Here is a 142,081-nt window from a genome sequence, read left to right on the forward strand (position 1 = left end):
CCTAAATGTGCAATTTCCATGTCAGAGCCGGGGAGTTTAGGCCTGGCTCAGGGAGAGGGTGTGTAAAACTAACACTACAGCTGCATATTTGGAAATACATCCAAATGGAAAAATGATTTCTTAAAAAATCAATAAAGCAAAGAGTGGTATGGAATCCTAGAAAATCAGGTGATCAAATTTTTGTCACAGAACAGCACTCCACACTGATTTTTTGTTTGTTAACTTGCAGGCATCCTTGAAACAGCCTTCTCCTGTCATCCCTCCTTCCTCCCCCTCAATGTTTCTAAAGGTTTTCCTGGGAAGAGTGGCCAAGAAAACTGCTGACGCTCAATGGAAAATTTAGAAACAACTTTTTTTGAATGAAAACTTTCTTAATAATTGCAGGGACAAAACTTCTTCTGTTTTCCAGAAGAACTTTACTTAGTTAGCTTTCTTGGATGAATCACTGCTGTTAAGAGGAAAGCGCTGCTGGTCTTGTCCCTACCGCTTCCTCTTACACCAGTACCTCATCTCCAGAATATGTGCTGTTAATCCTGTCTGAAGCCAGTCATTGCCCTAAAATTCTCCCGTTTCGGCTGGCCAGGGCTGTTGCTACTGTTTATTAATGAGCACGGTTAAAATGTTCTGCTGCTTTTTCCTTCATGCCGCGATGCAGGTTTGTCTGGAGCTGGATGAGAGGAGAGCCGTGAGGTTGCTCTGCTGGTGCAGCGAGTGCTTGCTGCTGGGGACTGGATCACTGCTGCTGCAACCCCCTTGCTGCAGAGCCTTGGTGCAGCACGAGCTCCTGCTGCATGTCCAAGCAGGCTTAAAACATCCTGACAAGTAAACTATATCGGCTGGCTTGATGCAAGATCAGATAGTGTTTGTCAGGGCTGCGCCAGCTGCACGGTTCATTGGCGATTACCCATCTTCCCACAGCTGGCACAGCCCTGGCACGGAGCACCCAGCTAACTGCGGCGCTCGGGGTGATTCGGCCTCCCTGCGCTTTATCTGACCAGCACCAGCATCGCGCTGCGGGTGACCTGCTGGTGTTCACGTCTGGCAAGGGTGAGGGTGAAATCATGCTGGAGGTGGGCTTACTCATTCCGCCCTGCAGCTGGTGAATACTGCTGGAGGAACAATGCTTTAGGTGGGTAGGGACACAGATCCCAGGGGAGTGTTGATGTGCTCGGGTGACCCAGCCCACGCAAAGCTCTGCTGTGGGATGGACCGCTGGCCCTGACCTGGGGAGGAGCTGGGATGGTCCTCAGCCTCTGCGAACCCAGAGGCAGCTGAAGGAGTGCAGCCTGAGCCTGGAGGGTTTATCCCTGCTGCATACAGAAATGTGGTATTTGTGGAAAAGGAGAGGGACTGTGTAGCTCAGCAGACCCAGGGGAAGCTGCATCCTGGGGAGCAGAGAGTGCGAGGCGAAGGGAAAAGCAGAGAGCGATATAAAGGCATCCTCTAGTATTCCTTTGCCTGCCTGTGTGCGAGGCTAATGAGGAGGCTGTCTGGGAGCTTACAGCACTGCTGCTGCATGGTGGCACTCGCTAACACAGCTTTTAAATCAAAGTGAGAGAGAGAAACCCATCAACTGAAACTTTTTTTAAAATGAAAATAAAACCCTTTAGATTTGGTGATGCAAAAAATGCAAATAACTTCACTCCTGCCAAAACAATTTTTGAGACAGTTTCATGTGCAAACTGCCTAATTTTCATTGATTTCACAATAAAAAGCACCCGCCTTCTCACCGGGTTGGCCCTTGCAATGTCCCTCAGTGACGCATTGGCAGCTGGCAGGGGGAGGAGGGAGCAGGTTCATATGGGGTCAAACACAGCCCGAGCAGGTGTTCCCTCAAGCGGGGAGAGCTGCAGCGCAGAGATGCATCTGCTGCGGCTCGTTGTCATCGGGAAGGCACTGCAGGGTTGGGGAGGGACAGTCGTGTCCCTGTGCCAGGTCTCATGTATATTCAGCAGAGCCCTTGTCTGGTCGTTGGTCCCACTGGCTTCACGTGGGCTCCTCACGGGTTGAGGAGAGGCTGTGATGCTCTGGGGCAAATTCTCCAAAGAGTCTGCACAGCCTGGCACTCACAGCAGTGTTTCTGAAGGCGTGAGTCTGCTGGGGGCTGTTCTTGGCAAAACAGTGCTTTGGGTGTCGCTTCGGTGGAGCTGACCATGCGTTTACATGTCTCAACCCCTGGTTCCTCAGTTACCTCCTGTAAGAGACATACCTGCTGTCCCCTGTAGTCTTTATGGGCAGCCTGGAAAGAGGCAAAGTCTGAACATTACAGGCAGTGCTGGCCAAAAGCCAGCTTCAAGTGCACATGCTTTAAGTGCCTGCATTTGCCTCCTGTATCCTCAGCTGGATCGCGTGTATGAGAGATGTGACTAGAGAACTCCTGCTACTGGCAGATGAGTGATGTCTCCGTATTTTCAAAATTAAAAAAAAAAAAATCTACTTTTTTTTCATTCCAAATGGTTTTGAAAGTGAGCTAATTGTCTAGGTGCTTGTCCTTGCGCCAGGGAGTTCATCTTTCTGTGATGGGCACAGTCAGGGTCCAGCCCAGTAGCAGGGCTTCGGTTGCTCTGGTGGCACCGACAAACAGTGATGATCAGCAGGAAGAATGACAGTGACATTGAAACCAAACGTACTGAGCTGGACTGGTTTTCTTTGCAAGCATTTTGCTTTCTGACGGTTGCAGAAATCTTTGCGTGGGGATAATGTGCTGGGACAAATACCCCTGGGACAAGCAGCTCAAAGGCATTTTTGGGAGGAGAAACTTTCTTCCAGCCCAGCTTTGGCAAAAACACACGTAAGTGTAGGAATACAGAGCAGGACCCTCTGACCTCTCATTCCTTCTCCTCTCCCAGCAATGGGCCGGTTTCCTCAGGAGCAGCAAGCCCTTCTTTCCTCGAGCTGTTCCAGATACCGGGGTTTTGGCATCTGAATCCAACCCCAGATGATCGTGACGTGGGACTGCAGCAGCGGAGTTTGCATGTGGAGCTGAGGGTGCTGGGGGGTTGAAGGCAGCCGTCACAGCTGTGCTTGCAGAGCCAGCATTGGTGGCCCGACCTGCTGGTAATGATTTGACCTCTTTCTCTTAATTGCTGGGCCCCAGTTGGGGTGATCGTGATTACAGTGGCTCCTCGCTGATGCTGAGCTGCGCAGGGTGGCAGACACCGTCGCGTGGGGCTGGGCATGGGTTAGCTTTCTGAGCAAGGGTGTTTTCATGCGGGCTACCAGAGCCCACACAGACTTCTGGAAGCACTGGTTGGGCTCTTTATCCCAGGAGATTACTAAAGGCAACCCCAGAGGGGAAAATGCCAGAGCAGGGGGGTTAGGAAGGCATGGAAAGGGAGTGAGGGGGAAGGGAGGCAGAGAAAAGACATTTGCCAAGGGCCTAATTAGCATGAGTGAAAAAATGATGATAGGGTGAACAGAGAAGAGAGGCTGGGAAGGAAGGGAGAGCTGTGTGTATGGAGAGAACAGCTGGTGGAGAGATACCAGATGAAAGGGAAGAGACCTGAAGCAGTAGAGGAGCAGGGATGAGGAAACTGGAAGTGGGAGGGAGAGGGGGAGAGCAGGAGGATTAGTTGTTTCCAGAGACTTTTTCAGCAGAAGAAAATTAGGGCTAGGGGAAATGGAAATCTGTGGAAAGTAAAGGGATGAGAGAGAGGAGAGATGAAAGGAGGGAGAAAAATCTGTGGTTTTATATTTCTCCCCTCCTGGGACAGGAGAAATTGGTTTTAGGATAGCTGTGCACTTGGTTACACAGAGAGGAAAACCTGGACAGTCAAAGCAAGAAAAAGAGGACCAAGGTCCATGAGCAATGGAAAAAGAGCAAAGGAACAGAAGCAAACTGTAGAGCTGTTTATTGCAGAGAGACTGCAACTGGATTTTCTTTTCCCTACTAAGTGTGGTAGAAGTGAGTTTAGCTCTCCTTCTGTCTCTGGAGCAACCCTGGGGCAACTATTTCCCTGTTTCTCTGTTGGCTGTGCTGCCGATGGGTGACCTCCATGCTGGTGTGAGCGGGGCTTGTCCGTGGAGCTGTTCCTCGCTCCTAGGCCTGCCCCAGGGTCTTCCGCAGCAGCGCTGGCTATGGGTCCTGGCTGCGCCTGGCTCTGCAGCCCTGACGCCAAGGACAGGGCTCAGAGCAGTGTGGTGAGTGTTGCTCTCCCTCCTGAGCTGCACCCCAAGGAAGATAAACCTCTGCAGCAGCCTCCCCGACTCCATCTCCTAGCTGCGTGCCCAGTGAGAGCTCAGTTCTGATTGCCGAGCAACAGATTTTTCACATTCCCTCTGGAGCCACTGCTGTTGGGCTGCGCTGGCACACAGGGCTCAGGGTGCTGAAGGTCTGACACCCAGGCCCCACAGCTGGGAAAAATTCAAACCAAGGAGAAGCCCAAACCACGGCGCCAACGGTGACCCTTTGGACACGGCTGTGGTGGGACCATCCCTGCCGTTGGGCAGGGGAAAGACCAGGGTACACCTAGGTCTCCAGTTTCTTGGTTTCTCTCTGCAACACCCACCCTCTATAACTCTGGTTGGCTGGGTGTACTGTGCGCAGAGGTCTCGGTTGCTACTCTCGCCCAGTTTGTACAGCGATACAGGTGTGCTGCCATGGGCAGAGGAAACTCAATCTGATTCAAGAAAAGTTGTTGGCTGAACAGTGCGGGCGATGCCCGTGCCTGACAGCTGGCTGCACTGAAAACAGCACTGGGAACTGGATAGCAGGGGTTTTTCAAGTGTGTGTGTTGTTTTTTTTTTAAAATTCATTTTGTATATAAGATTTTTTGACAGACCTGGTGAAAGTGTCTAACAGCTTTCACAACACTTAAAACACATCCCCCCCTTTCTCTTACCGTAACAGGGTCTTTGGTGACGTAGAATGAGAACTATCCATGTAGCCTATCAAAGGTGCTCATGGAAAGGGTCCTGCTGTGAATTATAGACAGCTTTGCGTTTTAATGCGCTCCTGGATAGCTTCTGTTTCAGTGTGAGGCTTGCACTCAGCAGAGAGGGGAAAAATGTCTGTTAGGCAGAAGTAATGATCAAAATAATGAGGCCATAATACAGGCCCAAATCCTGCTCCTTGTCACCACTCAAGCGGTCACTCTGGACCAGATCTAACCAGGGATGAAGTGGCATTCCTATAGAAACCTCTAAATCAGTCGTAGTGGTGGTGTAAATCAGGAGTGACTCCAAAAAGCCTCCAGCATCACCCTCCCGCACTCATCCTTCAGCAAGCGTTTCTGAGCAGGGGGAAGGCACGCGGCGGGCTGTGAAGCTGGGGATACGCGTACGGTGCAGTCGTGTGTACGCCAGTGCCCTGGGCAGGACTCCGGCAGCCAAGGGGGAATCGCTGCCGGGTGGCATTTGTGCCTGGCAGGAGGGCAGGGCAGGGCTGGGGGTCCCTGCGACTCTGCAGCTAGCCCCCAGCAGAGTGATGCTGTTTTGCTGCCCTTGTTGCTTGCCCTTGATGCAAAATGTATGCCAGTGTGCAAACAGGGGTTGGCCTTTGATGGAGCGGGAAAAAATCCAGGACTGGGCAATACAGAGAACAAGGTGATCCTGGAGGAGCAAAGTGAATCCTGTCCCAGGATGAAAGTGATGGCGATCACCATGGGTGCTATGAGAAAATCTTTCTTACAGGGGCATTTCTGCCATAATACTACCGCACTTCAGGCAAAAGGCACAGCCTGATTTGGCAACAGATAAAGGCCAAGCGAAACTTCTCTTGTTTATTTTTCTTGGCTTTACAGCTCATAACTGAAGTGGCTGGGTTTCTTCCACAAAAAACGTAAATATTCAACGACATTGAAATGGCTGAAAGCTAAAGAGAATTAGAACCGAACAGTTTCCTGCTTTTCTAAAAATTTCATCCAACACTTTGCTTCAAACTTTTCTTCTATTTTTATTAAATTTTAATGAATTTTAATTAAAAACCTTAACACTGTGGTCCAGTACCAAACTGGGTATTTAATTTCACATCAAAATGAAGTGCCAGTAGCAATAATACTCATGTCAATTGCTGTTTTCATAATACAATGGAAGGGCCATGCTGAGGCTGGAGATCTTGTTTGGAAGGGGAGACCGGCCGGGCGAAGGCTGCAGAGGAACGCTGGTACTGAGATGGGTCGCTCACTGCATCGCACGCTGGTGACAGCAGGAAGAACACCAGGGCATGCAGTGGTCCATCCCTTTCGTTGACAGAGTAAGATCATACAGTCAAATCGTACAGTCACTGGCCTTACAGGCAGCGGAACCCTTCTGGGATGGAATAAGGAAACTACAGTCCCTCCTTTTCTGCCTGTAACAGCAGTTCAAGACTCTGGATCATGCTGAACCTCTTGCTTCTCTCCTTCCAGTTATAGGAGGCCAAAGTGATTTTGTTTGGTGAAAGAAAAACAACCTCAGACCCCCAGAAAAATACCAAACTGCCTCCCCCAGCTGAATTAGGTATTTTTTTATAGGGTGATGTTTTCAGGAAAGCGAACATCAATAGAGAGAGCTAGCACGGAGAGCGCTGTACATGACATGTGATAAACTGAAACTATCCCAGGCTGGGTGGTTTAACTGCTTTAGCAGCCAGCAGCCAGACACGGAGGGGTGGGAGGATGTGGGGTTGTACATATATCCCTGCTGCCCATAAGGACCGAGCCGGTGATCGGCGTGACGAGCCGGTGGGTCCCCGACCTCCGTTACCCATGGGCACAAGCAGGGAGCAGCGACTGGCGGCAGTCTCACCCTCAGCTCTGCCTGTTGGCTTCGCTTTTAACGTTTTTTGTTTCCTGTGTTGTGGTGGCCGGGGCTGCAGGCAGCGCTTCCTGCCAGACATCAGTCGATGACCGCAAAGTGAGCTGGATCAACAGTCTCACCATGGCGATGCTCTTCTGATTAGTGCGGTGTCTTGGTGGCCAGATCCCGGTGTTGTATCGGCTGCCCTTGGCTGCAGGAGTCAGACTGAGTCAGGCTCAACCTGTCTCGGAAGCAACAAGGTTTTCTGTAACGTCCCGTTATTGGCAACTTCTACTTTGCGTCAGATGCAGACAACAGACTTGTTGGTTCTCATCTGCCAGAGGAGAAGCAGCTATAGATATCTCCCCCATGCAAATCTGCGCAGCAGCTGTTAAACTGTTCAAAATGGTGAATCTTCCACCACTCTGATCAAAAGCATTCTTACAAGCGAGGAAAACCTTAGAATTGACTTGAAGCACAGAGCATTTTGCGTTTTATCTTGCCCCTGAGGCCAGCTTGGACGCTGTCTCACCCCCATAGCTGAGCGGAGCTGAGACCTCCCGGCAGTGCCAAGCTGGGAGCCACCAGTCCCGCCGCCGCGCAGCCCCTTCCCACTGCCCGAAGGCACTGGCATGTCCCGACAGCCCTGCCTGTTAGAAACTCTTGATGTAACTGAGGAAAAATGCTGTATTTATCTTTTGCTTTTCTTCACTCGATTTGAAGAAAAGTCTCTGCTCTCGTTGCTTGGTGAGGATGTTGTCCAGAAAGGCTAATGATAGAGGATGTTTACACGGGAACAGAGTTTCCCTAGGAGAGAGCTGGTCGGAGGAGATGTCTCCTCCAGCTGTCATTTTAATTTCCTTTTTTTAAATGATTGATCTCAGCCTTTTAGAGGGAATATAGGGGCAAGCCGTGTTGGATGTGTGCTTTGCCATCATGGCGGTGTGATATGAATAAATTGGGTGCCTCTGGCCCTGCTCATGGAGGCCCTCAACTCAAAAGCCCAGCATCTGCCATGGGTTGGGTGGTCCTGTCTTTGGAAAACAGTCACCTGCCGGAGGGCCCCTTCGGTTTAACAGCGACATGGGTGTATCGGCAACGTGAGGGACTTGTTCCACCTCTAGTGCTGCCTCGCGTGATACGTGCACTGTAAAAGGGGCATTTATACATCATATAGGGCAGTTGATGCGGTTACCCCATGGGCTCCTGGACCTTATTCCTTGCTCCCACCCATGCGGCGGTTGCACCCAGACCAGTAGCAGCACACTAACCTCTTATGGGTCTCCAGTGGCATCATGTCAACCTGCTAGCCAGGAACCTGGATGTACAAAGAGATGCTGGCCATCTTGCTGGAAGCAGGAGCTGGAATAGTGCTGTTTTGCCTACAAACTCACGGCCAAATTCATGTATTGGCACAGCCTCCTTCCCCATTCTGAAAGATCTAGAGAAATTGCTCCATAGCTCTTCTGCAGAAGGCACCGTGGAGAGGTGGGGACCTAAGAAGTTTTGGGGCACAATTCCCCGTGTAAAGACACCAGCAACAGTTTGGAAGATGGGTGTGAGCCAGCAGACTGGAAGGGCCATTCCTGCTGCCCGTGGTATCAGACTGAGTTTGGAAATATAGCTGGACCTGGGTTGTTTGGACCAGCGAGGGCCACATTTTAAAGCGGCTAGCGGATGGACGCCAAACACAAAGGACTGAACTCATTGCTGACCTGCACCGCATGCAGCCCTTCAGTGGGCTGGGGTGGGGTGCTGGTCAGCTCAGTTTGTCTTCAGTGAAGCTGTTATTCTAGTTGGGCTCTACTGTATGGCATGGGGTTTGCTGCATCAGTGGGAATGGGATCAGAAACACCTACATAGGAGACGCTCCACACAAAAGTAGTTTTTCAGAGCTTCACAGTTTGACTAGTATTTCTAGGGGAAAAAAGGCTCCTTACGGTGATTCGTATCTAAAATTTCTGCTGGGTGTCTGCATCCTGCTGTGTCCTGCCCTGACCCCACATCGTTTTCAGCTGTCACCGGCTGTCCCTCGCTCTTGCCTTGTGAACCACGTAAAACAAAACGAGAACAAGTACAGCATGAAAGTGTGAATGGCCTGTGCTGCAGACCTCCCTCCGGCTCTCTCCAAGAACAGAGGCTGGGACTCAGAGGCTCTGGAGACGTGCCCTGGGTGAGCTCAAGGAGAAGACAACCCGCTTGGCACGCCAGCAGGCAGCCTCTCACCTGCGCGGCTGAGGGGCACCGAGCTCCCGGCGCTCGCTAACGCAGCCAGCGTGGGGTCAGGGCACAGACAGGCAAAGGGACCTTCAGTCTCTGCGGTTTCCAGACTTCGGGGCGAGCAGCACCTCTGCTGCTCCTGCCCGCCGAGCAGCCTGCCTTCCCCTTCCCAGGGCAGTGCAGCGGGGGAAGCTCCTACTGAACTTTCTCACATAATGCAGCAGAAATCTGTTATTTCTGCTCAGCCTGGACCTCAGGCGAGCTACCCAACGTCTGGGTCTGGCTGACCACATAAAGCGTTACCAGCTCTTGTTCGCTCGGCTTTATTTTCCCTTTTGCTTTCCCCTCTTATTTTCCTTCATGCTGGGTAGGGGGAGCATTTGAATATCCTGCAAATTAGTACGAGATAGATTTTTGGCAACACCGAACATATCCGCTGCTCTCCTGCAGCCAGAAGGAGCCGGCAGCGGAGCTGTGCTGAACCGCAGGGACTCGGGGTGCCTTCGTCCTCCGCAGGCACCGAGGCTGGAGCCGGCGACCTGCCCACAGCGAGAGCGGCCGCTTGGCCTCCTGCCTGCTGCCGCCGGCTCGCGCTCCCTCCACCTCTCCCTCTGACAGACTCGGGTTTCTGTCCGTCCGTCCGTATTGTTAACGTGTGGCAGAAGCGAAGTCAGGCTCGCCTTGGGGTGTTTGTGGGTTTTTTGGCACGGCGATGGTTTGACCTCTCTCCCTGCTCTGCGACGGAGGGGAAGGTGACTGAACGTTTATTACATTTTGTAGATTACGTATGCCCATCTATAGCATATGTTTACAATGAATTTATAGACATGTATAAAGGGGCTTACAGGCATTATATTTAATTAATGTGGCATAAATTATATAATTGTAATAACTGCCTGGCCTTTAGAGGTAAAACTCAGTGCCAAAGATTCCCAGATGAATCATCTCTGATAAGAACCAGAAATGACACAGGCCATATATTGTATGGCGAATTTGTTTGGATTGGTACCTTTAGGGTATTCAGCCTTGCCAAGTCTCTGTGGTGCTGACACAGTTTATTACACATTTTCATTTATTAAGAGATTTTTTGACTGCAGTTTGTTGTTTTATTGTACAGCAGGTGATAATTTTACACTAAATTAACTGTAACATCTCTGTTAGGAGCAGGCCAAAGAGGCTTCTTGCTATGATGCTAAATACTAAGTAATGGCTTTTATTCATCAAGGGAGTAATTTAGTCTCATGTGCAGGGCTTGAACAAGAGTCTCCACCAACGTGTTTTCAGTCCGTGCGTGTATGAGGTTCAGGTTAGGGTTAATTGGTCTTGCGCCAGTGCAGACTGCCTCTTAAAACCAGATCTCTGCACGACCATCAAACGGCTCGCTACTTTGAGGCTTGACTAAAAAAGTGGTTTGAGGCTACCAAATCTGCATTTTGGCAGACAAATGGCCACCAAGGTCTGGAGGTGGGTGATGCTTGTTCTGTCACCCCAGAAGCCTGGCTTTTAGCGTCAGAAGAGGTTGCAACTGGGCAGGCAAAAGAGTGAAAGGTCCTAGCACAGTTTGACTCTTCAGTAAAATAAAAAGATGCAGTTTCCATTCCTGGCTTAAATATTTGTTATTTCAACCAAAGAAATAATTTAAATAGAATAATAATTCAACCAGAAAAATAATTTCCAAACCTTTTATAAAAACAAAGGAAAAAATGAGCAACAACAACCACCCCCCTTTTCCCACAGAAATTAATAACTTTTGAAGGAAAAATATTTATTCAAAAGCCCTTTTTTCCATTTAAAATAGATTACAGATGAAAATAACTTGCCTCTCCCTTAATGAAGTCCATTATACCAGACTAGTTTCATAGTCTGTCTCGCACAGATACCGTCGAGTTAAGCTCTGTGTTGGGAGATGGGAATTCCACACCAAATTGAATTGGAGACTGAAGCAGGAACAATTATGGCTGCAAATTATTAAAGCTTTGCTATATTGGAAATTCACAGCATGCTTATAGCGGTAACTTACTATTAAGAAGAACCATACTACAAAGCTAAAAATAGAGGAAAAAATCAGAACCATATTGCTTTGATCACAATTCCATGTTTAAAGGAAGTAATCATTGGCAAAATAATCCCCTTCCCAACTGCGCCGTGGATTAGCCTTGGTTAATGCTAACATTTCCCTTCTGCAGAGCACATCAAGGGAAAAATTATCAATTAGCATCTAGGGCTGAGTAAGTGCTTCGTAGTAAATAATTTACTCGAGGGAACCCCCTGACACAGACATGCTCTTTCTCACTCACGGCTTTTCTGCAAGCGCACCCTGACTTTCAGCACACGATACTGGTGAGCAATAACTCACCAAGCGGTTAGCGGCGCGTCACACACTGCTGTCTGACCGGACGAGCGGTGGAAGTGCTGTATTTCTAGCTGCTGAAGGGATGATCAGAGCTCCTAAATTAGGTGCCCGGTGTGTTTTTTTGTATGATTAGTTATTCCAAATTGTCTTCTGGGGAATATTTTCTAGCACTCCCTTTAAAATTCGCTGCTCAAAGATCATTCTGCTGCAAGCTTGTTAGCTGGAGTGCTCACGGAAAGCTGCTACCAAAGCAACATGCCTCCACACTCTGACAATATGAAAAATTATTCCTAGCTGTTTTTTGCAGTATTCCCCAGGTCTAAAAGCATTGAACGGGCTTGTCTGTTTTATTGATTTGCGAGAGTTTGCTATTGTTTTTAGATGAGGGAAAGTGAGACTATGTAAATGGCTGTTGTTACCTTTTGGGAACGACTTCTGATTTCCTCCCCCTCCCCAGTTTTTTGGAGTCCCTGTTTTCTCCAAAGGGAGCACACAGCCAATTTCCAGCTCACCCTTAATGTGGGTTTGGGTTTTTTCCAAGGCTAACACCAGCCTATGAAACAGAACCCTCCTGGGCCCCAGGCCTGGGAATCCAGTGTTTGCGAGTGGGAGGCTCTGCCTGTGCATCGCAGCTGAGGTGTGACCATTTTGGGGAAAATCCTGCACACCTGAGCTCGGCGGCGGTGCAGCGCACCCCACGGACACCAAAGGCACACCTGCTCGGAAGGTACGCTTGAGAACAACTCCTTGCTGGATAGCTTATGAAAGCTGCTGCTCCTACAGCCACCAGCAAAAAAAGACAAGCCAAATGGGGAATAAACTGAGATTCAAGCACATCCTTCGTGCTCATTCAGCATACCTTTTGTGCATAGTTAAGAATTTAAACGCATTTGGTGCTTTGAAGGAAGCTTTACTCAGTGCATATTTAGAGGGATGCGGTGTTGCGCCTGGACTGGAAGCTGCAGGTCCCTTCTGCCCTTGCCTCTGTAAGCGCCCAGTGATGTACATCTCCCTGGTTTTTAGCTATTTCATACCTAAAGCTGGCACACAACAGCACAACGCAGGCTTGTAAAGCCCAGAGAGATCCCTAAGTGAGGTCTGTTCTACAAGGGCCCACTGAGATTACAAAGTACTGTTTGTGTTCAAACAGTGAGGTGAGCTGGCATGAGTGACATGAACATCAGCTGGATCAGGTCTATTTTTAACATCCTGAACAATTATTAGAACCACTACTGTTATCATCAGCAAGGATTAAAAAAACCTAAAAGGATAGGGCCCCTATGGGGCATCCCGTCCAAAATGATGCTTGGAGGTTGCACCACAGTAAAAGCCCATCTGGATCCCTGCAGCCTGTTCGAAGAACCTGAGCTGCTGATAATCACTTTACAAATGAAAGCCTTAATTTTATTTGATGGCGTAGGACTTCAGAAGAAAATGGAGGGAAACCACAGAGCAGAATAAATTTTTTTGGTAGAGTAGAAGCGGCAGAATAATTACAATTTCTGGGAACAGCACAAGAAGGCTGGAAAAGAAATAGCAGCTTAAATTTTGATTGTCTGTTTGGGGTGATAGCAAAGTCAAGAGTGCCATTTCCAGTCTAAAATCCCTATATCCAATACTAAAAGGCATTAGAGCCTAAAAAAGGATTTGAATGCAAATGTCTTCAACTCCGGCTCACCACAAAATTAAAGGATCTGTTCCAGGAAATACAGTATCCGCATGAAGAGACTCCCCCCCCTAGATCTTTGCCTTTGAAGCTGAAGTTTTAATTTGGGATTTAAAAAAAAAAAAAGAAGCTGCACAAGACCCTGAAGAAGTCTGACACGGCATCCTGGAAGAGATCCTGCACTGCTGCTGGCTCGAGCGGAGCTGGGTTGGAGGTCTCGCCGCTTGCCAGCCCCGGAGAGGGAACGCTGCCCATGGTGATGCTGCTGATGCGAGAGTGATTCAGCTGCGAACATGGAGATAAATGCTGGATCTGCGAGAGAAGCGCTGAATCCGGGACAGGCAGGACAGCACACAGGCTGGCTGAGCCCCAGCGATGCTGGTTTTCAGGGCAAATGCACACAGTTTGGGTTAAGGCTGTCATCCCTCTGTCCCAATTCATTGCAGATTATAGATGCTGTGGGCTTTGAACAGGTAATTTTTTTCATCTTGGTAAAAGGCAGCCCAGGAGACACTATCATGTATGATGTGTACATTTTTCTTGTGCTCTGTGTTTCATTTAATCAAAAGAGCTTTCTTAGCAGCCCAGATGCACTGGGTGACCACTTGTATTATTCTCAGCATTGTGCAACGTTATTATTTCGCTTGTCCTCTTTTATGTGCAGGCTTGAGTGCACTTGCAAGCACCAGGCACAGCTTACTCGTTTAGGGACATCTGAACTGAGATAAGATAGCTAGTAGCTTTTACCGTCGTGCCTTTACCTCCTAGTGTAGACAGAGCTACTGTAGGGCCATCTTTAGGAGGTGCCCAGGGGTGGCCCTACCAAACAAGATGCCTTGGCGCTGGAAGTGCTTTGTCCCAGCAGCAGCAGGGTCCTGGGGTGCCAGGGATGCTCTCAGTTGAGCTGCTTTGGAGCTGGGGCTGGCCCATGGCTCCAGTGCTGGCGCCGGGGTTTGTGGCCTCTGTGGTGGTTTCCCGGGGTAGGTGTCACAGACCCAGCAGCACCAGGAGGCTCTGCCTCGGGGTGACAGCAGGGAGCCGCGGACCAGCCTCACTGATGTTCTGACAGCTGCCCAGTTGCTCAGGAAGCAGTTCTGAGGTTGGGTTTCATTTTTATTTATTCCATTACATAAAATATTCAGATTTGAAAAAAATCCCAAAAGCCCACAACACCCAAAGACATTTCCAGAGAACAATATTTTCCGCAGTTTCCATTTTGAGCGCCGATGTTCTTGGGTCAACCTGCCCAAAATAGGGACCTCCCAGGCCTGGTTCAGGGACCACTTGCAAGCTCCAAACCAAGCTGAGTGTATGCAAATCCACTGGCCGTATTCCTTGACTTTCTGGAGCTTACTGTGCAACTAAAGACTGGTTTCTGAGTGATCCCACTGTGCATCCGAAGCCCTGCAGGGAGACATACCAGTATGAGCCATATTAGTAAAAAGATCTCGTAAAAGGGTAGATGACTTTGTTTAAGCCAGTCAGAGAACATGTGCCTTGCAGCTCAGCTGTGGGCTGAGGGCAAGGAGGCCTTTGGGGAGGGGGTGCTGCTAGGCAGACAAGGCTTGTAACATTTTCACCTGGAAGAGCTGCATTTTCCTGAAGAGGGAAGAGCCTCCGAATCCCTCCCGTGAGCTCTGGAAAACATTTTGAAAAATTTTCCTTTCTTCAAATAACGAACTCATTAAGTTTTCTGTTCCTCTGAGTCGCCGTGCTTCCCATTCCCAGAGGCATAACATTGAGCCTAATCACCAACTAGAACAACTGAGGCCTTTATTTTGGTGTAAAGCTGCATGAAAAAAGAAAGTCCCCTGTGTACACAGCTGTAACACTTGCATGACTGTAAGAAAAATGGAGCAACCCACAACTGATTTCCAAATCTGCATCTTGCTTTTTCCTGTCGTGAGTGTGATGCATAATTTACACAGGCAAGAAAGCATATGAAGCTGATTATTTTTTTCTTTCTGTTTGTTTTCATTCAGTTGCAGCAGGGCTGGAACTCCAGAGAGCTGAGATAAGAGCCCTACCCTTCTTTGGTGCGGCGAGCACGATATGGAGGATGGAGAGGAACTCAAGGTACAACCATGAGGACTTAGCTGGATCTTGCCAGCAGCTATCAAAAAAGCCCTGTCTTGTCTCTTTCCTGTTTTGAAAAGGAGGAACGTGAGAGTCACGGTGTGCAACGCTCAGTGATGTTGGGGGCAATCACAGTCTCAGTCACCGAGATATCTGCCCACACCCAGGACTATGGCAATAAACTGCTGACTACAGCCAATATTATAAAAATTCCTCCCTGGATGCTGTAGACACATCGATGGTTTTCCATGTGTCGAAGACTCACTGAGTGATGACATGTTTCCTCTCTGGGTTGACTCATGAGTTGCTCCTCCTGGTTGCTGTGAAAGTTGGAAGCACTCTCACTCTGCCTGCTGCAAGTACGTTTCATGAAAAGAGAGAAAAATCTCAGCCTTATTTCTGGATTCACTGACTTGACCCTTTCACTTCTGCAGTTGGTGAGCTCTGCCACTTTGACATTTATTAAAAAGCTTGTTAGTGGCAGGAGCAATGACAACAAAATTTGTGTGTATAATTTAAAGCAAATAATTTCCGCTGCTAATCCGGCCTTCAAGGCCTGAAGTAAACAACCGCATTTCAAGGGAATGCGTCTCAGGAAAGGAAAACCCGTCGGGTGCTAGTCTTTTTTATACGATGAGACAAAATGTTGAACAGTCTAAAAGCTCTTAAGCTCCGAGTTGTTATGGGCAGATAACAGCTCTATTAATTGGATGATCGAATATTACTTTATTAGTAAATTCTTACATTGGTCTGGCACAGTTTGTGCTTGTTTATGAGACATGTGACTCTCTTCTTATGAGCATTTATAGTATTCCAGTAGGTTATTTAATGTAATTGCTGTAATTCTCTAGTCTGTATATTTGCATCAATATTGTGTGTTGATTATGACCTGGCTCAGGGTATTTATCTGTGCTGATTTTCAGCAGCTCTCGGGGAAAAAATACAAGGTCTTTTCACGATGTGCAAGTTTGCCATAATTTCAGACCTTGTTTTCTGTCGCTCGCTGGGAGAGGTGGGGCTGGTGGGTCTGTGTACTTGAGCTCATTCCGAGTTAGCACCAAGGCAGTGCATGGGCAGAGTGGAAAGCGAGAGGAAAGGGGCTGGATAAAGCCGTCCGGGCAGCTGACAGGGGGACCGGGACCCAGCCTCTGGCTCCTGAGCAGGGGCAGTTCATGTGGGAATGGACAACGCCTGCTGCTGCGCCGGCTCGCCCTGCCGCGCGGACGGACGGTTGAACGCCTGCGAGCTGCCGATGGCCATGGCTGACAGCCCGGGGGTTTCAGGGAAACGAAACCCCACTGCCGAGCCACCTCGGAACGTGGGCTGGAGGCAGAGCACCCAGGGGTGCGGGTGGTGGGAGCTGGAGGGACGGCAGCAGAGCTCTGCAGAAGTCACCCAGTCCTCGCGCCAGTGCCAGGCCGTGCTGCGGGGACGCGGGCTGCCCGGGCTGAAGGCGGGCGTGGGTTTAAATCAGACCCAGCATTTCGCAACGCGCTCTCTCCCTGTAGTTCCCTGCTCGGGGCCTCATTTGTACATCGTACAGCAGCTCCTTCACAGCCTCCGGTACTTTTAACACATAATATACATGTTTATCTCAATGCAGGATAGACACCAATTAACACTGCTCGTTAATGAGGGCACAATCAACTTGCATAACCTTGAACCACGGAGTGTACACAGGGATGCATGAATGAGAGGTTAACTGCAGATGACAGCTCATTTCTTTCTATTCTTCTGCCCAGAACATCCTGCCAATACACACATCATACAAAACCTGTTCTGGTGATGGTAGGGGGGGTGTTTCAGAAGTGAGTGCTGCTTCGTTGTTTTAGGAGTGATCGCGTGACTTTCAGGGCTCCAGCCTTAACACCATCAATCGCCTCGGCTGCTGGGATCAGCTGTTTCCCCCCAGGATCTCCACCACTGGTACCCCCAGCTGCAGCCTGGTTCTGCTTTCTGAGTTAGAAAGTTGAATGTGACACAGATTAATTTAAAAACCTACAGAAAAGGGCAAGTGGCATTTTTTATGCACCCGAGACGCCCGTATCCATCTGACTCACAGTTCAGTACTTGTGGAATGGTGCCATTCGTAATTCGTGTAAATGCTCACTTGCTCACCCACCCACAGCTGTGTTTTATACTGCTTTTCAATGCAAAACGCTCAGCCAGCGATAAAGCCCAGTAGCATCACGCTATCTCCGCTCTCGCACACGTTATGCCATATCAGTGTTCTTCCTGTGGGGAATATATTTACTTGCTGTAAGGAGCCATCTAGTGAGGGTTTACTGCACATAAAATCAAAGTAACCATTTCTTTACTGTTGCAATACCGAAAGAAAAAGTGCTGGGTTTTTTTTTCCTCTTCCTCCCTTCCATGTGCTCCTGCTGCACTCAATCCACAGCTAAAGGAAACAGCTCGGGCAGGTGAGGCTGTGCGGGGCTGAGAGCTCGCTCCTCTGGCCATCCCTTTACAAAAGAGCGGGAGCACGCGTGCTCAGCCTTGCTCAGCTCCACTCCTGGGGTACCCACACGGAGTGAGGAAGAGTCCCGAAGGACTTGCCCTCTGCACTGGCAAGAGTGAAAGCAAAGCGAGTGGGTGGAGAATGCAGGGAAGGGCCGTGCTAGGCAGACGCGAAAGGCCTGAAAGCTGGCCCCGCTCTAGCGTACGGGGAACGGAAGAAGAGAGGCAGCCGGTGAAGTGTCCCTTGTCACGCAGGCAGCCATGGCTTAGCTGGGAACTTTATTCAGTCTGCAGCAGGCTAAGCCAAGGGCCTCGGTCAGCAGAGAGAGCAGCATTTGAATGGTGGGCACTTCTGTGCTAGTTTGCTTTTTTTGGTGCTTTGTCCTTTAAAGAATGATGAAGCTCAGCAGATGAACATGCAAGAGGAGAGCTGAGAGTGTCCGTGTGCTACAGAAATTTGAAGTTATTGCTCCTGGAGCATCAAAATCATGGCTACATTGCAAATCTATATTGTTATGAATTTTACAGTCTGCAGAAGGTACTGAACACACCGAGTTAAATATTAAGCACTCACTCAGGGAAACGACAGCAGCTTTTCTACAGGTTAGAAGTAAGGTTTTGTGTTGTGCTCTGAAACTGTATTCAGCGAACGTGGCTGGGTGGAGGGGGGGTGCAGGGGCAGCATCACTTGTTTTGGCTGTACCAAAGCACTCTCCAGGCTCAATCTGCACGGCCACAGGCAGCGGGGTCTCCTTCGGGGTGTGCCTGGGATGCTCTGCACAGGCGATACGTCAGAGTCCCCATCGTTACATCCGCTGCGGAGCCTCCTCCGGCTTCTTCAAGCCTTGTGGGGTGGGAAGCAAGCAAGCAAGCAGCTGCGCATCACTTCGAGCAGCCTTCTGCTGTGCTGGCACTGGAGTGATCCTCTCCATCTCCTGCCTGCGTATTTCCAGCGCTGTTCTCAGCAGGCAGCTTTTCCATCCCTCGATAGCTCGGCTCTGTGCTCTCCCACGTTGTCCTCGGCTCAGTCCCCCTAGGCACAACTGGCCAGCCCTCAATGGGAGAGCGCTGAGCATCGGCTCCTCTGAAGGGCTGAAAAAAATGGCTGGCACGCTGGAGGAAGGAGACTCTGAGATGTTTGACACCGTAATACACAATAAACAGGCCTGTAATTTTTCATAGCTATGCTGCGTATCAGGATAGGGAAAATAATCCAACTTTTATAAACAAGCCTTTATTCTACAAAACCCAGGCACTCTCTCATGCACAAGAAAATGCTCTGAATTATGAATGCCTGTCATTTTACAATAACTATTCCTTGCCGGGTTTTTTTTGAAAATGCAAACAATGAAAAAAATTTTTTTTTACATTGAGAAAATCCTCATTTTTAGTCTGTGGAAAGTATTTGACTACATCAATGATTAATAGCTTTAATGTAATAGCTGAAACTGAAATTTAAAAAGCAAACAAGCCAAACAGAGCTGAACGGATTTGTTATAATGATTTCATTAGGGATTTTAAAAAGTTTGCTTTATACTTGCAGTTTGTTGTCAGAAAGAATTGGCTGAATTCAGTCAAAATGGTTTGTTCTTTGTCTGTCCATGGTCACCATAGCTACCATTTCAATCTGTTAACATATGTGGTATTATTTTGTTCCTTTCTCTTAAACTCTACTCACAGATGCTGTCAAGATTTTCCTTTGTACATATCTGATCGGTTCGTGCCAGGTTTGGCTCCATGCCTTTTCAGACGAGAGCCTCTGTGATGAGGACAAGGTGGTTAGGCACTCGGTGCAGCAATGGAGACAGGAGAAGCTGGGGTGGGGACGGCTCCTACTCAGCTGCAGCATGGGATCTCTGAGAAATGCCTTGGGAAGACACTGTCAGAGGTGTATCTTCTTTTCCCAGAGAGGTAGGTATTCCCTGGATGTGCTGTGGCAGATCCTCAGCTGCCGTAAATCAGTATAAAAGCATTCATTTCAGTGGAGCTGCCGAGCCTGCTGATGGGCAGGTCCTGTGATGTTGCTCATTACAGAGGTTTTGGGTACCGAGCCAAGAGATGAAGGGAGGCAAGGCTACAGCATTTTAAATAAATAAGTAATAAGATTGTATAGACTCTATTCTCTTGTTTTTTCCATTCTTAGCAAAGGTTCAGGTTGCCACTAAGTATGGAGGTGTATCCACTCTGTACAATGGAGGTGATCAGAACGTTTAGTGGAGATCAGATTATCCATATTGCCCATTTTAATTGGCATTGGGTGGGAGAAAAAGTCGGTTTTCTCTGTTGCTGAATGTGAAGATGATTGAGATGGCTTCATTTTCTTTCCAGCTGTGAAGCAGGCAGGTAAGTGTATTGATGGGAACATGTACACAGTACAGTTTATAGTGGGGAAGCAGTGAGAGAAATCAGATAGTCTGGAAAATATACAGTTTTCTTTCATAACAAATCTCTAAGAGTAAAGTTAAGGTGAGTCTGTCTCTTTTTTTTTTTTTTTTAATAGCATAAAAGCCTTTGTTTAAAGCTCTGTGGGTCTGATGATTTTCAGAGCTGCTGAGCACCCTGCTCTCTGATTTCTTTTAACTGGAGATGTAGGTGTTCAGCATTCCTGGCAGCCAGGGCCCCTCTACTAATGCCTGCAGAGAGTAGCTGGAGAAAGTGTGGGAAACATTATTATAATGAGGGGCTAATTCTGCCTCTCCTTCCTGCCTCTCCGTGCAGATGAAAGAGTGCCTGCGAGTCATGTTATGTGCACGGAGAAAGGGAATTCTGATTTACTGTCTCTGGCTCCCCAGGGGCAGGGATGCTCTCCTAGCACAACTCACAGTAAGTCACATCTGCATTTCCAGTATAAGGCCCATTTTTAAGGACTCCTAGTTTGGCTATAAAAATTCACTTAGCATGCATGAATAGAAACCAAATTGACAAGATAGACCATAACTGCTCTGAAAGGGCCATTAGTTCCTGTCGTATGAAAAATCCACATTTTAAAAAAGCGAGTGTTGTTCACATTTGCACAACAGGCTGGAACCGTTCCTTCCAAGTCATTATAGCCCGTATGGAAATAATAATTTTCAAAATCACTATTGATATCACAGGCACAGAAACAGCAGGAGGCAGATACCTGCGCTTGATATTAATCCAGAGCCTTCCAGTGCCTGCCTCTGAGCAGGTTCGGATCAGTGTAAACTCTAGATTTAGAAGACGAAGACCAGATTATAAAGATCTGGTACGACGACCGGGAGTTTCGTGCAAGGCTTCTGGTGTCCTCAGATGGATCCCAGTGGTGCAGTGGCTATGAGAGAGTACCAAGAAGCTGTGAGAAACACCACCCATCCCCTCTGCTCAGTGCTGGTGAGGAGGTAGGGAAAATGCATCTGTATTTGGTGATTTTGGTGTTTAACTAGGGAAAAGCCTGGGGCAGACAGGAACATAGCTCTTTTTTAAATTGTGATTTTAATATGTACTAGGTCATGGCATTTTCTTAAATTGTTTCTTTTAGCTGGTGATTAATCCCTCACTTGACACCAAACTGAGGTTTCATTGATTTTTTTCTTTTCTTTTCCAGGTTTCCATGTGTTGCAGGTTTTCTTTCAACAAAGAGGAGTGAGGAATCAACTTGGATTTCTCTTTCCTCCCCTAGAGATTGCTAGCTTTTGAGATGTCCTGATAATATTTGGAATGAATGTAAGAAAAAGTGTAAAATCAAAGGTTGACACTAGAGTGCTGAAGAGTTGTGCTACGCCTTAGAGGTGTGTTCAGGGAAACACTGGGCCTGAGCCTTCTTGTACTGGTTTTACAACAACAGGAATCTCCAGGGATTCCAGCAGAGTGATCCCCATGTATGTCAGAAGGATGTGAACAAGGAGATTTTCTCCACTCCCACATGTGTGTATGGACATACCAACCAACACACTTTTACTCTGCTACGAAAGATTGCTTGGACCTACGACTACATGTTTTGAGGGCAATTTCAGATTAATTTCTAACAGTTCCCTTTCCCGTGGGAACGGCAGTGGTCAGAGGCCCTGTAGGATACCCCTGGCTGAACTACCCTACGATCACCCCATGCCATGAGAAGAGACTGCGCTGAATGGTGGAGTAAAAGGGGCTGTGTCGGCAGAAATTTTTTGGTAGCATTTCAGGAGCAAGCGGCTGCCTGTCAGCTGGACTACTCTCCCCCATTGCTGGGATTACCACCACGCCAGCAAGGCAAGCGCAGAGGACCCCCAGGACACTGCCTGGCCGAGGGACTTTGCTGCAGGGTTTCTGCCGGAGCCCCCGCCACCAGCGTGGCCCCGTGGGAGGGCGCAGGCAGGGGGCTGCCCGCAAGGCTGCGAAGGTGGGACGCCTCTCCCTGGGCTCCTTTTTGGTTCCCACCAGCGGACCCCAGCGACACCGGCCCCTGGAAAGCTGCTGCCGTGGAGGGTCTCGCACGGATGGGTTGTCCTGCAGCATCCGTCACAGGTACTGCGACAGCAGTGTGTAAGTAGCGGCTCCTGGGGACAGCTTCTTCCCTCACTCAAAAAAAAAAGAGAGATTGATTTAAATGCTGAAGTGCAAAGGACTGTATTCCTTGCACAGCTCTTAAAATTAATCTCTACTGTTAAACCCCTTAATGTACAGCATCCGATCTTTGTCCCATTAGGTCTTGTGACAAAGAGCTCCCCGAAGGGATTGTGTGCATTTCTTGTTTGAAATCTCCTGTGAGAAAAACTAAGTTATTGGACTCCCAGTCACCCTGAAAACGATGGCGGCTGCCTCCTGCAACCCCATCTCCCCTCACGGGCTTTAGCAGTTCGTGCTGGCCGCCCCTCTGCCAAGATGGTGGTGATGGAGCGAAGCGAACAGCAAGCAGTTTACAAAAAGAGAGCGGTATCTTCCCAGGTAAGCGCTGTGCTAGCTGCAATCATCCCTATGATGAAGTGGTTCCCCCAGAGAAATCTTCTTTCCCCATTTGTTTTTTCAAGGAGTGATGAATCTCTTTGCACCCTTTGTTTCTCTTCTGATATGGAGATTTTGTGCCTAAACACAGAACCGAGTGGAGCAAAGCTATCAGCTGTCTGAGGCTTTCTACTCTGATTTTGCTCCGTGCCTCCTCCTCGCCCTGAGGAAGGGAACGGTGCCTGTCCCACCTCATAGGAGGCTCAGTTTCTGTGAGAAGGCACCAGCTACGGAGGGGTTAACGACGCCAGCCAGAGCCTAGCTCCGGTCTCAGCCCCTCTCACTGCTCTCACTTCCCACTTTCTGTTCCTGAGCTCCTCTTTGGGGCTGCTCAGGGGAGTGGAGTGGGGGGCGAGAGGGGCTGCCCGCTCTTGGTGCTGCCTGCCGGGGGTGCCCCACTCCGGAGCCCCCCTGGCTGAGGAGGTGGGGGAGCTGAGGGGGGACAGGGCTGCTCAACAGCCTTCAATTTAGTGAGCTGAGAGAAGTTCCTGGGAGGACAAGGAGAGAGGGGAGTCCTGTGGGAGCCCCCCAGGAAGGCCATATGCCCCAGGAGCCGAGTCCCTGCTGCGGGGATGCTGACAACAGCGTGTGTAGATGGGTGACTCCTGTTCCCACCAGCTTCTCGAGCTGTGAAACAGCTCCTAGCATGGACACTGGAACAAACCTACTGGGGTCTGCATTCACGCTTCGCTGGGATAGACAGGGTGTGCTCTGCAACTCTGCCCGCGCCAAGACGCCGTGTGTTTGTCCCACTGCTCTCCCTGGCATCGCCAGCCTCTGCCCGTGCAGGATTTCAACCCCATCCTCCCCTTGCTCCCAGGGCCAGCTCTTGGTGCCTCCACGCTGGGCCAGCCAGGACCAAGACGGGGTGTCCTCTGCTGCTGCGGCTCCCCGGGCTCTGGCGCGCTCGCCCCGCAGCTCCAGCAGCCCTTCTGCCTCCCACCGCCGACCTGGCCCCAGCTGCCTCTCTGCACCCCCACACTCCCACCGCAGTCCCCCCGTATTTTTTCCACTGGCCTCCCACTCACTACAGGATATGAGCCATTCTCTCCAGTGGGAAATAAAAATTCGGATTAAAATTTGCTGTATTATTCCTTCCCTAAAAGCAGCTTTCAGGCTGAAAACTCCAAGTACGAATTTCCAAAGGAGGGCAGGAGATTTAAGGACAGATTTTTGAGGTCTTTTAGTTACATTAAAATAAAATTAGACACCCCTTGGGATTTTTTCAGCAGAAAGAGGTGTTTCTGAAATTTGCACGTGATGTCTGTTTGTGTCTTTTACGCATCTAAATGCTTCCAGAGACTTGGGATCTGAACACCTAAGACCTCTTGAAACCAAAGGGAGACAGGCACCAGCTCCCATACATTCCTTCCAAATTCCAGCCAAAATTGTTGTCGAACTTGGAGCACAAAGTTCTAATGTAAGAGATTATGAACCCGATTTCCGCTCTGCTTTAGCAGGCAGCTTAGCACCAGGGAAAAAAAAACAACCCTTAGTGTTGACTGTATAAACATCTTGTTCAAAGGGTAAAATTTTCCTGATTAATAGCCTTTCAGTATTAAAAACAATCAGTCTAGAGCATGATTAATTGTCCCTTCTACTACTAGCACCCAAATATATGTGTGTGTATATACACACATACATATATATACACACTCGTGTAAACACACAGGCACATTCTCATTAGGGTAAGCATTTTTAGTGTTTCTGTTTTCAAGGAAAATACAACATGCAAGAGGTGAGAGCTGCTTTTTACAACTCAGGCAAACAGGAAGGGTTTTAGCTCTTGTAACCCTTTGTTGCAAGAACCGGCAGCCCCAGGGATGTGCAGCGAGCATCGCTGACCTGGTGAAAGGCACAAAACACTCACCTGGGCAGGGAGGAGGCCAACAAAGAGGCAGAAGGTGCTTTGCTTTTTGTCAGGGGAATGAAGGCTGCTCAGTTGCTGGCCATCCCATCTGCATTTCTATTTCATCTGTATTTTACCTGTGGGGCTGACAGGGTTAATGATAATAAACAGTTTTCATTTAAAAGTTGGCAAGGGGAGGTGCTTTTCCCTTGAAAAAGACAACCAAATTTCATGAAATTATTTAAAAAGACAGTCCTGCCTGGTCCAACCTGTTAGGCTACAGCAAACGCACAACAGGGACACCATCTTTGTAAGGAAAAGACTTTTTTTTCCCCTTCCCTTTACTCTGATATCTAAACAGCTGAACAGGTTAACCGTTGCGTTATGGTCATGTCCAGAAGCTGCAGTCAAGCTCAGGGGCTAGGAAAAACACCATTCTTGTTTTACGTGACTCGGTCTGCTACAGCTTGTGTGTGGAACTCCTCCTGATCCTACACGTGGCTTGGTGAGCCCCAGCAGGACACACGGGCTTGCACGGTCACGTGTCGGGTCACAGCCTAATGCGTCTAAATGAAGTATTGATCCAGGCAAACAAGACCCCATGCCCACCGGAGTCTCTCTTAGTGCTTGTGGGGTTTCCTCCTCATCTGTCCCACTTTGAAGAAATTAAAAATAACAAAGTTTTAACATTGTTTTTCTCCAGAGCAAGCGGCATAGAATTTGTTGCTCTTTTGCCATTTGCACTAGTCAGAGGCTGCAAAAAGCGCATTCACCGTTGCTGCTGAAAAATAAAACACAATTCTGTATTTTGTGTACAGTATCTGTGTACACACTCGCCTATACTCTGCAAAGAGTTTTCTTTATGGCCAGAAAAGAACTTTTCAAAGTCTCCTTCAAGCACAATACCAAAACCTGCAGCGTTGTGTTGGGGCACTCTCAAGGCTTCAGGCTTTTAGCCTAAGCAGAAAGAAACCCAATGCCACTGTTAAGGAAGCAAAAAACAAACACTAAAACTTTTCTCAATGGTCAGAAACAAAAAGGCCCGCCATCATCAGAGATGTCGTGTTCGGGGCTCATGGGTTTCTGCAGAAAGGTTGGAGGAAGAAAAGCCACTCTGCCGGGGATGGAGAGGGTGTTGTTGGCCTGGGCCAACAGCTGGGACGGGTGCAAGTGGCTGCGACGGCAACAGCCCCGAGGCCCCCGGCTCTGGGGACATGCACACATGCACCGTGCATGCACACGCAGCCCTCGGCACAGAATCACAGAATGTTTGGGGTTGGAAGGGACCTCTGTGGGTCATCTAGTCCACCCCCCCCCGCCAAAACAGGGTCACCCAGAGCAGGCTGCACAGGACCTTGTCCAGGCAGGTCTTGAATATCTCCAGAGGAGACTCCACAACCTCCCTGGGCAGCCTGTTCCAGTGCTCTGTCACCCTCAGAGGGAAGAAGTTCTTCCTCATGTTCAGACGGAACTTCCTCTGCTTCAGTTTGTGCCCATTGCCCCTTGTCCTGTCACTGGGCACCACTGGAAAGAGTCTGGCCCCGTCCTCCTGACACCCACCCTTCAGATATTTATAAACATTTATTAGGTCCCCTCTCAGCCTTCTCTTCTTCAGGCTGAACAAGCCCAGCTCCCTCAGCCTCAGCACCCCAGGGAGAGGGACCCGCTCCGGCTCCCGGGCATCTCCTTGTCTCCTGCTGGGGACACAGAGCGGCCTGGGGATGGCTTCGGCATGGGCAGCATCTGCCAGGCAGTGCTGGGGATGCGTGGATCCTCCAGCCCGCTCCTATGGAAACGGGAATGGGAACAGTGCCGCAGAACCCTGCTGCCAGGAGGGGCAGGGCCCCGGCCACAGGTTTAGGAAAGGTAAACAGTCACAAAGCGCCAGCAGTAAATGTTGTTTCAACAGTTTGAGAAAAATTGTGTTATAAATATTTGAGATGATTGACTTACATTTTAATCCTGGGGCCTAAGTGGGCAACAGCTACGCAGAAAGGAGAAGGGAGGGAGAGGAAGTGAAGGAAGACCAAAATTATGCCCAGATTTGCAAAGCCGTATGCACATGTCTCAGCGTAAGCACATCTGTGGTCTCGGGTTCAAGCTGAATGCTCAGGTGTGCTTCGATCTAGTTCTTGGGTGAGCTTCCCCCCCCGCCCCCAGGCATGAGACCTGCAAAGCAGAGTGAAAAACCTTTCGAATTTCACTCAAGCTCGTTCTTAAGTGAAAAATCAGGTATTCCCTTCCCACCCTTGTATTTCTGGAGTAGAAATATTGGAATACGGACAAGGATAACGAACACTCCGCCGTGTTTGCACTCCTGTCTATCATGCAAATGTATTCTGCGCTAAAGAACTAATACACTTTGCACCAGGAAACGTTTGTGGCTGTCGGTGCTGGGGTTTAAGAGCATTGCTAATTATCCCCCTGATTTAGAACTGGTGTTTTTAAATAGCATGGGATAAAGAATTACCGTCATAGAAATTAGTTTTGTGAGCCAGAAAAAGTTGTTTTTAGGTAGTGTACATAAACTTATTTTTTGTGCTGTAAATAAATAACTGTGGTGAACAAACATTGACAGGTACACGCACGTGTACCTGAAGGAGACGGATTGTGCCTCTGCCAGCACACACACACACCCCCCGCAGGCACCGAGCGTAGAGGGGAAAGCAAATATCGGGAAGAGGTCACCAGACCGAAGGAAACTAACACGTCTTTCACACAAGGTTTTATTTCTCTAGTTTTAATGGAGCAAGGAGCGCACGAAAATTCAAAGAGGACCCTCTCCAAATAGTACCTGGAGGCGAAATCATCCTGGTGGGACCTGGAGCCCAGCACGGCCAAGGCCCGGTGCCAAGGCTCCCGGGTTAAAATGGCAGAGGGAGGAGGGGAGCGGCCGGGACAGCTCGTCCGACGCGAGATAACCGCCGCTAGTCACATCGCACTTTTAATCGCACGGGTCAATAAAAAATAATAATAATGAAAAAACCCCAAACCAAACTTGCTGCAGAAGTTAATCGGGATGAGAACGGCAGGCGCACCCCAGGGGCTGCCGGCCGCGGGGAGCGGGGAAGGCACCAACGTGTGCGGCATCCCCGGCTCCCAGAGCCCCGGCTCCGGGCCCCCCCCACCCCCGCCCGGGGCTGGGGGCCAGGCGCGGACCCCGAGCGGACAGAACGGCCCGTCGAGGGGACGGGGGGGGCTCGGAAGTTACTGGAGAGGAGCTCGGGAGGGACCGCGGCCGCAGCCCGGGGCAAGGGCTTCAGCGGCTCCCGGCGACCGGGCGAGACACCTCGGCGGGCAGGAGGGGGGCGCCGTGCTCCGGGCCCGGGGGCCCCGTCCGTGCGGTGCCCGCTGTCACCCCCTCAGGGCTCCGCTCCCGGGAAGGGTGACACCCCCCCACCCCTCCACCCCCGTCCCCGCCCCGCCCCGCCCCTCTCCTCAGGGCACCCCCGGCGGGCTCTCCCCGCCCCCCGCGCGCACAGAACGCGAAAGGCCGGGACGGTCCCATCCGCGTAGAACGCGAATGCGAACGCCAACCGCCCCCCAGCCGCGGCCCCCCGGCAACTGGGGCTTTGTGTCCAATCCATTCAAACCACGCCGTAACCTTCCGCCGCGCGAGGGTAGAATAGAACAACGGACGAAAGTAGTCCCTTGGCAACCTCCTCGCGGGGCTGAGTTCGCGTCTTGGCGACGGGTCCCGCTGCCGGTCCCGCTGCCGCCCCCTCTGCGGACCGGGCCCGGCCAGGGAAGCGCTGCTCCGGCAGGGGTGTGCGAAGCAGCCGCTCCCCGCCTCCCGGCTCCGCTCCGGCGCAGCCCTCGCAGGAGAGGTATAGCTGGGCGGAGAAATCGCGGAGCTCTCACACGTACAGCCCGGCGATACGCCTCCACCTAACCCAGCAAACGGAAGCGCCGGGCCGCCACGATGGACAAGAAACGTCGCCCAATGGGCAGGCGGGCTAGGCACCCAAAATGTAGGTTTATCCAATGGTGAAGGGAAAGGGGAGAGGCGAGGCGGGGCCTGCCGCAGGCAGCAGCGCAGGTTGAACGGAGTCCCAGCGCAGGGCTGGGATGAGCCTCAAAGTTCGGGGCGATCGCGGCGGGGGATGTAGCAGCGCCGCCGCCGCCGTGTACCGGCCCGCCCCGGCTCCCGCCCGCCCTCGGCGCCTCCCCCTGCTCCCCCGCTCTCCCCCCCCCCCCTGCAGTTTTTAAACTCTGACCCCCCCTTCCCTTCTTCTCCACACCCCCGCGCCCCCCCCCCCCCCCTTCCTCCCCTAAATGCCAGCCATGATCGAAAAGGGCCCGGAGGTCTCGGGGAAACGGCGGGGCAGGAACCATAACGCCGCTGGGGCTAATCACAACAACAACGGCGGCAGCAAAAGTTTATCCGCCGCTCCCAACGGCAGCAGCAGCGGCAATTCCTGGGAGGAGGGTAGCTCGGGGTCCTCCAGCGATGAGGAGCACGGTGAGGAGCGGGAGGGTGGCGGCGTGTGGTAACTGAGGGGAAGGACGGGGGGTGAGGGCCGGGCGGGCCCACGCCACGCGTGTAACGCTGCTCCCTCTGCCTCCCTCAGCTGGCGGCGGTATGAGGGTCGGGCCGCAGTACCAGGCGGTGGTCCCCGATTTCGACCCCGGTAAGTCTTTTTATTATTATTAAGGGGGGATGATTCTTCCCTCACTCTTCATCAGCTGCTTTGGACCCCCCCCCTCGATGAGGGGAGCTCCGGGGCCCCCCCCCCCCCCCCCCCGGGGCTCCCCTCATCGAGGGGGGGGGTCCAAAAATAATCCCCCGTAATTCCAGTCGCAAACACCCACAGCAAGAACAAGGACACCCCCCCCCCCCCCCCCCCTTAACACGGTTGATAAAAGAAGTCTCGATGCTTTCCAGAGGGCGCTTGCTTTGCAGGCAGGGAGGAACAGGGAAGCTGGTAGGGCTGGAGGAGGCAGGAGATGGCAGTTGGGTGGTTTTTTTTTTTTTCCCTCCCTCTTTCTTTCTCTCTCTCTTTTTTTTTTTTTTTATTTCCTTCCCCCTACACCCTCCTGGACTCATGTGTCCGTGGGCTCCGTGGTAGGGGTGGGACTAGAAGGCATCAAGTTGTAAATATAATTTTTTTCGAAGGTATTTAGAAGCGACTTGGGTCTGTATTTTAATTTTCTCTGCTCTTAAGAAGCTGCTCGCCTCCTCCCCGCCCCCCCCCAAAAAAAAAAAATGTTTCACATTCCAGCTATTCTGCTGCAGTTCTTTGTAAGCTAATTTAAAGTGGTATGGAAGCAAATTTTGAGCAAACAAAGGAATTGGGGCTGTGCTGAAAGGCAGGTGCTGGAAGCACGTTAGTACGGATCTATCTCCGTGTATAGAAAGGCAGGCTGTTGACCTCCTTAGTTTGAAATGTAAGCAAATTTTCTTTTTTTTGTTTTGGGTATTGTTCCTTTGTGAGTGGAGGTTGAAACTAGCGAAAAACCCTTCTCCTGCCTGGAGATCCTAGCGTTTGGAGTTGTCCCTTTGCCCAGCCCAAACTTAATTGAATCCTCTGCACCTCTTGCCTTAAAACAAAAAGAATGGTGTGGAAAGACACGGTGTCTCCTTATCGAATAATCCTGGGAGTTACTATTGTGTGGATTCAGGAAAAAGGTTTCTTGTGGATCATCCTCAGACTGGACACTAATATGTTGGATGCCTTTTTTATTGTTAAATATATGTGTTTGTTCTTAACTGTTAACTCGGGGGGGAGGGGCGAAGAGGATTTTTTTTTCCGAAGTTTAATATTCCTTGTATTTATTTACAGAATGATTTTTCCCCACTCCTTCCCCCCTTCGTTCTCTTGACAAAATAAGATACAAGGTCTTGGCACATGGGAACTCCATTTCTTGGTTGACCAGGAGGAGGAAGGGGAGGGGGGAAAGGAGGAGGAGAAAAAGTGGGGGGGGAGGGAGGGGGAGCTGTTAGTTAGGCAGCAGTTGACACTGTTTTTCAATCTGTAGGTCAAACGCAACGTTTCTGTAACACACAACGTGCATCACGCTGGCTGTTAGCCAGGTATCACAACAATACTTGGGCTTTTCGGTCACCCCTGTGAATTACACTCTTTTGTGCGATTCATTTCTCTGGCAGAATAGGTGGAGGGGGAAAAAATATACTGTGTGCCCCTTCCTCACTATTATGTGCTCACTTATACATTGTTCTGGTTTTAACTTAATAGACGTACAGTGACCTATACAAAGGTTACTGCTTTCGGTGCTGTGGGGAGTGGAAGGGAGGGAGAAGTGTGTGATATGGAGAAACAAATTTTTTTCTGAGTAATATATACCCTAACACAGCATCAGCAGGCGCTCTTGTTTGAGTACACGGTGTGATATAGCAAGTTCTTGGCAAATTCACCCGAAGTAAATGATCAGTCTTCTGATGACCTGAATGGGCATCGGATCCCCCTTTACTGGTCTCTCTCTCATTTTTTTTTTTTTCTCTTTTCTTAAAAGTATACTTTTTAGTTAATGAGTTTGAAGTGAACTTTTGTCTGCTTGTGTATTGAAGAATGGGGTTTCCTGGGCTGTGGCATTACGCAGGAATGATTTTGCAATGTGGCTTTATTCCCTGACTTTCGTGTCTCTTCTCAGTCCTGAGGGCTAAATGGCCACGTTGTGTTTATTTCTTAGGCCTTTTTTGTTTCCCTGTTTAAGAAATAAAACCCTAAACAAGCCTAACATGCTGCACTAAGACCTTTTGGCTGAAACTGTTAAATTGTCCCGCCTCGCTGGTAATTTCAAAGTTAAATCGATGGAACAGTGTTATCAGAGCACACAGATACTGTGTCTATTTCTCACTAGAAATTGTAGGGACCGGCAGACCAAAGGATCCTAAAGCTTGAAGGTTGTTTGGTGTCGTGTTGCCGAGGCTTTCACCTTCAGATTAGCTGTCTGGTAGAATGCGGAGGGCTCATGCTGCTCTAGCTGTGTCTGAGGGGAAAATGGCACTGACCAGGCCTTGTGTGTCGATTTTATTTTTTTTTAAACTTAATGTTCAGTTATACCTCGAGTTTGGCCGAAGTATATCTGTAATTGCTGATTCTTACATCAGCATTCGTGGGTATTCCTCTGTGCCCATGCATGGGGCAGAGAAGGCCTTTAATTTTGTTCTGTTTCTCAGCCACATGTGAGCTGTAGCAAGGAGCAAGAAAATTAGGAAGGCTTTTCTGAAATCCTTGTCTGTGAGACTACGGGGGGAATGAGTGGTAGAGCAAGGCAGAGGTGCGATGTTGGGCTGGGTTTCGTGAATTCAATAGCCAGAGAAGAGCAAAAAAGAGTACCAGATGGTGTGGCCTGAAAGCGAAGAGAGTGTCTGTCTCCTCAATGATCGCCTAGGTTTAGGGAAGGGACCTCCTCGGCACCTTTCGGTTAACATGGAGGAGGATAGAGAGTGCTTGTCTGTCCCTTGTCTGAGCAGAGTATGAGGAAAACGGTTAAGGGTTGTGCTTCTTTGTTTCTGCTTCATCCTTAGAACCAGAAAATAAGTTCTCATGCTGTATTAAAATATTTTGGTGTAAGTTTTTAATATTCCTTGTGGGTAAAACTTGCTGTGGCAGTGGCCAGAGAAGGGCCTGATGTGATTCTTTGACTGTAAAAATGCTCGTGGCTGGAATCCTCTGTAGGAGGTGGTCCTTCCTTGCATCTCCTTTAGTACATCTCTTCATGGTTGTAAGGCCTGTTCCATGTGCTGGCAGAGCCTGCAGGTTCGTTGCCAAAATTAATGTTTCTTACCTATCCCAATTTCCCCTTACTTTGGGAAAGAAAGTTCTCACTGCATTGAGAACTCAAAAAAACCCACCCCTCTATTATTGGTGTAGTACTTACACCTCTGTTATTATTTCTATAATAAGAATAGTTGTACACAAAAGGTGAGGCTTTTGCAGAGGCAATGTGTTTATTAAACAAGCCGGCTCAGCTAGGGAGGAGGAGAACAGACAAAACTTTTTGGGCTGAAAAAGCCCATGCCAGAGTTCACTAGAATCAGCAAAACTTGCATTTCAGCTGTGTTTCACTGTTTGGCGTTGATTCACAGGCGTGATGTGAAAAAATGCTATTGTCTCTTCTATTTCTTCTCTTACTGGACCTGGAGTCAGATATTTGCCGGTTGAAAATTCTGTGTTGCACAAAGGCTGGTATCGGTAGGTCAGCATTTCTTGCGAGCTCTCTAAGACACTGAAGGTTTTGAAGAGGGATAACTATTATGGTTCTTCTAATCCATACAAATGAAACCCACATGTCCTGTTAATGGAAAAACTCATTGGAAGGAAACAGTGCACATCCTAAAGCTAAATAAAAGTCTTTCATATGGGGAAGCACTGATATTGTACTTGACCATTTTACTTGTTGCTTATTAATTTATGCTGCTGGAACATTGAAAATAGGAGGAAGAAAACATTAGTGAACACTTTAACATGGCCAGTGAGTTTAAGTAAAGATTAAAGTTTCCATAATTTTGAGGGGTATTAAATAACTCCCTGAAGAGAGTGGTGTCTCCCCCGAATTTTGGCAAGCGTTGAAGGCAGATGAGCTTTTCTTTCTCCTCAGTAGCACTATAACTTTAGATTTCCCCATTTGTTGTGATGAGAGTAAAAATACACGCCACATCTTGTACCTGTGGACATCAGTAGTGTTGGTCGTCTCTGGAAAGCAGCTTCTGGGGCTATTTCCAGTGGAAGCAGAGGAGAAAAAGCTAGTTTGGCTCCGTAGTGTCTTGTGGAGATCTAAAGCTGGGATGTGTGTTAAGTTGGGAAACTTTAATCCCTTGCTTGCAATGCTGCTCTCTTCCCAGTTTTTTATTTGTTGTACTGTAACAGTTAAAGTAAAAATGGTGGAAGGAAATGCTCTGTAGTGCTTTCACCTCTAGGTGCAGAAAAGCCTCCTGGAAGGTGCGCGCTGCCAGAACGCTGCTAATCCTTGGGGAGCTTGTTCTCTGGTCCACGCTGTTAGCTATGCTCTGCATGCTCCTGCACAAACACTTGATATTCTCTGGCCGCCTTTCATGGCCAAGGCTGTGTTGTTTCAGTGTTACCAAAAACGAAGAGGGGGGGAAAGAAGCCACCAACCCTTCTCAGTCTAGTCAAACTCTGTCAGTGTAGTTGTGTCTAGGAAGGGTAAAAAAAAAAAAAAAAAAATTAAAAAAAAAATTAAATCATCACTGCTGTCTCTCCTTTGGAATGCCTGATAGGGAAGTGGTGGCGTGGCCGTGTCCTAGGGGAGGAGAGGAAGCTGGTGCATCCATCCATCCATCCAACTCTGGCTTTTAAAATGCGCCCACCCTCGCTCTATTTGGGATCAAAGGTGAAAGTATAATAATGGGACAGCCCCTGGGTGGCTGATTCCCCTAGAATAGCTGTATTTCTCTGGTGGCTGTAAAGGCCAGATTTCATTAGGTGGTGTCTTCAGCTGCTTCGCGGGGTTCTCGGCAGAAGCACCTCTTGGTCTAAACAATGGGGGCTGTAACCCTTTAACAAGAGGTTGTTAAAAGCCCCTTTATGACTTGCACTTGGCAAATCCAACTCCCAGCCAGCTGTTTCTTTGTTTGCAAATAGTCCTGCTCAGAACAGTGCTAATAGTTTGCAAATAGTCCGAGTACTCAATGACTGTAAGGGAAAATGGTGTTAGAGGAACATACTCGTCAGAAGGGGGATGGGAAAAAAGTGTGCTCTTCAGGTGAGACTTTGGGATCTCCATCTAAGCAAGTGTAAAAGTCAAAACCAAGCTCAGGAAACTGGAAATACTGGTACCTGGAAAGCTATTTCATCTCCTCAGATGACTTTGCCTGAAACACAACAGGCAGGAACTCCCGCAGTGCAACAGTCTCTTTGGAAGAGAAGGGAGAGATAGGAGGATGTTTGATCTAATCAGAAATACCAAACTATAATATACTAGTGCCCAATGTGTTTTGGCTGGCAGAAGCTGCTTAGTATCTTGATAAACTAGGTGTGCCTCGGTCCTTCTGGTGTTGTCTGAGGAGACATGCACTGTCCCCAACAAGAGTGTGTTTTCCTAATTAGGAGGTGGAAAATTTAGGTGGTGTGGGTTTTCTGTTAAACTTTCTGGTGGGAGAAGAGGAGCTTTTCCCCCCTGGTTGTAGTCTGCTCAGCATTCTTACTCCCTCGCGGGCTGCATTTTCCTTGCCCTCTTTGCACAAGTCACAGCCTCTCTGTATGCGCTGTACTGCAGAGCAGATGAGAAGCTCCTCAACAGGCGCTCCACCAAACGCTGTGGCTGGAATCTTGTTTTTTTGGCTGTCTCAACCCCGTAGACAGTTAGTTACAAGCACAGGGGGTTCTCAAGGTCAGGCTGGTCCCCGGCAGCCCTGGGGAAGGGGGAGATTACTCCTGCTGCCTCTTTACTGTGTTGGCAACTCTGCTGATACGTGGGTGAGTCTCAGTCCCATCCTGCTCTGTCACCGGTACGGACTGCTGGTCCAGTCACCACAGCAGGAGAGGGCGCAGTGCCACTACGCCTACATTAGAAGAGTGAAGCTGGCTTGTAGGTGCTGGCGATTAGGCTTAACCTCTGTTTTGTAAATCCACCCTGGAGAAAAAGAAGAGTAGTGCTTAAGTTGGAGACTTCATTATCCATGTCTCTGGCACCTCAGCAGGAGCACAGCTGTTGGTTTGGTGCCATACCTTTGTTACCTCTGGCTTGCTCGCCGGAAGGAGACCATTTTTAAGCCTGCGTGGCTCAGTAGTTAGCTTTCACCCAGTCTGCTCACTTATCCTGTGAAGGGGTGCAGGGGGCTGACGGTGGTGAGCAGAGCTTCTGCTTCACTTTATTTCAAGGCATGGCTTCAGAGCTTTCTCGTTATTCAAATAGTACCGAGAACATCCTTCTCAAACCTGAATGCTGTAGTAAACAAACAAGTCTTGGTGCAGCCAAAGCCTGTGGCTTCCTTCCCTGTCTGGCACATGCAGTGTTTGTATGTGGAGGTAATAGCTGTCTCATGTACTGACAAATGTATTAATGGCTGGACTGGAATTAATACTAGGTAGAGTGAATGCTTTGTTCTTCATAGCTGGTTCCTGCTGCTTAATGAGTTGCTCTTAAAACTCTTGTTTTCAGCCCTAGTTAGGTCTGTGACTTGGCCAAGTGAAGGCTTAGAGCTCCCTGTGATTAGTCATTATAATTAGCTCGGAAATCTTTGCCTCTGATCAAGGTGCACTGTATAATGCGGCTTATAGTGGGCTCTAGTCCTGCCACATACCTTCAGAGTAGTATAAATGACAGTGCTCTGTTGGACGTCCGTATGTATTTTTTTAACTGTGTTGTGACTTTAATATACATTTTCTTAATATGTGCCAGGCAGGGAAATCTGAAGTGACTGGCTCCTCAGAAATGTGTGGTTAGTGCTAGTCCCTGCTTCCCTCAAGTATAACAATTTCTGGTTGTGGCCAAGGCTTGCCTTAACAATTCCAAGTGTAAGGTAAGATTGAGACATGGTGACTAGTGGTTGAGTCTAGAAACTAAATAAAAAAGGAAACTTTGGGGTAGTTAGAAAGAGCACGCTCCCTGCGTAGGAAGTGTGTACCTCTTTCTGCACTGGGTGACCTTGTCCTCTGAGGCTTTGACTTGACGGTGTAGCAAGATGAGCAATCCCACATTCTGAAGTGTTTAGACTTGAAAGAACAGTTTGAAATTCAGTTCTTGAAAATACAATGTTGATTTGTAAACTAAACTTGGCCTTAAAAAATGCTTTTGTAAGGAGTGTTAGATTAGGTGTCTCTTTCTTTAAACTTTACGAGCTGTTAATTTGTACTTTTATATGAAAGTTTTGACTTCTTTGTTCTTTTCGAAAGTGCAAGAGGATGTGCTCAGCCTTAGTGAAGGCAGTGAAAGTTTCTCCACCATATTCTAGAACTGGGCAGCATTTGTACTCCTCTTGCTGTTTGTTTTGAAATGCAACAGATGATGTGACTGCCTTTGAGTATTATGGGTCAGACTCAATAAATTTGCTTTACTTCTCATGTGGTTTAGGTTTTGAGACTAAACAAGTGAATTTAACCTACCTTTCCAGGTATCTTCAAAAATTCAGCTCTATGCAGCAGCTTGCTCTTTGAACTTCATAAAGGAAGTATGGGTAAATGTTGCCTCACTGGGGGGAGGAGGCTGCAGCAATGTGATAAAATTGCAAAAATCCCCTCTTGGGAGGAAATTCTAGTCTATGCTTCCCCCTTCAGCCTTGTCTTTCTATTGTGCAGGTACCTCTAGGGAACACCAGCAGGGTCTCGTATGTACTCCATGTGCGTAACCAGGTATATCTCTAGAAAAATATTCCCCTGCCCCATTAGGGGCAGGAGGATAAGGTTGTGAGTTTTTTTGTCCTTAAAGTTGTTTCACCTTCCTTGCCACTTCCCTTATCTCTATGCTCTTCACCTGGATGGATTTCACAAATAATAATCTGAGAGAACCTACAGCTTGTTTTTTATAGTGTAGTTGTCTAACTAGAGGAGTCTAACCACGTGGCTGTTTATTGCAGCTTTTCAGTTCTGCTGTCTGTAGGTATCTGTGATAACCTGTCATGATAGCATGTGCATGTACTTTTAGATGACTAGATGTTTCATCAGGTTGGGGTTTAGTTAATGTAGAGACTTTGATATGAAAGTTGGGTATTGAGACTAGTTATTAGTATATGTGACCTTGAATTGATGTTCTTCTAGACTTTATAACTGTAGTATGAAAGCAGAACATCACAAATGTATAATCATAGTTGTGGCTTCTGGGTTCAGAAATCCCTAAGGAATATGTATAAACAAGGCTTGCATGCAGGGGCACGATGCCTGCCCTCCCCTCTTCACTGGTCCCTGGAGAGGGCGCAGAGAGATTCTGGTTCTGTGGGGGGACCGGGGATGGATAAAGGCTAACAAAAACCTCTCCCGAGTAGGAAATGGCCTCCTGGCTTGAAGAACTGAAGCGGCAGAACTGGGAAAATCTGGTTTACATAACAGCATTGCTTTTGAAGCAACTCTTTACTCGCAGCTTGCATTGAAACGTGGAGTTTTTTCTCTTCCCTCTGACTTCCCACCTTCTTTAGGGGTCTAAACTCATCCCTCTGTTCTCACCAGTAACATCGGTTTCAGTCTTGGCCATGTGTGAATGGGGGTAGGGGAAGGACGTTTCACCTTCTCCCCACCCTGTGCTCAGAGCTAGCTGCCCCACGTAGCGGGCACCGTTGGCTGGAGTTGTATGTAGCTCTGCGTTCAGGCTGCTAACATCTGTGTGAGAAGCTGAAAGCGCTGCTTCTGTAGTCCAAGCTTTTTTTGTGCTAAACAGTGCAAATGATCTGTAGATACCAGTATGTATGTCTGTGGCTGATGTCCCTAGGAGGGGGCTGCTCTGGGTGCTTTTGGGGGGAGTAAAGGGCTGTAAAGGCAGGCAGGCATACCAGGTGTAGCATTCATACTTTCTCAGTATTGTTTTCTGTCTGGGAGTCTTAAAGATGTCCCTCGTGGGACCCTTGTGCTGATCTGTGCAGCTGCCACCACACTGTGCATGACAGTAGCCATGGGAACACAAGTAGGATGATACAAGTTTAAAACTCCAACTTGTTGCTAGGCAGACCCAGCTCAATGTGTGGATTAAGTAGTCTTAACAACAACAAAAAAAACATATTCTGATATTTTATCTCTTTCATGGGGGAGACAACTTGGCTCACCCCCAATTCTGGGTCTTCGTCTTTAGGCAGGCAGAATGAAACCAGCCCCAAAAGGGTCCCCTGACACCAGCCAGCCTTGGGGGAACCCCTCTTGTACATCTGAATAAGGAGTGCATGGGGGCTGGGTGAGCGGGAGCTTCAGCAGGGAAGTTTTCTTAAAAACTAAGTGCTGCGAAGTAAAGCCATGTGCCATCCAATGCAAAACCACTGTGCTGCTTGTATAGTCTAAAAGTTGTAGCCTGCATTAAAATAGATAGTGCTAAAAGTGACATACGCTCTAAACAAAGGTCACTGGCTTGAAATATCACAAGATCTCTTCTAAACTCTGGCTGTGAAAACTGAAAATTACAACTAAGGCAAGGTAAACACCTTCAAAACTTACAATGCTTTTGCACGCTCTTAGTGTGGATGCTGGCGTGTGCTGGATGAGCTGGTGTAGAACCTTTCACTTGGGCAATCTCTTGTGGATGAGTTGCTTTGTCTCAAGCTTGTGCTTTGGTGCTGCTTGTTCAAACACAAGGGCGGCCCGTTCCTGTATGTTATTTTTGTTGCCGATGCCTGACAAAGGATGTGTGGCCAATTGTAGGGGCCGAAGGGAACTGGAGACCCAAACTCAAAGGGGGAGATGGGCCTCATGTGCTGCTTGAGGGCGAGCTCCAGCATGCCTTTGTCCCTGCAGCTGGTGGCTGCCTGTATCGAAGCGGTAATTGGTGGTGCTCTGGCCACTGGTTTAAATGGATCTTTTTTATTTTATAAACATTTGCTGTGCAGTAACTGTCATTCCTGTTGGAATAAGGCCATTTATAGAGATGCTCCCAATTACCACCTGCTCTCTTTCTTTCTTAGCAAAGTACACTCTTACCTAATTTAACCTCCCACAGCAACTGCTTTGAAGCCGTTTTCTCTCTGCACCTTGGCTCACTGCTGTCCCTTTCCCCTCTGACCACCCTAACAAACTGCAGTTGTCCTTGCTTGTCCTTCCAGAAATTACCTACTTCTGGGGGACAAAAACTGCTTGCTTAGTTTGCCCCAAATGTTTTTGTACTCAGCTCTTGGAAGAAAGCATCGCTTTCCTTTAATATGCCTCAACCTTTTTTTTTTTTTTTTTTTTTTGTTGTTTCCTTAGTTGCTATTTGTGGTTCTCCCACTTTCATTATGATTTGTGTGCAGCTTCTAGATCCTGTCTGTCCACCTTCTTACTAACCCAGCCCTGCTTGGATTTCTGTGCCCTTCTCTGTGCTTCTGGGCCCTCTTTCCCCCGGCTTTGCCACTCCAGGAGCGACACCTTCGCTGTGCCTGAGCTACATTGTACTTTTTCTACCAGGTTCCCTCTCAGGCTGGAAGAAAGTGGTCATTATTTTTACTTTGTGTAACTTTGCTCTAAAAGAGGGGAAAATGTAGCAGAACTCTGCCCCTTAACCTATTTTACATCTTGCATGCCTTTCTGGTTAGGATGTCTGCCTGTCTTTCAAGAGTTTAAATAGTGATGTTTTCACCTTTTCAGGCTCCTTTCTCAAGGCTTTTTTGCATCCCTGAAGAATTTCTGCCTCGGCTTCTCCTGTGGAAGCCTTAAAGAGCTGCTCGCTCTTGTTGGAGCAAATGCTTCCTCCTTTAGCCTGCTAGAGCATCTGTCTCTTTGGCCAGTAGTGTCACTCTGCTCCTGAGCTGTTGCTGCTGTGACCAAACTGGTCTGTGTGGAAGGTGAGAAAGCTGATCTGCCCTGCAGCCAGGGCTGCCCTGGGCACTGAGGCTGAGTTGCCAAGAGGGCGCTGAAGCCTATCCTAAGAGTTTGGAGAGGAGGGAGGGGAGGTTTCCTCTCCTGTTCCTCTCCTATTTTGTGAACAAAGCAAACCTTGGGGTTGCTGGCTGCCTCAAAGCTGCAAGCAGTGAGCTGTGATGCAGTGAGGGTGGACAAGTGCTCTGAAGTGCTTTTCCTCTACTATTTTTGCTGTAGACTCTGCCTCGGGCTTATCGTTGGATGTGCTGGGCTGGGTGGTGCTGGGGGGAGTTGGGAGGGCACAGCTGGATCTCATCTGAAGTTCTCATCACCTCCCTTCTCCTGTTAGGCTTTGTGCAAGTATTGAATAACTTGGGGGAGAGTCTTGCTGGTGGGAACCTGGTGGCAGAGGGAAGATTTTCAGAGCTGTCCTCTGGCTTTCAGCCCAAGATCTGAGTTGCTTGGCAAATTGTTTCCTTCTGTGCATACTGGCCCTGAGAAGCAGGTCTGCGCTCTGTGAAACTGCTGCATTGTGCTGTAGCACCTTCTGTATTTTGTGGGGGATTTTAGTCCTCTTGATTTGGCTCCAGGGATGGTTTCCCCCCAGATTTGCTTGGGACTGGGAGTGTATGGGATCAGTTTCTTTTGTTTCTTTTCTTGGGCAATTTCAGATGAAACACCAAGCTGTCCTCCATGCGCAAGTCAGATGCTGCCCTTGTGGTGCAAGCAGGACAGGCACAAATCCAGCCATCCTGCTGAGAGTCTGAAAATTGGCAAGGGTCTAGGGGTATATTTGTGGATTTGGGTGAAAACTACTTTCTGTTGGAGCAGAAGCAAAGGTGGTGGAGCTGGGAGGTGTTCCAGTTTGCTCTGGTGCTGCTAGTGACTGAGGAACATCCATGTGCTGGTCCAGGAGCAGAGATGGGCAGCACTCATTTTGCCTGACAATCCCAGGCTGGCTGCTACTGGTTTGAAAGGACAGATGTGTATGGAGAGGACCTTTATAAATGTTTAAGCTGTTCAAAGCACGTGTGAGAGTAATTACATTAGGCAAATTGGTCTCTTATTGTACCCATGTTGCTGAAGTTATTTTGGAGGATGGGGGAGAAATAAAGACAGAACTTCTTAAACCCCTAAGAAGAATATTTTTAGAGGTCATAAAAGCAAATAAATGAGGTGTCAGTGGAATTAGGCTTGGAAGCAGGCCTTAAGGCTCTAAAACGTGCTGGGAAGGGGACTCTTACCTGAGCCCTTGTGAAGAAGCTCTGGGAGCAAACACTGGTCTCCTCTTGAAAGCAGTGTCTCCAGCTCAGTTGGGTGGAATGCTGCCCTGTCTGGTTATCACTCACTCTGCAGCGGATGCTGCGTTGCCCAGAGCAATACCTCCTGAGCAGCAGTGTGTCCTTTTGTTTCAGCTCAAGAGAAGGAAACGACTGGGTGCAGTGGTGTTGCTTGCAAAAGTATTTCGGTGTCTGCTGGGGGAGTGGATAGGAGGAGATGCAATGGGGTCTTTGAAAGGCATGGGTAGGAGAAAGCTTTCCAGTGACTGCGTAGTGCCTTATAAATAAAGGCAGCGGATTTAATTCATGCTGCCAGAGCTGGGACAAAGCTTGGAGCAGGTGCACACCCAGAGCTTGCTTAAGTTGGATAGATGCCTGCTGAAATGTTTATCAAACGTGAGAATAAAAGGAAACTTTTTTTTTTGATAATGCATTTTAAAAATAACTCACATTTCTAAACTGAGGAGCAGTTACAACCAGGGTTTGAAAAATTGACTTGGCACTTGCAAGCCACACTGGGAAACACCTGTGCTGCAGTACGCCCTGCAGCAGGAAAGGATAAAATGGTTGGGTGCTGCTCGCTTACTGTGCTGTTTGTTGGCTGTTGCAGCGGGGCTCTACTTGTGTGCTAGGGTTGCCTTCACACTCGTGTTGCCACTCGGTTCTTACCCTTTCATCAGTAGGCATAATTTGGCTTGATATCTCTATTTTGCTGCTGTTCAAGTGATTCTGAGCCTCTGGAGTAGGAAAGAAGGAATCTAGTTAGTTGTAGCTCAGTTTTACTCTCGTAAAACTGTGACATGCAGTTGAGGCAGTGAAGCTGTCTTCAGACTAAGACACTACTGCACTAATGTGCTAATTTTATACTCTCACTTGGCAGGTTGCCTTTGTAATCAAAGGGCTGGAAATTTTTCAGTTTGAACAAAATGTTCTAAGTAGCTGTTCTCTAGGTGGAAATGGATTTGATACGGGATACTGCCTTCAAAAGAAATCCATCCTTCCGTATTTTTCTGGGCATAATTATTTTAACTAAAATTCTCTTTCCTGAGTAAGTGAAGCTGTAGGTGAGACCTGGGTAAGGCTTACGTGTGAAGTTTCCTTAGCAGAGGTGTATCTTATCAATCTCTAGGCATCTGATGGGAATGGAGTGGGGGGATGTTTTCAGAAAGTACCTGGAAGTTTTAGGAATGACAGTTGTAATAAATTTCAACAGAACTATTCTATTATGTGTCACTTTCTTGCTGTTTGGTTAATAACTGTTGTACGGGCTTGGTAGAGAGGATGGTCAAAATGCAAAAGCTTGTTTTAAACAAGTTTGGAAGAGAACATCCTGGTGAGTTTACAGTACCTGGCACATGGGAATTATGCAGCAGGGAGTAAGTATCTGCTCCTCATCAATAGTATAAAAGTAATTAGAAACATCTTTTGGTGCCCTTGGGTTTTTGCCCTTTGTTTTATGGAATCAGTGAGCAGTGACTAGAGAGCATATATATCTGGACTTACTTTTTCCAATAAAAATGTCCATGGGAGCACAACAATAACAGAGCAATCATATTTTTAAAGTGGTTTGGAATGAAATGTTAACTCAAAGGCCGTGTTATGTTACTAGAAAGCTTAAAACAAATGGCAGAATTGCTTCCAGGCTGTATGAAACTCATGTCGTTCTGTTGCTTTGATTTTTTTTTTTTAAAGTAGTTTCCAGTGTTCTTGACTCTATGCAGAATTTTAAATACACCATTTTTAATGAGCCTAAAATTTCAACTTCTGTAATACCATAATGAGAGCTAGCTGCTAAACTTTGTTGCTTTGAGTTTAAGATGAAACAAAACTCTGTGTGCCATATGTTAAAAGGATAAGCGAACTTGACAACAAGAATGTATTTTGTCTTCTGCATTTTGGCAAGACTCTGTGGTCTTGGAGGGCAACTGTAAAAAGAGAGGAAGCAGTGAAGATGCAAAAATGATGCGAGAAGGACTTGCGAGGTCAGCAGAGATGGAAGCTAAGTGTCTTAGATAGGAGGGTGGAATAGGAAGAGAACTGACTGAGAAGGGCTGAAAAGTGGCGTAAGGCAAGATCATAATTTAAAAAAACACAACTCATGCTGTTAGTGTCCTTTTCTAAAGATACTTGGCTATTCTTTCTGTTGTTTTGTCATTTGATAGATTAAACATATAGTTGTCACTTCAGGTGAGTGCAAATCTGCCCTTCCTACACTTTGGAGAATATGGTCTTGAATAGAATTCCTGAGATCAGGAGACCAGGCTGGTGGAAGAAAGCTACATTTATGACAGTATCTTACTAGCCAAAGGCTGCTGTGTCTGAAGGCCTGGCACATCCACGTTGAGCTGAGCTACTGCTTCTGCCTACAGCAGCTGTTCTTGTATGTGCTAGGGGCTTATGTACATGACTGGGTACTGCTCTGACAACCCGGGCAAATATGCAACTTGCCTGCTGATGAGAGAGCCAGAGCAGGCCTGTCCTTCCTTTCTCTCCTCCCAGGGAAGGAGAGTTATGGCTTTCTCTGTTCACATGCCCTCTGCCAGCCCGCAGCTGCTCAGGCCATTCAGCTGAAACTCTTCTTTGCTATGGCTTTTGTTCTGCCCTACCCAAAAGCAGTTTGCTCAGAAGTTCAAGACTTAAGCAGTGGGATGCAGGTCGTGTTCAGCACCTGCTGTTGTTGCTCTGTCACTTGTGATTTGCTGTGACCATCAGCAAAGTGTGATGTCCCCACAGCATGCTGTTTACTTGGCCCTGCTGTGCTGGGCTTGGTGAAGCTTGGTCACTATCGAGCCGATGACTTGCTTGCCGTAACCTGCAATAAAGGTGTAGGGGGGGTTGCAGGTGAGTGTTTTGCCCGTCCTGTCAGTACATTTTACTCTCTTGTTGGTTTTCCTGCCTGTCGTTTGAAGCCTGGCAGCATCCCTTTGTACTGCCGTTGGGGCACGGGGACCTCGTGTGCGATTACCTTCTGCTGGACTATAGCAGGCTGCTGGAAGTGTGAGCGAGCCAAACGAACTGCTGGCTCTGGGGAGCGTGCCCGAGCCAGATGCAAGAAGAGCCAAACAGTGTAAGTCACCATGCAGGCTGGCTCTTGGCACGATATTCAGCTGAGTCAAGTTGCATGACGTGTGCTTTGCAGCGTCTAGAGTCTGAATTCACCTCTGAGTGGATCTTCTCAAGTTGTTACTTCTGTTCAGGCTGGAGTTTTACAGTGCAGGTCTTGTTCCTCCATCTGTGTTTTGCTCGTTAAGTTCTTGGCTAAATATTTGCGTTAAGGGGCCTTTGTGGCTTTCTCTCTTTGCACCTCTAACCTCCCTTCTTTCCAGATTCCTTATTTCATCCCTGAGCTGCACAGAGCACCCTATCTCTTTCAGAGGTGGAAATACTGTTACTACCTGCATTCCTAGACCTCTCTGAGAATGGGACAGGTCTTGCCTAATTCAGATCTCCCGGGTCATGCAAATTCCTGTTCCTTGTGCCACGTGACGGCTCAACCTCCTCGCTCTGAAAAGCAAGCACTATTGCAGTCACTCCGTGCACTGTGGCTGTGCCGTGTGTTCAGAGCAGGACCCACTCTGCCGTGGGGTGTCCTTGCTGCAGTGGGTGCTTACTGTGGCGCTGAGTTTGACCAGGCATGCCCAGGACCCTGCTCAGTCAGAGCAGGCACTTTGTGCTGGTGCTGTTAGGTAAGCGCGAGGTCCCTGTCGTACTTGGATCACAGTACTGTTACACTCTGTTGTTTCACGGATGTGTCCGGGTCACACAACTGTGGGGTGACAAAGGTCGTCTTGTTCAAGCAGATGTTTAAGCAGCTATTTAACTTGCGTTGTAGTGAACTATCTCCATGCAACTATAATTGAGTGGAGTAGGAGTGTGGGTTAACATTGGGAGTGGTGGGAATACTGCCTCCAAATAGCCAAAAATAGTCTTTGGTTGCGGCCAAGCACAGCTAAAGCATTAGCGAAGCAAGCGAGGGAATGAAGTAATGATTGTGGACAAGGACCCTGGAATGAATTCGACAGGGGAAGGTGTCAACGCACCAGAAATGGCCCTTCTGTGTAGATGTCTGACCAATGGGCAGTGATGGGGGAAAGACACTGGGATTTGACACTAGCCGCTGAAGGGCTCTCTGGGGCATATCTGACCGCTGGAGGTGGCTTGTGAAGCTAGCTGGTAAGTTTCTTCCAGGGTTTAGATGTGTAGTAACAAGAGAAGGTGGGCAGTGGCAGGGGAAGAAAATTAACTTGTTCCCCTTCTTCAGTCACCTGGATGCTAAATAGAAGCTTGTGCAAGGATTGGGGAAAATGATCGCTGTTGCCTGCAGCGTTCATGGCTCTTGGTACTTGTGTCCTTCTGCATAGAGGAGCTTGGGACATTTGTTGTGCCACAGAGAAAGTAGCCACTGTCCCTGTTTAGGGCAGGTCTTTCAGTGCACAGTTACTCGTCTTAGTACCTGGATTAATTAGCACCTCTGCTCTCTATGTGTGTTCTCCGTAGCTAAGCCTGCATCAAGTTCTTGTGTTTCTTGCTCAGTTAGCCCCCAGCTGGTCACCTCTCTTTGCACCGTGGAGGCTGGACTTGAACGAATGAGAAACCAGTTGGGAGGTGAGCCAGCTTGGTATGCAGATAAAGTGGTGGCATTTCTTCCCCCTCCTCCCACTTTTGACCCAGTGGCTTAAAAAACCTTGTTCTGAAAAAGCATCCTCCAGTTGATTTTTCAAATAGGGAAACAGGCAAGGCTTCTTCCAATAAGGGAAGGTAAGCTCAGTTTAGGTTACTTTGCTGTGCAGCAAAGAACGCTGACATCTGAAGGTAAGAGGTGGTGGCGGGGAGAAGACCTTAAAAGAGCTTGGTTTCGTTAAGGAGTCACCTAAAATCTTGACATGTGAGAATCACTTCCACTTGGCATTGACTGTGACAGGTGTTTCACCACAGGAAACTTATTGCTTGACTTCCAGTGTGACCTTGGGCAGAAAGCTGAACCTTTTAGCTTTCTCTGTCTTATATTAAAGCTACCTATGTTGTTCAGTAGGGGGATGAGAGTGGGCAAATGTGCGTAGATCTAGAGACATTAGAGAAGAAACCATCAGCCTCAGCAGAGCTAGTGCTGTATGAGGCAGGGCTGGAATCCCCCCTATCTGATTTGGTGACAAGTAAAAAGGCGAGAGGAGGTGTCAGTGTTTGGTCTGTCTTATTAACAGAATTAATGCATCTGAAGTCTGGTCTGACCACAGCAGACTAATTCATGCTACGAAGGTAAAACAGGAAAAAATTTTCCTTTGTAATCTGTCTTCCAAAAGTCAAAAGTGTTTCTGTCTGCAGGGTAACGAAGGTGCATTAACTATTCCACTGTGAATTCCTTGTGGAGACAGTGTGCTTGCTCTAGCTTTACTGCAAAGCAGGTGCAGGCAGTGCTCGGCTTGCCTGGCCTTCTCAGGGAGGAGTCCGCATTTGTGCGCTGTTGGGGGAGGGAGGGATGTCGCTAGCAGGGAAGGCAGAAGCTAAATTTACACATTTCCCTTTCAGGCTGCTTGGAAGGAAGAGAAATATATAGCAAATAAATACGTGTTGGGGTTAGACTCTGTTGTGCCAGACCTGTGCTGTGTCTTACAGGCAGCTTGGAAGTGTCTCAAAAGTTTAATTCCTTCCCTCTACCTGTAATGGAGTGATGAGGGACTGGAAGGTTTCATGGACTGTCCAGTGCTGCTCATGTAAGGGCATGTTTCTCTGGGTTTCCTTAACTTCTAGTTCATGGTGCTGTCTCTCTCACTTGCTCATACAAGGAAAACTGCTCCCAGGGACCACTGGGGTTGTGGAGTCCTCCACTGACTGCTTTGGCATTGTCCCTGTTTCTGGAACGTCACTTTTGTGGGTGAGCCCTGGATGGTGGAGCAGCCGCAGCCCTGGAGCAGGGAGATTTCACTGGCTCAGGAGAAACCTTCTTCACCCTTAAACAAAGGGTTTGGAGGGTGTTTCTTGGCAGTTTCTCTTCCATGTTTTTTTCTGTGAGTGTTTCATCAGAGGGTGTCTGAGAATCTGGAGGCCTATCCACTGAATATCTGGGAGGGGAATACAACATGTCAGAGAAGGTAGGGAAACTCTTGAGGCAGTGCGTTCTGACATGCTGGATTCAAGCAAGTGCCTGAAGCTCAGAATTTTTGCACGCTCAAAGGCTACATCTACTGTGAAAGCTGGAGAAGTGAATGCCAAGTGATGCTAACAGAAGCATGTTCAGTCCTCCCAGACTCCTCTCTAGCTGCCTGCCTAAATAAACACTATCTGCATCAGTCTCACCATTGTCTCATGCCTCTGAGCTAACCTAATTTTCCCCACGATGGTGTAAAACAGGAAATGAATTCTAAATCTTTATTAAATCACAACTCCAGCACTATCTCCTGCTAAGCGAGGAGAGGATGACTAGTCCATGGAGACACCACAGCATTTGTCACTCGGCCACGTGCAAGGTAGCCGGAGGGTGCTGAGTGCCTGCAGTGTCCATCAGAGGTCTTTGGTAGTGGAGCCCAGATTTGTTCCAGCCCGCTCTGTGTGCAGTGCGTCTGTACAACGTGCAAGTGCCAGTTGCTTGGAAATCTTAACAGAACGTTTGTTCAGTCGGCTCTTGGAAGGGAGACATTAAAAGCAGGTCCTGAATGTGTCTGCTGTGGTCTGTGAAAGCCATAGTCTATTGGATGGTGAAACTATCTTCCTAGGCTCAGTTATAAGGGAGACTTAGGGCACCCTGAGGGGAAGAGGCTCTTGTTACTCTGATGTGAAGGCATAATTTAAGGCGGCCCCTCTCAGGGTTCAACGCCTCCTGGTGACCTGCTTTATCGTGAAGAGATGCTATCGTGACATGGACAAGCATAAGCTGGTCCAAGGCTATGACCAAGTATGCTTGGGTGCAGTTTGACGTGCGTGTTATGACAGATGAGTACACAGGTGAGCAGAGAAGAGTAAGAGGTCAGAGCAGCTAGAAGAGCTTCTCCTCGATCTGGCAGCCAAACAGCCGTTGTCTTTATCAGCACTTTGTGGAAGTGACTTGTGGAAAGACGAATGAAACAAACACTGGCTCAGCAGCCTGCCTGCTAGCATGCACCCAACTGTCTTGAAAATGTATTTCTCCAAGGTGTATTACCAGCTATGCAGAGCACTTCGTGTCTCGGGCAGATTGATCTGTAGCTGTACCTTGGTTATCATAAGACTTTCTGCGGGGCATGTCTGTCACGCTAATATAAATCATCCATCCATCTAGTGACAAAAATCCCCACTACTTATTCCTGGAAACTTCTTTTGAATTGTGTGAACACTGTGGTGGGCTAAGCAGCAAGTCTGAAGTGTGTCATGCTGGCTTGAATTCCTGCTTGGTGCAGTGTGTGCAAGGGAGCCTGGATGGAGCACCTGGGTTCAGGAGCAGTTGCTAGAAGCCAGGCTGCCTGCTGCTTGTGTCTGCTCAGCTCTGAAGTTTTATGCTTTTAAGTAAATGATCTTTCTCAGTAAGTGGTCCAGGGGCTTGAAAGAAAGAGGTGTGCAGCACCGTGTTCTGCTATAGAGCTGATTGTCGGGGAGCAGAGTGCGATGTTGCTGGTATTTTGAGACTAGTCCTTGAGGCCCATCATTCCTAAGTACACTGTGACTAGCTCTGATCGAAGGCTTGCAGGGTGGTTCTGTTGCTAGTTTGCAAAGCTTTTTCCTTGTGGCTTTATCAATTACAGCTGTAAAAATAAACTTGAAATTATTGGCTGTGTGCAGGCTTGTGATGGTGGGATACACTGTTAGTTCATTGTTGAAGTAGGCGTGTGGGTCAGCTGCTGGCGGGCAGAAATCCCTAAAGTAGGTGCTGTGTGCCCAGCAAACCCCACCCTTCCACCAGCAGATCTTGCTGGGAAGCAGTTCACTGTAGCTGCACAAAAAAGCACAGCTCTGCTGATATAGCAGGATACGTACTGGGAACACTCTGGGAATGGTTTTGTACTTAACTGCTATGGAGTGAATCCATGAACTTCAGAGCATGAATGCCATGAACCAGAGCCCAGCTAGGTCAGTGGAACAAGTCCCTTTGGGTCAGAGGGATGTAGGCTTGGCTTCATACTGCCATTTCTCTTCTCTTTCCCAGTTTATGATGTGAAATAATGGTGGGGTTTTTTCGCTCTCCTCTTCCTATTTTTATGTAGCTGGTCTTAATCCACAGTATTGTCTTATCCTATCACCTGTGATTCTCCAAAATTGTAAATTGGCAAGAGACTTGAGTGAGGCTTAGCAATATGTTCAAATCTTTTTTAGTTTTCTAGGAGCTTTTATGATAAGAACAACTGGATTTCTAGAACCTAGATGTCTTGTCCTCATTTGTTTAGTTTTTCTTTTCAATAGCTGTCTCCAGTGATCTTTTCAGGCAGTTCACCTGGTGCAGAGGTAAGACTTGCTGTTCTGAACTTTTCTGAATCACTTCTGCCCGCCTGCTTCCTGAAGGCTCTGCGCTCGGTACCCGCTGTTGTAGCGCCTGGTTAGAGTAAGGTGATGTGGCATGCGAGGAAGGATGAACTGGGGAAGCGGGGGCGAAGACTTCTATCTGAAACTGCAAAGGCATAGGCAGCCTCATTTCTTATGGCTAGTGGCTTGCTTTTCTTTCTAGTTCATTAATTTATTCCTTCATTTTTCTGTGCATTAGTCTTTGAAATACTGCTGGAAAAGGATAGGCATAGATGCAGTTTCCTCTGCTCTGAAGTCTAACAGATAGATCATTAGCTTCTCTGTAACTAACTTATCCTCCTTAACTACTGCTTTTTGTTCCTGGGTTTTCCAGAGGATCTTGCTGACTTGCATCAAAACGGGAAGTCTGCAGTGCTGTAAATAACTGGGTGGTTCAGTCTGATTTTTTCCGTCCAACATTTTGCCAGTTGGAGTTAAAATTTCTTTTTATTGGCTTTAGTAGTCCTGAGCTAGGGCTAGACTTTCTCTCAGCATGTAATAACCTATGAAGTTTCATTATGGAGAAACATGTAGGATTTGAGGAAGAGTGGCATTGGTCCTGCCTTGCTCTTCTGTTGTATTTTGACAATTCCCTATGAAGGTACCATATGTGATGACACTGCAGAATGTCAGAGCATCCTTGGACTCAGCCTGAAGGTTGCTGTCTATCTTAACCTGACTGTAGGAAAAGAAGGCTTGGTTCAGAGGAGCACATCAGATGGGCACATCTTCTTGGTGAAGTTCTGCTGCTGGATTGACTCAATTATACCAGTATAACCGTGGAGCAGCCTCTTTCCGCTGTGAGAGTGGGTATAGTGTGGTGTGACTACTTTTGCACTGGTGGGAACTGCTCAGTTTAACTTGCTCTCACCTTCCATATCTGCACAGAGATTTGGGTTATGTCATGACTGTCCCTGCTTGGGGTGGCAGGTGTAGGTAGGCTAACTGTGCTCTGCAGTGAGATTCCTGGGTGTAAGAACTTCAGGAACTCCTTTTGACAGCTTGGGTATATCGGTATCATCCTGCTGCTATGTTCTTTTAGTAGTTTGTTTTAAGTAAAGCTTAAGCTGTGTAGTGCAACTCTGGCTACAGATCTGCAGAGACGAGGGGTTCTGACTTACTCTTTGTCTGTACTAAAAAGCTTTTCCTGTATGAGCCGAGCTAGGGTGTGAATTTCATCTGCTGCAGTTAAGGCTGTATAAATCTAACGGAGGAACTCCAGTCAGTTGTGAATAGCTTGCTTTTCCCCTTCCTTTCTTCTCCTTCCCAGTAGGGTCTCCTATTTAGAAAGGGGTTTTGTGAAACCTTAAATGATGTTTGGGAAGCTGCAGACTTTCCTAGGTAGGCAAGGCATCTCATACCCTACTAGACACCACTCTGAGGCTGTGAGCCCAAGCAAAAGGGACACAGCTACCAAGAGACTTGCCAAGGTAACTGGCCTGACACTGGTGTCTGCTCCATTAGCACTGGAACCGGATATGCAAGTGCTGTTGGTGTCTACACTGGAAAAGTTACAAAATAATTGAGGGTGTGACTGCAAAGCATAGTAGGTCGTCTGCAGAATTTCACTTCTTCCCCACCCCCCACCTCCCAAAAGGGGCTTTTTTGTAATTTGGTCTGCTGTGGAAGTTGTTCTTCAGCAGGCACAGTGATCTGCCTGTGTTGTTACATTGTTATACTGGGAGATTCATTCTTTGGATGTGATGGATGGAAGCCTCCTATGGCCACCATTACTTCCAGGAGGTGACTTGAATTGACTTGCTGTGGTCTTCTCACTTTGAAGTGCACTGTGGTAAGAATTCACCCAAGGTCTGTCTTTGCCTGGCTCGCATGTGTGCAGCAATTCTTTCTGCCACGGAGCATGGAACGCTGTCCTGATAATGGCCGTTAGACTTTATAGCCCTCTGCATGTATGTCTGCAAAGTGCCGAGTATTGCCTCAAGTTGGAGATCAGAGGAAATCAAGACACTGAGGTAAAATCACTTGCTTCTGCTCCAGGGAACAAAACGTGGTTTCCCACATAGTATCCCTGTTCAACGTTCAGTCACTTTCTGTGGTAGTCAGAAATAAATCCATTTTCATACAGCATTTTCTTCAGAACTGCAGTGCATAAGCATTCTAGCAGATGATCTAAGCTTTTGTTGTGACACTGCATGAGAGGAGAAAACATGGGGCTTCTGGCTGCAAAGCAACGTAGCAGGGTAAGGTCTTCATGAATCAGTAATGAAATGTAGAGAGTCCCATTCCAAGGAACAGATCTTTTAAGTCTATGAGAAGAAAATAATTCCCTCTTGTTTTTTGTTTCTTTTAATAAACGAATAAAGTGGTTTTATGGGTGTCTTGTGAACTCTGGGCTCAAAGTCAGAAGGTCAGACTAACACAGATCCTCATAACCAGAAGTAAATGATACCTGGGACTGGTTCATGGATGATAGCGTTGTGTTTCATGAAGGTCAGATAGTTCTCAAGGGCAAGATTCAGTACGTGAAAAAACACTTAATCTCTATGGAAAGGTCATGGATGAGATGTACTAGATGCGAGGACTCGATAGGGAAAAAGAGCAAGTCATTAGCTCTTGGAATCCACTTTCCCCTCTCCAAGACCAGTGTGGGAAAATCAGAAGGGATATTCGTAAGATATATTTAGGATTAGAAGTGAAAAGCTTTAAATGGAGATGACTGCTGCACTTACGTTGTTCAGGATGTTTCTGTCACTAATGAATTCAAATAAGTTTGCTTCATTTAAAAAAGCAAAATTGGTATATATGAATTTAATTAGTGATAACGTGGGATCAGATTTACTTTTTGTCCTTGCTGCTTCCATGTCACAATGAAAGACACTTTTATGTAGACTGGGATGCTGTACTTGTTTCTTTACGTTTGCATTGTGACACTAGGTCTTTATTTACGTACCATTTCAGAGCCCCCAGGATATATAACTTTCTGTTTGAGTTAACAATATTGATACTTGCTATTTCTGACACTTTTCCTCCCTCCTTTGTCTCATTTGAGCAATACACCAACTGGCAACAAATATACTTACCGTAGTGTGCTGTGACATTCTAGTCTCACTTCTGAATGGCGATAAATGTACCTTCTATTGAAGAGCTTTGTTTGAAAGCACACCTGGTGGAAATTTATGGACTAATTCAATTAGGCATGGTGTGTTTCTCATTCTTCAATGAGCAAATGAAGTTCCAAGTGGTGATGCATGAGGTGAACAAGACTGATCATCTTTACATACACACTGTCGTCCTGTCTTAAGTTGTAACCCATGAGAGCACTGGACATGGCACGGACCTTTCCCTCTGTCCTCTGTGTGTGCACGCCTTGTTCTGCCGAGGATTTAGGTGGCTGGGGAAGTTCCCTTTCTAATTCACGAGTGTTATTTTTAGTGGTAGTGCTGAGAATGATACTATTGTAAATGGCCTTGAAATCAGCAGAACAAAGAAACAGGAGGAACAGGGGAAACTCTCTATGTTTTTTGAACAGCGGCAGAAGTGGTAGGGTTCTGTGGTGGTTTCAAGTGAATTTTCTACAGAAGAGTCAAGGGACGCAGGGAAGAGATTGTTACCCCCAGAGATGATAGTTGCTGCTTCTATTTTAAAAAAAAATTAAAAATTTCCCTTGTGTCATGGTTTCTAGTGGCTGAAACTGATGGTTCTGTAGGAACAGCAGAGGAAGGGCTTATGAATGCAGAAAAATCTGCTTTCCTAGTGTTAGTAGCATGTCCTTGGCCTATCCCTTTGAATTGTCACCTCTGTTCAGGAAGGTGTCAGCATCACAGCGTAAAGCTGGACATGACCAGTCCTAAACTTGATGAGGGAGCAACAACTGACCACCTAGCGAGTGTGCATACAGCTTGTGGGGGAGATCTACTCTGCAGCATCCTTCTGTCAGGAGATGGCTGTAAGAGACAAGCGCTTACATAGCCTGGTGCGTTCCCTGTCCCTTTTGTCTCTCCCCTGCTCCTACGGGGGAAATTTGTGCAGGTGGTGCGGTAGAGCAAAGGCATGGTGCCCTTGCCTTGCACCAAGCGTTACTGCAGGGCACTAGCTGAGCCTGCTGGCTTGTGACCTTCAGTTTTAGGAGTTGAGAAGCAACCTAGAAGCTCGTTGTGAAAGCTTTTGCTTTCCAGTAGTGTCGCCCCGGCAAAGTGGGGCTTGAAAGAGAAAGGTGTAGTGATTCTGTTCCTGTAGACCATGGGGCGGGATCTTCAGGAGGGCTTTGCTCTTGGTTAGGATGTGGGGGAGGGAGGTTGCATCACCAAGCAGTGTCAGATGAAACAAGTTTTCCAGCCTTGCTGACTCTGTACAAAAAGAACTATCCCAGGGCAGTAAGCCAGAGATGTGGGAACTGTGGTGCTCTGGTGTCATTTTTTCCTAGAAATTGCTGCAGAGTTCTCTACTGGAGGTAGCACAGATATTTAAACAAACCGCATAGAGAGAGTGCTGTTTTCTTGGTGTACTGCTATAGTCAAGGGCGTAAGGATTCTCAGATAAAGTCCAGGCATCTTATTAGGCATTGCTTAATTATTACTCCTTTTTCTTGTGCAGGAATAACTTAAAAGCTGCTCTCCCAGCACTTGTGCTAGTCTCACATGACTCTTCTACATACTGACGGGGCAGTTGCATAAGGAGGTGCTGAGGTTGTGGGGGGACATGCCAGGGCTCTGGGACTCGTCGCTGAACTGTGCTTGGACTGATAAGGTCTTTTGATGAACTCGTTTGTACTTGTGGCTGAACTGTTGGGTTCTGTGAGAGAGGGGAAAGTGGAGGCTTTTGGAGGGGACTCTTAGCAAGTTTAGACCAAACTCAGCAGCAACAAGCATCTAAACTGTCCTGCATCTAAGTTGATGCCTATGCTTCAGGACAGCACCAGATGCAATGGGATCATCTTGTTCTGCAGGCCTGGGAGTGGATCTGGAACACTGCTATGAGAAGGTGGTCTTTTAAGGAGTTCTGTAAGCAGCTCACTTCTTCCCTTGTCTGTTGGGGCATGGAAAGAAGTCAGGCCGTGCAGTCAGCAGCTTGGCAGGCTGAAGTACCATGCAAAAGGTGGCTACAGGTCTAAGACCGATGTTGTTAGGACTGTGTTGCTGGAGGTCATGTGAGTTGATCTAGCTTGTGGCTTAGTGGCCTGGACACGGTGCAGGTACCTGTGATAAGTAGACCTTGAGGAAGAGAATATCCCAAATTTCTTGGGGCTCATCAGGGACGCTTCTGTCTCCCTGCCTCGTGCCACAGTCTTGCAAGCATTGCTGGTGTTCAGGCCTTGCTGGAGCAGAAGAGCTGGTGTTTGTAGCTTATGTTGGAAATGCCAGCAAAAATACCTGGGTGCAAAGATCTAGCATCCAGCTGTTGAGAAAGCCTGGGCCATACTCCTGCTGAATGACAGTTTTTGAAGATGGGCTTTGTCTGGGACTTCAGCGAGTGCCATTTCCCTGCTGCTTCTGTGTCTTGCACGGCGGCACACGTCCCAAGTGCTGCTGCAGGGCAGCGGAGGGCTGTCTGCTGGGGTGTGGGAGGGTGAGCATGTCCCAGTGCTGCAGCTGGATGCCCTCGCGCCGGGCTCTGCAAGTGGAGGTGTAGGAAGTGTCGACAAGAGTGAGCTTAGTCGTGCTTACATTTGGGCTGGGTACAGACAGCCAGTGCCTTCTGTGGGCATCGCTTGGGTGGGATCTTATGAACAAGTAGAATAAGATATTCTTATCACTTTGCACAGTAAATGCATACTGCAGAAGTCTGCCATAGGAAAGGAGCTTCAGTCGTCTTGTTTGGTGAAGCTGGTTTACTCTTCAGTTCGTGTTGGTTTTATTTTATTGTATTTTTTATCTAGAGCTTGGTACCTTTTACAGGCAGTGAACTCTTTCTCCTTTGCTGTTGTACATTCAGACTAGGTATTAATGAACAGAATTATACCAAGGATCATTGCCAGGATCATGAATATCTGACTACAAATAGTTTTATCATTAGAAAGTTGGACCAACCTGAGCATGCTTTAAAGGGAGCTGAGGCTCCCAGTAGTGTCCCTGGCTGTGCTAACAAGTATTGGTTTAATGTGTGCAAAGCGTTTGCCGACTGTGTGCATGCAAGGAGGGGGATGTGAGGCTGAGTGATTTTCTGGGGTAGGAGGAGAAGAGAGAAGTCTGTGGAGTCAACTTACCGTGAATTATTTTGACACTCATTCTTTCCCTTCAACATAGATATAACTGGACTTGTAGCAATTTGTTTTTGAGTGGTGGCACAGAGCAGAAGACTCAAGACTTCCAAATGCGCAGGGAGACATCAATGTTGCAGCAGTACCTACAGCTCACGGTTGCCGATCAGAGCTCACGTGCACTAAGCAAGGTGGTTGTTAGTCCCTGTTCCATGGCCCCTGTCTTGTAGCCTGTTCTTTAAGGTAGCAAACTTTTATTGAAATAACAGCCTATGAAAATCCAGACATTAGGGAAAACCGTTGTCTTTCAGTAAATGCAGTAAATTGTGCTGGAAAGTTATGGAGAAAGTGCAGGCCAGGATAGAAATGAAGAGGGCCTGCAGCTTTTCTGCTGAGGAAGATGCAAGTGTCTCAAAACGCTTGGCAGAGCTCCTGGCTATGGGTAAATGGTGCGGATTCCCTGGCCTGCCTTGCCTTGTAGTTTTCTTTGACAGCCTGCTTTCCTCTCTGGTGCCAGTGTGTCTCAGCTTTTCTCTGCTCCAGCCCACATATGCACCTGTAAGACTGTTGCATTCTCCAAGATGCTCTGCTCAGACTTTCCCCCCCCCCCCTTTGAAGGCTCAGCAGCCATTGCATGGTTTAGCTTCTCAGTCTCTAATAACTCTGCTCTTCTAAATACTTTCCCTCCCCTGAGGCTCTCTGTCCTCTTTATGTCCCTGTGTGTTGTTTCTCTTGCTGCATTGTTCCTGTTGCTGCTCTTTTGTTTTTCTTTCCTTTTTCTCTTCCTGTATGGATGTGTGTAAGCCCCGTTAAGCGCTTTTGTACAAGCTGAGGAGCTGAGGTTTGGATTTGAAGCAACCTGGTGGCAGAACAAGAGGCTACTTTGGGTCACTGATGCTGAGAAGGTGACAGTGTGGAGACGGTGCTCCAGAGTGGCCAGGGTGGTAGCACTGGGTGTAGGGGGACTGGGAGGATTGCTTGATGCCCCCTGACGTGGCTGAAGCTGAAGATGGTGCTCTGTGGAGAGCCGCTGCTTGCTTTTATGGAGTTATCCAGTGGTCACTGGGTAAAGAAAATAGGCTTGGTGGCCACGTTTTGAATTTGTCCAGTGCAGTGCGAGGCAGCGTAATTAGTGTGTGAGGAGGCACAGCTGTATTCCTGTCAAACAGCTGCCGGGGGCCGGCCACTGCATTTTCTTTCCATTATACACTTTGTGGGAAGGGAAAATGAGACTTCTGGGCTCTTAACACAGGCAGGGACACTCTGGCTGCTTTCACTGTGATGATAGCTTTTGGAAGGAAGGGAGAGAGGGGATGTTTTGCCCTGAACATGAATTATGTCTAAAAGGGATTTTTTTTTTTTCCCCCCCGTTCTTTTTAAATTGGAGAAAACAGAAGAATTTTTAGCCTCAATAAAGAGGCATTTATGTGCTGAATAGGATCTTGGTCCTCGGACTGGACAGACTAATGACGCTGAACACAGTAAAATTAAGTTAATTTTGTCTCTGTGTCTGTGAGGAGGACCACACTGCAGCGTGTGAGGGACGTGCTACAGGGCAGGTAAGTGCTGTGCAAACTGCCTTCCCCTGCCTTGCCGGGAAGCGTCTCCTCCTTCCCCTCCCGGGGCAGCGCCAAGCCGGGTTCCTCCCTCAGCTCCCCACCAAACCGCACTCTTTGCCTTCCAGCAGGGTCTTGGCTCCTTCGTTTATCTGTGCTGCCAGGCTGGCGTTTGGCTGGCTGCTCCTTATCTGCTTAGCCTCCCCGTCCCCTTTGTGCTGGCTTCCTTGTGGCCATGGCTGGAGAGTGAGGCTCGGTCCCCCCTTGCCCGTCTCCTGGCTGCTGAGGCTTTCCCAGCCCGCTCCCCTTCGTCTCCTGCTGCCTCTCGGCTCTTTGTGTGAGCTCTGCTCCTGACGCTCGCCACGTGGTGGTTGCGTTTCAGAGAGCTTGTGAGGCCTTGTGCCTGCAAACTTCGGTCCTCTTTGTTAAACGGGGTGGGGAAGGGGATGGGGGTTTAGACGTGGCTGAGCTGTAACGGGTTTGCTTTTCCCCGAAGCATCTAGCAGAGAGCAGAGGGCCCTGCGCTTGTCTGCGGGGTGCCCCAAGCACTGCGGGCCCCTTCTCCCTGTTCACCTTCGTGCCTGTGTCCCGATTGATTTCTGTGTAAATATGCTGTGGTATGCAAATGCCGGCACTGCAGAAAGAGCAGTCGTAATCCCAAAGCGGAGGCAGCTCGGGAAAATCCAACATCTCTGCAGGGCTGTGCCCCCGTTTTGTTCCTCTGGGCTGCAAGCGTACTTGCTGCCGCTTATTGCCGAGAGCCTGTCTCCGGGGTTTGGGTCGCTGTTACTTGGCACCTTCTAGGATCAGTTACGTTTGGTGTAAAGTGGGAGTATGGGCAGAACAGCAGTGCAGAATGAGTGCAAGGCAGTGCTTGGTGTAGAGCAACAATGATTGTTTAGCCTTTCGCGTAGTTATCATACTGCTTTTTTTGCTCTGAAATTATTAGTGTAGATGCAAGACAAACTAGTTCTGAGACTCTTTTGAAGGAGGGAGAAGGAGAGAAACCAGATAACTTGTTTTGGATAGTCTTTTAGTAAATTTAATGTTAAAACCAAAATTTTTAAGATTTGTCATGATTGTTAGCTACATTTTAAATATAGTTCTTACTGTGCCTCTGAGTTTGGCAAAAATGGGGAAAAAACAAACCGACTTGTGAAATCTGTCAGAAAAATGTGATCCAGGAGCTGCCTGCATTTCAAGGGCATGTTAAATCTGACTTTGTGTTTTTGGATATGAATATTATCCTTGTAGCACCCTGTTGGGCCAGGCCCTGTGCAGACGGAAGGAGAGGGGCTGTCTTTGCCTCGGGGAGTTTGTGAGCTAATGAATGCACCAGCCATCTCCAAGGAGAGCTGGAAGCAGACTGAGTTTTCAAGATCTGATCTGAAATATTACAAATGTGTTATTGATGGGCTCCTATTTGATTTCAGCATTTCTGAGAGTGGGATGATGAGGAGCGATGACCCACGGTTGGGGCTCTAACATGGGGCCTGGGAAATGTGGCTCAACTCCTGTGAGCCTGGCGCTCGGCGCTTTGCGTGCGTGTGTGTGTTGATAAAAGCTCTCATCTGCTGGTAGGGGTGCTGTGAGGATAAGGACCTGGAAGGTTGTCATGGATGGGGGTGAGAGGAGGATATGCAACCGTTGCAGACATTTAAAAGTCGGATTTGTTTGGGTTAAACTGGGCATGCTCGCAGCCTGTTGATTGCAGTTGCACACCACATCGGTGCATGACTCAGTGCCGGGTGGGATTTGATACATAAGCTTCTCATATGCTCGCATCGGCCTGAGGACAGGTGTCTGCTGCTGGCGGTGGCTGCGTCGGGAGAGGAAGCTGTGCCCCCTTTTCAGAGGTTGTTGTCTCTGCTGCTCTGCCAGTCGGGCCGCTCGCGTAACCTCTACAAAACCAGCTTCGGGTAGAAGTGGCTGGGCTAGTTCGGGTGGCCTCAGCACAGAGGTCAGGCCTCCCCAGGGTGTGCTTGTAGGGCCCAGCTCTGCAAGGAGCAGGAGGGTGCCAGGATGATGCCTTGCTGGGTGTTCAGCCTCTCCACAGCACCCCGCTGGGTTTGGAAGATGTGCGTCTGCCGCGGTGTGCAGCAGGCTTGGCTGCGTATGGCCTTGAAGGGTGTTCATGTTTCACCCAGGTTTAAAAGAATAGCAATCGTGTGAGAAATCTTAACTGTCTTTGCGAGCTGAGTGTGCTTAATTGTAGATTGATTCATTCTGCTGCGCAAAATTATTTGCTACTGCAAGAGTCCAATAACATGGTATTTATCTCTCATTTGACCTTTTGAGTGGACTCTTGTCTGTATGGAGACACCAGTGTGTCCTATCTGCATGCCCCTCACAGTACTGTATCGTCGAGCAGTAACGCAGTCACCCAGTAATCTTAGCTCGTAAGCCATTGAACATAGCTGGTTTTCTGTGAAATTTTTTTTTCTTCTGACTCCTGACATGTAAGGTGAGGAGAAGTAAAAGTGCCTGCAGCCCATACTCATTGGAGACCATGTTCTAGTTAGTCAGATCTGTTCCTGACTATCTCTTGGCAAGGGTTTCTGAAGCATGGTGGAAAAAATAAACCAGTTACTTTGTTAACTAAGAATCTACATTTTTGTGTCACTGGTGCTTTCTAGGCACTCATTACTTCCACTAATCAGTGTAAGCTATCTCAAAAGGATGCTGTCATGTGAGCTTTGGATGGGTGAGAAGGGAAGAGGTGTTGCTAAAAATAGCAAAAAGTAATCTCTCTGCTTTGCGAACACTTGAGACTGACTTTTTTTTTTTTCTTTACTTTCTGCTTGCTTTGGGCAGTAGAAATAGGCCAGCTGGTCCTTAGTGTGTGGGAAAGATGAGTAAAATATGGCTTGTTTGGGTTACCGGTGCTTGTGCGGGCCTATGAAGGGCAAGTCTGAAGCTTTGCAGGGGAAACCAGGTCTACTCTATGAGTAAGGAGGTTCAGTGCTTCCTGAAGCTGGGGTGGTGGGAGCATCTCTTCTGAGCAGAGGTAGAAGCACTGATCCCTCTTCCCCATTGCTGTTCTTTCCCCTTATTCCCCAAAGGATGCTGGGGAATGGGAAAGGGTGGCTGGAGCCGGGGAGTGGGAAGTGCCTGAGTCGGTCTGAGCAGCATTGCTGTTTAGAAAGGAAAGGGAATGGGGGGAGCCGCAGTGTCTGAGAAAACCCTCTGCTGGCTGCTTGCTCCTTATGTCATGTCTTCTGGGGAGGAAGCCTTGGGAAGCCAGAGGTGTCCTGGAGCCGGGCTTGGAGAGGAGCCACTATGCACTTCTCACTCTCCAAATAAAGTGACACTTGTGTAGTCTCCATGTCAAATTACAGACCTTGTTATTTTTCTTTCTCGCTTTTAATGTTGACTACCAACAGCTGGATTGTCCTTTTGTCAGTGTGAAAGACAGTATGTGAACAGGAGGAGGGGGTAGCAGGGGGAGCGTGGATATCTGCTGAATGAGGGGAATGGGCAACCTGTTCAGTCTCGTGGTAGCATGGCTGTAAAAATGACAGGTGACACTTGTTATGTGCTAAGTAATATTTGTGGAGGGCGGGAGGGTAGGGTGGAACAGCCCTTAACTGTATGTGTACGGTAGTGGTCTCTAAATTAGCTGTTGCCTTTCCAGATAAAGATCTTGGGAGTCATAGTGGTTTTTTCATCAATGCAATGGTAATAGTGAGAAGGCAAGTGTATTGTTAAAAGCTGTTATGAAAGCATTTGAGAACAAAACAGAACCTCTTTATGGCATGTTTTATAAACCCTGTGGTGTACCCTCTTCTCGAACACTGCGTACAGTTCTGGTTGTCCCCCATGCATACATGTTTCTCAGAGCTGTAAGATAACTAGATAAAGTGCAGGAATTGTTCTTGTTCCCCGTCTCTGTACAAGGGAGAAGCAGGAAAACCCAGACTGTCTAGCTTGGCAAACAGATGACCTAGAGGAGCTTGGTAGAGGGTCTGTAAAACAGAGACACGGAGGAGGTGAACGGGGTGCACTTATTCTCTGCTTCTTGTGGGGCAGGAAATGGGGCCACCAAATGAAATGACTGGGTAGCAGCTTCAGAGCAGAGAAGGGAGTGTGTGCATGGGCTTTCTTTGTTCTCCTTCAGACAATAAACATATAATTAAATTGTAGCACTCTGCCACAGGATGTTGTAGATGCCAAAATTACAAATGGGTTCAAAAAGGATTAGACTATTTGATGGACTTCCCCCCCCCCCCCCCCCCCCCCCCCTTCCCTCCCCTCCTCCCATGAAGAGCCATTAAATCCAATGATGCAGATACAGTGCCAGGCTCAGGAAGTCTCTCTGCTGGTCCTGGTCTTGTTATTTCTAAGAGCTGCCTGTGAATTATGGGCAGGACTGGGCTCAAACAGTTGCTCTTGCTGGGGGTAAGGGAACAGAACAGAGCGCCCTGTTCGATGGGTGGGAAGAGCTAGTGAAGAAACGGGAGACCATATGAATGTGGAGCTGTGTGTGGGAGTTGCTGATTGTCAAGGAACAGGGGAGGCAGCAGAATCAAGATCTGTGATAGAAAGAGCGGAAGATGTGTTTGCCTTACCTTTGCTTCCTCATCAGAAGACTGTTTGGCTTCAAACAGAGTTGGCAGGGCCTAGGTGTTTGTCGGCAGCACGAGACCTGGCACTTGAGGGAACTGTGCTGTTATTCCTTTTTTGTATATTAAATTCCATAGGTATATCTTACTTGCATACATGTAGGTGTGCCTGTGTGACTTCTTGGTCACCTAAGTGGAAGGGAAATAGTGTGAAGGGAAGGAGGAAATATCTTCATGTCGGGGCAGCGTTCAGGGAGACTGAGCAGAAACCAACAGTAGTTGGCTCGTCGTACCTTGGCTTAGCTTGTAGTTTGGCTCTCAGAGCTGATTGTGTGCATGCGTTTACCTATTTTTAACAAACTTTAAAGTGGGTCTGTGGAGGTCCTGCCCTGATGGTTTTTTTAATAGAGATGTGAGTGTGCAGGGGTTCCCAGGGTTGGTGGCAGATGTGGGACCCAGCGTGGCAGCCGTGGGTTGTGGGCTGGTAGCCACAGGGTGTGTGGGACCCATGGGGCCCCACGAGTGGTGCTTGCTTTTGTTGCTGCTGACTGGTGGGGCGGCACGTGTCCAGCCCCATCCCAGTCCTCCTGATGGAGCTTTGGAGCTGCCGCAGCTCTGAACCGCAGCCTGGGGAGGCTGGGGTGCTCTCAGTGATGTTGAGGGGGGAGAGGTGTGTCTGGGAGGGCAGGTGAGCTCGTAGGTCCAACCGACCTGTGCACTGCAGGCTTTTGCTTTGTTCTGGTTGTCTGCTATGTGGTTGTGCATTCAGGAGGGCTGTAGTACAGTTACTAGCCCTCCTCCTTAAAAAAAAGTGGATGGTGCAAATTTTTATATTCTTAAAAAGGCTTGCAAGAGATCTATAGTAAGATCTTAATCAAATGTGCACTTTCTCCTCTTAATTTTGTACTCACTTCTCTTTAAACAAACTCCAAGCCTTTCACGTTTCAATACAAAACCCCAGCCATGTCTAGACAAAAGCCCGTTGTGATTAGCAGAGGTGTGCTGCTCAATACTGAGCATGTGTGGGGGTATGTTTGTGCTTCTGATGTTATGTTAATGTATTTCCTGCTCCATACAGGAACCTGTGTATGCAGAACTCACTGCAGAGCTCAGGTTAGAATTACTCGCGTGTAGAAAAAATAATTTTACACACTTAGGGTGTATATTAAACGGCTGTTTGCTTGTATAGTTATTCAGACCTCATCTATGGCTGCACATTGGTGCCACCTGCTTGCAGGAAAGAATGAGTGGACTCCTATTATTCAGGGGGGAAAAAAAAATCAAGGCAAGGCATCAACATCTGTTCTGGCTTTATTGTTCGGTCTGGCCTGGGCTGTGGGCAAAATGTAGGCCACAGCTTTTGCTGCTAGCTCCGAAACTGGAAAGACAACTTGGATCAAATGTGTTCTTAAAAAGTTTAAAATAAAATAAAAAGACACAAAGATCTGAAGTTCAAACAGTATGGGTTGAACTTGATTTCTTTAAAGAAAAGGAAACTGTACTTCTATCCATGCTTTTTGTCATTTTCTCTTCCAGTTCTTCTGATGGTAATAATTTTTATCACTGCAAAGTGACCTTTGCAATCATTGCTGGATGATTAATCTTTAACTGAGTAATTTTTGAAGCAATATTTTTCACACTGTGGTAATGTGCGATACTGTGGGGTTTTGTAGCACAGCATCTACAGTTATTCTGAGGCAATAGGGCCCTTCAGCCTGCGTTTCCAGTGCTGCTGCTCTGTACAGAAACCCAAACAGTCACCTTTGTTTCCCTAGGCAGATACAAAAATGCCCTCAGAACTTTATTTGCATATAGATTATAGTGCCAGCCGGGTGTAGTCATGTATAGGAAGATCTAACCACTGCTTAATTTATACATTTTTAATTAAAAAATATTCCTCAGCTTGCAGGATTCCAGTCTAAAATGTTCTGCTGCATTTAATGCTCCTATAATGTGTACAAAGATGGTATTTCTATGAGGTACAAGCTACTATACGTAGGCAGTCCTCAGAAAACATGAATGGAAGGGAATCACAAGCATTGTCTGCTGACTCGGGGAGAAGTCACATGCAGAAGGAAGTGGAGATGGGCAGCAAAGTTCTTTGAATGTCTTTGAGTTGCTGCTTGGAACACCAGTGCCAGCAGCAGGAAAGGAAGGTTGAAAAAGCTTTTCTTCTGACTCTCAATTTTGTTTGAATTCACTTGTGCCACATAGGTATTTTGTTGTTGTATCGCAGTTGTGCATTTACGATTACACTGTGAGCTTGGGTAATATCAATGAATCACTGAAAGTTTTTTAAACTGTGGGAGCCAGTGCCTGCCTTGTCTTATTTTGTTTAACAGTCATCATGGGTACTGTAAACAGGGGGTTTTACCCTGTGCAATAAATACAAGGTCTGCATTGATAAAGAAAATGCAGGGTTGGGAGCGGAAGCACATGTTTAATCTCGCTTCATTAGAAGGAAATACATTTCGACTTGGTCCAAAACTGCTTTAAGCAGCATTCAACACCTAAGTTGTCATATGTCAGCTCCAGCTCTTCCCCAAACAATAAAAATGTCCATTTACCTTTGGGTATGATACAATGCATGTTTTACATAGAACACTGAGGGTTACGTATTAAAAGGAAGAGGTGTTTCTTAGACTTTCCTTTTAAACCTGCAAAGTGTGATTTAAACATGGGTTAGTACCAGTTGTGGGGGAGTTGGTAAGTGGTGTTAGTAATGTGGTAGCCTATGTAGATGGGAATCTTTCAATCATGTACCCTGGAGATTTCAGTAGTTGTGTGAACTTTAAATTCATGAAATACGTTGTTTAGATCTGGAAATCTTTTCTTAATCTGCTGCCTTGCGAAAGATCAGTACTTGAAGAATTCCCTGTACGTCTGTGGCAAGTACATTTTAAACTTTGATTTGCCCATGAATTTGCCTTCCAGAGAAGGTACAGAAGTACGCATCTGTATCGAGCTCCTGACAGCGGACGTGTGTTTCTGAGTTACCTTTTGCTGTTTCTAAATAACGGAGGAACTGACCAGCAGCAGGCTCCCACTCTGTGGTGTGTTGCAGTGCCCTCACATGCTCATGTGTTAGTGTGTTTTACTTTGAAACTCAGAGGGCTTCAGTAGCTCTGAAAGGCCTTGTGCAAACGGCAACAGCAAAAACTCGTCAGACTACGGAAAGGGTTATGGAGAAGAATAATGCTGGAGGCCTCCTGGCAGAGCTTTGCCCCAATTTGGGTGGGATGGAACTGGGAGCAAAGCAAAGAGTGTCTTGGCATCTGCAGGAGACGAGGATCCTCTCTCCGAGGGGTCAGTACAGGTGCCGAAAGCAAAGCGCTTTGGAACGGCTCACAGCCACAGCTGGAACCTGCAGCGTCCCTGGGGAGAGCTGCAAGGCAGAGCAGCTCCCTTGAGAGCAGGAACTCAAGTGGGAGCTGACACCGCTGCCTTGCACAGAAGCAAAGTAATAGGTGACAGAGTGATTGGTGGCTCTTTGAGAGGCCTCGGCTCCCACTGGGTTTATTCTGGCACGTTTCTTCTCTGACTGGGAGAAGAAAAATAAAATGGGATGTGTCGGGCTGGGCTCCCACTTGCTGATGGGCTCTGTTGCTTTCCTGCCTGCTCTTCGTGCATGCTGTCATTCTGCCAGTGGTCCCGAAGACAGCCTGAACTGGTGCTGTGACTGAGGGAGCTGACCCTGCTTCCTTATCTGCTTCCTTGTCTCTTCGGGTATGTGGTAGAAAACTAGGAATTGGTATGAGTTAAAGCTAACAGCTTTTTTGTTGGATAAGGTTTTGGGGGTTTTTTGGTGTGGGTGTGTGGTTTGGTTTTTTTTTGTTGTTGTTTTTTTTTTTCGTTGGTTGTTTTTAAGCTCAGGTAGTTGCCCTGCTTTGGTTTGTCACATAGGCGTTGGTGCGTGGTGGAAGGGGAAACAGCCTCCCTCTCTCCCTCCCTCTCACTTTTGCAGCCATGCTGCTGAACCATTGTGGTAGGGTGAAGCTCGGTGGGGTGAAGGCAGAGAGGCCCTTGTCCACGTGGGCCTTCTGCTCCCTGTGCACTCACGTGGCTGTTTGTCTCCTCTTGCAGCCAGCTGATGTGATTTAATAACTGGGGAAAACGCTGTTTGCTTTCTGTTTTGCCAGGTTAGTTTTGGCGAATGTGCTTGGCTTGGAGGGATAAATGCCAGAGTCAACACAGGATGGGGGGAGAGGCAGGGAGCACAGCAATGCTGCCTGAGCAGGACCTCCTCTCCCTTCAGAATGGGTGAGGTGTTGGATGGATTCAAGCTGTGAAGTGCAAACTTCACCCTTTGGCCTTTTGATTCAGCTCTGCAGAGGCTCTTAGTTCATCTCACCAGAAGGAGATTCAGCTGGGATGAAGGGAGTGGTACTCCTGCCAGGCAGAGCTTTCCTTCTGTACTGATGCCAGCTGCTCCATGTCAAACTTGAAACTGGGGAGAGGTCAGAAGGATGGAGAAGGTGCTCTCTGACCTGTAGTGGGGGACTTCTTGTGTGGTGCAGTGGCCTTTGGTAGTTTCTGTGGGGAGATGTGCCCATTTCCCTCCCCCTGGCAGGTGTCCTGCCTGCACAGCACCCTGGTGGAAGTGGTGAGAGCAGCACGCTTGCTGCTTTCAGCCCGGCTTTGTTGTCCATTTGCAGCAACTCTGCTGAGCGAAGTGGCTGAGGAGCCTGCAGGGCACACGCGCTTGTCTTGGCTCTCTCGCAACATTCTGGAGAGAGCCTGAACAAAGATCTGTGGTTTCATGTCAACACAAATGTATTCATGATGACAAACTCTGCAGCATGTTCAACACTGAGCTTATTCATAGAGTCCTGGTCCCAGCACCGGTACAACTTTGGTTTGCCTAAGAGAAAATACAAAGTTACATTATCTGCAGAAGAACCTCTCAGATGCAAGGAGATACATGTGTATTTCTTGGTGTAGGGAGGGGATCCAGACCGAGGGTCTAAGGTAGCAGACAAAGCAGAGGACTTGCAAGGGTATTTGGAGCTTGAGGTGTGTTAAGTTTCTTGCAAGGAACTTGCAAATTCTACCTTTCTCCTCTGTTTCTGCAGAGGGCCCTGGAAGGGGGGACCTTCTGCTCTCTGACTTGGAGTAAATGCAGCAGAGGAGTGTGGCTCTTCATGGGTTTTAAGAGTTTTGGTTTGGTTTTTTTGTGGGGGTGGGTTTGTTTTTCTGTTTTGACAAAAAAAAATCTCTTTGCTCTCACTTCAATCTTTTTTTCTTCTGCTCCCGTGTGAGCTGGGATCATTCAGGTGTGAGGTCTAAGGTGGGCTTACCCCTGAGGCTTTAAACCCTGTGGATGGTATTGGGAGAGCGGGACTGACATCTTTCTGTATACAAGTGAAAACTGGAGAGGCAGATGCTGCAGAGTGAGGTAGTCCTGTGTAGGACCTTCACAGCAGGGGAAAGACATGCTTTAAAGACTCAGTCAAGATTATTTTTTTTTTTATATGTATCAGCCTAATGCCTGTTGGAGTCCGAACTGATTGCTGCTGCTATTTGAAACCTTTCTTGTTTTTCCTGTGGGACAGCCTTGCAACAACTTTCCAAAAGTTGGGGAAGAGCTGTAGCTGCCGTGGGTTGGGGTTTCACATCCTGCGTGTGCCAGGCCAGTGCCTGAGCCCAGGGAGCCCCCGGGGATGCAGAGCCTCAGCCTACGGGCAGAAGCAATAGGAACTCCAACAGCGGTGTTCTCTGCTGTGCACATCAATATATTCCTACACACCGTGTGGTCAACTACATGCTGGTGTTGAGATGTGTCCTTGCAGCTCCGGGGGGGGGGGGGGGGGAATGGCCCCGCAACTTCTTTTTAGAATAATGTTGATATATGGGTATTCTGCTCTGCCTTATCTCCTCCTTTGTATAGTTGAACTGTTTGGGCTTGTGCAGTAGACCACATCTGTAAATGGGACCAACTTTAAAAATCATTTTCTTCACAAAGTGAGTTTCAAGCTGGATCAGTTCCCTCCTCTGTTTCAGCGTATCACCCCTAGTCTGTGGGGTGGGGGTGTGTTCTGGGGACAGGGGAAGAGAGAGGGAAGGGAACTGCTGTGGAAGAGGCAACACGATCCTGTGCCTGGTTGCTGCTGTAGATCTCTGCTAGGGTAAAGGCAACAGGAGCTTGCATCCCCTGTGAATTCTGGCAGTGGAACAAAGCGTAGGGGGAGCTGCTTGTAGTAGAGGTTCTTCTCTTGCGGGTGGAGGAAGCATCATCCATGATTCTTCCCAGACTTGGGACAAAGAGGAGAGCCAGCAGTGGGAAAGTGATTAGAGTGTTTGCTCCCAGAACAGCTGTAACAGGGAGCTAATGGCTATGGCAGAGACTTTACAAATACCTGGTGGGTAGCCCAGATGAAACTGCAGGACTAACTGAAATGTCAGCTGATCTCATCTGCCAATATACAGCTTCTCTAAACACAGGTTGCACTGCTTTAAATGCTGTTGCTTAAACAAGCAAACCCCGTTGATCCTAAATTGATCTGTTCCCCTAAAAGAGAGTAACCCTTGCCCTTCTTATGTGGCTTTTAAAAATATGAAATATATAATGGATTATACTGAATTAGCTTTTTAGCTTTGTCACTGAAGTTTAGCAGGTTTAATTTCACTCTGGTATCTTTTGTCCAGAAGCAGGGGACGGGGGAAGGCATTCCCCCGTGTTGGTGACCCTTGCAGCTGTGCTTGGAAAGATGCAGGAGAGGGACGTATGTAGTCATAGAATCATGAAGTGGGTTGGCTTGGAAGGGACCTTAAAGATCATTTAGTTCCAACCCCCCTGCCATGGGCAGGGACATAACTGCTGTGCTGTAAGACCTCTCTTCTCTCGTGGTTGTTACTCTGAAATAACCATTTCAATGTACTTCCAAATTCTGAGCAAGCTCTTAAGCTCTTCCTTCCTACATTGTGTAGCAAGAGTACTTGTGCTGCGAGTATTTATGATGGACTCATCAGAATGCCCGTCCTGTCTGCCTTGCATGCAGGGACTGGTACACGTTGGGGCTGTGGGCTTGCGAAGGGGTGATGGGGAGGATGTGGAACTGGGCGGAAGGTTAAGTCACCTGTGGTATTAGGGAGGGAGTCTCGGCATCTCTGGATACTTGGGGACCCACACCCTGCCCTTCTGTGCACATCGGCCTTTAGGTCCTTTCCAGAGAAGTATGGTCTTTAACTGAACCCTAACTGTGTGCCTTGTGCTGGCCTCTGCTGAGGAACCAGGCTGAGGGCAGACATGGGCTTGGGTGGAGGGGCAGAGCTGGAGAGATGTTGCAGGAATACTGGAGGTGTTGCCTCACACCCATTTACAAGTACTATGTGGTTGCTACCGAGGGGCTGGAGGGAGGCAAAGGGGCAGAAACTGGGCTGTCAAAATGGGGCAGAAGGGGGTCCTGAAGATTGCATGAATCCCAGCATCTCCAGGGGTTCTTGTTTTGGGTGTGAGGCCCAGGGAGTGAGTTACCCTGGCTTGTAGGGAGGGGGTGTGGGGCTGGAGGGTAGGTAGCTCCTAACCGGAGGCACTGCCTTACCCCAAAGTGTGACTTGGGATTTTGGCCAGGGGAGGTGAAACCTCACCTCAGTGTGCGTAAGCCGAGCTAGCGGCTCTGTGCTCCTGAAAGGGACAGCCCGGTGGGGACGTGCACCGCCTGGCAGGGAGGATGTCCGGCCTGCTGAACTAGGAGAGCTTCTCCCTGTTCCTCAGTTACGTGGGTTTTGCCAGTTTAGTGAGTGAGACTGGTAAAGCCAGGCTATTTGCCTGGTGTTAAGCCTCGCTGGCAGAATTTGGGCATCAGGCTCCTGACCTGCAGTGGATTACCGGGGGTGGGGAGGTGCATGGCGATTTGGGGGGAAAGTATTTGACTTCCTGGAGACCTGACTGATGATTTCTGTCTTTGAGCATTTTTGAGATGAGAGCGGGCTTTTCAGTGTACTGCAAGGTGAGGAGAGACTCTGTTTTCTTTCCAGGTTTTGAGCTCTGTGCTGCTCTTAAGTAATTGGACAGGCTGTGGTGTGGGGAGAGTGAGGAGCAACAGTTGATAGAGGGCAGGCTTAAAGCTGCCTTTTTCTTTGTGTTCCTGACCTAGAGTTGGAATGAGGGAGACAGTAAAACTTAATCCACAATGTTTTAAGACTTTGTTAAGTTGAATTTTAAATTCAGTATTATAACTTTAAATTCAGGCACTCTTCGTCTTGTATGTATAGATCTGGACTCCACCCCCGATCTCTTGCCACCAGAGGCTGTTGCCTGTTCTCACTCCTGTTTTTCTGCCTAGTATTGGAAGTAATGAACATGCACAGTGCGCAAAATGTCTTGTATGTGCAGTTGCTAGCCTTCTTTTTAAAAAAAACTGTGTGAAAGATAATCATGGTGTTTGTCACGAAAAATGAGAATTTAGTCATGAAAATAAAGTTTCTGTTTTATTTGGGCAAGTAATGAGAAATATGGTGAGCTGGTGTTTAAGCAGTTAAGTAAAGAATTGTTAATTCAATGTAAATATGTTGCTGGCAACTGGTTATTTTTAATACATGCTATTTGTGCTTTAAATTTAATGTTAAAATATTTCTGTCATCTAAACCCTGACTATTCTTAGCTGAGCAGATTTCAGGTTAAAAACAGTAGTCAAACCATGAGGGTTCATAGTGTTGTAATTACTAAACTTTCTGATGTGTTCAGATAAGCAGGAGCTGGGTGCTGGCAGGCCTCTTTCTGCTGCAGTGGAAACGTCAGCAGATACTGTTCTGATTTCATACCCTGTGCCATGAGACAGTCTCCTGGCATCGCATCTTTCGTGTTACTAGATCTTTTCTGACCTGTTTTGTTTAACGCGTCATGAAGTGGTGCTTGTATGTCTTAATTGTCCAGTGCTGAGAAAATAGCACTGTGTCGAAATATTGCATAAAACTTCGGTGTTGTGTGACGTTCAGTAGTGGAAGCAGTGCTGTAGGCGCTCGTTCATGACAAGACCTGCAGGTTTCTCTCGGCCAGGGCGGGTAGTTGAGCTGGCTGTGTGCATGCTGACTCAATGGAGCAAGTCTCCCTCTCTTCACGTCCTCCTCCTCTTTCGACTGCTTGTGGTGGAACAGCAGCAGGTTCACAAGAACTCTCTGTTGAGATGTACCTTAGCTTGAGGCTGCTGTTTCAAACTGTGTGCAGCTGTGGTTCGTCACTGGAGACCTTCAGAGCTCTCATGCCAGCCAGGTGTGAAGTTGGTTAACAACGGACTTGCTTTCTGAGCATGGGTGCACGTACTCAGCGTGGGTGTGAATAAGAATTTGGCAGGAGCTGTTGAGCAGGGGACCTGATTGTGACCTGGGGGACCCAGTGTTGCTGTGGTTGGTGTTCCTGTCTGTATGGGGAATGGAGGCATGGAAGGACTGCTGGGGCAGGGCAGGAGGCACTCGGGAGTGAAACCCGGGGGGTGCATGCGTGTGTCTGTCCTGATCTAGCTGCACAGTACAGTCTCATGATGTCGAGGGCTTGGAGCCTGATGTCTGACCTAGCTCCTCCCTTTCTCATTTAACGATGGCTGGAAGAAAAATAATCAAGTATGCTGGAAAAGTTAATTAACTTTTAATTTAGATCTAATATATGCTTCTTAGTGTACTGCATGGAAGAGTGAGTGTGTGGTATCTGTCATGTTATATAGGGGGTGATGCATTGAAGAAACAAGGAAAAGCCTCAGGTCTGAATGGGAAGATGGGGTTTTAACTGTGCAGATGGGTTTTGTATCTTGATTAAAAGCTGCAGATGTGTGGTAAGTCACTTCTGTATCCATTTTGCATCTGAAATGACTTTCTCTGTGTCTCTTTTCTCTTAAGCCAACCTTGCAAGGCGAAGTCAGGAGAGAGATAATCTCGGCATGCTGGTCTGGTCACCTAACGAGAATCTGTCTGAAGCAAAATGTAAGTCTCTTCAAATACTTTTATTTGCCACTTCCCTTACATGTATCAATTCAAGAATGCGAAGTTGCCACTTTCAGTAGAGAGGTTGTGTCTGTGACCTTTCAGTTATGATTTGAAATTAATTTGAATGTTGGAAAAAAGAAAAGCCTCCAAAGCAATCCTCCAGAAGAGCTTTGTTCCCCACTGCACAGCTGCTCAGAGCATCAAAACCACAGAGGCAGGGAAAGTGGGAGAAATGTGACACACTTTCTTCCTTAGTATGAATTCTATGAGATACTTATCCACAGGCCTACATGATCTGTTTTTTTACTGCTGGTGCTGTAGAAGACGACAGAAATAACTGAAGAGAGCAAAATGAAAAGTGTGTGTGTATAAATATATGGTAATTAGCAGTACCTTTTACCCACAAAGACACAAATAAAATCCGCATCTGGAGCCCATGGAGGTTTAAATGTCAGAACAATTGCAATACCTTGGAATTCCACGTGAGGGCAATTACCAGCGCTCTGTGTGTGTCTGGGAACAAGCCTCAGTGCTGCTGCCAGATGGCAGAAGTAGTGTTTGAAAGGTCTGTCTAGCTACAGTTCTCCTCATGAATAAGTAGGACTCCTTGATTAAAGGGCTGCTGTTTGAATGCAGTAACTAAACCCAAGTGCTTTTGGGGGAGGGAGCTGAAAGGAGCTATTTTTGACTTTGTGTTCATACCTTTTTTTCTCCTTTCTGATTCTGGGACCGAAAATAAGAATCTTGCATTCCTGTTCCTCTGCAGTTGTTTGTGGTGGCACTGTTAAGTCGATACCTGTTTTTGCCCTAGACCCAAAGGCTAAGATGCATCACAAGACACTTGTGAGAATGTAGTGGCATTTGCAAATTAAGGCAGCAGAGATTGTGCACAAACTGGCTCTGTCATGAAAGGGCTGGGCTCTGCCCTGGGGCATTTGTTCCACCGAGCAAGTTGCCCCTTAAATTACAGAAGGATGATGGTACTGTGATCTACAGATAAAAACGGCTTTGCAAGGATCATGTCTGCCTTCTCTCCTGCCAGTGGTGCCTTGTCTGCTCCCTGCTGGCTATTGGATGCTGAACTAAATAAGACTGATGAGGAGAGGGATATATTTGACAGTTATCTACAGCTAGAAGTCTCTAAAAAGGTATAAGAGCAAGAAACTGTTGCCTCCACCAAAAGGAATGACTGTTCGTGGGTTGTCTGTGACACAGAGGATTCCTGTAGCTGCCTCTCAAGTTTGAGAGTCTTTTGAATCTCAGCTCAGCTTTGGGACATTTAACTCCTGCCTGATAGGAAACAGGTTTCTTGGAGAGGGAAGAGAGAATGGAGGAGGAAAAGGCGTGAAGTTATGTGGAATTGAGTAAAATAATCTGTGACTGAATATTTTGTGGCAATTGGCACAAAAATATGCAAGGATATTGTAGAGCATAAAAAGGATACAATATCTGCTAAGAAGATGTCATGAACCTAAGGTAATTAAAAATGTGTGACATTGAATAAAAACTAGGTGGCAGTTGACTGTTGCTGGTACAATAAAAAAGTTGGGGAAAACAATATGAATATAGAAAGTGAGCAAGAAGAAATTTCTCAAAAGACTCAAAATTTTAGTAAGAGTGTGGGCTCATCAGTGGTTTCACCTTCCAAAAAAGGTACAGGAAAAAAAAATAGTAAATATTTTATATGGTGTTTGTGGGAGAGAAGTATGATGCTCTTGTGCCACACACGACACACAAAATATCTCCCAGGTGTCTAATTGGTATAGAAGCATGGAGCTGTGAAATTCAGAATCTAGTAGTAGTGAAAAAAAACAAGAGTTTTGAGAGAGATTGCTGAAGGGTCTTGAGGTGGCAGGAAAGCTCAAGCAGAAGGGGAGAGGGCAGCTGTGCAGGGAATGAGAGAATGGGGCAAGAGGGGGCTGGTTGGTCATTGCTTTGTTTTGTGTCAATTTGGGCTGACACTACCAAAAGGTATGCTATTCCTGTCTCTGCCTGGGATTACTTAAAAATGAACTGTGAAAAACAAATCCTGCTGAAGGTAGCTGCTTTTGTTCTTTTTTTGAGACTAGAAATGGATTGATTGGTAGAAATAACTTTATAGCTCTAATGAATTCAGCCAGCTGTTAGGCACTGATTGCATGAGAGTCTGATTCAATCCTCCTTTTCAGAAGATGGGAACCTCCCTCAAAATACCAGTGCTCTGCAGTGGCTGTAGAGCACTTCCTAAATGTATTCCAAGCAGAGTTCTCTAATCTGTTTTATGATTTGACACAAGAACATCGGGGACAGGAGGTCTGTTCAGCTACTCTTGAGTTCACTGACAAATCTTGGCATTGTTGATAGTGAATTCTAATTAAATGGGGTCTGTGGGGATGTGTAAGAAGACTGATGATGATCAACATTTCCATTGGTAATATGGGAATTGACATGGAATTGCTTTGAGGAGAAACTGAGGATGAGCCATAGACTGACAGGATGGTAAATAAAATGAATGCTACCAATAGTCTTGTAGAGTGCTTTGGGCCTTGTCCTGACTTGGACTGATGCCGATGCAACAGGCTCTTAATGGCCCAACTGCAGGGTTATGAATCTCAGTGCTGAAAGCTCTGCATCAAGGCTGGTCTTTGGAAAGAAGTGGCTTGGAGAGCAATTGTGGGGACACAGTGGGCAGGTATTTCAACAAAGCTTCCTGGCGTCCTGCTTGCCCCAGTGAATGATGTGGGTGTAAAGAGAGTGAGGTAGTCACTGGAACAGTTTGCTGCCTCTGCACCCAGCAGCATTCAAGAAAAGGAACCTCAGAACAGTGGCTTGTGTTGAAAAACTGAGAAAAGGATGGAGACAGGAGCTACTAAAATGTTTTGGAAGCTGAAGATGAAGCAAACTCCATCTGTTTAGCTTACTGAAAAGAGACTGAAAGGGGGTTATTGTCAATTATTTTATCAAAGGGAAATTTTGACATAATAAGAGACATGCATAATACAAATAGATGGCTGCAAAACAAGTCCACATGGACTTAAATGAAATGCCTGAGTGTGTGTGGGTTTTTTATGATTGACTATTGGAAGTCATCCAGGGAAGTGATGGATTCTCTATTTCTTGATGCTTTTTTAAACCATGGGTTTTTGTGACGTGTGTGTTATGCTTGGTGGGGGGAATCATTGGCAGTGTGAAACTGCAAGTGGAAGGAGCTGTGGTCTCTATGAGGTTGGTGTAGCCTCTTGGTCTGTAAATACTGTGAATCCTAGCTAGCACATCTGTTCTGAATATTGCTGTTCAAGTTGAGGTGTGGGTGAACAAATGCTTCCAATCAGCAGCATGTTGGTACCTGTGTCTAGTTACTTTTGTTAGTACTTCGAAGCCTTTAATCCATCCTGTGCTTGTTCTTGTGGTGATCTCTTGAAGTCACAGAACCCTTCTCTGTTTCTATGGCTGGGGCTCAACGTGAAGGCAGAAGCACATGTTAGCTCTCTGCTCAGGGTGAGCTGGTAGCTCTCATGAGCAGGACAGTTCTGTGCAGTCAATGAGATGCTCAGTAGCCACCTCAGTTAAAGGTGAATCCGCTAAAAAATACTGAGCGGATCTGTGATGGTGTTCAGAGCCGTGCACGCTGATGGGTTTGGCAGAGGCCTGGCCCAGCTGGCAGAGGTTGTGGGAGGGTCCTCTATAAGCTGCTGAAATGAATCCTGGAAAGACCAGTGTGTCAGCCAAGGCCTGGTGGGTGTCTGCATGCAGAGAGAAGACTGAAACAAAATGATGTGTTGGCACATTGATCACTTTTTTTTTTTTTATCCTGTGCCTGGTTAACCATTAACCCTGGGTACAAACTACTTACTGCCTTGCCCATATTAATACCAAAGTTGAATGCTGCCAGCACATTCCCTATCTACTGCCACACTTCTGCCTGTGAGGGGTCACTTGTAGCAGTTGCCACCGTTAGTGAGTAGTTCACAAAGTTAGCCCAGAGCTAGAAGTTTGTCCTGTGTCTTTTGAAGAAGGAAGGAATTGTCATTGTGCAGTAACTGAACATTTGGACTTAAAATAACTGCTCCCTTCCAGTTCTGCTCCAGATACCCTGTGTGCTGTGGCTGGTGTTGCACTTCTTACAAAGAGCTTACTCTCAAAATGAGACCCCTGACAGGCTCTCCAAGGACTTGGTGCCACAGAGGGCAACTGTTCTGGCTGTGTGGGGACTCTGTCGTGGAGGGTGGGGAAGGAGATGGGGAGAGAGGAGGAAGAGTGAGGTCCTGAGCAAGGTGACACTGAGGAGCAGGAACAGCTAGGTGGAAGAGAGGCATCTGCTCTCTTTGAGTGGTATGTGGGAAAGGGGAAATAGTGAAAAATGCATTGTAATGATGCTGTGGAAACCCTGCACAGGACAGAGCTGGGCCAGCACAAAGCTATTAATAAAACAGCAGTGTCTCTCTCTGTGCCAAGTACGCCAATGGGTGGAACCGTAAAAATGACATTGGGTTGGTTTAGAAATGAGCAAGTGCTGGCATGCTGCAGCTGCCCAGGAGCAAGGGATGGAAACCAGGCGAGAGGGTAGGATGTGATGATTGCTTTTATGCATCTGCAGTTCAAAGGTGAACAGAATAGAAGAAAGATGTATGGTTTTGCTAGAGATAAGCTATGTTTTGGAAGTAATTTTTCTGCTCTCTTCCTGACAGAATATGTGTACTGCTAGATGGGAGCTTTGGTTTCTCACTGATGTTTTGGTGGGTGTCTCCAGTGGATTTGCAATTTATGCGGTGTCACTGAAGAGGTGGGCATTGTCCCTAGCACCCATGGGACAGTGGGTCGTGAATGGCACCTGAGTCACCTGGTCTTGCAGTGCTGCTGGTTTGACGTGATGGTTGGTCGCCATGCCAACTTTGGATGCTCCCCAGTCCCTCCCTCCATTACCCTGTGACATCTCTTACTGCGAGGCTGCAGCTGGCTCCCTGCTTTACATTATGCCTGCTTTGGTGCACTTGGAGAGCACTTAGACAGCCTCCTTCCTCCTATGGTAGGGAGGCAGAAGTGCCCAGGGGACATGGGGACAGAGGAATGCCGGAATTAGGTGAAGCAGCAAGAGCTCCAACGTCTTCCTGATGTGTTTGGCCAAACCCTGGGGCTGGGAGGAAGGGGAGGGGTCCCTAAATGTGCTGCAAAACCTGATGCTGGGAAGGCAGCAATGTGCCAGCTGAGGCTCTGATGGAGGAAGAAGTGCTGGTTGCTATGGTTACTAAGGATATTAACCCTGTGGTGTCTGGATAGGCAAGGTTTAGTTAACGGTGCTGCAGGCTGGGTAACGGTTTGGGAGCGTGGAGCAGTGGTGCTCCACCCTAAGAAGCTAAGAGTTGGCATTCAGGAACTCAAAAGCCTGTGTCCCAACCAAGTCTGTAAGCATGTACTGGCAATTAGCATCTTAACAGCCTTCTTTGGGTGAGAGTGAGTTTTGGTAGCTGTCCTCTGTTGCGAAGGCGAGGTGACTCCCAACATTTCTGAGGGCAGGCTGCAGGTTTCTTGTGGCCAGAGTCTGTCTCCAGCTGTAGTTCCAGGTGTAATCTTTGCATAGAACAGGCTATGATTATTGTTCAGTTTCTCTTTTAACGAGAATGCTAAACAAGTTTGGAAATCACCTTTGTCTGAATTTTCTAACTTAAAATGACTGCCAGAGTAGAAGACAGAAAAACGTTTGTCTTTTCAGGTTGCTGAGTGTGTCTGATCATGCTCTGTGTGGCAAGTCTCTCCTTTCAATGTGTAGCTGAGCCATACCTGTTTTAAGAAGGGCTCCTGCTTGGACATATCCTTTCCCCCTAATCTCACTTAATTTAGCCTGTGAATTTTGTAGACATACAACTCCATCAACTATGGTCATCAGTTCTCACTTTCCTTGGGGTGTAGGGTGTGCTAGCAATAAATAAATGTGAGTGGAAAACCACAAGTGGGAGAGAGTAGACTGGGGAAAGTGTTGGTCTTAAAATCTCCCTTTTAGAAAATTAAGCCCCTGTTTAACAAGATGCATTTGAAATGGAAGGGATTAAAGCTTCAGAGGCACCAGAGAGCCACCCCCTCCCCGGCCCACAGGCACCCCTCTCCAGGGAGCAGCAGTGGGGGAGAGGATCTCCTCTCGTGTGTGTTCAGCATCAACAAAGATGCTTTTTAGGTCCCTCCTCTCCATCGTGCTGTAAACAGGAGCCTTGAAACAGTTGGAATGGTAGTTTTATTTTTGGTCCCCTCTCCCCTCCAACCCCTACCGTTTATGTGACCTGGTTTATAACACAACCCCACGAAAGGTTGCATTGGCTTGGTGAGAGTGCAGCTGCCTTGGTAGGGATGGGAGAGTGGGAGCTGCTTAGGCTTTGCCACCAGAGGGAAAAAACTATTGTTGAACTTGTAGCTGAGCTTATACTTTTTTGTTTCCTTCTCACTGGCTGAGTGCTGTGGGAGCCTTTGAAAGGTGGGGTGTATATATTGTGCTTTTCTAGTTTGGGGTTTTTCTGCTTGTTTGTGTCCAATGGTGGTTTGTTTGGTTTTTTTGGTAGTAGGAAAAACGTTAGCTTTAAAAAATAGTTGCCAGGTAGAGCCAAGACTTCCAGGTCTCTCTGAGGGGTGGACTTCAGGGGTTGTAATTCTTGCCTGAAGCTAGGTTCTTACCTGTTATCACTCAAGTGAAGATAGCAAAAACCCCAAACTTATGATCTTTCTGTTTGTATGCGCTCCTTCCCTAGAAATACCGGGTTGTTGGCTGTCCCAGTGACAGCAAGAACGATTAATGGAAAAGCAGAATTGAGTTTATGTTTATCCCTAATCCAAATTTCATATTATGCAGTGAACCTGGCAGCTGTGAAGCTTGGATGCAAATACTGTAGCTGAAAATTACAACTCCATGAATTCAGAAATGAGAGAACTGGTGTTTAATTTAGGATTCTGATTGAGTTTAGCTGTAGAAGTAATAGTCATGGCCACTTCTCCCAGCAGCTGCAGTTGCTGCACTTCAGAAAATGATGAAAAGATGAAGGTGAAGGTTTGCAGTTTTTCATTTTAGCTGGGGCAGCTTTGGGTGCTTATAGTAGCAATATTACAAACAGCAGAAAGAAGATACCATGCTTCAAAGGCTATGGGTGTATCCCAGAAACAGCTGAGTTGCCTTAAACTTTGCTGCAGTTTCCCCTTTGTCATCGTCTGTGCTAATTGCTGTTGCAGTGCTGTGTGGAAATCTCAGAGCAACTCTTTCATCATTATTGCTGCAGGTTGATATTTCTGGATCCTGAATGCATATTTAAATTAAGAGGAGGTTTTAACCCTTTCACGGTAGTGGAATGTATGGAAGCCAGGAAAGCAATTTAATTTGAAAGGACAAGGGTGTGTGTTTGGGATGGATATCACTCAAGGTACAGTGGATTGTGGGTGACTTTTTTAAAAAAAACAAAAAAAAACAAAAAAAAAACCAAACCAACCCCAAAGCCAAAAAAACACACACAAACAACCTACAAATAAAAAACCTGAAGGAGAGAATGTGTTGGCGAGTATCGAGGAAAAGGATGTCTTGTCTAAGGTAGCTGTGTTATTCTGGAGGAATTTTTGCTGCTGTGCTGGGAGGAGGCGGTCAGTCACCAGTTCCTTCATGTGCCTTGTTCTCTCCTGCCACCTGTTTGTTCCTCCTTTCCACTGCAGTACGGAACAGGCCTCCGAACGTGTCGAGATGACCCAGTTTGGAAACGCCGGCTGCCACTACTGGTGCTGTGGTGGGGATCAAACTAGTGCTGGCGCTAGGAAGAAGCTTTTTTGTAAGAGAAGTTTAGAGGTGAGATGACGTGGCTGTGATGGAGTGATGATAGCTGTGCTGAGAGTTACCCTGGCAGCAAGCCTTGATCTGAAAAACGTTTGGGAGCAGTCTTAGCCAGCCTGGTAGGCGTTCTGTGAGTTGTAGGACCAGTACGACGGGAACTAGCATGCTGCAACTACTTCTTGCTGCTTGGGCCCAGCCCTGGGACGGGCTGAGTGTGCTGCAGTCTTGCTGGTCTTGGTGGGAATGGCAGGCTTGGAGCATTTCAGAGGACTAGGTCTTTCTTCCTGACCTTTTGTCGCTTACTGTATCTGTGAGGGAAAAATAAGAAGGATCAGGGAACTGGAGGGTAACTATTTTAAAACATTTTTTTTTCCTTTGGAGCAAGGTTAGTCAGCAAATGCACCAACAAGTGCATGTTTATAGGGATGTGATGGGACCTGTGCACAGGCAGGGAGGAGCTCTTGTGTGAGGTATGTCCTCCACTGAGGAATGCTTGAGGAGGTCATGGCCATAACAGCTTGCTGTGATGAGTTCATATGCTGCTGAGTGTGACCTGTACAGAGGTGCTAGTGCAGGAGGCAGAGCAGCTAGGCTTTCTCAAGGACTTGTGCCAGAGCTTCCCTCACCATAATTTGTTTGCTGTGACATTATTTGCTCTAATTAGGAAACACTCCCACCAGTTATTTTTCCTGTACTCTTATTTTTGCACTCCACATTAAGTTACTTTCCCAGTCATGTGCTTCTCGTGCAGATTCATATTATGGTAAGATGATAGTGAATTTTCTAGCGCTGCAAGGATTAGTAGTAATACATAATAACTTCTACATCAGGACTAGGCTTCTAAATCCTGCCTGAAAGCTCTGACCACTGATACTCCAGGATCTAGCTAGTGACATTGGTTTATTGTAGGCTTTTCCGCTTGGTCTCTTAGGATCAGCCTTGAAGGCTGAGGGCCTGTATGTAATCCATGTTTCAGCGTGTGCTGGGTGAATCTGTAACTTGATTTTTTTTCTAATGTGGCTTAATTTTATGTATTTTTAAATACCTTTAATATCTGTCACCATAACACTAATACTTTGGTTTAGAGGCTACTATAAAGATTATGTTGTCCAAGATCTGGCTATGTAAGCTTGGTGTCTTTCTGCATGGACTTCCTGGAGGGTCCCAAATATTTCTTGGCCTCTCTTTAGTTTCAGACCTGTAGGAAGTAAACAAGTGCAAGAATGGATGTATTGTTAGTGTCTCCTGAAGGCTGGCCTGCCTACGGTAGGGCAATCCATAGGAGTTTGTCCATAGGTAGCTGCTGATGTCCGGTGGAAAGGGGGCTTTCACCTAAATCTCTGTTCATTGCCCAGGTTCTCATGTCGTGTGGGGTAAGGTGCCAGGAATTCCATGAACCACTGCACCTTACCCTGTAGTAGGCACTTGTTTCTGTTGCCTCAGTTCAAGGCCTGCCTGATTAAGGGATTAAACAGCAGTTTATCAAGCAGCTGAACTCTTCTTGCAGGATGCAGGAACAGGAACTTTCAGGAGAGGGATGGGGCAGACAGCTGGGGGGCAGAGCCACGACTGCTCTCCTAATAAGCTGCTCTCTTTAGGTTGTGCAGCTCTCTGTGCGTTGGAAGTGTTTGTCTTGTCTCTGTTGTTCCACTTCCCACTGTCTCGCTCACATGCTGCTGACGTGGAAGTGAGGAAAATGGGGTCTTTCAAAGGAAGCTTGAGACCTGATTTTTTCATTCTTAGCGCTCAGGTGCAGTAGTGCAATGAGTGGGGTTGTGGGAAGGCCTTTGCCTTCTCCAAAGGGCCCAGGCCTAAATATCTGAAAATAGGTTTTTAACTGTAGATAGAGCAAAAGCATGTCAGTAATACTTCAGAAAATACAACTGAAGGATTAGTTCCCTTCCAACGTCAAGCTGCCTTCACTTGGTCCCTATCGTTCTTCATCTGATTTTGCTGGAAGCATGTTTTGTGCAACTTGGTTACTCCCCATTCAGGATCACGGGGTTCTCCTGTTCCAGGGGCTGAGGAGCTGGATGTGGGCAATTACAGCTGGAGGCTCTGTCTCTGCCATGAGCAGCTCCTGGCTCTGGGCACATCTGCCTGAGGCAGCTCCTCTGTGTGACTCCGACTCGTCTCCTTCCTTTCGCTGCCTGCTGGCTTGCCTGATGCTTCCTTTCTACCCAAGTGACATCCTTCAAGGAGGTAGCTAGGGGACAAATTGATCATTTCTTTTGCTTTTGTATCCTGTATAAAGGGGTCAGCATGGCTTTTACTCTCTTGTCATGGGCTTTATTATCAGTAACAATTATAATGAGCTGTAATTTAACCTGATGGCTGTTCTGCTCCCATGCACGCCTTGTGTATGTGCCCTCATGCTGCACAAAGACCCTGTGTCATGGGGAAGTGTTACCCATGCTGTTAAGGAAGCCTGGCTCGGATACAGCGCTTCTGTTAGTTTGCATTCCTGCTACAACAGGGAACATAACAGTTCTGGTTTCAGAAAGAAGCTTTCAGAATCTGGTGGAGGGTGGAAAATTGACCTTGTGGAAGGTGTCAGCCTCTTTAGAGGGATTTGAGTCTGGATATTCCTTGATGGCTTCTGAAGCTGGGTGACAGTAGGCTGCTTGACCAAGCTTTATGGTAGTCTGTGCTGACTGTTTTGTAGACCAGGAATTTCAGCATATAGCATGACATGGATGAAGAGCTGGGAATGTTCCTAAGTGGAGTACCAAAGTCTTGTATCAGACTACTAGTAGTCTGAATCTGTGGTCTCCCATACTGACTCTGTCGTCAGTGTGTATCAAACTGTATTTTTTTAATTAGTGTATCTGGCTTTTGGAAAAGATGCACTGGATCAGGCATTCTCAAGGAGTGCAAAAAATTATAATTTCCATAAGAAAATCAGTGCGAGTGAGGTTTCTTTTAATCCAAGTTACCATCTCCTGCATTGAGCCATCTGATCAAATAATTTTTCTAATATTCTATGCCTTGTCACAACTATATTGATAATGTTACTACTTGCATTGCTTGGGCATGTTGCTGCCTGTAGTGGAAGTTTATAATCCAAGGCTGTAACCTCTCAGTAGAGTTAACTCCAGCCATGGTTTGACAGCAGAATAAATCTGGCTTTAGGGCTTCTCGGACTGAATTGAGAGCACTGAGCTGAATAATGCAAGGATCTCTTCTGCTACAAACTCACTTTGCTGTTTGGGCGTGTGCCCCATGCATTTATCCTGCCTGTAACTTCCTGCCGGTGTCTCGGAAGGTCATACGAGGGAATGAGTATTCCCTCCCTGCCAGAAGCTGATGTGTGCTGGTTTTGTGTGGGCTCTAAACCCATATCAAGTGCTCTGGCTAATTACATTTAATACAGCCCAGTGCCTGTGTCTGATACAGGATCAGGTTTGCACTGCTGAATGATAGCCAAGCTCAGATCCCATATGGTCACAGGTCAGGTCCCTGGTTGGTCTTATGTGGCTCTGCCTATTCTGTGCTAGGTCCCAGAGGTAGCGTTTCCTCTTTGCTGCTGCCCTCATCCTCTTCTTTTCTGTGGTGCGTATGGAGACATCGGGGCTTGTGGTACCCAGGGCTCTGTAGATACTGAAATCTGTGCAGTTCCTCCAGTAAAGTGACATTCAGTGCTATGGCAGAGTGGATTTCTGGCTGAAGGTTAAGTATGATGGGCGTATAGGAAGCAGTCTTTCTTCCCAGAGGGTCCTCCATGGATGCCCTTACGATGGGCATCTCTGTGGCCTTTCTGAGGGAGAAGAGCAGCAGCACCGGAGAGCAAGAGAGCATAAGCTGGCTGGCGTTCCTTATGGTAATTCTCACTAATACGCTGCCCCACACGTGTACACAGTGTTGAGCCTTTCGTTGACGTGATAGTCTCAGCTGAGAGTGCAACTTTAGGAATGAGCATATGCTGGTAAAAGCTTTAAAAGTAACATGTCTACTAGTGAAAGGCCTTTCCTGGTAAACAGTTTAAAATAGTTTTGGCAAGCTACAAAAACTAGGCGAGATTTGTCAGTACACCTGTGTCTGCAGTACAGCCTTCTTGCTGGTATAGCAAAATCTGAAGGCAGATGAGTCAGGTCTCTAACTATCACTGGAGTTTCAACTTTGGACTTGCCCTTAGATGCAGGCCATGTAAACAGCAGTATAAAATAATAATAAAAAAACCGGGAGGAAATGTGTTTCTTTTCTAGCTCATTAGTGGGGACTGGTTGCCTTTGTGTGAGAAAGGAAGTTTTGGTAGGTATCAAGGCTTATAAAGGGATAAATCTCCCAGCAGTGGGGCACTCCGTTTTATTCCTTGTTTTCTGCTCTCTGAGGCTGCAGTTTCCAGGCTCCAGGTGAGGTTCTGTGAGCAACTCTTTCCTCACCAGTGTTGGTTCACACAGCCATGCCTGTTGCTGCCTGCTCATCCCTGACACTGTACTGTGCCAGGGCAAAGAATGGGTCGCACTTTTGGTTGAGCTGTCTCATCCCTCGCTGGAATGAGGAGAGCTCGTCTCTTCTCAGGCTTCAAAGTGATTTTTATATGGTATACAGCCATACAGGAAGTGTAAAACCTTTTATTTTATGAATAGCACACTGCTTTGTTGGTGGTCAGCTGTTCGGGGCCTGGAGTGGCTCCAGAGCTAGTGCAAGAGGAGGGACAACCTGTGTGGCTAGGGCTGGCGATAGGAGTGTCTGGGACTGTCCTCCTGGTAGGTGAGAGCATCACCATACTTTCAACCATCACCACTCAGCGCTTGTATGGCTTCACTGCCGCTTGGGTGAGGGAGCTAATGCAGCACGGAGAGGCTTGGTGGGCTTTTCAGGTGGAACGGTTTCCCAGTCTGGTTCCCTGGGAGTCTGGGCAAATGTCTGTGCTCCCAGGTGGGAAGAGGTGGCTGGAGGCTAGGGGTGCTTTGACCTGGCCCTGCTGCCAAAGGAGACTTCTAGTGCAATGGCACCCCACGGTCCTTGGTACATGGATGAGAAATGATACACAAGTAAGATCTGGCCTACAGGGAGGTAAGTGGGTTGGAGGTTGAGAGATACTGTGGAGTCCTGTGACTCGAGCTACCCTGCCCCACTGCTCCTAGTCAAGTGAGCTTCTCCGGATAAGGTTGGTTTTCCCTTGCTTTGGAGTTGCATCCAGACTTTTCCCTCGCCTGCTGCAGATGCACTGGGATTGAGGCCTAAATCCTCTCGTACTTTCAGTGGCATGAAGTGATTTTTAAGTAAGTAACACTTGTGTCTGTGTGACCTGCGCTCTCTGTTGCTGGAAACAGTGTTAAAGGAGGCTGTGTGCCTGCCCAGGTAGGTGCAGCACGGGGCACAAAACGTGACTCTGCTCTGGCGCTCTGCTCCTCTCCTGCCTGTGACACGCGTCACATCTTGCCAAGAAGAGGAAATAACTTTTCCAAGGCAGGAGACCCTTTTAAATAGGCGAGTTTTATTTTCTTTTAAGTGATTCTGCCCAGAAAAAGTGGTCAAGCTGCCTTGCTTTGATCTCTGCGTGCTCCCTCCTGTTGCAGCTGGCTTTGGTGAGACACTGGTTGCCCAAACTTGTGCTTTTTGTGGCTCCCGCTCTGGTGGCGGGACCACGAGGTGGCAGGGTTGTTCCACCGACGCGGCTGGATGGCAATGCAGCTGCTCATTTTTTAGAGCCGAGGCAAAAACTGTGCTTAGTTGTTTTGTGTACCATCATAATTGTGTTTTGAAATTTGGAAGAATTTAACATGCCTGTGTCTAATCCATGCTGCGTTTTTTCTTTATATAACATTGATTTGTTCTGGGTCTTGACTTTTTGTGTGTGTTCTCAAGGGAGATGGAGGGGAGGGGGAGATATACAGCAACATCCAGAATTCCTCACAGGTTCCAGCATTGATCAAACCCTGTGAAGCACATTACTGAGGCTGTGGAGGCTGCTGCTTTTGTCCTTATTTCACCCCGTTCTGTCAGGGTATTGCATCACGTAATATGCAAAGTGTTCAGAGCTCCTGCAGTACCCCAGTAAAAGGGGTGAACTGAGGTTGCAGCAACAGCTCTGCCTCCGCATTCCTGTTGCTTTCTGTGGACTTTAGCACACTCACTTCTGCTGCAAACCCTCCTTGGGGTCACTGAGGCCACCAAACATGATGCGATGCTTGGGGGGTCATTGAGAAGCAATTTGTGTAGGGGGGAGAAATTCTCCCAAAAGACCCACTTGGAGAGATCATTTAATCTGATCAAATGGTGATAAGGGGAGTCATTGCTTTCAGGCATTTCTCTTCTCAGAGTTGTCCCACCCCCCTGAAATTAATGCTCCTGTTTTACATCTCTCAATTCACTGTTCTAGGATGCAGGACTGAAAATCAGCAATGCAGTTGTTTGCTCTCCTTCCCTCTGTCAGCCAAGAGGGTCCCTTTTCTTTTGTGTCTAGTGAGGAATTCTGGCAGGAAGATGGTTAGCAGAAGAAAAGAGTGTATGAGAAAGACAGCTGGAAACAAGACCACAAAATTCAGGGGGTTGATGGCACACCGTTTTGGTCAGAAACTCTCCTCTCTAGATGGCAGGGGGTGAAGCAACTTTCCCTGCTTTCTTTGCCTCTCCCTTCCATTTCCCTTGTCTCTTTGGCTGTGTTAGTGCTACACCTGGGGTCCTTTTGGTTATGTCATCATACACCTCACTTCTTGTATTAGGGAGAGATGTGTTTTAGCATCCGAACACTCTGTGCTCCTCTTTGCTGGTGACGATGTGTATGTGGGGCTCTGTTCCCTTTGTGTCCTCAGCTTTTGTGCAACTTCTACCTTCCTGAGAATGCCTGGCTGTGAGAAGGGGCTCTCTGGGCTGGTGTCTCACGCCATGTTGGGTGCGGGTCAGATAGGGAGGTCCTGCTCACCCACACACAGATAAAATGAATGCAAGAGAAGAAATGTAGCCAAATAGGTAAAGAACTACCAGCTGATGATTCTCTTCTCTGTTCCTCCCCCCATCTGGTTTCTAGTAGCAACAAGAGCCTTCACAGGAGCAATGCATCTCCTGTGTCACCCGACTGTCTCTATTCAAGTATTGTTGTCTTTTTGGCGTAGAAAAATGAGTTGGATGGGATGGGAGGGTGGTCTGGTCTGCTCTGTTCGGGTGGAAGTTATGCTGGTAGAAAGAGTGCGTGGTGGTGTAGTTTGTGCTGGGGAAAATGGGATGGGATTGCTTTGCTGCTCTTGCTTATTCTCTTCTGGAAAGCAGCTAAGAGCCGTGCTGGCAAACTGTCTCTTCTGGTGTAAACAGGGCTCTGCCCCGGGCTCCTCTGGCTCTGAACTCTGGTGTCTAAACAGATTGCTGGGTTACATGCTGAGTGTGACTGAATGCCACTGAAACGCAGTGGAGCAGAATTTCCCCTGTCCGCTGCCCTGGGCTCGCTAGAGGTGCGTGGGGAAGGCAGAGATGGAAGAGGGCACTTATTTATCTGGCATAGCATGTGAAGCATTAAGCCTGTGGCAATTCCAGGCTCTAGTGGTATGGGAGACTAAAGGGATCCTGTGACTCAGCTGGTGCTCTGCTCTTTCTTGCTCACTTCATATGGAGGGGGATGGTAAAGAAAGAGCAATCAAAAGGATTGCTCAGGGGAGTGTCATACCTCTCAGATGGTGCAAGCATCAAAGTGAGTGAGCCTGCAATTAGCCAAGAAAAGATGAGCAGAGTGGGCTAGGTTGTCAGTAAGCAGGCAGGGAACAAGCCAAGAGTAGAGTACAATGGTGTACTCCTTGTCCGTCCTTCATCCACAAACACTGTTTTGGTGTATAGGAGGAGCATTGCAGTGTGCTCATGGCTGGTTTACTGCCTTGTTGCTTTTTTCTTACTTTTGTTTTCTCTTCCTCCACTGTAACAATGAAGTGTAACACTGAGGTGTTAGACCTCAGCATGACAAGAAAAGCACCCTGCCTCCTTTCATGGTATCTGATCATTCACAGTCTATTGTTTGGCTCTGTGGTGTATTGATGTGATTCAAGAGAAATCCTTTTTATATTGATATGAGGGGACCTTGCTAATGTTCTTCCTCAGTTAGGAGAGAAAATGCTGTAATGATATTTTTGGGTAGTGGGGAGCAAGGGGGAGGAAGTATGTTTTCATTGCTTATAGGATCTGGCATAAGAAAGATAATACACTGGAAAGGAGAACGACCTCATCTCTTCTCTGTATATATTAAAGGATAAGATGCTGAAGTCAAATCAGGAACTGTAGATCTTCCCACAGTGAAAGCGAGCTAGTTAATGCAGCAGTACTTAGCATTCAAGAGCTTAATTCAGCCTTGGACTTCAGAGAATTCAGCTCCTTTCCTTCCCTCTTCCTTCACCTCCCCGTTAGACAAAATATATAACACTGCATGTGCAAGACCTGTCCTAAGCAAGCTGAGAGCATTTAGCTGAAGTACAGGGAAATGCTGTACGTAGGGTTTCCTGGCAGCCTTTGTTTTTGGTGTGGTTAGGAAGCATGGAAGCATCTGAAGTCGCTCTTCTGCCCATATCCTATTGATGTTCCCTGCCCTGTTTGGTGTGTGGAGGGGAGGGAAGGGGTGGTCTGTAGGGATGAGGGTGTTCCCTTCCCTGTCCCCATTTCCCCTGTGTAGTGGTCCTGGATCGTGTTTTCCCCTTGGCAAGTGGTTTTGCAAATGTTTGTGTTTTGCTTTTTTTTTTTTTTTTTTTTGGGGGGGGGGGGGGGAACGACACGTGTTGTTGTTTGTTTTGTTTTATTTCAGAGGTTCCTACCCATTGGTAACCCTCAGGATGTTCTGTTAGGCAATGCAGCGATTTCAGCCTAAGCAGTTTCTATCACTGTTGCTGTTGCCTTCACTGTCTGTGCAACTATTTTATTATGGTTGCCTTGTGGAAGAAAAGGTTGTTTGCAGGAAGGGTTGGTTTTCATCCCAGTTCAGCCTGGTCCTTAGAAACAGTTTGTTGACTTGGAGAGGCAGATGGCATTTGTGCTGCAGGGGTGCGTATGAATGATTGTGGCTACACCTTTCTCCAAAGTGCTAATAAAATGTTCACTGGATGTATCCAGAACATGGTCCAACAAACAAGTTCATCAGCCCCTGCAGAGTGCTCTTGGAAGAGCAAGAACCTCATGGAGTGTCCTTGCTGACGTGGAACTGTGCCTGTATTTGCTGCATGCTCTGGTCCTGCCACAATGTGTGGCTGTACTAATGTTCTCATAGACTTTTCCATGGCACTTAAAGCCTTTTTTTGCAACGTCATTGTGTGAAAATTGACTAACGCATCTCCTTTCCAAATGAAGGGCCAGCACTGATATCACATGTCATATTGCCTAGGAAGATGGGACGTCTACTTTAAGTACCTAGATTTAATTTCTTTGCATTGATGACAAGCTGAAAATAAAAGGCTGGTGCTCTCCTGCTGTGCATTTTCTGATCTGTCCTCTCTGTTTTCCCAGTACCTTTTGAGTTCGTTGCTTAGTTTGCACAGTTGAAGGAAGAATTGAGGAGTGTTCCAGCTTGAAGGAAAGGCTTTAAGAAATGCTGTGCTATTAGACATCAGAGACTCCATGTGAGAGTGCTCATAAAGGCAGACGTGGGAGAAGCACGTATGAGAGCTGAAGTTAATCGTGAGGCCCAAACCATGGGAAATGTGGCTTCCTTAGCTGCAGTGCGCACAGAACCATTTCCTTTCAGAGGTGCTGTGCATGCTTTCCATGGGTCGGGTGCTCAGCACAGGAATTTGCTTGCATCCCTCCTTGGGTATCTGCAGAGAAGGAAAGGGGAATGATTTTTGAGTTCATTGCTAAGTGACTTGTCTTGAAGTCCAAAACTTGTAGAAGAATGAGAATTCTGGCTGTGTGTACCAGCTCTAAGTCTTTCGGGATACTAGCACGTTGAGGATCCTACAGACAATCAATACTTACAGCATCTTCCACTCTATTTGGTGAAGTAGGAGTTTCACCTTTTAGCTCAAATTTTTTTTCAAGGGTGTTGTTATCATTGCAGTGCGTTTAATAATGATCAAGCACAAGGGCACAGACTTCAGAACACCACCACTGGTACTGACTTTGATCCAGTCCTCTCAGATGAGTGCTGTTGGATACAACATCAGCTCAGTCACTCATACTGAAAGAGACATTAGGGTTTCACTCCATCTATAGAAAATATAACTCCTCAGGGCATCTTCACATTGTGAAGGTTAAAAGCTCATGGGGGCCTAATAATACATAGAGATGGGGTTTGGTCCAAAATGAAAATTGCTGAGGCACAAGGGCTGAATTATTTGCCAAGATACCTGCAGTGATTGTGCAACACTAAGCCTGGTAGTATTAGAATGTATGGATTTTTGTCTGGGGGTTTTTGTTCTTAAGAAAACAATTGCTTTGGGGGATTTAAACAAACACCCCACCCCCCCAACCCCAACCAACCAACCAACAAACAGCCCAAAAAGTAGCTGAGGCAGTCATGTCTATAGTTTTGGTGAACAAGTTCTGAAATATTATATGCTTTTTTTCATAAGTACTGGAACTGGATTGGATATCATGCAATATTTAGGTTTGTTAAGGAAAATATGTAGTAGTTTATCTGGTGACTGTCATTTTTTTCTGGTTTCCTCCCTCTCTTGAATTGTTGGAAGCAGCAGCTATTCATGAGAGTCCTCTGTGGAGGATGCAATGACCATGACTGAAGTCAGAGCTCTAGGATTGGGTTTTAGACTGGAAAGGGGAAGGGAAGAGGAGATGAGATCATTATATGAAATGCTCTTATACCTTCTCTTTGTTTTTCAGTGGATGAATATATTGCCATTGCTAAAGAGAAGCATGGATACAATATGGAGCAGGTAACAACTCTTTGAATACTTTATTTTAATATCTTTTTCAGCAGGTATTAAAACATGACTTAAAGTGACTGTCTAGAACTGCTTCTTCCCTTTTGTACTGTCTGTGTTTTTCTCCTCTCCTACTTCTTCCAGAGCTGACTGTTCCTAATAGTAACCTGTGCTCTGGGGATATGGAGTTCATCCCTAGTTTTACACCAAGAGTCAAGAGAAGGAAAACAAAACCATTGTAATTTCTAGTGGAGTTTGGCCATGAGTATTATGCTTCCAGTGGTGACTATCACTTGAACACTTTTAGAACCCCTAAACAATGTTAAAAAGACTGGCTTGTCTTCGGACAGCTGCCTGATTGCATTGTGATTTCCAGTTGACTGCTCCATCTCTGCTTCATGGATGTCTTGGCAGCTATTAATGAGCTACTGAACCATCATATGCTTTTCTGAGGTGAACCAATATCCACAGTTGTTTACCTTATAACTGTGCTGCAAAGAACTTTGCATTTCATAGATGAGCACCTCAGATGCATGTGCAGTAGCAGTGGACAACCTCACTAGTTGTCCCTGAGGTGAGCCAGTGCCTTTAGCCTAGGCATGGAGATCCTGGTCTGAGGAGCAGACCTCTCCTTTACTCCATGTGGTCTAGGATTGTATACAAATCTTTCCCCGTGTTAACTAACATCGATTTCAACCCTCATCTGGGGACATGAGTAGACCTGTGCCTGGGAAGCTTTTCTGAATTCTGTGGAGTTTCCTTATGCGCTAATACTTGCCTGGAAAGGGAAGGTGGGGAATCTCATGACTTACTGTATTGGCAAATTACGTACTGTCTCTACAAGGGGATTCTATGAAAACTTGAAAGTTTATGATGTTGTTCAGGCAAAGGCTGTGAGTGTAGAAACTAATGATTTGGACGAGCAAGGGTTTCTGTTCAGATGACTCTGCTGTCATCTTTGAGTCAGACTTTCAGTGGTTGCTACTCATGCTCAAAAAGACTTCTTGTGGAACAAGAATACTGAAGTTGAGATAGCCAGAAAAATTTCCAGCGAAGCCAGGAATGATCAGACTTGATATTTATAGTTTCTAAGAGCAGAAAACAGCAAAAAAAGGAATGCAAAGGCACCAAAGGGCTGTGAACTTGAATCAAAATAAGTATGGTAGCTCACCTCAGTTGAGATGGGTATATCCTAGTATTGGATATCGTGGGTAATATTTACTGGAAGAGATTGTCTCAGGGTAGTAAAACCAGGTTTCATTATTTTAGTGGAGAAGTGTTGTTTAGACACTGTAGGCTGATCCGGAAGACTGATCAGAACTAAGCTTGAGATTTTGAAAAAAAACCCTGAATTCTTGTGTTTTGAAAAACTTATATTTGGCTTACAGATTTGCATACATTTTGATGTTGGAATTGCAGACCTCTCACTCATTCCTCAAGGACTTTATCTCCATTTTTCTCCCCTCTGCTGTGCACTGAAGTAGAAGTTGTGGGACTCGCCACACCAGGATGTAAAGTGTCTGAGCAACTTTTAAAAATCATAGAATTATAGAATGGTAAGGGTTGAAAGGGACCTTAAAGATCATCTAGTTCTAACCCCCCTGCCATGAGCAGGGACATATTCCACTAGAGCAGGTTTCTCAGAGCTCCATCCAACCTGGCATTGAACACTGCCAGGGAGGGGGCATCCACAGCTTCTCTGGGCAACCTGTTCCAGTGTCTCACCACCCTCATGGTGAAGAATTTCTTCCTAATATCTAATCTGAATCTGCCCTCGTTTAGTTTGTAAGTAATAGTTTTAGTAAATGTCCCAACTCCTAAAAATTTTCTCCTTCCCTAGCACTCTCACATAATACTCTGGATTTAAACATGTTTCCCAGGTCCTTTGGGATTTTCTAGACAGCTAAGCTAGGCAATTCCAGCAAATAACTGGAGAGGATCTATCTTGTAGGGCTCTGAAGGCAGGTACTCATTTTGTATTATAGAGACAAGTGTCAGGGCTTTCAAATCAGGATGATTTGTTGTGTCACAAGGGATGCTTTCCCTTCAGCAGGTATCATCAGAGTTGCTGTTGGCTGGGTAGCTGTGGACAAGCTGATACGGACTCCCTGGAAGCCAGTCAGAGCTAGCTTTTTAGCATTTGGCCACCGTCTCTGGGCTTTGGCCGAGGCAGCCCTTTCCCACACGTGCATCCCCCCCGACAGCCAGTCTCTCTGGACCCTTGTGCAGGTGGCTTGGCTGACAGTCATCGCGCAGAGATTCCCCTTCTTCCGTCTGTGCCCCCTGCCCAAAACTTACCTTGCGTTTGAAGACGTGCCGGTTTGTGGAAGCAAGCGGCGAGCTGTCTGGCAGGGCAGCTGGGGCGTGCACCAGCACTCCCCTGCCCTGCGGCTTTCCCGTCCAGCTGGCCGCATCGGTGCTGCGCGTGGCCCCTCTACCTCTTCCCTTCTCTTCTTGCCCATGGCCGGGTGCCCGGCTGTTGGCTCCGCGCTGGTGGGAGTCCCTGCAGCCTCGCCAGCTCGAGGGCAGGCGGAGGGCAGGCTCCGGCGGGCGGGCGAGCTCCGGCATGGCGAGCCCACTTCAGCTGGCGTTGGCAAGCTGCGGTAGGTGGTTGTGCCGAGCCGTGGCAGTCACAGGCTTTTGGGAGCACAACAGCAAGTCTGGCTGCGAGCTGTGCTCTCCTGCCAGCCTGTGTCAGACGCCCTGGGACAACGGAGGCTGGAAAAGCTGTGTACTTGCCTGTGTGTGAGTGCAGAGCTCTGCTAGGGCAGCACGGGGTGGAGGAATACCGCTCTCCTGTTAAAGAAGCCTATAAGGAAAACCTTTTTTGACTTTTGCTTTGTATAAGCAACTGTCCCCTCAGCCCTCACTAGCACCTTAGTGGTATTTAACACTGCTCTGCCCTCTCAGAATGTCTCCCTCCTTGTTTTTTCCCTTGCTTTCTCACAGGGATATTTGGTACAGCTCATATCTGAAGCTGAAAGGGATGGCAGAGGAGAGAACTCGGTCCTTTGCGACTGCAAAATAGTTTCTTTGGCCCTGTGCTTGCCAGAGTGGTTGGAGATAAGTGGCTCTGTGGCTCCTGTGACATCTCAAGTGGCTGTGCTGCAACCAAGGCTGCTACTTGTTCTGCACGGTGGCAGGAGGGAGGAGAGGGTGCCTGGGCAGCACCGAGAGGCCAGTCAGGATGAGATTATGGATAACACTAATATTTATACACATACTCTCTGTAGAATCTCAGGGGAGCAAGATCCCATAAAGGAACTGCTTTTTGCATAGCAAAGCATAATGGGGAAACCCCAAAGCTGGAGGGACTTTGTAGGCTCTGAGTGGCCAGGGAGAAACTGCTAGATGAGGGTGACTGCGGCTGTGAAACCTGAGCTGAGTTTGCATATGACGAGCAGGTTACTCTGATGTTTTACTCAGCATGTTAGGGATTGTTTTCACTTTACAACCATTGCGAAAGGCTGGTTTCTAGCTCTGCATCGTCAGGCCTTCCCGAAATGATTTGCGGTGGTCGCTGGCATGCCAGATGCAGTGCTGTGTCATAATGCGCAGGGGCTACGTGCCCCTGGGAGAGGGGTGGCTGTGAGCACGCGTCTTGGGCTGAGGGGGGGGACAGTTTGCAGGCTGTGAAGCACAGCACATGCACTTTGTGGAACCAAGAACCAGAGACTGCAACAGTGAAACGGGACATCTTGGAAGGGAACAAATGAGCAGCCCCCAAAGTGAGTGGGATTTGTTCCTCTTTGGGGCCAGGGATGTCTTAGCAGCAAGTCGAGGCTGTGCATGCTCTCTGCTTTTCCTTCCAGTTCTTTCCTCATCTTCTCCCGTTTTTCCCCCTCACCCTCAAAAAGAGCACCCTAAACAACCATAAAACCCCCCAGTCAACACTAAACTAGGACATGATGGGAGTTCAGCACTGGCAAGAAGCTTACTTTAGTCCAGCCTGTTTTTTGGGTAATCTTGCCAAGTCTTTGCTTAGCCTTCCTGTGCGTACCATGATCAGTAAAGTTGGAGTAATTTCTTCAGTTTTCTTCTCTCCCCCTTTCTGTTGCTACCCTCTTATTACATTACTACCTGTGTAGATGAAATAAATTTCAAGCTGGGCTTCAAAACCTAGCAGGGTGGGGGGTCAGATTCCAGGTTTCTTGCACACAGAAGTGTCTGATGTAGTTGAGAATTGTCTAACGTGTTGCCTGAGAAAAATGCTGTAGCTTTCCCTCTGCATGCATATAATAGTGTTTCTTGTGATTACAGTTGTCCCCTTGGTGTCCTTGTTATTTCTAGGCCCTTGGGATGCTGTTTTGGCACAAGCACGACATTGAGAAGTCTTTGGCAGATCTGCCAAACTTTACTCCATTCCCGGATGAGTGGACAGTGGAAGACAAGGTCTTGTTTGAACAGGCCTTCAGTTTCCATGGGAAAACCTTTCACAGGATCCAGCAGATGGTAAGTGGTGTCACAGGAATGGAAAAGCAGAACAGGCAGTTGGACCGTTGTCTTCGTGCTGATTGTGCTGAACTCCTGTCTAATGCTCTTGGGAGAGAACAGGCCAAAGAGGATGTTAGGGGAAAAATAATATCATGAATAGAAAGAAACCACATTGCTTCCAGAGTCTCTGTAGAAGTGTTTTCCTGAAGTGCTTTACTGGTTCAGGATAAACTTGGGCTGTGAATTTTTTTTTTGTTGGAAATTACAGTTTACAGTCCCCTGCATTCTATGGTAGTGTTTGTCTCAGCTGGAGTTCAGGCATGGTCTGTACACAGGTGCCCACCCACACAGAGAGTGAAGATCATCTCTGTGCAAAGTTGAGTTCCTTTCTTATAGCCTGCTTTTTAGGAATTCATTTTATTTGACTGTGAAGTTTGTGCTTAATGTCATTTGGGGCTGGCAGTGGATGCTGTGATGGAGGTTTATACATCACTGGAACTATTCAGTCATTTTCTTTCAGTTGGTAGTGATATTTTTTTTTTTTTTAACTGTAATTGGAAAATTCAAGGGTAGGTTTCTGCCTGAAAGGGTGGGGTGTGTGCAATTTTCTTTTAAAAGAGGGAGAGGATGGGATGTAAAAATTTTTATTAGTTATATCTTGAGAGTTTCTTCAAGTGGTTCATCACCTGGGTGGGAACCAGACTTTTTTCTATGCTCTCCTTCAGTAAAGTGCCTCTTGAGTGTTCCAGCAGGACCTGGTTGTGTTGGCAGTGACCCTTTGAAGTGAGCCTAGCTGTTGCAGTCCATTCAGCCTCTTTAAAGCATGTGGGAAGATCTGTGTTGCTGATCCTGCTGAAAAGCACAAGGCAACTTGCCTCCCAAGTATGAAGCAAAACTGCCAGGTCCCTTTTCAAAAGGGTGGCAGGAAGAGACTCGTTCTCCTCATATCCTCCTGCTTCCTACACTGGCATTTGCTTCCAAGTGTTTTTGAAGTCTAGGGTCTCCCACTCCCTTGGGCCCAATGATGGGGCTTGTATATACTATGGACAGCTGATACAGACGGTCTGGAGAGTTGTGGATTCCTGAAGGGTGAAGCTGTTTTCTTCTTTATTCCTCTGTTCTTGCACAGGAGAGGGAAAAAAACGGGGGTGGGGGGGGTGGATGGGGAATGTCGTGGGGAAAAAAGAAAACATAAAACCTGTCCTATTGCTTGGTTAAATGCCAAAGCAAGACATTCTCAATTCGGTTTATGTGCAGAAGCATGACTGTCCGAGTGAAGTGCATTCCAATAGAGGGATGCCAAGCTCGTGCACTGTTCCCTAGGTAATGGTATTTTTTTACTGTTGCTCCCAGAAAAGCCATCCTGCATAAAAGGAATTAAAGGGCCTGAAGCTTTGTGTTTAGCAGGGGACAGGAACCAATGGCTTGGGAGCACGTTAGTTGTTAGTTTATATATGCTGCCCCATTAGCACCAATGCAGCTTGGAACTGAGGGAAAATATAATTGAAGCAAGAGAATGAAAAGTGAGTTACATTATTTACCAGAGCTGGTTCTGATATTTTGGCACTCTTAGTATGTGTTTGTAGTCAAGCTGATATTTGTCACGTACAGCCTTGTCCCCAAGTTTGTTCTGTGGAACTCTCTAATTCCAGCATACCAGCCTGCTGCATGGCTATCGGCAACACAACATCGACATAGCGCCTGTGCTTTGCCAGTTTAGGTGGATTCATTCCTGTGTGCAGCTGTGAGCCAAGGTGGTAGTTCGGTGTGATCTACTGTTAAGTCAACCTGCAGTCTGAGAACCAGGCTGATCTCAAGTGAAGACTTAAACTGCGGTATCTGAAGAAGAGAGATCTGGCTCTTGCTCACAGTTTTATTTTCCTTCCCACCCATCCTGCCCTCCAAGCTGAATCAGACACTTATCTAAAACGTGTTTTATTCAACAAGAAAGGCTGGACTTTTACCAGGTAGAAGTCCTGTGTAAGAACATCCATGCAGACTACCTCAGTAGTAGAGAATTAGTCTTAATGTAGTTTAACACTTTTTGGAGGAGGCAGACTTTTCATTCATAGCTACAGGGCAATGACAGTAATGTAAGAGGACACAAAAAAAAAATTCTGAGACTCGTGTTTTCCTATATCCTCAGTTCACCATACAGTAATGTTTCACCTTTTGAAAACATCTTTTGTTGAGACCTTTGAATAGGCTTCATCATGTGAATGGTGTGAATAAGCCTTTTTAACCAAACACCAAAGATATGCTTGGGATGTAGCCTGCAATTCAGCAGTTCGTGTGGTTGCTTACATGTGCCTGTGTTGGTTTTTAAAACTGTTATCTCAGTTTCAAGGCCCCGTTTGTATTTGCTTTTGCTATGTTCCTCTATTCTGAAGGGAACCAGCTACCTGTCTGGTGAGTGGAGGTTTGCTGAGATGCTCTTCAGAGAATTTTGACTCCTAAATAGTAGGCATTAACCTGAAACACTGCCCCATCGATCATTTTTGGAAAGGCTGTGGAACTGCCAGCCTTTGAGAGAATCCAATGTAGAGAGATCAGATGTTCCTTGACAAAAACAGACCAATTGTATGTGAACTCCTGGGGATACTTTACATATAAACATATAAAAGGATACATGTTTAATTTACAGCTTCCTGACAAATCAATAGCCAGCCTGGTGAAATTTTACTACTCCTGGAAGAAGACAAGGACTAAAACTAGCGTGATGGACCGTCATGCTCGTAAACAAAAAAGGGAACGTGAGGAAAGGTAGGTTTGCAAGCAAGAAAGGCTGTGTATTGATGCACACTGATTTCTTTAGACTATTTCAGAGATTCCTGTTAGCTTGTAAGATGTAGGATTTTCCCATAGTGTTTCCTGGTACCACACCTTCTTTCCCCCCACCTCTTCCCTGCTGTGCGTGTTTTGCTTTGCTTAAAGCCAAAAGGAGTCTGTCAGCAATTAGGTGTGCTCCCTTTGTCAACAGTGTGCAATTCCTGATTGTCCGCTAGTGCAGTGATCACTGTCCCAAGACTCTAGAAGCTTTTTTTCTGATACTGCTTGAGGGTGGAGAAAATGAAATTAAAACTGCTTACAAGCTGATTGGCACTGTTGTCAGCAGAGCCAGAAAAGCTGATAAGAAAGACAGTAAAAGGAAGTAATGCAAGAGCTAGAAATCTGCCTTTATTTCTCCATGGGATGCTCAGTAGAATGAGAACATGCACTTGATGGGGAACAGGCACCAGTGCAGCACCCCTCAGCCTGTGCATATGCACACACACCCCCTTCCCCTGCCTTGTACTTAGAAAATTGTTGCCAGTATAAGGCTGTCAGGCCAAGCTCTGTTCCCTGAGAAAGATGAAGTTAAGGCTGTGGTTTTGAGTGACTGAGAAGAGGGTAGCACAGGGGATCTTCAGATGAGGTGTCCCAAGGAGTCCTGGGTGCATTAGGATTTGGATGAGGGTGGTGGTGTTCGGGAGGTCACTAACCACTGAGCTTCAGCAGATGAGCTTGACTCCTGCTTGTGCAGCTTTGCCTACAAGTTCGCCCTCCTAGATACCCACGCAAGTCCTTGAAGATATGTCGGCCAGTGGCCTTGTGTGTATTGCTAGAAGTATCTGTATGGTTAGAACTGCCACTCAGTGACTTTGCCCAGTTCTGGAGCTGCCAGGGCCTCAGAAATGTGGTGGCCTGAGGTGTGCGTATGTGGGGGAAGAACCTTCTAAACAGCGGCAACTTCATCTGCTTGATGAAGGTGCCTTTTCAACCTGCTCTAAAATGCAGTTAATGTCTTTGCAGACCAAACTTGAGGTGTGCCTGGCTTTGGAAGACTCCTAGCTTAATTGGGCAAAATTCTGCCAAAGCTTTTCTGTCAAAGGAGTTGCTGCTCTAGCACTTCCAGGGAGCTGTATGCTGGCTCCAGTGTGTATAAGCCCTGTTTGGGAGGGGGGAAGAAATGCATTTCCAGCGTTGAGCTGTACTACACCAGTGACTCACTCAACCTCTCCCATCTCTCCATTAGATCAACCATGCTTGCTTAACAGGCAGGGCCAGGGAGAATACTACCAGCCAACTTGTCTGGTATTTGGTTGGCTTTCTCTGACCTGAGTTGCTTTTTCCATTCTTTTCCCTGCTCTGCAAAGGCTGTCTTAATTTTTTTTATTTTCCCCATCCCGCCTTTTTTTTTGTTTGTTTAATTTTCCTACTAATGGTGGTGGTGGTGGGAATCTCTTATAAGGAGTGTGTGTTTGTCTCGTACTATGTAGTTTAGGCTCTTTTAATACAACCTCTCTATTTTTGTTCTGTACTCATAAATTAAATTACTGCAATTCGGAAATGCACCTCTCCGATACCTACGACTGTTTGCTGGGAAAAGCAGCAACTCACTCCATCTGGTTATTGTATGGGCTGCCATGTGCTGTAAGTTTGTAACCTTTCAGGAAGGCAGCTGGATTGGAAATGCGTAATTTGGTTTGCATCTGCAGCAAGCTAAAGCACCAGGCCATCAGCTTGGTGTTTGAGTTCCCTCCTTCCCCTCCATTGTGTGAAATAGTCCGAGCCCTACAGCCCCGAAGGATTTGTCAGTGCAGTCGTGCGAGGTGTGGAAGTAAAGCTGGGCGAGTTTGGGGTGCCCGGGTACAGTGCCATTGGGTGTTGGCAAAACTTCAGAAATGTTTTTCAGTTAAGTGATCAATGTCTAAAACTGCAGAAATGAGTGGGTGGGTTTTGATCTAGCTCATGTCTAGGGAACTTACTGGAGTAAAGAAGCAAACTATGAGCACAGCAAAGCCCGTGGGGATTTGGCCTTTGCAGAAAGGCTGAAATCTGAACCTAGGTGAGAATGCACGGAAGCTCTTATGGAGATAGCGTTAAGAGAAGAGGCAGTCTGAGGTATCTCACTCAAATACTGCTGTATCTCTTCTGTGGCTAGGCAGGGAAATTCCCCAACCCCTCAGTTTGTCACTAAAATAGCTCCGGTGCATTTGGGACCAGGTTTTCAGTAGCTGTTCTTAGTTGTACGCAAGGAGCTTTGTGCATGCAGCTCTGGGAGGGAGTGCTTGTGAGTATTCCCTGGAGCGGCGATTACACAGACTAAATGTCTTGTGAATCGGCTCGTGAGCCAGGCGACTGGGACGAGTAGGAGCTGCTTGTACAAGTGACTGCTGTTGTGAAGATGGATGCCTGCTCAAGCCACCTGGCATGTTCCTCCTTAGGCTATGCCTGCCCAGGGCGTCACTGCAGCGGGGAGATGTGCAGCCGTGCTCATGGCCCCCGCCGGGCTTGCTGTCCCCCGACCCCACGTGAAGGCACCCCGACTGGCTCCAGCACACCGTGCTGCTGGGCTTGCGCTGCACAGCCCTGCTGTGCCCTGGTGCTCTGACCTGCTGCACCAGCCGAAGTTCCTCGTCCGAGGCTGTGAAGTTTGATGAGACAAAATAGGTTTATTTTTTTGATTAAAAAAAAAAAAAGAGAAAAGCTATGATTAGGTCAGTTTATTTCTTCTGTTTCTGGGCATCATCCCAAATGGTGCAATTAACTTTAGTTGTGTGCAGTACAAAAATTCTAAATGGTGAAAATACATTCGATTTGATGTCTGATTAAAGTTCTGATGAAGCCAAACTGGCCAGGTGTGCCAAGGTCACTTTCGATACGGCTCTAATTTCATGCCTATTATTACATTTTTTAGGCTTGTTTCTGAGGGAGTTCATCTTGTGCATGTCTGTTGCTAAATGTTAAGGAGTTGTATGAAATCCTTGTTTTAGCTACTTGCTGTAGTTCTAAGTCTTTGTTTTTTTCTGAAGTTGCCTAAAGTTAAAACATTCAGTGTCTTGTGTTCTTTAGAAGATAACTTGTATAATCAATTTCATGTATCTTGCCTTCATCTGAGCAGACATTTTGTCTAAGTACACTACTGAGAGTTTCTTTACAAGACATGGTCCCTAGTATTTTTACAATTAAGAATTTCTTGACTTAAGAACAAACAAAAAACCCAAACCAAAAAACCTGACCCCCTAAAAAAAAAAACACCCTTTGGAATAAAACTAAAGGAAGCTGTTGGACTTGCTATTGTATCTGTGCATTTCTTTTAGCATGCTATTTATAGAAAAAGAGAGCCTCACAAACAAATACAGTACTGGTTGCTTTTGTCTTCTAGTGAGGATGAAATGGAGGAAGCAAATGGAAATAACGCTTTGGATATTGACATTGAACAAAACAAGGAGAGCAAAAAGGAGGTAATTCTTTTCTTACTACTGTACAAATGGAACTGTTTACTTACTAGCTACTTTGTGTGGAAGCTGACAATATCTTATTTTCTTTATTTGTGCTTTATGTAGTTGTCATACAAGAATTGTCTTCAGAGTTATTCTTAGATCAAGACAAGTATAGACAAATAAGTTATTATGGATGGAGCTTGAAAAATATAAGACTTTACTATCCCATGATAATGTACTATCTGAATGTTTCTAGTCTCTTTGATTCAAGCTTGGCTGTGTTAGCTTGAACCAGTGATGGTTTAAATCAACCTAACTGTGTGGAGATGGAGTAGAAGCACTTATGTCCCCACTGAGATGGCTTGGTGGAGGGGAAAATACGTCCTTTAACCTGCTCTAGGTAGACTAGCAAGAGCGTGTTTATCTACACCTTAAATTCCAAGGTAAATTCCTGATGTACTGAAATCCTCAGCAATAGTTCTGAGGATTTCAGTGGCAACAGGATTGCAGCTACAGTGGTGAACAGTGAAGGAGAAAGCTTTTATGTGGCCAGTTCATTTTGTCTGGCAGAGGGGCCTTAACCTGTTGTTATGCACAGAATATTTTGTCTACTTAAAACATAGTATTGCACCTCATTTCAAATATTTTAAGTGGGCACACAGTTCTGGATGAAAATATAGCCACACAAATACAACAGTTTTGAAAACCTAGTCTGTGATGCTGAACAGAAAAGTGTATACTTTATTTTCATGTGTATAACCTGCTGGTTATCTGTTACTAAATAAAAAAGCCTTGCCCTCCAGCACCAGCATGGGTCATATGTGTGAGTGAGTACTACAGGAAGACATTTACCCTAAGGCCTTCTCTCCTTGAAGTAGCTCCCGTTCCTGATTTCTCATAGCCTGATTTCTCTCCCACAGTCATTCTCTTTCAATTTTTTTAAAATTATTTTTTAAAAGGATATATGTAGGAAAAAAACCCCATAGAAACATTTAAAAACATGATTGCAAACAGGCAAAAACAAGAGCCCAGAGCAGCTGTTTTGTCGGTCACTGTCAGTGAGATTAATTCCTCTAATAAATTATTTTTAATGGAAATAACTGAAAAATCAGAGCATTCTAGTCTGTTCTTCAACTATGTCAGTGCTCTACAGACTTTCTAGAAAAGCCTAGTTTTCTTTTCGGTTGCTGCCACCGAAGGAACCAGCATCCGTGATGACTTCCTAGGAGCAGAGTGGATGGGCAGACACTCATATTCACCCTTAAAAGAAGCTGAGTTCGCAAAAGCCTCAGCAACACCCAAAGTGGAAGGGTTCTCTCTTGGCTCAGTTGCAGCTGCATGCTGCAGCTCTCCAGTGTGTCTTGTAAATAATTAATGCTATCATCTCATTTCCCATTATTTTTAATAAATTTTCAAGTTTAAATTTTCCCATAAACTCTTTGAAAGCTTGCATCTGTAAGAGAACTCCCTTCAATCCCCTTTATTATTGCTTCCTTCCCTACCAATGCTGGCATGCTCTGAACTTGCTGCAGAAAAGGAGGTGTAATTCTTCACCAACTTGGCTGTCTCTGTTGTAAGGGCAAACCAGATCAGGTGGCTGACAGCTACCATCAAGACATTTTTGTAGAAAGTCTTGTATGGGAGGAGGCTGACTGCCCCCGCTGTCACACTAATGCCACGGCACACTAAGCAATCTGAGAGATGACCAAAACTCATGGAGCGTGTGCAGTCTGGCTGTGTACGCAATGGCGAGCCACCTTTGGGGGACTCCTCTGGACAGAGATTGTACTGCTGGGTAAAAAGAAGCCGATAACCTGCATAGCTTGTTCAGAGTTAATTTAATTTGATTTTGCAGTACCTGAGCCTGGGGCTGATTGCTCTCTCTCTCTCAAAGAGATTTTCAGGTATCCAGGAGGGGATATGTACTTTCTTGATTGTGAAGTTTCTTTTAATGACGTGGTCAGACGTGCAGGGGTGGTGACGTACCACTAGCCCCGGACTCTTACCGTAAAGAACCTCCTTGTCCCAACCCCGCGGAGATGGTTTTTCCAGCTCTGAGACATGTCGGTTACTGTATGACTAACCGAGTAATACTGGGATTTCTCAGAGTATCTGAAATATCTCGTCTGTTTCCTCTTTTGGGGATCATTGGGGGGGGAATCTTCCTTTTTTTTTTTTTTTTTTTTTTTGGTACTTTCAGTGTTAGTGCAACTATTCAGGTTTCCTCAGGTAGTGACTCCATAATACTGAGGTCACGAACTAGAGTTGCTTTCTCCACGTCTTCCCTGTTCCTGGAAATGTCTCCCTTGTCATCTTCTGCTTTTACATGGTTTGAGATAGCTTGTTCTTTTCTTTTTACACCATGAAATCTGCAGAAGGGGACCTTGTTTGTAGTAAGGGGTTTGTAAGACTGAAGTGCACTGGATAGCAGTGGCAATATCTAAACAATCAGAGAAGCACTGCTAAATCTCTGCATTTTAATTCTCTCTGGTTTTCATGTGTTGATTTAGTTCTAGAGAGATGTGTGTGGCCAGGAAAGCAAGAGTTTCCAAGACAGGGTAGACATTCAAATTTTCAGAGCCTGCACAATATCACCAGGGCCTAGAGGCATTTGGAGCTGTCAAAAACTGTTCTGCTGGAGCTCTGGCTTCTTGTCCACAACACAAAAGGGCTTCACATTCTTTGAACTGTGTAAAGCAATCGTTTGAAACTGTTCTCATTTTTCCTTAACGTTGTAGGATATTTGCACTGCAGGCATTGCGTGTTGGTTAACCTGCAGCCTGAACCTGTTGAGGCATTACTGCATGATCCTGTGAGAGTCTGTATGTAGATGAAATAGGAGTACATATGAAATGTCTATCCATGTTGAATAATTTATCTGTCTCAGTTATCAAAGTGCTTGCTTCTGAGGCAGAGCGCAGAGCTTACCTCACTTGTTCATAGCTAAACCAGTCTGGTTTTTCCTGCTCCCCACTCCCTTCTGCAAGAAGAAATAGGGTATCTGTTCTGCAACAGCAATAGTTACTTCTTGGTCCTGGGCTTGCCTTAGACATCAGAGTCCTTTGTGCTAAAGGAGGGAAGAAAAAAATTGAGAACAGGCAGTTGTCCACATAACTGCTCCTGTGTGGCTCTGGCTGTTGAGCCCATGAAGAAGGTACAAGCTTTTATCTGCCAGCAGCTGTGCTGGGGTCCTCCTGTCTTTGGGAGGCAGAGCCCCGTGCTTACGTGGGGCTTTGTGCTCAGCCTCGTGGGGACTTGAATGCAAGTGTTTTAATGCTCCCTAATAAGCAAATGCCGCAAACTGTGTAGAAACAACATGTAGCTGCAAATTACGACGGAAACGATAGCGCTAAGTGAAGCCAATGTGTTTAAAGCTGGCAGTGATCAACTAGAGGATTTCAGATCTGTGGCCTCCCCTCTCTGCTTTTTCTCTCCCTGCCACCCTTCTACTCTGTGTTCTTGGCCAGGCTCCAGCCACTGGGTAATAAATATTGGGTAGGAGTTGCTTGTTGAAAATAACTTCTGGGCGAAATGGTTGTGGTGTTAGAGAATCAGATATGGTCTAGAAGGATGTGTAGTGTAGTGTCCTAGCTAGTCGATCTGTTAGAGGTATGTGCCTAATTCATTAGTTTAGACAGAAGGCATAAAAGTAATTAGTGGTGTGTGAAATATTTCCTTTTCCAAAAGAGGCTTGAATTTTCTTTGTTGGCAAAACTGCATTGGTTTAATGGAACAGTTGATATATCAGTGCTATGCAACAAAACTTGAATTCCAAGAAACTGCATAACAATCTAAGAATTACTTTGTAGTCACCTCACTCCTTTGTCCTCAGCCTTTAAATAAATTTGGTTTATTCCTTCTCCTGCCTGACATGTAGAAAAACAAGTCTCTAAACTCTTCTAGTTGCATTCTTCCCCTGTCTCCAAACTCCACTCTGTTTCCTTCTGGTGTTCAGTTAAACTGGTGTGTTCAGGCCTGGTGATGAAAGCAGGAAGAGAGGTTTTGGAGTGTTTGAAAATAACCAGAATATTTAACTGCTGGAAAACTGGGCATGTGCATTCCAAAATGAGTACGGGCAGAGAAGACAACCTGCATTGAAAACTGCCTAGGAGAAAGGAGAGATTTGTATAAGACAGTGTTGGTACGACATGCCACTTAAAGCAAAAAATGTTTTCCTGTCTGCAAGCTACCTTTTTCATTCTCCAACCTTTGACGATGGCTAAAAGTCATAGAATCACAGAATGGTTTGAGCTGGAAGGGACCTTTAAAGATCATCTAGTTTTGTAAAATGACTGCTGTTTGCCAGGTGCCGCCTGCTGAAACTGTTCCTCAGGTGAAGAAGGAGAAGCACAGTACGCAGGCCAAGAACAGAGCGAAGAGGAAACCACCCAAAGGAATGTTCCTTTCCCAAGATGACGTGGAGGCTGTTTCCGCCAACGCGACAGCTGCTACCACTGTACTCAGACAACTGGACATGGAGTTAGTCTCAACCAAACGACAGGTATGGGTGGGATAGTTCAAGAGTAACTGCTGGTTTTGGTGGTAGTACCTGTCACAGTCTGCAAAGTTCACAGGAATTTGTAGCCTGACAGTGATAATGCACGTCATTACATGGCTTAATTGACAAGCTGCTAGCAAGCAGAAGTCCATAGCACTGGCTTGAAGGAACATTTGTTGGAACTTAGTGTTTCTTGCAGTTCAGAGTTACTAATGTTCTAACTGAACTTCCATCATGACACTGGTTTCAGCAGTATCTGATTTCCATCTGCAGCAGGCAGTTTCCTTGGCCTTTTCCTATGGTACTTTTGGAACAGGCAGATATGGTTGTTTTAGTCTGTCTTAAGCATCATACAAACTTTCCTATGTACCTTTTGCTTCCCTGATGGATCTGCCTTTTAAACAAGTGTTTTTCAAATATCTGTTAGTAAAGACAGATTTACTACATCAGTTTGTTTCCTAGATCTGACCATTTTCACTGCTTTTAAAGTAGACATCTGGCTCAAGCTCTTTATTAAACTTAATGGAATTGGTATTTTGGCCTAAAGTCTTTTCCTTGGCGCTCTGGGAGAAGCGGAGCTCTCCAGCAGCTGTTGATTCATTACTTGCTGTGAACAGGGCCCTTCTTATGCTGGGCTTTATACACACCTGGAAGTTGGGGCAGTTCTTGCTCCAAATAACTTGCAGACAGGATGGAATAAATTAAATGGGATCTCCTGATGTGACACCTGCTTCTGCATTCCTGTATTCCAATATAACAAAGTTTCTTTTTGGAAGAGGGAGGTTGTGAGGAAAACCAGAATACTGAGCTTGTGGGGTTCCTGTCGGGGCTGCTGGAAGAAGGCTTGTCCAAAGAATTTTTTTTTTGTGCTTCTTAAAGGGATGACACTTTCCTTTCAGATTCAGAATATCAAACAGACAAACAGCGCACTCAAAGAAAAACTTGAAGGTGGTATAGAACAATACAGACTTCCAGAGGTAGGATAATTTTCTGACCCTCGTTTATTGCGAAGGTAAATGCTAATCTGTGTTTACATACCAGGGCTATTCGCATTGCCAGTAAAGCAGGACCAATGTCCTATTAGTTGTCATTGTGAGTCAAGACCATTGCCATATCCACTGTTGTTGTGTATGGAAATAGAAGATGAGAAGAAAGTTAAGAGCAGTGTTTAACATGTGAAAGTGGCTTCTAACAGAAGTACCGGTATCCCAGATATCCCATGTTTTGTCAGTGTTGTATCTGTATGCCCTTGCGAGGGAGGTAGTTGCTTTGCTCTAAATACTGAGAAATGTAGGAGAGGATGTTAATGGCCCATCTTTCTCTTGGCACTTGGTGCTTTTGCTGTTTTCCTTTCAACTCTGGCACCTCATGCTGGAAATAATTTGACCAAGATTACAGAGGGTGTCCGTGATAAAAACAAGCAGGTGCTTGGGAAGTGTGTGGCTCTTAGTTATCTGCTCAGACCATTCCCTATGTTTTTGTGTTACTGTGACTTACAGGCGCAGTGTGTGTCAGAGGAAGGGATGTCATATGCAGTTCTTTGTTGAAAACATTGTTGCTACTAAAAGGAATGATACAGTTTGACTAGCAGTTAAATCCTTCTTGTGTTTTTGTGAGGTTTTCATGAGCTCAGATACAAGTGAAAGTTGTTGCTTATGTAAATGAAGTTACCTAATTTTTTTTGTCTAGGCCGTTCAGAAATTTAATGCACGTTGGACCACAGATGAGCAGCTTCTTGCTGTGCAAGGTATGGCACTACAAGTCTGTTTGTACTTCAGCTAGTGATAATCAAAACTCTGCTGTGTTTCAGAGCTGTGTTTCCCTTCTGTGGCTCATGAAGGATTTTGACATTGCTATGTATTAATGCCCAAAGAATGGAATTGAATAAGCAAACAATATCCCCCCTTCCCCTCCCCGGGGCAGTATAAATTGCACCATATGAGTATTTGCAAATAAACTCTGCTTCTCCAGGCTTTTAGAAAGTGAAACTCTGCTGGAGTCACTGCTATGCTCTTTGCCCATATAACATCTCAAGTAGTACAGGTAGATTTGGCTCTTCCCATCTTTACTACACCTCTATTCTCTTCTCTTCTCCAGGGCTAGTCTTAGCAGTGTCTCTTGCCCAGTTCAGACACATGCACCCCCCTCCTCCCTGATTAATTTGGGAAAGGTTTGAAACCTTGACAGAAGTTCAGCTTTGGATCCTTATGCTGTGACTTGAGCCTGATTCGTGTTCTCTGGGGAAATAACACATTGCTTTTGTTTTTCTATTTGTTGATTTTAGCAATCAGGAAATACGGCCGAGACTTTCAGGCAATCTCTGATGTGATTGGAAACAAATCTGTGGTGCAAGTGAAAAACTTTTTTGTAAATTACCGACGTCGTTTCAACATAGATGAAGTTCTACAGGAGTGGGAGGCAGAGCATGGCAAAGAGGAGACAAATGGAACCAATAGCCAGAAGCCTGTAAAATCCCCTGATAATTCCACTAAAATGTCTGAAGAGGAAGATGAGGTAAATCCACTTTAAAAGTCACGTAAAATTCCTAATCTGAGCTCAGTTCAGATAAATGTGTATATAATACTCTTTGCAAAAGCCATTTCTGACAATCTTCAATCAGCATATTTCACTTCCTCTGGATATACAGATTCCAGTACTGATTTTGAGAATTGGGAATTCCAGACATATATGGCAGCGGAAAGAGAACAGTTAATTTGTGGTCCTCTGACAGTGTCTGTATCTCATCAGCATATGGACGTTTTAATGCCTCTTGCTGCTGAAACCCCAGACATCTTTATCTCACTTGGATGTTTTCCCTGCACTCAATTCTCCAAGCTGTTCTAGGCTTGGCTTTGTGGGACCGTACAGTCTTCTGAGGCAAAGCTTGCTCTTTCATTTCTGACCATGGAGTGGTTTCGCTTGGGGGAAGGGAAGAAAGCTATAAACAAGGCAAGCGTGTGAAGCTGTTCACTCTGGAATTACCTAGAGGTGAAGTTTCCTTGATTTTACAGCAGTTTCTGTGAAGACAGAAATTCTAGAAACAGCCTCTCCTTGATGGAGCTTCACGGAGTTAACACTTCTCCAAAGACAATGTGTGTTTAAAGTTAAGTAAGAGACTGTAGAGTGTTTAAATATGGAAGTTAGTTATGAAAATGTAATATTAACACAGTGTTGCAAAAGAAAAACCCCACTAGAGGTTTGTATGTTAAAAATGTCTGATCTAGGACTCCCTTTGGCCTAGTTTTATAAGGCAGCTTGGCACAAAAGCCGTATCTTCTAAATGCAAGCACAGTCAACAGCATAAGGCGAATTTTGGTCTTGCATGGACTAAAGACTTCTCAGTGTACTGTGTATTTGTGTTGCCCTGATTATGGCGGGCTCACTTGTACGTTGCTGTTCGGGCATTCAGAGAGCAGAACTTCATTGCTTCACAAATCCTAATAATGTATTAATCAAAGATGCTTTTATGTGGGGACTAGGTCCAAAGGTATGACAGATGAGCAAAACCAAACTTCAAAACTTGCCTTCTCAGAAGGGTGTGAGTGGAATTGTCCCATTCTTCCAGAATTGAGAGGTGGAGCAAAGAAGCTATGGTATACTAGTATATAGCCACCCATTTGAAAGACAGGTGGCTCATGTCACTGGTGACCAGTAGAGTTGTATCTGTTGGCAGTGCAGACCTTTTCTTCTCTGAGCCCTCTGAGATTCTTACCGGCTTTCAAATACTCCCTTGCTCCTGAAAGTTACAGTCAAAAAAGGGGACTCTCACTTGAGATAGGAGGAAAACGGTTGCAGTGGGAACTGGAGTTGTGCTGGAGATGTGGCCAAGTGTATGGATACTGGAGCAATGTGGATCCCAGACAAGTTAGCAGAGGAGGAGGGAGAGTGGAGGCATGACAGCAAGGTCTGGTGAAATGACTGGTGGAGCAGCAGTCGTGATCACCAAACTAGTGATGGAAAGTGCCCGGACTGGAGCTGAGCACGTGCGGAGTGGTGGGAAACGGACCAAAACAACAGGCTGGTGGGAATAGTTGCAAAGCCTAGAGAAAAGGCAGCTATTGTGAGAGTCAGGCGGTTCGCTGTGCCCTGCTGTACGATGAGCGATGAGGGCAGAGCCTGCCTGCCCCAGGCTGTCACAGGCAGGAGCCAGGCAGGGTGGCAGCGAGTTGCCAGCCGTGACATACCATGTATGCCTTATGCTAGCACAATGTGGCTTGTGGTTCTTGGTGAAGCCTGTTCTGGACAGTAGGAACTGATGTGTCATGGCTGGGAGGAGGAAGGTGCTGGCAGCATGGAGGAGATTTTAACTACCAAGCCTGCAGCTTTTCATAAAAATGCACAAGGAAGGGACATAAGGGTGTCGCACAGTAGACATCTAATGGCCACCATGCTCTCTGAGCACAGCAGACATTGCCTGTTAGGGTGGCTGTAAATGTGGTGCTCCTGCCTTCAGAGGTAACCTAAGCACGGTGCTGACTGGGTGCCTGTCTGAGCAGTTCAGGGGACAGAGTGCAATGTCATCAGGATTATCACATAAGTGATCTAAATGGGCTAGGAGGGGGGTTCCTGGTCCCTCCTGAGCTGCGCAGTACCATGCGGCTGGTGCCTGCTCTTGAGAGCACTTGCACAGGCGACTGGTCAAGTCAGGTGGACTCGGTCAGCAGCAGCCAGGATAAGACTTTGCTGGCCTTGCACTGAAGTCCCTTGGGTGCTTTCTCCCCTGGCATGCCTTGTCTGCCTGGCTGCCAGGCTAGTAAAAGCTTCGCCAGCCCTCTGACTACTCTGGGCTTTCCCCTTCAGTGTGTTTTCATAGCAAGTGGCCACAGTTCCTTTTTTGTGTGTGTTTTTGAAGGGGGGAGGTGAGACTGCTGATTATAAAGCGGTCTCAACTCCAGTCTTAATTCTTGTATGTTTACACTCCCAACAAATCCCAGAAGCTCTGTGGCTCAGAAGAGGGGAAGCTACCAGGATTGTCCAATTTGTCACTTTCAGTACCATGGATCTGGGGTGAAGTTTGGAGATGCAAGACAGCCTATGTGTATTCATTTTTAAACTAAACGTCTCCTTTTTCTTCCCCCTCCCCCTTCCCTCCAGGCTACTTCTGTTCTTGATGTCAGATATGCATCTGCTTCGTGAGAAGGTGCTGTAGCCTAGAACAATTTGTGTTGACTACTGTGTTATCCAGGATATCAGGTATTAGCAAACCTCAGACAGCCATCTGCATCATATCTGTGGACAAGCAGCTATTACCAAAAAAAGGCAAACGCTTCCAGTCCTGTGCTACATCTGCCTTAATCTCCCCTCATTTCTCCATACTGCCTCCACTTTCTTTCAAAAGCACCCAGGTAGCTCACCTCTCCATTTCATCAGCGTCCTGCTTAAGCATGGGGACTTCTAGAACCAGTAACACATGTCTGTAACTTTTGACCAACCTGCAAAACAAGGAGATCCTTAGCGGCCCTACCATAACTCTACACATTAGGAGTTCTTACAATACTCGGTCCGTAGGGTGTAAGTACCTATTGCTGCATGGCCTTGTGGTCTCTGCTTCCTGTGTATTCTTACGATGACACTATTATTAGCGAGCTTTCTATAAAGGAGAGGCCTGTGCACACACCAGTAGCGTCAGGTTCATTCTGAAATGACAGGGCATGTTAACAGCATCGCGAAGCAATAGGAAATGTTATTTCTAAGGTTTGGTCGGTCCAAGGTTGTAGATGTAACTCATTAAACTTCTGGTTTGTGCAATTATTTCCACTGTATGTGTGTGTTCTTGCTTCGTAGAAAGCTCCCTAATTGAGCATTTTATTCCTGTATATTTTAACGGCTTTTAGTGCAAAAGGGAATATGTAACCTGAAACTGTTTGATATGCTATTTAACCCCTGGCATTCAGCATTTGCATTGTAGCTTGTTAAATGAGTGCTACACAACTTTCTTTTTCCTGATCCTCTGTGGGATTAAGTCAAAACAACTTTCTCTGGTGCCTCTCCTTTTGGAATATGTGCCTTTTTACATTTGGCTACCATAGGTCACTCTCTGTTCCAGTGTCTCATTCCTCTTCAGAGCGCTGTTTGCCAAAGACATCAAACTACTTCTCCCACTGGAAGTCTGGATGAGGGTTGGACCACCAAATTCAACCTTCAGGTAGTTTTTGGTCTCTCGGAAGTTTGGTGGAGGAGAGCCGGATTAATTTCACTGGCCATTTTAACCCTTCTGAAGCACACACCGCTTTCATGTTCTGAACCAAAATATGCAATTTAAAAATCTAAGAGGTGCTTTTCCAAATACTTGGTGCATGCAGCTTTCAAATCCCCAGCCCTCTGCTCGGATGACCTGTGCTGTGGCCTATCTAGCTGGCTTGAACTGGAGCTGTTCTTGAAAGTCCTGTATGAGGACTTTGCACCTTGAACAAGGTAGTTGCTGACTGCCGAGCAGACTGTTCAGAGAAGCTAGCAGCAGCAGTATTACTTCTTGTCCAGTGGAAAGCTGCAAAATAACACTAGTCGCAAAGCATTTAAAAATGGTTAATTTAATGATGTGGGAAGAAATCACCAGGTGTCTTTGCAGGTGGAAGAAAGGACCTTCTTGCCTCTCTTCCTCTACACAGGGTTCAAGCTAAGATGGCACACAGCAATGTACGGCACCAGCCTCTCTTAACGCCACCTGAAGTGAGCTGGTCCGTGTCCTGGCCTGCAGCCGAGGTGCTGCAGTTCAGAGCCTAGCCCCGAACTTGGTGCTGGTGTTTGAGCTGCTGGGCTGTGCCCTGCTGTGTGCTGTGATGGCTCCTCTCTCTGAACCGAAACGAGAGAGGCTGATGCCAGCTGGCTACCAAGCTGCGCTGCACCTCCTGCAGCACAGACACAACCCAGGGAAAGACAGGGGAGGTGGCCTCACGTGCTGCTGAGGTGGTCTCCTCCTCGGGCCTTGCGTGAGGAAAAGTAATTCAACATCAGAAGTCGAGCAACAGCACGCAGGTGAAGGAGCAGGTGAGTATTTCTTAGGGCAAGCCAGAGCGTGGAGCTCAGAAAGGGCCTGTTTCAGGCACTCTGCCGCTGTTTCTGAGCAGTTTCGTTCTGGTAGCTCCAGAGAGATCCTTTGAGGTGATGGGAGGATGGAAGGGAGCTATTCCCTGTCCTCTGTATTGGAAACCTGTAATCCCAAGTTTGTGGCAGCGTCTCCACAGCTGTTGGTGTGAACTGGCAGCTCTGGCGGTGGCCCTGCAGACATTCCTTCAGTCCTGCGCCAGTTGGAATTGGGAGTCTCTTGTGGGAAAGGACACTAGTTGTTAGCCAGTGTGAATCAGGATTAAAGATGGGCAAATAGCACTGTGAATTCAGATGGCAGTTCTGGTATAAAGCAATGCCGCTCGTTAGAAAAACTCTAAACTAGCATTAAACCTCCTGCTGGTACCAGTGCACGGGGACGGGTCCTCACCAGTGTGAGAGGGTTGGGTGAGCTCGCATCCCAGCTGGTGGAACTTACCGGGAGAGGCCTCTGCTGGTGCGTGAAGTTCTCTGTGAGGACTTTTCATCGTTTTTTGCCCTCAAATCTGTCCATCTTACTATCAGAAAAGTTGTGTTTTGGCTTCATCCCCAAGGGGTAGGGGAAAACACATTCGTGATATTAGGAAGAAAAAAGTTGTTTAATTACTTTTCAGCTGACTGCTATATTATTGTAGTTGACAACATACAATATAATAGCACAGTATTTTAAACGTTTAGTTTTTTACATTCTCTTCAACTATCTTTTTAAATGCGATAACATCATTTTAGCTTTTGAAAGTTTAAAGGGTTTGGTCTCCCTTAGGTGAAGACCCTCTTCTTTTTTAAATGGGTCAAGCATTAGATACATCAGCTGGTTGCATTCTGATTAGAAGGGTCCACAAAGATAACTGCATAAGATAGAATATTCACTTAAATTTCGTTTCTTAAACTATCAATGTGAATGTCATAATTATATATATTTTGTGGAAAATGGGAAATTATTTCTCCTAAGTATAAGTTATTGTGCAAAATATGGTATCGTTAAAGAAAATGATAGTTTAAGTTTTAGTTTTAGAGATCTTAAAGATATAAAAGCGTATTGCATATGCATAAACAAATTTCATTTGTTCTATTTAATTTTTATGTAGTTGTGTAAAGTGCTAGGTAACTTCTTTTTTCACTTATCCATTAAAACAACCTTGTTACTTGAATATTCGTGTCAACTGGTTTGAAACAGTGATCAATTTTTGTAATATAATCCTATAACCAAGGGAAAAAAATATACATGCCTCAGTTGTGCTTAACAATATAGCAACAATGTACAATCAGATGCTTAAGACCATAGTAGCCATAACTGGTAGTGCGACCACAATGGTTGTGTCTTCATATATTTAATACCAATGGGGATAATGAATTCTTAATATATTTTTACAAGTTTGCAACCAGGAAGACCCCATAAATATCCACTAGAACACTTTTTTAATAGTTAATATAAGAGTGAAACTCTTACTCTCTTAAAGCAATGTCCTGACAAACATTTTTCTTTCCTGTACAAATACATCTGAAACATGATGTATTAAAATACGCTCATTGTCACTTTAAATTTCAGTTTTTACTCTCTAAATCGCTAATATGCTGTTGGTATTCTTGCACACCAAATATGAGCCAAACAGTGCATTACACTAACTTGATCACTGGATTTGTGAACATCAATCTCCAAGTCAGTGAAGCGCAAAAACATCGTAGGATATTTTTCTGATAATGCGTTTTTTTTCAAATCTATATAAAAATATGCATAGCCCATTCAGCGATGAGTGGCCTGATATTTGCTCTTTACAAAAAAAGAAAAAAGAAGAGTGATTTTTATTAGCTTCAGCTTGTCTTCAGCAAGTCAAAATCTAGTGATGTTGTGCAATGCTCCTAAAGCAAATACTTTCTGCCACTCCCGGGATTAATGCAGCTTTTCCTGTTGATAGTAAAGCACAATTGCAGTGAAAGTTACAGTTCAGAAGATGGAAGGTCAGTATAGTCTATGCATGTTGTATAATAATGAGTGTTTACATTCATATTCTCCTAAAATAAAATTTATACTGGAGTGTATAGTATTCCATATGTAGATTTTATCAATTTTGTTAACTGCTTATAGATTGCTTAAAAGAAGTTTTTTCAAGATTTTAAAAGATGTATAAGGTTAAGTTTGCAAATATAATGGAAATGCTGTATAGCTTTTGAAGTGATGAAATACTTGTTGGGATTTTAAAGAAAGTACGTTGTAATAAAACTGTTGTAAGTAATATTTTAAATGTCTTTTTTGCCTGTTTTCTATTATTCAGCACACTTACTGTGATGAATGTTCATAGCATTATAAAATTGCTTAGCCACTGAAAAGTAACATTTGGTTTTGAATTATTTTACTGTACTGAGGAATTATAGTGGGGTAAATTCCTTCGTGAAATTCTACATAATTCATTTTTTTATGATTTCCAATGTTTGCTGACATCAAATAAAATTTTTTCAAGCCATTGATGTTATAAAATGTGTAGTAAAATGTTATTGACATAAAACACGGTTCGGAAACGTAATTGATTCCCTACTTTTCAAATTTTGGTCAGGAGAACTGTCCCCTCCCCGTACTGCACCGTCTGCGCGTGGGTGTCAGTGGAGCGCGGGTTGGCTGCTGCTGGCGTCGGCGGGCAGGGTCCTGGCCTCGGGGACCCCCAGCAGCCATTAGCTGACTGCTGGCAGCTGGGGTGGCCTGCTGCAGTTCAAGCTGGCAGCCCTGGCGAGATGGCTGCTCCTTTTCTGGTGGTGAGGCAAATTCCATCTGTGGGGCCACGCAGCTGCGCTCACTGCAGCCCCGCTGGCACGGGCATCGCCTGCAGCCGACTGTCTGGAGGGGTTCGAGCTGGAGTCTAGCTCTAGGGGTGCGGATGGAGACTGGCTGACAAGGTTAGTCGCTGTTGTAGTGACGACTTGAAGAATAAGCCGCTGCCTGCTGCATGTGGTGGGTGAGCACGTGGCCGTACAACTTCACAAGATGTCATCTTTGTCCTGCAGTGAAAGTTGTGACCCTTGCCCTTCGAGCTTAGCAGTGTGTACATGTTGCTGTCACAGATGCTCAAAATGGCAGGAGATCTTAGGGTTGAACCTGGGAGTTTCAGGAAGGTGATATTTTCTGTCTTCACGTGCTGGGTGCAACCAAGCCCCAAGTGCAGAAGCACAGGTGAGACGTCGCAGGGCAGTTAGGGGAAAAGGGCTTTGTGCTGTCCTGCTGCATTCACCAGGTCGGGTCCCAGCAGTGCTGTGTGAGCCTGGGTGTCCACCCGGGACACATGACAGGCAGTTTTCTGCTTTGCTGGCGTGTGCTAAGGCAGCAGAACTAATACAGCAAGGCCCTGTGGTGGTTTCCAGTACTGTAGCATACAGAGCGCAGGAATTAGTCGTGCCCTTCTGCATTGTAAAGCAAGGGGGTGGGGATGGGCTGGGGGTTTTGGAAGCACAGGCAGCATTTTTAAGAGTTGAAGTTGTTTCCTTGTTTTGTAATTTTCCTGGTGGTGGAGAATACGATACCAGTGTTGTGAGGTAGTGATCCGCTTTCCTAGCGGAGTTGTTTGACTTGACCTTGACCTTCAATACAAAGCAGCCCTTCCTGCCCATGTGCCCCCCCACCCCAAAGTAAAACAAGGAGAAACAGATTAAAAAAGCAGGAACTTCCCCTCCTTTTGATCGGGGAGCCTAAGCAGGTGAGGGAACGGGCACCTCCTCTGCCCAAACACGTACCTGCGGAACCTCCTGAGGAGTCCAGAAGCAAAGGTAAGGGAGTGGTAACGCTACCGGCTTTCAAAACACAGGTGCTACATTTCTACTGAGTAATGGTATGGACTTGTAGAGGGGAATGCAGTGCTGAGTTAATGCTGAATGGAGTCCAAATGCTGCGCCTTGTATTCCTGACAGCCTGTCTCCTACGTAAACAAATTGCTGTCTGATAACTGCTAGTGGCGGAGTCTTAAGGCATCAGCACCCCAGCAGCTACTGGGGTTTAGACTTCAAAGTCTGACCTTAATTAAGCTTTGGACCTTAACTAAAAATGGGAATATGTATATATGGGGACACTTTAGTTTCCAGAACACATGTGCCTCATCCAGGCCTTTCCCATCTCTGCAAGCTGTGGAGTACGAGCAACACAGCGGCACCGAGCGCTTCTCCCTTGGCATAGGAGCTGGAGTTCAGGCTGACCTGGAGGGGTTCAGTGTTGGTGCTGTTTGTGTGCCGAGATCTTAATCTAATCCACAAGTATCAGCTTTATGAAATAACAGTATGAGCGTGGATTTTATTTCATAAACCAACCTCCAGTCTGAAAGATACAGTGTGATGTTTGAGAGAGAACTGGGTATCAAACCTGTCATCTCATTCCCCTCTACACCGTGCTCTGCCTTGCCCACCCAAGTAGTCTTTGAACTAAGAAGAGCGGATGTAAATTCTGGTCTTGCCTTTAGCAAACAGTAAAAAAAGATGTGCATGTGCATATGTGAAAAACAAACAACCTGCAACCAAACCAAACCAAATGCCACCCCCCAAAACTCAGCAAACTCCACTGCTGGCAGTGGTAGAGGAATTGTTTGCATTTGCTGTAGAAGTGCGGGGGGAGAATTACTGTTAGACGTTAAGGGAACTCCTTTCTGACATCATCAGGAAGGGAAATCTCGAGGACGGTGGTGTACAGGAGGTCAGAACTTTTATCAACGATAGAGAAATCACCTGGAAGTTTCCCCGACTGACAGGGGAGAAGCTTGCATGGCAAAGGCTGCAGGCCTGGGCTAACCAGGGCAGCAAAGGGCAGGGACTTCTGAGGTGGGGAAGAACGTTGGTCAGCCAAGGAGTTTACCCTGGGGAAGTCGGGAAATGGGACTGAGAGAAGAACTGACGCACGTCGTGCTGGCTTCTGTGTGTTTCCAGCCGCCACCAGTGGTGAGGGAGAGGCTGAGACATTTGTTCTGGTTCTGGACAGACACTTAGTTGGGTGGTCTAGAACGGGAGAAGGTGCGGGAGATGATGGAAATAAAAGATGCGCGTGTGCCCTGGGAGCAGGTTGTCCCCATCTGCACGCTTTGGGGGAGCAGATATAGTTTGTCTGACACTTAGCATCTGCAACTGTATGGCTTAGCGAGACCTGAATAAGCTTTTAAAATAGAAGATGATACTGTGTGACTGACAAAACTGAACTGATTTCGAAAAGAAAAAGATGAATAGGAGATCTAGGCAGCTCCAGATTTCTTGACACTGCCTAGTGTATTCAAGGTTTAGAATAAGTCACGATGGAAAGGAGAATTAGGTGAATTAATAAAACAGAAGAATGGGCGCCATGGGTTTGCCAGAGAAAGACTTGTGCCTGACCAGTCAGTCATGAGGTGCAGGGCATGGATATTGCTGCCTGAGCTTGCTGTCCAGAATCCCTTAGAGAGAAATAAGCTTTTCTAGGGTGTAATTAATTTAATCCTGAATTAGATGTTGAAAACTGATCTAACATATGTCCTGAAAGCGCTTATTTCTCTCCTTTATTACATACAGGTCATAGGCAGAGCCCAGGGCTCCGTCTCAGATGTGGAAGCTGGGCCTTTAGTGATGCCAGTGCTGTGGCTGCCTGGGCTGAACCCCAGGAGGGGCCAAGGGCTCAGACCCCTCACTGCAGTGCTGGGCGAGGAGATGGTGCCATCGCACCAATGCTTTGAAACGCTCCTCTGGGTATTGTCTGATGCTGGTTCACCCTCCAGAGCAGTCTGCCCGAGCGGATGGAAACGACAGGAAGGCACCCAGTGAGCTTGGGCAAGTGGGAGAAGGGCTGGGCGTTGTGGCTGTTCTCTGTAAATGGCACCCTGGGGCTCAGGGGTTAAGGTAAAGGCAGCGTTGATGGGAGAGAAAACTAGGCTGAATTTTAGTCTGTCCGTAACCTTAGTGAGGTGATTCTTCCAGGTTTGGGGCCAAATCTCTCCATTAATCCCAAACTCTGAAAGTATGCAAAGGAGGTGCCATGGTTACTGAGCTGAACTCCACACGGCAGCAGATTCTTCCCAGCTTCTTGGTACAGAAGGGTATTCGGCAAGCTCTGGTTTGCCAGTCAGGTCCACCCTCACTGCCAGCAGGTTCTCTTGCTCCAGAAGAGTAGTAGTGTTGAGTCGCAGGAATTTGTACTGTTGGCAGGACTACAGCTTCTGGTGGAAGGGTGCTCTGGGAGATGTACCTACCTCTGATTGTCTCTGTAGTTTGCATTGCAGAGGCCAAGCAGCTCTCTGGTACGGAAGATGAAGAGATGTGCTATCAGTGTGTAAGGGTGTGCCGGCTGTGCATTTCGAGTCTGAACTTGCACCAGGATGTCAGCTGCTGGCTGACAGCCATGTGGGTGGGAGCTGGGAACGGAGGGCTCCCTGGAGCGGTCAGGTCCATGGCTATGCTCTGCCTGCTGCCCACGGGGTGTGATAAATGGCTCTGGGATAGGGGCAAGGCTAAGAGAGATGCCCTAAGCCAAGTGAAAGTTGTGTTGTGGCACTCTGGTCTGGATTGTGCATGTGCTGTTCTAGGTATAGAAGCTGATCTGAAGAAGCCTTGGTTGGCTCCCATCACCTTGCTTGACTTGGACCACAGCCCGCACCAGCTGGGCCACTCGCCACTGGGATGCAGTAACTGCTCCTCCTCCCAGTGCCAGACCCAGGACCTCGCTGCTGGTGCAAGGAGGCTCGGGAAGGGCATTCATGGGAGAACCAGCAGATCCCCAGAAATTCCTGCTGCGTTGGCTTTGGGATTTTGTGTTGGCCTTTCTTTTGCTTTTTTATCATGTAAGATGAATTGGGCTCCCTATAGGAAAGATTGGCTTGAAGGATTCTGTTTATTTTCATTTCACTAGCTACTGGATGTTGAGTTTCCCCAAACTGCAGCATGGCGTGTCCTCTAGGCTTGTCCCCATCATCCATAACTGAATTGCCTGTCCTGCTTGCCTGTAGGAAGGGTTCCCCACTCCTGTCCTGTGCTCTTTCCTCGTGAAGGATCATTAAACCTGCTTCCTGCCACGAGATACAGTGGGAAATCTGGGACAGAGTTGGAAAATTCTGGAGCTTCTAAACAAATACATCCTCCTGAAGGTCCCAAATTTAGTTGCTTGTTGGAATATGCCTCTGATAACAGAACTAGCTCCCCTGTGGCTTGGTACCTTTTCAGCACTCTAGAGATGCCCCTGTACTGGGGAAGGAAGCTCACTGGACCCAACTTCCATACTTTTGGGCCCTGTGTCCCACCTCTCCTGAAGACATAGCTCAGGGTAGAACTGCCATCATTCACTAAACCAAAAATGTTATTCTTCTGTACTTCCTACCATTTTTGGCCTTTCTGATACAACTTTCAGGACAGCTTTTCTGATGCCAAAAGTAGCTTTGCACCTCTGATCAGTATCTTGTGCAGTTAATGTTCTGCCTTCAAAAAATAAATTCAAAACAACTACTACAAACCTAAACCCAAAAGCAGTTAATTGGATGTTCTGTTTAAGCTAATTCCCTTTTCCTGCATGGTTGGTTCTCTCCTCATTGCACGATCAAGTCTCACTGGTACAAATATTCTGAGAAGATAACTTCTAAGCTTAATCAAATTCTCCTTTAAAAGTGTTCGTACAAAGACTCCAATTTCTGCAGTTAATCACGGGAGGCCCTGGGTTCAGCACCGTGTCATACTCGGGAAGCGAACGATGCCCCGTGTCCGTGCCCCCTCACAAGCAGCCTCTTGCTTTGACTTTCAATGAGTGACCCAGAACCACAGTGGGATTTAGCAGCAGAAAAATAATTTAAGAGAATTGTGCTATGCGCACAAGGAAGATAAACTAGTCAAGCAATTTGTTGGGAACAATGCCTTTAGCCCTAGGCATGGATGGGTGACTTCTCTTCCTCCCAGTTTTATTTTCGTGCCTTGTTAGCAGTGAGTACTGGGATCTGCCCAGGGCTCCAGATTTGCGGTTCAGAATCCAGTCTCAAGAAAAAAGATCCGTAATAAATAACTATGAATTGACTTGCATCTTCACTGCGCTCAGAGGTGAGCTGCCTACCGCCTCCGTAATGTGGAATACACTCGGTCCTCTTCTGCCAGCCTGTCTCTCAAGGTGCAGAGAAAATCTCTTACAATCAGAGGAGGAAACTTAATTTTTATATACATATATAAAAATAAAAATTATTCACAAGTCCATAACTTCTGCTGCATTTCCCAAGATATTTCTGTATTAATTCTTTAAACTGCAAGTCCCCCTCAGGATGACACCCTAGCTATACGCACTAAATAAATAGTAGGGAGCCTAATCCACACCTTGTTAGGGGCTTTTACATAGTCTGCAGTGAGAGTTGGACCAGGTGGATAGTAAATAACTTTATAACGTTAGAGCAAATGCAGTTTTAAATGATTACCCGTCAGCCTCTCATTAGTGTCTGGGGCCAAGCAGAAGCTTGACAAGGAAAGATGTGCCTTGCTAACAAAGGAAAGCGTCAGCACACTGTGAGAAGCAGCAAGATTTCAGCAGTACTTTATCGACTTGAGAGAGCTTCTAGCACCTCTGGATTGCTTCCATGTTGGTGGGTGAACTTGTTTTGAGGACTTGGAGGAGAGGATTATATTGCATTCAGGGAAACTCTGCTTTTTACTTTGTCCACTGGAGATGGTTGTTTACTGGCTCAAACTGGTTAATCTCAAGGGTTTCACTAGTAATATGTGTTACGAAGAGGGCAGTGCCTTCAAACCTGGATGTGGTCCAGTTTGCTGTCCATCTGCAATGTTTTGCTTCTGCTCTGATACAGAAAGTAATCTGTAAAATGAAGTGAAGAGGGTTTATATCCTTTTTGTTGCGGTTCTTGCACTTGAAGGTTGCCAAAAGGCAGTGGGGCCATCTCTGTTTTTCTTGTAAAGGTGCATTTTTTCATTTAGTAACTCAGTCTTGTTTCTACAGCCTCCTGGGATGGAGAGGTCACAGTGCTGCATAAATGAAAGCTGAGCAATTGAGACGGTTTTCAATGTTTTTACATTTTACTAAAAAGTTTAATGTTCCCTTAATACCCCGTAAACACTCAGGAGAATACATCTTTGTTTAAAAATTCAGAACCTACTAAAGGCTTTGAACAACTGCTCATCTCTTGGGGAGACTCACAGCACTGCGGAGAGTTGTTAATTTGCTCATAGAGGAGGAGCAAAACTATAATTTCTGCTAATTTCTGACAAAGCTAAGTCAACATTAACTTACCTGTGAGCTCAGGGTAGAGAGCAGTAGTGTCAATATGAAAGCGTTGGTATCTGCAGATGGGAAGTGTTAGGATGTGTCCTTCCCATGGTTAAGTAAGTCCTAGAATAACGCCCAGTTAGGGCTTGGATTGCCAACCTGTGGGTGTTTGGGAGGTCAAACCCTTCGTTAATGTTGCACAGTTTTAGAGGAACAATTACATACCTAAGGAAGAAGGCATTTCCTAGTCCTTGCGATATGTGGCTACCAAAGGCCCCCGAGTGTCATTTCAGGCAGTGCACTCAAATAAGGCGTTGTACAAGAGATTTGTGGCTGATGTTGTCTGGTGGCAAAGGGTTATTTTTGACTTGCATAGAACAAGCCCTGTGAAAAGTTGATGCTGGTGGGAAGGGGGCTGACTCGAGGAGCTGCGTGTGGTTGTGAGTGTGGCCCTGTTGGAGGAACACTGCGGAGGTGGAGGCTGCGTGTTTGGGTGGCGGACTGGAGGGATGGGTCCTTGGTTGGTTGCAAGAAACTTCTGGAGAGAGATGTCAGTGGGCACTTGCTTTCTGAAAGCCGAAGTTCTCTGATGTTAGAAGGGTTTTGCCCTTGGTGTTGGCTTACTCCTTGGTAATGATGGTATTTGTAGCAGGTTTTTCTAGAAACTCCTAACGACAGATAATGAAAGCACAGAGGAAAGTTGAATGAATATCTCGATGTACACATCAACAAGATGGCTGGGCTGTGCTCCAGCTACAGACTAGTGTGGGCGTCTAGAAATCAACAGAATGTACCTCCAACCTGTGTTGGGAGTAGTGGAAGCACTGTCGCAGTCTGTGGGGGAGGTGGGGCTTGGGACCTCTGCTATGGTCTCCCACCTCTAAGGCCATTCCCGAGTGAGGGATGAATGGTTTGGTCAGTTTTCCATGTCGGGTCTGGCTGCACATCGCAAGGTCCATTTTTCATGACAGATTTTTATAGCAGGTTGTTTTCCTAGAATAGCTGGAACTTTGGAGAATGCTGTCCAAATTTCTTCAGCGTGTGACTATTTTGATTCTAAATGAGTTGTTTTATAGACAGACCCCAAGGGCTGCCTGCCTGGGTGGCTCTAGCTTGGCTTGGTTTATTTTTCGTATACTAATTATTCCTGTGAGATTCAGTTTGTGATTTCTGTTCAGCTGTTGAGGTGTCTCGGTTGTGAAGACAAAGTAACATGTCATTTAAGTAAATTAGTATGTGAAACTGTGTGTCCTGAAGTGTTTGATTAATGCTCGCAGAAGCCTTTGGAAGCCATGTGTTTGTGGCTGGAAGCTGGGCAGTGCCTGCGTGCTGCTGTCTTAAATGTTGCCTGCAGCAGAGGCTTGGGAAGAATCTGTAGACCCTACAGGAGGAAGGGGCTTGGATGTCTCCTCACACTTCTTCTTTGTTCCCTCCTACTTACCTCATAAGAAAAATGGTGGTTTCTGTGGGAAGCTTGGTGTAAGTCCGGATTGCTCCAGCCTTTCGAAGATACTGAAATCTACTCTTAAAAAATCCACCTCTTGTCTTGTCCGGTGGGGAAGCTGAGGCTGCAGAGGAGCGATGGCAGGAACGGCGAGGGGCCAGCGGTGCAAGTCCTCGGCGGGTGGACAGGAGGCACTGAGTGTAGGCTACGCTGCAGGCGCAGGGAACAGCTCGGAGCCCTGAGCTGACAGGATTTATTTCTGCAGGAGATGGTGGACAGGCAGATGCTTCAGCCCTGGCTGCCTGGTAGGGCTGGAAATTAGCTCCCAACAAAGTCCTGGAAAGGAGGCGGCAAATGGAATTAATCATTAGCAGAGCTGAGTGACAGATGTGCCACGTCCTTTATTGCTGTGAAACTTTGAGTTTGGTTGTCTCTCTACACAACCTGTTTCTCGACAGCCTGCATTCAATGCTGGGGTGCCAGGTGGCACCTCCAGCCTGTACTTTGCCAGAGCCGGTAAAGCTCTGAGGAGGAGAGGATGGGGAAGGTGTTCCCAGTGGCTCCAAAAAGAAATTAATCTTGTCAGATGACAACCCAAGCAATACCTAGTCCAAAGGGTTGGGAACTGCTTGAATAAATTATGAATCACAAATGATTTATTTGGAGGTTTTCCCTAAAGAGATGTCTAGATATGTATATTATGAGGGGGAGGCACAAGCTGTGCTGGAAGGCATGAAGGACCCACTCGTCTAGTGATAAATGGTCAAGTGGGATGGATTCTTGTAGGTTTTGAAGGCCAGAAAGGTCCACAGCCATATTTTGTGTGGCTTATCCCACCACTCGGACTTTAATAGCCCTCAACCATCTCAGAACCTGCCTGATGACCTCTGCACCGAAACCCTGTTCAGCCCCTCAGGCTGGCCATACTTGTAGCTGTTGTGCAGCTCCTCGGGGACTCCTCTAGGTCTTCTGGTGTCTCTGTCCCACACTCATGTCTCTCCAGGGATGGGTTTTAAACCCGCAGCTGCCTTCTAGTGTACCAAGGCGATTTCCACACACCAACGTCAGCTGTGCTGGGGCATCGCAGAGGTTCCCACAAAGCCAGTCCATGTTTGCTCAGGTTAGCGGGATGGTGGTGGGAGCTGATGGCATGCATGGGGCACGTGTTTAGTGCTTGGTACCGGAGCGAGACGGTTCCTCCGAGGGCAGCAGCGTTGGTATTTAGCTCAAGGGCCCCATCCAGCCTCCTGAGCCAAGCAGCGCTACTTTCTTTGGGAGGTGACGTCTCAAGAGGACAAGCCACCTATGCAGGCAATTGTGGGAGCTTGCCCTAATTGTCTCTTTCTCCCCTTTCCTCTCCCACACAGTTCAGCGGTTCCCATCGGGTAGGGAATGCCAATTTATTCATACCGACTTCTGCTTGATGTGACTGTTTCCATGGCCTTTATCATATCTCTGCACTTCCAGAACATCAGCTCTGTCACACCTGTAATTTATTCTTGAGCTGTACCGTAGGTCTTGGAAAGATGCCCAGGTCTGACTTCAAGCAACGATAAATTCACAAGGTCCCTAAGCAAGTTGCTTCAATAGTGTTGCCTTTGCTGCCTTAATTTGCCCAGCATCTTTCTTTTTTTCTGCTTGGTATGTCTCATTGCATCTCCTTCTGCTGGGTTAAAGACTATTATCAGACCCGGTAGTTGTAGATGAGGAGTCACCTACATCGAGGTCTCATTTTGGATAAACTGAGTAGTGTGACTTTTCTGCTGTCCTCATGAAAAGGCAAACTTTACAGAACTGAAATTGTTCCTGTCGCCCTCCTCTCAAACCATGGTGTCTGACACCGGTAACGCGTGGAAGTGAATCTCCCTTTCGCTGTGTTTCCTGCCATGAACTGATGGTCACCTTATCAGATAGGCTCCTGCTTTACAGCTGCATTGACGATGCTCTGGAATCCAGAGCGCCTGTCTAACCTGATCCTATTGACAAGGTTGCTCTTTTACAGAAGGCAATTTCCTCCCTTTGTGTCTGTCCTTGTGCTTTGGCCACAGCTTGCATGGGAAATAAGTGTACACGTGTGGTGGTTTTGCCTGTTTGAGGAACCTGGCAAGAGCCCATCTCCCAGCATGGCGGAGGATGCCGAGTGCAGAAAGTGATTAAATGTTTGTCTAGCAAGCAGAGCAGTGTGTTTAGTTGCCTGGAGGAAAAGCAGGCTTGTGGGACTCGAGCTAAGCTCATTCATTTTCTGATCCCTGAACTAATCTAACTGAAAAAACGAAATACAAAATGAGAGCAATCCTGCAGTCTCTGCAACTCTGTCTCTAATTGGCGAAGTCCAGGCAAGAGGCTCCAGGTGTGAAAAGCAAAAGAAATGTCGCTTCCCATCGAGGCCTGGGGGACACCAAGATCTCGAGGCAAAACCAATTTGGGAGGTGGGGACCTGGGTTTAGGCTCCTCTGGGAAGGGCACGGGGGAGGCTCTGGTCCCTGTATCCCCTCCTGAGGACACGGAGGGGCACAGCGGGCCAGTGTGCTGCCTCCCCCTGCAGCGAGGAGCTCTCTAGAGGTTGCCCTTTACCAAGGGGCACTGGTAACGGGTCTGCGTTCCCCGCAGTGCTCTGCCGTGCCGCCTCTCCGCTGCCGTAGGGAGGGATGGGGAAATGGTTTGCCGCCTGCTCGCGCGGCACTGCACCGAGGAGCCTCATTAGTATGCTGGGCAGATCGGCTTTGGCGTTTAACTTGTCATCTTCTTCCTCCTTCCCTGTTTATCTCTGGTACCCACGTGTTGCGAGTTTGATTAAAAAAAAAAAAAAGGGGAGATGCGCTTCTCCATGCCCAGGAAAAAGGAGCCCGGATCCCCGGTCAGGGCTCCCGTCAGCAAATATTCAGCGTGGCCAGGGATTAATTAACAAAAGCCCCCATGTATCCTTGTTGGGCAGGAAATGCCAGGCCCAGAAGACAGCCTAGTGTCACGTTAAGGACACTTGTCTCTGTAGTAACTGACTGTATGAAAATAAACACATTGCTAAATTGCTTGCAAATCTTAGCCCAACCATGCGACCCACTGGGTTCCAGCTCAAGCCAAGTGACACCGGTTGAAGTGGGAAAAGGGCAGCGAGGTACTTGCTTCCCATCAGGAGCAGATGATGGCTCTAGGTTGAGCATTCCTAAAGGCGGTTTTCTACCCAGAGGTGACGGCATTCAAATATCTCCTCCTGGAGGGACTGCCTTCCACATTAGTTGAGGGAAGCATGTCCAGCATCTGAAATAATAGACAAGCTCTGGGATCTGTGGAAGAGGCTAAAGGCAGGATAAATGCAGCTACTGAAACTGCCTCGTGCTGGTGCAGTGCCGGCAGTGTTTCAGCCAGTCGGTTAGGAAGAATGATCATGTAGATACTCGATTCTGACCAAGTGGGATTTATCAGAGTCAGCCTGCTGCCGTCCGTCAGCAACGTGGAAAAATTATCTTCTGCACTGGGAGAAGAATTTGCAAACCCCAGTACAAAATGAGGGTAAATCGATTGGAAATGCACCGTGCTGATTCTGGGGATGGCAGAGCGAGCAGCGCAGCGTTCACTTCAACTGGCAGCGTTAGATAAATGCCACATTTCATATGTAGGCATTTACTGGTATTTCCTTTATTTTTAGAAATATTCTTAGCTTTTGTAATCATGCTTTTTTTTGGTGTTGCAACAGTGTTATTGGGAAGGGAAACAGCGCTACAGATGCCGGGCTTCTCAAGCACTGCCCCTGTGTTTCTCCAGGTCCTGGTGGTAACGAGGGCCCGAAGACCTGCCCGATTCCCTGCAGCCTGGCTGGGTTACTCCAGGGCGAGGTATCCGCACGCTGCCGCAGCCGGGTCAGGAGCCTCTTGCATGTGCATTTGAGCCGCCCTTTTGGGGACGTGCCCCTCTTACCACACAAGGCCCCAGGCCTCTGCTTTCTGCAGGGAAAGCTTGGATTTGCCTTTTTCCCAAGCCTGGCTCTTTGCCTTCAGCTCATCATTTCTCCCTGTGGCTCCTGACACAGGCCCAGGAGCATGGGACCCCTCTTACAGACACACTGCCCCCGGGGTGAGCACCCAGCGGGTGTTACGGGGAACAGGGGGGGCTTTCTCGAAGCAGGACAGCCTCTCCGAGTGCTGGGTTATAAGTGCCTTTATACTGGGTTGGAAAAGTCGAGCCTTCCACTTCACTTCTCCAGCCCCTCGGCTTCGGTCGCCGTTGGTACGGAGAGGAGACTTCAATGGCACGGGGATGATGTTCTTGCTTTTCCGCACTTGTGGGAGATGGATTAAAATGATCGTTGCTTTTTTTTTCCCCCTCTAACAGAGAACTGTAATTAAATGTCCCTTTCCTTAATGTCTCCTACGGTAATTTGATACAACTTATTAAAGGCTCAGTGGCTGTTGCTGCTGCATAGCGCTGCCTCCTCGTGCCCAGCACCCCGAGCAAGGTCAGGGGTCTGTTGCGTGAGATGCTGCACTGATCTACAGCAAGATGTGACTCTTGCTTTAATGACCTCCTTCTCAGCAGATAGCTCCCCCAAAGGAGACTTTTTTTTTTTAAGAGATGTTCCCTGAAAAATGGGAATGAAAAGAATATCATATGTCTCTGTGATTGCTTTTAAAGAGGAATGGTAAGTCGTTGAAAATATTACACGTGCCTTTGCCAATCCGTGCTTGGGCATGTTGATGTGATGGACCGAAAGAGAAGCAGCTTTGCTCAGTGAAACAGTGTTGCTCTGTGGGAAAATTCCTATATGAAAATCTCCCCAAGTAAGGGCAGCAGCATAGAGATGAAGTGTCAACATGAAGCTTTAGCTGTGGAAGTGAAAATATATTACAGCTCTGAGGAGAAAATGAAAAGAAATTCAGCATGCGTTGACATGCATACTTTGCTAGGACTTCCACCACTCAGTCAGACTTCTTCTCCTTTGAAAAAATAAAAAATTCCAGTCAATTAAAAACCAAACTGTCCCGTGTGTATGAGTTCAAGTGACTGGGCTGTTTTTTTAAATGTTTGCTTCATGCACTTACACTAATTGAAATGCTAGTTATATTGAATGTCTTTTAAAATGCCCTGGCCTCACTATATCCCAGCAAATGTCTTGGGAAAAGGACATTTAATTATAGCCTGCTTCAGGGGGAAAAAAAAAAATCAAGACTAAATTAACACTGATGTCTGTTTGAAAAATATAATAAATGTTAGACTAGGTGAGGAAGCATGAACAATCACCTGCAGCTTTGCAGGATACTGCTTTTGCAAATTCATGGAAAATTAAAACCCATTAGCATCTCGAGTACTTTGTGGAGGAGTTTTAGCAGAAGTTGTAGTGGAGGAGTTTTAGCAGAAGTTGTAGCTATTTCCCTGCTCTGCTGGAAGCTCCGCGGGTGGCTCAGCCCGTACGGGGAGCTCTGGGCAATGCCTGTCCGGGGCTTGGTTAGCCCGAGCCTTCCTCCTAAGAGAGCCCTGGGTCAGGTAAGAGGCCGCCTGGATGTCATGGTGTTGTCCTCTGCGGGGCAGCGGGGACTTGGTGGAGCTGCTGTGAAGGTGGGTGCTGGGCTGGGGGCCTGGGGCAGCATCAGCGGGTCAGCCGGGGGGTCCAGGGGGTCTTGAACCCCGGGGAGAGGTGAGGCTGCGGGTTACGCGTGGCTTTTGGCTGCTGGGGACACAGATTCGTTCCCGTTGCAAGTGCTGAAGCAATGAAATGTACGGAAACAGGCAGCCCAGGATGCCTGTCAGCCTTGGGATGAGTTTATACAGGAGCTGGTATGTAGCCAAAGTGGGAGGACTTCTACTGCCATCAGCACATGTTGGTGGCTGCCACTCTAGCAACGAGCTCAGCTGTAAATCAGCTTTTCTACATCTGCAGGGTTATTTTTTCTTTCTCTAGTTTTCACTGTGCTCAGAACAGCATCAAACTCTTCTCCATCCCTCTCTCCCTCCTCCATCCTCTCTTATGCCTCTGCCAATGGCTTAACATTCCCAGTTTCCAAACGTGAACTTCGAGCTTGCAGCAAGCCCCGGAGGTTGCAGTGCCCTGGCTGCAGAGGAGCCATCGGTGACCCGGGCAGGGCTGCAGCTGCAGCAGTGAGTGCTTGGTCCCTGTGGGACCACCCTGCTCCCCCGGGCGGCGCGGGCACGGGGATACAGCCGCAGCGTCAGGTGGAGATGCCCAGGTGTTGGTAGCAGTTTCTTCACAAAGGCAGAACGTGTAGGTGGTGGTGGTGGTGGGGCCGCTGCCTGGCTGGGGTAATGACTTGGATGCATCTTCGTGTAAGAGATGAATTAAAAAGCATTCCTGCCAGCTGAAGAAAAGCACTGTCTGCTGGCTCTGGCTGCAAACTCCTACTGTTCCCAGAACTGCTCTGACTGGGTTGCTCTGGGACACTGCCTTGAAGGAAGGAACAATGGACTTGAAAAGCAATTCAATGGGACATGGCTGTGCTTGGTGCTGGCTTTCTCGCTCCTGTGCACCCCAAATGTCCCTGTGCTGACCCCCTCAATCCCCCCCTCCTGGTGCAATGAGACCAGCCCCAGCCGGGCTCACTCTGCAGCGTGGAGAGCCGGAGCTGCCATCTCCCCCATTTCTGGGTGAACCCGTCCTGTTTCTTTTCCAGGTCTGGTCTCCTCTTGTAACCCCTTCAGAGGCATGAGGAGCATTGAATTGCCCCCCCAGCACCCAGAAAAACACCTCGATCTACTTTTGTATGCTGGGCTGGGACGGTGAGCGTCGCTTCCCACGAGGTGGGTGAGCTGGAGATCCCAGACTGAGCCAAATCGCTTTGGGCTCAGAGGAGTTTCTTCACAATAAGTTTTTTTCCTGCTAAAACACTTCAACTTGTAACACTCAGGCTGTGGTTTGTTATCTGTTGTTTACATAGTTGTTATGCTATGACTAGCAGATAGAGTTTTAGACAGGAGACCACACCGTTACTGGTTTGTAATCTTTATTAATGCTATTTTTGGATTCTAAGAACAATGATCCAAAATCAATATATATTTTCCCAGCATAAGCAGGCCTGTGCCAGCCTTGGCCTGTGAATCTGGCTTCCTTCAGTGTGTTCAGAAATATTAGCTTAGGAGTTTTTTTTATTCTGTCTCTTTTTTGTTTTATTTTAAAGGCATCACTTTCTGCATTGCCTTCACCTGCTACTGGGAATTAGGCTTTTATTTCGGGGTTGCCTTCTTCAGTTCTGCTTCCCTTTATTTTTTTTCCCTGCTAGCTCCTGTCCTATGATAAGAATTTTCATTCAGTAAGGTAAAATGAACTCCATCCTGGTTTCAGATGGTGGTCACCAACCAGCTCAGGTGTAGATACCTGTGTTGTAAAGCCTCCTTTTTCATCTGGTGGAAAAGAAATACCCAATTCTACGATACGACTCATCTCCTAAGCTAGATCTCAGCTAGATCTCTAAGCTAGCTGAGATGAACTGCATCCCAAAGGTGCCCGTTCTCCTCCCTTAACCCACGATAGACTCTGGATGGGCAGTGCAGATGGGGGTTTCCATGCTGGACATCCTGAAAGTTGGGGGAGATGAACCCAAATGCTGAAGCTTAAGCTGTTTGCAGCCCTGGAATAGGTACTCATTACTTGAAACACATTCTTCAGCATTTCGTTTTCCTCTGACATCTAGCTTGCTTCTATCAATGATAGAGATGATTTTCCTACTGTGATAGCCGAGTTCAGCAATGAGCATGACTACATCTTCTTTTCAAGCCTTTATTGAAACTCTATCGACCCACTCACTGAGTGTGCAATTTATGAGAGACCTTCATGCTCACGCTGACCTTTCACTCGCTGGAAGCCTTGGCTGCTTGAGAAATCCCCACGAGCGGTTCCCTTCCGCATCTTTTGCACCGAGGCCCTCTGCTCCCTGCAGGGATGGACCTTTGGGCTTTCGTTCAAGGTATGTTGCTGTGGATCCCTACCATGCTCTTGTAAACGCAGCAGAGTTGCAGAAGCCCACGCGTAATTCCACCTGGATGGAAAACCCTTTGTGCAAATACACTGGGCTTTGCAAATCTTTTCTTGGGTATTGCAGTTCTGGCTCTGCATCCCCAGTCCCTGGGACGCGATTTATTTGCTCTGTCGACTGTGGTTTTCTGGTCAGGATTTGCAGTTGTGATCTACAGCAATGGTGCATCCTTACTGGGCTCTTTTTAGCAGGCTCTTTTCCAGCTTTGTGTCTCTTGACAGCCCTTACAATTTAGCCTTGAACCAGGCATTTCACTAGGCTGTGGGTTTGACCTAAGCCTCCCCTCTCAGACCTCAGAAGCTTCTGTCTTTACACGAAACTGATATCCCTCCAATTTTTTTTGTAAGATTGCAGTGTTCTTCTGGTTTTATTCTACTGTCGCCTAATAACCAGCTCTTCCCACTTAGCTGTAGACTATTGAGCAAGACTAATCTTTTTGACTGTGAAAAATTATATTTGTTTTACAGCCATGCTTTGCTTGTCTTCCTTTCAAACATAGCTTCATAAAAATAAAATCTTGCATGAGCCTTTTTTGATGGTATTTCTGGTGCTAGGCACTTTCCTGTCTCGTATTTTCCAAAATCTCACAGGCACGAGGCAAGTGTTATAATCCATTATTTAATTTCATATCTCATTTCTCCTTTAGCTCTGTCAGTTTTATCCACTGGATGCCCTGTGCTCTCCAAGCTCCATGTGTCAGTGGATAACTCTCCTGCAATAAAGGCAAGAGATGACATTTTCAAGGAAAAGCAGTGATTTCAGTAAGTCCCTTTGCCTTACTCTTTCCTTACAGCATCAAGCTTTGCAGCCATAATACATCGGTGATGCAAATCCTGCCTGCAGATCTAGGGTGGTTTTCCTGTGTCTGGCCCCAAACCACAGCACGGGACTTACTAAGGCAGCGCTGCCTCTGGGAAGGGATACGAGCCTGTGGCATCCTGAGACATTTGGGTCCTTGAGAAGAGCAGAATATTGCTCTTGACTCCAGAATTTCAGACCTGATGCTGCATTTCCAGAACTATGGGCACAATGTTGTTTTGAAATGACATTTTTTCGGCAAACCCATCCTTATCTGGCCTACAGAAAACAATATAGCTTGCAACACCGGTATACAGTTTGCCTCCTAGATCTCATTTCTGTGAGCTGCCCTGATGGAAACACAATGATTCAAGCCTGCAGCTGGATCCTCTGGTATACAAAATCCTGAAATGACAAATTAAGCTTTCAGAAAGGAGCACAGTGTAATTCCAGAGCCGCTGTGAAGCATTTTGTGTACACGCTGTTCCCATGCCTGATCACCCATCGCAGTTTATGATGCTTTTTCTTCCCCTCCCCTATTATGTGCAGTGAAAAAATGGATTATTCTGAGCATTTGAACAAATAGTTGCAGCCCTCCTAATCCACGGGAAAGAGGTGCTCTAATATTTATTACTCTGTCAATAAGGATGGCTGGAGAGGACAAAAAAGGAGGTCTGAAATACAAGCATGGAATACAAACATACATATATATATATATATATGATATATATTCCTCACAAACTAGCAAAGAGGAAGCAAACCGGTGTGTCTGTGGTCTAGAAACAGGCTGCTACAGTGAAAGCAAGAGGAGCATTATCACCTAAATCCTCACAAAAACTGCAAATCAGCATTTTCTGAGCTGAGCCACTATAAAAGAGGGACCTCTGCATTCCATTTCTAAATTAATTTATATAAACCCCAACCAACCCCAACCCACACATGCCAAAACCCTGACAAATATCCAGCCAGCTCCAGTTTGTGTTGCAGTGAAGATCATTGCTAATTTTTCTGTAGAACGACTTGGTGCCAGACTGTTGTCCCAATGCTTTTTACTTGGGCTAGAAATATCCCGCAGCTCCTTTCTTCCCCTCTCCGGTAGCGAGGAGGGGCACTTTCCCCACTTCCATGATTAATTGTTTCACATCCCAAAAGATGGAAGAGAAGGTGGCAGGGAAGGGGAAAACAGTCATTCCTTGCAACGCCCGAGACAAGGTCATGGATGCATCAGCGGCCAAGTATTTCTTCACATCTGTTAGCAACAAATTTGTGTTTGTTGGTGGCTGCGTGTTGGGTTAACACCGAGTCCTCCTCTGCGTTAGCCGCCTGGATAACGTGAGGGGTTTCTGGTGAGGATTTAATTAAAGAAATTCTTGCAGTAAACCATATCTGAAGAGTATCTGCTCACCATTGCATGGTGAAACACTGGGAGTGAAGGATATCGGTACTTCCAACCGAATCGCTGTGAATGCCATTTGGTTTTGAGCAAGCGCTGGAGGCAGAGCACGTGGTGACAACGTGAGTAGAGATGCTGGCTTCGGAGGGGAGAGCGTCGGGTCCAGGCAGAGCTGGGAAGAGGGTCAGACTCACCATGCCCATGTGTATCTACACAGGACTCATGGCTTTGGCATCAAAGCTCGGGCATCCACAGTGCTCTGCTCCAGCAACCCAGCAAAACGGTGTCCTCTGCCACCATGGGTGTCTGCTGGCCGTTTCCAAACCTAACTTCACCCAGACAGCTTGTGTCCTTTGCAACTGGTGGGGAAAAAAGCTGTGGAGGGAAGCGGAGATGCAGAGATTAGGGACCAGTCTTGGTGGTGGAGCTGGTGCTCCTTCCCTGACAGACGATGCAGCTTAGCTCAGTGCTGGGGGCTGCGGATGTCGGGGGCTGGACCCACCTGGCTTTGGTGGGAGTCAAGGGAGGGCTCATGACCAAGGAGAGAGGAAGAAGAAAACAGCAGAAAAAAGTAAAGGAGGAATGAAAGTAGTAAAAGGAGAAAAGACAGAACACAGAGCAAAGCAGAAGGAAGATTGTCTCTCCTGTGGTCCCTCTGGTGCACCTCTTCCTCTCACCTCCACACCCATGGTCTCCAGCCAGGCTCATACCACGAGTGCCGGGGTGGACAGGGTTGCTGAGCTGCCTTCGTTTGGTGGTGATGGCTGAGTGCAGCTGGCCTTTTGAGCAAACACAGTGTTTCAGAGTGGCAAAACAGAAAATGAGAATGTCACATGGGTTTGGGGCTTTTTTTGGAGTCAGGTTGCAGCCCCAACCTGGAGACCTTGGAGCTGGCAGGTGGCCAGCTCCTGGTGACAGGGTGGTGCTCAAAAGAGTATCTCAGGCCCTGCCAGGCACAGAGCTCTGGGTCTAGCTCGCTAAATTGACCTATTACTTGAAATCTGAACATCTCAAGTTGAGATCCCCTGGGGCAGGTAACCCTCCACTGCTACATGGAACACCAGCCAGGAGCCAGCCAGCTGACCAGCAGCATCAGCCTCCACCCTGCCTGGTTGCCCTTTGCAAAGGGAGCCCACGGGAGGCTGTACAAAACATCCCCAGCCAAGAGGCTTTCAGCTGTGACTTGAGATGCAGCCAGATGTGTCGGTCGCTGCTGCCAGCGAGAGTGACTTCACGACCTGGCTCGAGCAGTGCTTGCTTCACAGGGAGAGCGGCGCACAGGGGTCCACAGGCCCCAAGCACGTTGGGATTAGCCGGCGGCAACGAGGTCTCTTGTTACCAGCTCCCGGGCAGCTTGGCAGGCTGCGGGTAAGTCTCCTGCCAAACGCTGATCTACAGCTTATTGCAATGCATGCGGTACAGAGTGCGATTGGCTGGATCTGGCGTTCACAGGGAACGCAAAATGAGTATTTTAAAGGACCTTCTCCCCTTGTTCATCCAGCACATCTTTTGAGTACAGAGGAGTGTATCTATTCTACCTGTAGAATAGGTAGAGTTCTATAGGTACACTTCCAATAGGTGTACTTATGCAAGTGAAGGAGCGTGGGATGGGGTCTCTGGCTCCTTTTACAAGAGCACAATGTCAGCTTTACACAGTAAAGAAAATTCTGTGCAAATAGCAAGTGCCACCACTGCATCTGCAGTGGCACATCATCAGGTACTCGTTGCTTATTTGGGTTCTCCAAACATTGCCTGCAGTGGAAGAGAATGCAGATAGTAGGTAGGAAAGGAAAGTCAGATTATTATTATCTGTGAGCCTGAAATGCATAATAGAAATACTGGGGTTTCACCCTCCCCGTATCTGCACGCAATTTTAGCTAAGCCACTGTTTATTTTTCCGCATCTGTAGCTTCTGGAGTGCTCTTTTCCTCTGACTGTGCGACAGAAGTTGTAAGTGATTTTAAGCGAGGCAGCCCGTTAGTGAAATGCTAAAGCAGTGCTCGAGTCGACTACGGTTCATTTGGGTGTCTTTCGCTTCTCAGTTTTGGACCGCTTGCCAACCGTGACGTGGGTTCCAGATAAGCAGCTAGAGACAAGAAGCTATTGCAGGCAGCTTCCCCTGCCCTCACGCTGCCGCTCTCGGAGCAGATGGGCCCAGCGAACGTGCTCAATACCTTCACACGTTAGGGTGCAGTGATCCAGGGAGCTCTGCTCCCCGGGCCGGGCAGCAACCCCGTTTGTCTGCCACTACTGTCCGCAGCCCTGGAAGTGACTGTGCACATTTTTAACCTGGCTGGTTGTGCTGCTGTGTTGTGTGTGATGCCACATAACTCACAAGCAGGAATTAATGAGAGCAGCCTAATTGATAGACATTAGCTGAGGCCATTCAAGATTCCCTGGTTTTGAAGCTACGATGCTGTGAGCTTTCAGAGGGAAGTTTCAACTCTGCCGTATCTAAGCAGGCAATGCTCAGTTTTGTTCATTCTGAGGTTGGGGGATGATTTTGTTTTCTTTCTTATAAGCTTTATCTCCTCATTTTTAGAGATAGTAACTGGAAATAAAAGATGAGCATAGCAAAAGGCGGCAGACCTGTTTTCCACTCGGCTCTGAGTAGTGCTGCGAACTGGTGAGGGACAGAGATGCCGAGAAAGGCAGGGGCAGAGGGCTCTCGTGATGGCAGGGGCGAGGTCGAGGAGGCCACAGAGTGGTGAGACGGAGCTGGGAAGTGGCCTGGGTGGGAGGAGGTGGCAAAGGAGCGCTGTGACATTTCCTGGGGATCGCTGTGTGATATTTAGAAAGTGCAGGATGTATTGAAGCGGCTCCAAGGCCAAAACAGAGGCAGGTAAAGCTGCCGGAGGACAGAACAACAGTCATCCTAGTCCCCTGTTTCTGACGAAGGGGAACAATGCGTGTGCTGAAGCCTTGCAGGCTGGAAGGCAGCATGTTATGTTTAAGACCAGAGGTAACTTCATTAGAGCCGTTATATTTAGCCCGTCCTATAAAGACTCTTATTTGTATGGAATATTACATAGAAACTGTTACTATGTACAACACACGAGAAAAATGTGGTTTCTGTCCCACAGAGCTCACAATCTGCCTCTGCAAATTAACTTTGCTGGCAAAGGTTAAATGGCAAAAGGTAGAATATTTGAATCTGTGAATGATAAATACGTGGATGGTGAACTCAGAGGGGGGAGTAGGTCTAGCTGGGAGACCGAGCCTCCTGTGCTGATGCGATCGCACTTCTGAGGGGGTGAAGACTCCCATGGGCATCAAGGAGCAGAGCTGGACCAGGGGCCCTGCAGAGGATAGCATTTTTACACAGAAAAGGAGGAGTCCTGGAGTAAGGGTGAAGGTCACCAGCTCTGCCCGAGCTTTGGTGACATTTTCAAATGTGGACTGAGATTAAATTCCAGCCTGCCTGGATGTTATCAGTGGTCAAACACGGGAACAGGTCACCCAGAGAGGATATAGCATCTCCACCCTTGGAGATACACAAAGCCTGACCAAGCAACCTGCTCTGGCTGACCTTGCCCCAGGCAGGGGATGGACAGATGGTCTCCAGAGGTCCCTGCCAGCCTCAGCCATCCTGACACCACCAATCACCCCGTCCCATTGCTCCTTTTGCTTCCTCCTCCTGCTTGGAGATACAACTAGTGCATTGTAGCCCTGTTGTAAAGCTTGAGGAGAATGCCCTGAGCCCTTCAAACACCAAGGAGAGTGGCAACGGGGTGGCCGAGGGTGTGCAGGGAGGCCAGAGGGTTAATGGTGAGAAGCGTGTGCCTTTGAAACTGGCACTGAAACTCGTCTCTGGGGCTCTCTGCTCCCCAGGGAAGGTGTGCAGCTGCTGCTTCCCCTCACACCCTGGCCCTGGGCCCCAGGGGTGACCCAGAGACCGCTCCCACCCGCCCAGTCCCCATCCATATCTCAGACCCTCCCTCCCCAAAGATGGTCTGAAAGTGCTGGAGGCACCCATGGGACGAGTTCCAGACTTGGGCTGGGGCAGAGCCAGCCCTCAGTGACCTGCCCCACAGGAGATGTGCATGCTTGAGGAGGTGGAGGCACTGAAGCATCCATCCATCCATCCAAATGGGTGTGAAGCCCGTGCTCTGGGGTGCGGGGAGCTGCCCTCTGGGCTCTTCCCACCCCCGGGAAAAGAGCTTGTTGGGAGAAACCACAAGCCCTTTGGAAGCCTCCTGCAGGGAGGATGATCTGGGGAAGGTCCGTGTCCAGGGCTCAAGCAGCTACTTTCCATCCGCCAGTGCTTTTGGACCATGACGTGCCTCCAGGCTTTGTGCAGAAAGCAAGGGCTGGGAGACCACCTTCGGAAAAGGCTTGGCAGATGCTGCCACACGTCACACCTCACCGGGGAGAGGGCTGTGGGTGGCTTGCTTTTAAAAAGCAAGCAAGCATCGCCTGGAGAAGTGCCAGACAGCTGCTAGCCGAAGCAGCACCCCAGTCTGCTCACCGGAGGAAGGCTGGGTGGCTTGTCAGTCTTCCTCATGTCCCATGGGAGCTGCGCCAGGTCCCACCAGCCTCTGTGCAGGGAGGACGCAGGCTGCCCTGGTGTCTCTGAGGGGGGACCTCAGCCCTGATGGGATCGGGGAGAGAGATGGATGACGCCAGGACTGGTTTCTGGGGACAGGGCGCCACGCTTTAGCTAGGTAAAGTCGCTCCCATCGCTAAGCCGAGCCAGGAGCACGCTGAAGGAGGCATCACTGCCGTTTTGGCAGTACATCGCTGCTCGGTCCAGGCAGTGGGTGGGGAGGAGCCATTCAAGGTGTCAAGTGATAGCAAGGAGCTAAGAAAAACTGCAGGGAAATTATTAACCCTGGCTATAAATACTCTGTTAAATTGCCATAAACTGCATGCAGTCGCAGTTTAAGACGCTGCAAACAAATGGTCGTTCATTCAAGAACTGAGCAGGGCTCCTAAACCACAATTAACATAAAAATGCTCTACCTCAAGAAGCCAGAGTTTTATCCTGCTGTTTTTCTATTCAGAGCGATATTACCATGCTGGAATGTGCCTCAGCAGCTTTCTAGCCCTTGCCAAAATAAAGAGCAGGCGTTTTCAGGCTGTGTTAGAAAGAGTGGCTGCCTGGTTGTATGTCCCCTGCAGAATCTGAGCACTGGGAGGGAAACGCTTCCTACAGCAGCATACCTATAAACCAGGTGGTTTCAGACTGTACTTGCTGAAAGGAAGGTGTTTAGAGAATTGGTTGCACTTTGTTTTCCATCTGGGCCATCGTGGTACTGCACCCCCTGACGAAAGGTGAGCCCGAGGAGGAAAGCCCAGTCAAGGGAGGCTCAGGGCTTTGTTCCTTGTGGAAGTGGAGCCATACACCTGGCGCAGAGAGGCAGCAGCACATTAAACTGTCACTAGTGATACGTGTACCCAGCAGCGGGAGATGCCAGGGATTTCTTAGCCGGTAACCTCAAGTCTGGATGACTGATTTTGCTACCCCTCTCAAAAATCTGTCTTTTTTTCAAGTCTCCCCTAATATCAAACAGATTTTGGTCATTGTTACCTCAGTACAACTCTCTGCTTGCTTTAGCTTAATGTTTTGAGTTTTATATTTCCCTGCTGTAGGCTGTGGTCACCTGCCTAGTGATTAGAAGGCGGATCTTCAGCGCATGGACATTAAACAGAAGCCTCCTCAGATTCAGCTTCCTACTGTGTATTTATCCAGTCTACAACTAGATTTGCACAATGAGTGGGACGTCCATTTAGTGTATTTGATACTGAGAAGCACCTTTTCTGAGAGGAATCTTCTGCAAATGATTTCCAGCAAACATCTGAACGCACCCAGATTTGAGGTGGTCTTGATTTACGTGTGTCAACACGCGGTTAGCTGGCAGCTCCAGGCTTTGCGTGGAGAAGCACCTCATCCTGAAAATGATTGTTTTAATTTCATCCTCACGCTAAAGGTAGAAGATATTAGAAACCAAAGTCTTAATGGCTTACGATAAAATATGGAATAGCAACTACCCATTACATTTGTTATTGTCTCTTTCCTCTGTAAATCAATATAATTGAATTTCTCCTAACTTCTCCAGTTTTGTATGCAGCTGCGTGCAATCACAGGGGACATTGCACAAAGATGAATAAGCACAACGCTGTTTTGAATGAGCGAAGCACCCTGTAGCCTCTTGCTGAGCTTTGTTTTGCAGCACACTCACGTTCTCCTGAGCCAGCCTGGCTCTGTCCTAGGGGAAGGACTGCTTTCCCTGCGGCCGCTGGGACTTTCTGCAGTATTTGGAAGTACCACATGGACTTGGCACTGCCAGGATTGTCCCAGTCTCAGGACTGGACAAGACCCTCTGCTGAAGAGGCTTTTCCATGTCAGTGAATTGATTCCCAAGTGAAGCTTGTCTCTGCCTCAGTTTCCCCAGCTGTGTGACTTTGCCAGCCATCTGGCTTCTCACCTGACTTGATCAACTTCTTTTCCTTTTCCCAGGATTCTTCTTTTCTAAATTGCAAAAAACAGGTGCCAAGGCCATTTCTGCTGTTCCTGCTACACGATGCTGGCACAGCTACCTGCCCCCTGCCCTCTCCCCAGGGCAGTGCCCCTGCGATAGCACTCGCAGTGCTTCTCCGTACCTGTCGGGGATCTTACCAGAAGGGTGGCTGCAAGCCCGTGTTACGGAGAGGGAAACTGAGGCACAGAGTGAGGGGTCTTGTACGGGATGATTGGGAGGTGGCGGCAGTGCTGGAAGCAGAGACTATGTTTCCTGAGCTGTAGGTCTGTGCTCTCACCTCTGCATCACCTCTTGCTCGGGTGCCTCTCACCCATGTCGGCGTGGGCTGGAGGCAGGGGACGTGCAGGGGCTCATGGGGAGCACGAATCCTCCAGGCTGCCGAAAGCCCCTGGGGCATGGCCAGGCTGCCTCCTCTACCCCAGGGAGAAGCCAGGTTTTGTGCTCCGCTACACGCATGCCCAAAAGCTGCTGAGGGACCCCAGGAGAATGCAACCAGTGTCTTGCATGCCGGGAATTCCCCAAGCGGGGTCCAAAGCCGTGAAATGAACTGCTAGTGTTTCGCTTTGCTCACTGTCTTCGCAGCAAGGCTGCTGCTCCTCGCCTGTGCCTGCGGCTCCTGCCGCAGAGGCTGCCAGCAGCCAGCTCATTTCTTCCTGTCGCGACAGTGCATGGGCAGTTCAAGCTCAGCTTTGCAGAACATCGGCAGAGAATCCGGCCCCACGTTTCGCTGGGCTGCAGTCAAGCTAGCTTTAGAGGGGGGGTTAACCATGCTCCCGGGGCGTGTGCCCCAGCAAACCTCCTGCATGCGGGGCCGGTGATGCCTCCAGGTACCGCTGCGTATCGAAACAGGCACGTCCACCAGCTCGGTGGATTACAGCCAGCACCCGTGGAGAGGGCTTCCAGGGGACCCGATCCTCGCCCAGTGCAGAAAGGCTTTACTTGCTCAGTGTGCCGGTGGAGAGAGCACAAACTCTTCTCCTGGCTCACTGTGAAGCAAGCTAGTACGCTTATCAGCTGCTAAACTCCTCCCCCACCACCAAGAAACCCCCTAAAAATCCCAAACCACCATAAAAATGTGTTGGCAGAATAGGAGCGAGTCATGCAGTGAGATGTGGAAAACATGATCTTGTTTTCAAAATAGATTAATGATGGGTTTGGTGCCGGGGAGTCTGCCCTCCCCCCCGAAAAGCATTACAGGCAGGTCTGCAGTCCAGCAGTGTAACTTCCTAAAAAATAAATAAAACACTAGCTAATAATACCAGCGCCACTACTATTACTACTAATAGCGCACTTCTGGCTGGCAACGTCTGCACTTTTACGAGGTGCTCTGAATGCGAGGAGCCGGGAACGAGGAGGTCACAAGCCCAATTAATTGGGCTCTACCCTGGCAGGGGCAGTGGCGTTGCCTGATGGAAACTTACTGGCGAGGTTAAATGGCTGCCCCACTGGATCCTGATGCAGTCCATGCCGCTCTGAGCGGGAGCTGATTTGATGAATTTGAGGCTTTTCGCTCGCATCTTGCTGGAGGCCAGGCTCTGGTCTCACCCCCACAGAGCTGCTCCAGCCGGAGGTGTGATGAGATGCAGGAGGTGCTTGAGGCTCTCATACTGGGAAAAGCCCTTTGGATGTGCTCGCAGCAGCTTTTTCCCTACTGAGGCTTATTTGTGGTAAGAGGAGAAGAGGAGAGGTTAGGAACATTTATCTGGCAGAAATTCGGTTTTGCAGATGACTGGCGCCCGCACCCAGACTGCTTTGCCTGGATATTGCCCGATCCAGTTATCCCAGTTAAACCCCGCCAGCACAGCTCCAGCCCCTACTCGAGATGTTCCTGCCTGCCCCAGCAATATTTTATTCTGCGGCGCAGTCAGACTGGTCTGAGCCCCAGCGCAGCTCGGAGGGATTGATGCCGTGCCTTGGCGTGAAGGATTTTAGCGGCGGTTCCCGGGGACGCAGGGCAGAGAGGGGCTGGCGGCGGCAGCCCGGGGGCCGGGGGATTGCAGTCACATGCTGCTACTGCAGGGCTGGAGGAGAATTAGTAAAATGCGCTGCAGGATTCCCACACCCTTGCAGCAGAGTCTGGCACTGCAACCTGGGGGCCTCTGATTCAGCTCTTTCTCCACTCGGTCTCGATTGCCAGCACTATGTTTTTATCAGATACTACGGGCTATAAAGTGATTTTCCTAAAAGATGCTATTCAGAGCAATTTCTCCCCACTCAATGCTATTATTTAATTAAATCAATATGCAGTGTTGTTACATGTTATGTTGTTTGTAAGCTATAAGCTTTCAAGCTAGGAATTGGATCAACGTTACTCAAAGCCTTTTCAATTTGCCGTGCCTGCCAACTTATACGTTGATGGTGATCTTTTGCCCAAATAGCATCAGCTTGCTAAACCATAGGAAGAAATTTAGGTACGTTAACAAGAAGGATTAGAGTCTGTCA

The 142,081-nt window shown here is 47.3% G+C and overlaps 1 protein-coding gene across 1 annotated transcript; it reads left to right on the forward strand.

Moving 5' to 3' along the window:
• The first annotated feature begins 28,322 nt into the window (after positions 1-28,322).
• On the forward strand, positions 28,323-111,072 carry RCOR1 (REST corepressor 1). The gene is made up of 12 exons (XM_075426587.1): positions 28,323-28,744; positions 28,854-28,913; positions 71,530-71,613; positions 90,143-90,195; positions 94,474-94,635; positions 97,262-97,380; positions 100,766-100,844; positions 105,130-105,324; positions 106,221-106,298; positions 107,011-107,068; positions 107,606-107,835; positions 110,416-111,072. Exons 1-12 carry the CDS (start codon positions 28,558-28,560, stop codon positions 110,455-110,457), a joined length of 1,347 nt encoding a protein of 448 aa, XP_075282702.1. The 5' UTR covers positions 28,323-28,557; the 3' UTR covers positions 110,458-111,072.
• Positions 111,073-142,081: the final 31,009 nt, after the last annotated feature.

Source organism: Opisthocomus hoazin, chromosome 7, assembly GCF_030867145.1.
Source record: "Opisthocomus hoazin isolate bOpiHoa1 chromosome 7, bOpiHoa1.hap1, whole genome shotgun sequence".
NCBI classification, from domain to species: Eukaryota; Metazoa; Chordata; class Aves; order Opisthocomiformes; family Opisthocomidae; genus Opisthocomus; species Opisthocomus hoazin.

What these genes read in the sequence shown, in the direction of transcription:
- RCOR1 (XM_075426587.1), top strand. Translation starts at nt 28,558, where the DNA reads ATGCCAGCCATGATCGAAAAGGGCCCGGAGGTCTCGGGGAAACGGCGG. An exon ending in GGTCCCCGATTTCGACCCCG is followed by an intron (nt 28,914 to 71,529) that starts GTAAGTCTTTTT and finishes TTTTCTCTTAAG; the next exon opens with CCAACCTTGCAAGGCGAAGT. An exon ending in AAAAGGGAACGTGAGGAAAG is followed by an intron (nt 97,381 to 100,765) that starts GTAGGTTTGCAA and finishes TTTGTCTTCTAG; the next exon opens with TGAGGATGAAATGGAGGAAG.